The 137,717-nt window shown below is 44.4% G+C and overlaps 5 protein-coding genes and 1 long non-coding RNA gene across 11 annotated transcripts; 5 read left to right on the top strand and 1 right to left on the bottom strand.

Annotated features, from left to right (window-relative positions):
• The first annotated feature begins 18,617 nt into the window (after window positions 1-18,617).
• Window positions 18,618-44,533, top strand: smtnl (smoothelin, like). Of its 3 annotated transcripts, none has more exons than XM_064351475.1 (10): window positions 18,618-18,754; window positions 19,851-20,809; window positions 35,351-35,456; window positions 35,644-35,913; window positions 36,174-36,236; window positions 36,753-36,819; window positions 37,459-37,599; window positions 37,879-37,999; window positions 40,589-40,740; window positions 42,738-44,533. In XM_064351475.1, the coding sequence occupies exons 2-10, from the start codon at window positions 20,243-20,245 to the stop codon at window positions 42,862-42,864; spliced, it is 1,614 nt and encodes a 537-aa protein (XP_064207545.1). In that variant the 5' UTR covers window positions 18,618-18,754; window positions 19,851-20,242; the 3' UTR covers window positions 42,865-44,533. The 3 variants fall into 3 exon arrangements, with proteins under 3 accessions (XP_064207545.1, XP_064207544.1, XP_064207543.1); XM_064351474.1 differs by lacking the exon at window positions 18,618-18,754 and adding an exon at window positions 19,274-19,566; XM_064351473.1 differs by lacking the exon at window positions 18,618-18,754 and adding an exon at window positions 19,274-19,579.
• Window positions 26,452-27,322, bottom strand: LOC135263449 (uncharacterized). Its single transcript, XR_010332464.1, has 2 exons — window positions 27,052-27,322; window positions 26,452-26,924 (listed from the first exon to the last, which is right to left on the bottom strand). It is a non-coding gene; the product is annotated as an uncharacterized LOC135263449 (long non-coding RNA).
• Window positions 44,534-47,786: 3,253 nt separating the features above from the next.
• Window positions 47,787-50,540, top strand: sebox (SEBOX homeobox). Its single transcript, XM_064349436.1, has 3 exons — window positions 47,787-48,052; window positions 48,393-48,595; window positions 49,211-50,540. The coding sequence occupies exons 1-3, from the start codon at window positions 47,953-47,955 to the stop codon at window positions 49,808-49,810; spliced, it is 903 nt and encodes a 300-aa protein (XP_064205506.1). The 5' UTR covers window positions 47,787-47,952; the 3' UTR covers window positions 49,811-50,540.
• A 3,063-nt stretch (window positions 50,541-53,603) lies between these two features.
• Window positions 53,604-73,556, top strand: poldip2 (polymerase (DNA-directed), delta interacting protein 2). Of its 4 annotated transcripts, none has more exons than XM_064351472.1 (11): window positions 53,604-54,405; window positions 56,769-56,850; window positions 57,304-57,401; window positions 58,631-58,730; window positions 59,162-59,237; window positions 59,587-59,694; window positions 60,145-60,281; window positions 61,111-61,137; window positions 61,248-61,373; window positions 62,283-62,362; window positions 68,088-69,696. In XM_064351472.1, exons 1-11 carry the CDS (start codon window positions 54,227-54,229, stop codon window positions 68,197-68,199), a joined length of 1,125 nt encoding a protein of 374 aa, XP_064207542.1. In that variant the 5' UTR covers window positions 53,604-54,226; the 3' UTR covers window positions 68,200-69,696. The 4 variants fall into 4 exon arrangements, with proteins under 4 accessions (XP_064207542.1, XP_064207539.1, XP_064207541.1 ...); XM_064351469.1 differs by lacking the exon at window positions 68,088-69,696 and adding an exon at window positions 65,607-67,084; XM_064351471.1 differs by lacking the exon at window positions 68,088-69,696 and adding an exon at window positions 70,816-73,556 and having other exon boundaries at window positions 53,635-54,405.
• A 6,544-nt stretch (window positions 73,557-80,100) lies between these two features.
• LOC135263445 (leucine-rich repeat-containing protein 75A-like) lies at window positions 80,101-114,566 on the top strand. Its single transcript, XM_064351468.1, has 4 exons — window positions 80,101-81,433; window positions 86,849-86,977; window positions 95,478-95,590; window positions 108,474-114,566. The coding sequence occupies exons 1-4, from the start codon at window positions 81,179-81,181 to the stop codon at window positions 109,324-109,326; spliced, it is 1,350 nt and encodes a 449-aa protein (XP_064207538.1). The 5' UTR covers window positions 80,101-81,178; the 3' UTR covers window positions 109,327-114,566.
• Window positions 113,745-134,639, top strand: crk (v-crk avian sarcoma virus CT10 oncogene homolog). Its single transcript, XM_064349572.1, has 4 exons — window positions 113,745-113,765; window positions 117,584-117,605; window positions 122,001-122,596; window positions 129,348-134,639. The coding sequence occupies exons 1-4, from the start codon at window positions 113,745-113,747 to the stop codon at window positions 129,483-129,485; spliced, it is 777 nt and encodes a 258-aa protein (XP_064205642.1). The 3' UTR covers window positions 129,486-134,639.
• Window positions 134,640-137,717: the final 3,078 nt, after the last annotated feature.

Genomic DNA, 137,717 nt, shown 5'->3' with positions numbered 1-137,717 from the left:
ATTTGAACATCCTGCATGCATCTTACTCAAAGGTACCGACAGTAAATTCTAGTTACTCTTACACCTGACCGCTGCATTATCATTCCCCTTTGGTTTCAGCCTCTTCTGTAGTGTCTATCACAGGGGCCCGACGGGGCTCGCTGGAGTGTGCTCACGCTTCTTAGTGTCCGTGGCTCACAGTTATGACCGGCACTTAACCGTCTCATTCCACAACCCACGTGGGATTTCTTTATTCTGCATGGAGTGAATGATGAAATGGAGGTTAGTGAGAGGTCTGCATATTGTCTGAATAGTTTTTTTCATGTGTTTAATTCACCCAAGCAAACGTTATTGCTGGTTTCCCTCTGCTTTTGTATGGCGTGTGTTTGTGCGCGTGCGTGCGCGTGTGTGTACGTGCGGTGAGCATTAGGCTGCTGTGCTTTGGTGTATGGTTGTTTTATCAGTATGTGTGGATCACCTTTATATGAGAGTTGTATGGCACGGCTGTTCAGCTTTCCCCCCATCTCTGACATGAGACACCCTGCCCCAGACACGCAGAGGCTATTCTGGGGCAATACTGTGCCACCCCCCCACCCCCCACCCAAGGTCCCTGCATGGTTAACCAAACTATAAACACTTCACTCTGGAATGACAGCTGTTCCCAAACAACAACTAATCCTTTCTCCCTTCTGTTCACCGCACACACACCCACACACAATCTCATACACACATAAACGCATTTATACGTATGTACACACATAAACGCACACACACACCCACACACACAATCATACATTCATAAACACATTTATATGTATGTACACACATAAATGTACACACAGACACACACACATATATATAGGCTATACATATGTAGACACACACATAATCATACACTCATAAACTCATTTATACATATGTACACACATAAATGCACACACACACAATTGTACACACACAAACGCATATATTTATGTACACACACAAACACACACACAATCATACATAAACACATGTATACACTTATGTACACACATTAACACATATACACTCACCCACCGAGAAACACAAACACATATATACGCCATCACACATACATGCACTTGGTTTCTCTCACATTCATACATACCTTTTTCTCGCTTTCTGTTGTTTTTACTCCTCTTTCTCAGTAATTCAGAAGATGCCTCTTTCAGATTTTTCAAGTGGGACAGGTGTGAGGCCAATGCAAAGTAGCATGGTGAGAATATGGGTGCTGGGTTAGGTAGGGGCTCTGGTAACCCATAGCCGAACACAGGGGAACAGTTTTCTGCTCTGCCTGCTTCACCACCAACTTTAGTGCCCCCCCCCCCCAAACTCTGCCATCCCCTCCTTGTGCTCACAACTGCTGCTGCGTGCTCCCAGTTTGCTCAAATGTGTGAAATAAGTGTTAAAAAAATACACCAAACCAGATCCTCCTGGCAGTTGGAGAGGGCTCATTGAAGGTGAACTATGACTGAAGAAAAGATGTTTGGTTTCCATGGTGCTAAACATGATGATGTTCCAAGCAGTGCACCTGCAAGTCCGGCACTTCGCGGTTTGTTCTGGGAAAATGAACGACAGTCAGATAAGGACACGTAAACGCCACAGCGCTGTCTCAGGGGAGAGATCGTCTCGGCTCATTCAGATCTGACACCTGGGAGGAGTTTTGAAGTTTGGAAGAATAGATTTATTGATGCATGTATATCAAAATGTAAAGGATATCATTCGTGACATGATTTGGCCGTGTATCAGTAATTTTTTGTTTAATGAACACCATGTGCTGTCTCTGCCCCTCACTCTTGGTCTCTTTCTCTGTACCACTCAGTGGCCAACTTATTCGGTAAACCTGCTTGTTAAAGCAAATAGCCTGCTCCTTCAAACAGTGAATCATGTGGCTGCACCTCAATATTTAAAGCATACAGACATGGTGAGGAGGTTTATTTTTTGTTCAATCAATTTAGAATGGGCAAGACCTGCAATATTATTGACTTTGACCATAGTATAATTAGTGATACCAGACGTGGTGGCTCCAGCATCTCCAGCAAGCCGCTGCCCTCCAGGGATTTACACCCTCTACAGTCTCTAGAGTTTGCAGAGAATGGTGCCATAAACAAAAGACATCCAGTGAGCCGCAGTTCTGTGGAAAACACCTTGTTACTGAGAGAAGTAAGAGGAGAATGGGCAGACTTGTTCAAGCTAACAGAAAGGTCACAAATGCTCAAATAACAGCTGCTTACAAGAGTGGTGTGTGGAAGGGTATCTCTGAATGCAAAACATGTCAAACCTTGAAGTGGATGGGCTACAACAGCAGAAGACCACACCGGGTTTCACTCCTGTCGGCTAAGAACAGGAAGATAAGGCCACAGTGGGCACATGGTCACCAAGACTAGACGATTGAAAGTTGGAAAAACTCCTGGTCTTGATTATTGTCGCGACATGCAGATTTTAGGATCATAATTTTGCCAGAGCAGCATGAATCCATAGATCCATCCTGCCTTGTGTCATTGTAGGCTGGTGGTCATGGTGTAATGGTGTAGTGTTTTCTTGGCATACATTAGGCCCCATAATATGAACTGAGCATTATTTGAATGCCGGAACACACCTAAGCATTGTTGCTGACCGTGTACTTCCATTTATGACCACATTTTTTCAATGGATACTTCCAGCAGGATAATGCACCATGTCACAAAGCACACCTCATATCAAGCTGGTTCCACAAACATGACAGTGACTTCAGTTAACTCCTTTGGCCTGCACAGTCCCCAGATCTCAATCCAACAGAACCTTTGGAATGATGTGGAATGGGAGTTTTGCAGCTCGAATGTGTGGCCAAAAAATCTGCAGTAACTGCGTGATGCTATCAAGTCAAGGAATGTTTCCAGCACCTTGTTAAATCCGTGCTGCAAAGAATTCAGACTGTTCAAGGGGCAAAAGGAGGTCCTACCCAGTACAAGAGAGCTATACCTAATAAAGCAACCACCGAGTTTGTGTGTGTATGTGTATAAACAGAGACAGCGTGTTCTTGCATGAAGTGTATAAATATATCACTTTATTTTCCATTGGTACTAACAGAGGTCATAATGTTCCAGTGTCCATAGATGGTCATTGTGGAATAATCTTTTGTTTAAGTTGTATTTTATTTATTATTATACTGTGCATTGTGACCATCAGCCCTGGACTAGCGTGTGCTGAGTGACGGTACGGGCACGGTAGCGCTGAGGTCAAGTGCAGGGCTCTGAAGGTCACCCTGAAGGTCACTCAAGCCCCTCCCCCAGGCTCTGGCCCCGCGCCCGGGCCCCCTCGCGGTAACCCAATCCGAGCTCACGGGCATTCATCTGGTCTCCCGGAGTCAGCTGGAAAACTCCGCCGGGAATCTCTCTGGACGTTCCATATGACGGTCCGGGAGCTTTAGATCTGTCTCCGTCGGCAGCTGAGCGCTGGACGTAGCTGTGCCAATGTGTCCATGTTTCCATGCTTGTCGACAGAATCTGATCCAGTGGGCTGCTGCTGCTCTCTCTCGCTCTTCGAAGCCTGCACGTCCTCAGTGCAACGCTTCCGCCATTGCAGCAGCCTTCCCTTCTCATCTCTGCAACAGTTTCTCGCTTGTGGGAAAGCCCTCTAGTTAGCTATGCAGTAGACCTCGGAGTATTTTTGCACGAACACAATGAGATCATTCTTCTCCATCAGCGTTGTGGAGCTGCCACTCCAGTTCAGCGCACGGAATAGATCTGATCGGAGAGTGGCCCAGCCTGTCTTGTACTGACAGCCCCGTGGTTTGGTTCCCTGGCTCCCAAACTCTCTGACAAAGGAAGTACCTAATGAGCCGGTACATATTCTGTCATCCTACCCCTTGTGAAAACATATGCTGTTGTATGTTTATATATGGAATGAAAATGTTTTTTAACATAATGTAAAAACACCTGAATGTGTGGTGTAAGCAGCACAGCACATGCTAGAAATGCAATTTTTAAATTGTATTGATGTTAATTTCTTGTGTTTAATATTTAAGCGATTACTCACGACAAGCGGTGTTATATTGTGATTAAATCACAGCTAAGGTTTTGCGTCCTGTTGTGAGTTATTGCTTTAATAAAACCGTTACCAAATATGATAAATCTACATATTATAGACACAATCCAGTGAGAACAGTTTTATTAAAAATTTCATTTCAAGAATAATTTACAAGAAAGTAGTTCCTGGCTACCCTGGCAGTTGCTATGCAACTCTTTTTTTCTGCCAAACTAGCTAGCTAACAAGCTAGCATTAGTGGGCTAACAAGAGTTTATGCCTTATTGATGTTTATTTGTACATTCCCATTATGCAACCAGTGACAAACCGTTGAACATCAGTGGGATCACGTTGCGTAGGTCTACTTATTTTGTTACGTGGAGAAGGTGCATTGCTCCAGTCCAGTTTCAGTTTCGGCCGAGAATAACTGGAGAGAGCTCTCGCACATGTGCGCACTTACGAACATAATATTTCTCATCTCAAGACCCGCATCAGAAAGTGATGATTGTTAGTTTGTTACATGTAGTGGTTTTTATTTTGATTTGACTGACTGCTTAGCTGCAGAGTGATAATTGAAATAGAACTGTAAAGAAGCATTGCTTTTAACCATGGCTTTTAACCAATCAGATAGCGAGATTTGCCCTACCCGTGTTATAAACAGTAATACACTATTATTAACATTACATATAGGTGTCATTTTTAGCCCCACAGCAACCCGTCCCATGGCCAACCAGCATGTCCCAACCCACAGACTGGCTCTTACGGAAATGGAATTCTATAAGAAGGGAAACACTGGTTGTTCCAAGTATAGCAGGCGGGAAAGTATAGCAGACAACACTTGGTAGGCTGTGGTTTACGGTTTGGGGGGTTTTCCAGCTAGACACCTGCTGTCTGTCCACCAACCCCCCCACCACACTTCACTTCACCCCACTTCACCTTCCAAATCCATCGGCACCACCACAAAGCAGGAGATTCATGGGCCTGTCTACATGACAATCAGCGGTAAATATTTACCAGGCATAGGCTGGAGCTCTTAGTTCTGCCCAGAGACACAGAGTACGGCAGTGAACTGAACACATCACTCTTGTGGGGCCCAAAGAAAGATGGGACTAAATATGCTAAAACTGATCCTCTGACAAAATACCCTCCCTGATAAATGTATCTGTAAACTTTAATCAAAATGGGAAAGGGGCAGAGTGCTTTGCAGAGGGCACAGATTTATTAACTGTACAAATAGTGAGGCAGACGAGAAACCCTTGTTTTTGTATGAAATATGAGCAAATATCTATTTGAAATACATGTAGTTTTGTTCAGGCAGATACTGCCCATCCCTGTCCTCTAAGAAGACCGAAGTCTTCACAGGAACAATCCAAAAAACTGCAGTGCAGAAACTGCAAAGCAAATCTATGGGTGATAGCTTCAATGGCTTTCAACAGCATCCTCTATAGCCCTTATCACTCACCATTTTACAGTTTTAAATAACGGGCACGCGCAGACTACCACCAGAGTACCTGAGGTGACAGGGAGGAGCCTTGCACAAGTGTGGAAAGTCCATCTGGAAAACCAACCTTCATAACTCTCCACCAGAGAGCCCAGCTTGCACCACTGTATCACACGGCACTGGCATAGACAAAATGCCATCCAAAATAGATTAGAATTCTGATCGCGGTTTTGGGTCATGGGGGGTGATTTGTGAGGGGGGGGGGGGCAATTGCTGAGGCAGCCTTGTTGTAAGGGTGATACATCCATATGCGCTGGCTGAGGGCCGTGGGGATGCCGCAGCGATAAGTGAGAGGCATTAAGAGATCTCTGGCCAAAGGCGAAAGGATAGTTGATTTTATAAACAGTTTCTTAGCAACCCTCGCCTCTGGAATATAACGCTGAACATTCCGGTTGCTGCGGCGTTAGGAGAATCTTGTCATTGGGTGTGTGTGGGTCACCATGGTAACAATCCATCTCTGAGAGTATGGGTTTCCATGATGGTTTGTGCTGAATCAGTTGAGCTGAGGTGCTGCCTGAAATGTATAATGTTGCGCTTAGGTAGAAGAAAATGTGTGACACTCATAGGAAGATATGTATTTATTTTATTTTATTTTTTTAAATGTGTGTTTGCCTTCTTTGGATAGCACAAAATCTGTGTCAAAACGTAGTCCTTTTTTGATTCCTTCATTAATCTAGCTATCGCTAGACTTTGCTAAAGCTGGAATGTGTTGTAGTGTTTGCAGAAAGTATCAAAGCCAGGTTAAAAGTTGGACAGTCCAGTGGCTGACTGGGGGTCTTCATTTTTTTACAGCATTCCTTCATCCAAACATATTCTGACAAAAGCAGTCTAAAAACAGATCTAATCCAATTTTTAATCTGGTGCAAGGCATCGTATTACCATTACCTTAACACGCATACGTGTTACATATTTACATGATGTTACACTGAATCTTTCTCTATGTCATATTCTCAGGTAATGTAAATAAATATGTTTTGATAGATTTTATGGATTCTATATGTGTCTGTAGAGGGTTTGGAGGTGTAGAGTAGCTCTTCCTCAACCTTCAGTTGGCACAATTATTGCACATTTATTACGAATGCATTTAGTTATGTGTCTTATGTGTCTAAAAAAATGTTTGTGATGTATTTAATTCACATATTTCAATATCAGGTTGTTAATAAGGTTCAGTTAAGTTGATTGAACATGATACATTCATTATTGTGCCCTCTTTCGGTTGTCTATTGTTGGCCTATTACTCACTAGGAGATAACTCACATAGAGGACAGTAAAGGAACAACAAAGCCAGCTCTTGCAGGTGAGAATGGATGAGACTAGCATGTGTCTGCATCTGTAATACCCATAGCTGGCTCAGGAGGGACACATTAACTTTTGCACAATGTATAATATTTATTACGTGGAGAAGGTGAATGGTGAAGGGAAGCAAATGGTGTCCCCTGCAATGTCAAATTCACTCCTACACCCCTGACTGGCACAATGCTCCACATGTGGATCGTTTTAGTGAGAACTGAACCACTCTGAAATCTGGTTGAGTTTGGAATCATTGAAATGCTCATTTTTATGTTTGTGAGCATTGATTGATGTGTATCATTGTCATAATCAGTATGTTTATTAGCACAGTGTACACCCATAACTGTCTACCAAAGGGCGTGCCAAGAAATGAAGTTTTGTTCTCCTCCAGACTGTGCATCGCAGAAAACAGCAATGAACTTTGCTCCCAAATAATAAGCTTCACTGTATTTTCAAAACCACCAGGAGAGGAGAGAAGCTATCGATTGGAGGAGGGAATAAAAACTGTGTGGGAAACAGCAGGATAGTAGGCAAATACTTCTCAAATTTAATACGTTTTCTTGGGAGTGTCAAATCTTACCAAATCTTATGTAGGTGTTTTTTTAAGCCCAGCACTACAAAACCTCATTTGACTAATGAATTCATTATGGTCTTCAGTCAAGACATTGATAATTACAGTCAGGTGTCAATGTGTTTATTTTTACTTTTGAACACTGCTGTTAAATATTTATATCACATTTCACATATCAAAAAGGTCAATTTATTTTTAATGTATAATGATACCTTCCTTTTCCATAAGGTTCTGGTTCTGTTGGACCAGCCTGAGGGTTCGTCCCCCCTGCTCACCTGCACTGTGGAGAAGAGATCTGGCTGCCCCTCTGGAGGACAGCAGAGGTCAGAGGTCAGAGGTAAGGCAGGCACCCTCCCCTCAAGCATCGGAGACGAAAGTTCGAGAGGCCGGATTCCCAGCCACTAAAACATCGCGAATGGAAAGTTTGAGCCGGCTCCCACCGGCACCCCCTCCTCTTCTTGTTCTTATCTCTCCCCCAGGCTGCTACACCTCACCCCCCTGCCCCACACCCCCTCCCCGCCCCACTGCCCCCTGCCCTGCAGGCTGTCTTTTATCAGTCTTGCAGCGGGGGCAAGTGTATCACTTGCATGTGTGTGCGTGTGAGTGTGAGTGGACGGAGCTAACCCCCTAACCCCCACCCCTAGTTCTTTCTGTACCCCCCCACCCCCATCCCCCATAGTATCATTAAGGGGAAATATAAATCAGAGTGGGTTCAGCTGTCAGCCGGCCTCTCCCAGCATTCCACGCTCTCAGAGCTCTGCCCTGACGCTCCCTGGGGCAGAGGAGAGACGATGGACAGAGACAGGGAGCTTTGGGTGGAGGTTGGAGCGGGAGGCGGAGGGGGAGGGCGGTACCTGGAGAGGGTGGGCCTGGATCACCTCAGTCCATTGTTCACTCGTTGCTCATTAGCTCAAATTTAAAAAATGTAATAAAAAAAAGGAACCCCAAAAAATCCCTTTTCTAGAGGGATGCCTTACACTTGGAAACCAGCCAGGGTGTTCCGGTCAAAATGGTTCTCTGTGGTTCCCGTATGTGTTGTACCTTTCAGCTTTAGAGTCAGTCGCTGTTTCTAACTCTCTATTTTAACACCCAGGTGAGACGCATGGGCCTGCTGACATTACACTGCCTCTGACACACTGAGGTGTTACGGGACTGTGAGGGGTGATACCGGGGAGATAAAGGGAGATATGGAACAGCAGGGGCACACTCTGCGCCCCCCCCCATTCCTGCTTTCTCCTTTACAGAAAAGGAAATAATATTATGAATAATATTACTATTATAAACTAATATATGAATTATTATAATATTAATGTATTGAAATAATATACCACCATGGTTGCAGTGCTTTAACAATATGCTGCCATTACAATAAACACTGCTGCCAAATAAATTAATCGTGATATTATAGTCACCCCATTTAAAAAGTTTTGCTGTATATTCCATTTCTGTTGGGGTTGTGCTTCATGTGGAAACACTAAAAACCTTTGAAAATATATAATGTTGAAAGTATTTCACAACTGCGTATTAATATCTTAAAGCGACAGTGATTTATTTGCTTTGATATTGTGAAGTGTTGCGAAGTCCTGGTGACACATTTTGCGTTTATATATTTTCTGTATGTTCCATTTCCATAAGGGTGGTGTACAGTATGTGACTCAGACTAAAGCTGAACAGATGGAGGTGACTCTGCAGATCCCACTTTCCTGTTGAGCTGTTTTCTCAGCGGGCTGTCCTCCCCCAGCCCCCCCTGCCCCCCCCCACCCCACCCCTCTGTGCTTATCAACAACGACTGTGACAGACGCACACCAGGACCCCTGGCATGGTCCTGCTCCCACGGTCCCGTTCCTCTGCTGCCCTCCCCCCACAGTAGCCTGTACTCAACCAGGACAGTCCCGGTGTGCTGCGAGGTCACTCAGTTAGCCACTTTCACCTAGGGGGACTCCTTTTAGGGGTCTGGCACCATCAGCACAGTGTTAATCCAGTACGTGCAGTATGAGTCCAATTGGGACCATATGTACTCTGCAAGGGTTGATTTAACACTGAGCACTGTGAAATGCACAATATATAATACAGTATATTGTACTGGGAAATATTTTGAATAATACATAAAAATAAATTGCTAAATTTACTACTAATTGCTTTGGAATTTTACAGAATTGATTTATCGGAATATGACAAATAGAATGTACTATTAAGCAAAATGTACGAAATACTGGTATTTAAATATATTTCTGACTCTATATGTTCAAATGTATTATTCAATCTATCACAATGTGTTTTTCAATTGATGGTAATATATTTGTATTGCATGAGGGAGGACAGGACTCTGAATAGCACTGTCCCAGGAAACATTTAAGCTTCTCATGTCCACAGTCCATTACTGCCTCAGTCAACAACACTTTCAAATCAAGTTTGCAAAGGCTGCTTTTCAGATGCACGTCCAGTCACACCGTCACCTTTCGCATTGACTCGCGCATGCCCGGGGGCTTTGTGGGAAATGGTTTCATTCGCCGCGCGTTGCGATTCGTCACCTCAGCCTGCTCCCTTCGCCGGCTGCCAGTCCGCAGAGGCGCACATAAGGTGCCATAATCTGGCCACCTGGGGAGTCCTCCCGGCCTTTAATGAGTTTTCAGCCACCGCCGTAAATTCCTCACACAATGGGAGACCTTTTACAAGAGCTGCCTGCCTCGCTTTGAAAAACTTTCACTCTGTCTTTGTCTCCGTCTAGGCAGGGCTGGGGTTTTTTTGCCCGGCTTGTTTGATAACTGCCAGTGATATCAAAATGGTCAGGTTGGTGCATGTGTGTGTGTGCATATCTGTATATGTCTGCGTATCAGTGTATGTGGTGTGTGTGTGTCCATGTTTCATTGTATGCGTGTGTATTTGTGCCCTTAAATGTGACTGTGCACATGTGCCTATTCAGATTACTCAATACTCCACATGTGCTCCTTCATGCTCCTTCAAAGAATGAGTTTTTATGGCCTCACATACATGAATGAGAGAGAGAGAGAGAGGGGGGGGAGAGAGAGAGAGCGACACGACAGTGTGTGCTCTGGTGCTGGGTTGACTGAGTAGCAAAGAGCCCCTTCGTTTTAGTGTGGTTACCTGGGAAACCAAGCAGTTGACAAATGTGTCTTCACAGCCCCCTGCAGAGTGACAGCTCCATTTGGTCTACTATCATTAGATCAGTCACTGTTAATTCCATTACATCACCTTAATTTAACACATCCTCTTCTCCAGAGCCTTACAGCGCAGAAGAACAGCTCCGTGATTTAAACAAGAGTGACAGTGAGGCAAACCAGATACAAGCAAAACCATTAAACTACGAATGCAGCTTAACTATGTCAACCCAGAACTATGAAACAATCACTATAAATAAATACAGCTACGGAAGTGATGTTTCTCATGTCAGAACGATCACTGATTTAATTATATATTGAGTTGTAAGAGGATCAAAGCCAAGATGCTGTCTGTCTGAAGTTCTGCATCAGTTTGATCTGGATTGGATCTACAGTATCACCCCAAGGGTGCCCCAACCAGCATCTTATATGCTTTGTGTGTGTGTGTGTGTGTGTGTGTGTCAATGGTATATCTCTCACTGTCCTTCTCAGGACAAAGTTCTAAGACGTTTCCAAGCCACACATCCATATCTTGTGACTTTTGGACAGTTTTTCTTTGACTGTTATGTCAAGGAGATGTTTTAGTTTAATCTCCTCAGTCTGTGGTTTTCCTTTCCTCGAATTTGTGTGCTTTGGGCCCAGTGCAGGAGTAACTTTGGGGCAAGGGATGGGGGTTGGGTTAACAGAATCTGTTCCCTCACTGCAGTGGGGCTAGATGTGGGCTTTTGAGGTGCGTGGGAGTTGGAGAGGATAGCACAAGAACAATGATGCATATGACAGCGATGGCCTGTTGCCAGAACTGAGAACATGACATCAGCCCTGCTCTCTTTCCTGTGAATCTGTCATCACCAGGGGAGCTGCATTTTCTTGCCTATGAACTGTCAGGTCATACCCAGTCTCTCAGAAAAGGTGTGCGTGTGGTGTGTGTGTGTGTGTGTGCATGTTTGCGTGCATGTGAGTGTGTGTGTTTGTGTCTGTGTCAGTGTCTGAGTGTATGTGTGCATGCATGTACATGTGTGTGAACATACGTATATGCACTTGTGTTTGTGTGCATATGTACGTGCGCGTTTGTGTGTTTGTGTGTCTGTGTTCCAGTGCCTTTTAGTACTTTGAGAGGTTGGAATTATAGGGTTCAGACTGCAGGTCGTATAGTTTTCAGCTGTTGGGCTTTAGAAAATAAATCTATTCTATTGTACAGAAAAAGAACATAACAAAGAACATAACTCCTTTCTGGCAAAACAAAAAAAACGAACTGTTGAACCCTATAATTCGGTGCACTCTTTTTGTGTGAGAATCTGCCTATCAATATGACCAATCAGCAAGGACCAAGGAAGTGGGTGCATGAGCATGTCAAGACCCAGCTCTGATGCATTATGGGATTGCAGCAGATATTGGAAAAAGGACGGTTGGACATGGAAAAACCAAGAGGTTTCAGAAGATTATTCAGCAGATTATTGCGAAAAAATGAGATGAAGAAAAGTTCACCTGACCTGGGTCAAAAATGATTTTTGTAATACTCTCACCCTTTTGCAAAAAGTCCAATTCATTTCAAAACATTTTTTTAAATCAATTTCAATATTCAGAGCAAAATTTTTATTTTGTATGATTGTACATTTTAGTTTAACAATATGTTTCAGTAAATATCTTTGATCTGCAGTAAGAGTGTGTTCACATTTTACCAGCATCTAAAGTACCTCAAATACCAAATTTCCTCCGGTCAGCAGTGAGAGTGTGTATTATTATCATTATTATTATTATTAGTAGTAGTAGTAGTAGTAGTACTAGCACTAGTAGTGTTCTTGTTTGTTTATGATTATTATCATATTATAATGGGTTTTTGTTCAATTTTCTTGTCATTATAGTCCAATTATAGTCCATATAGTAAAATGTGAAAACACTCTTACTGCGGATCAAAGATATTTACTGAAACATATTGTTAAACTAAAATGTACAATCATACAAAATTAAAAATTTGCTCTGAATATTGAAATTGATTTAAAAAAATTTTTTTGAAATGAATTGGACTTCCCGAACACGTCTCCTGTCTGTTCTGGCCCCACGATGGTGGAATGACCTCCCCGTGGAGGTCAGAACAGCTGAGACACTGACCCACTTCAAGCGACGACTGAAGACTCACCTCTTCAGGCTGCACCTCTCCCCATCCCTCCCTACCTCCCTGTAATCTCATAAATGACTGTAAGTTTAGGGTTGTAACTAGGTAGCTGTTTCGTAGGTGACTTAGGTACATTAATGTCTTAACTACTGCTTGTATTTTTGCATAGACTCTGTTGTTGCTGTTCTCGTTCGTGTTAGTGTTAATCAGTTTAACCTTCAGGGTCCAAGTTGAACTAGCGGTTGTTCCTTGCACTTGGACCGGTACTTCTCTCTAGGGTTTTCGACATACTTGTTCCTGGTTATGGTTATACACTTTGTTGTACGTCGCTCTGGATAAGAGTGTCTGCCAAATGCCTGTAATGTAATGTAATGTATAGAATCAATCATTTCAAAGCTTTGGACACAGTACATATTGCAAAATACGCATATAAAGGATTTTAAAATGACGCTGAAAGTGGAGATTGTCCCTTTAGGTTGCAGTCGTCATGACGTTCATGACATGGAGTCTATAGCAGTACTCTGGGTCTGTAGAACCGGGGACAGAAAGTTCTCCCCGTGAAAGAGATTATGGTTTTTCAGACACCAGGGAGGGGGAAGAGATCAGTGTCAGAGCCATGAAAGAAGAACATGAGACGTGGCTTACCAACCCATCTATGTGACCTAACCCTGATATAAATAGTTAACTAGATAACTTTGGCTTCAGACGTGTAATCTATCGCTGTACAGTGTGGTCATTGGGAGTGCGCTAACATGTTCTCCATTACTGTGGTATGGAAAAACGATCTAGTCCCAAAAAGAAAAAAAATAGAGAAAGGGAATAGTAAAAATGGCTGCCAGCTTATCGGCCGTGGGCTTCCGTCTGTCTCTGTTCTGTGTGCCGAGTGTCAGGGCCAAGAAAATCACTGCTGACTGGACCCACCCTGCAAATGGACTCCTTCAGCCTCTTCCCCCATGGCACAAACTTCACTCACGCCATCACATAAGCATCGCCAACGCTGCATCGCATTGACACTTTCTATGAATCATACTTCATAAGCGCCTCAAAAATGCTTCTGTCAATAACTGAAAATATTGTGTGTCACTTGGTATGTAATATTCATGTCACTTACTGCGTTATTAGTGCCATAAGACATCATATGCCTATTTCTGGTTATTGACAAAAGTCATTTTGAATGTTTAAGTACTACTTTTGAAAAGTGCTATACAGCGAGATATATACTGTATATTTTATGAAAGACCATTTTTAAGTTATTTAAATAATTAAATATTCCACAGACAAAAATGTTCAGTGCTATGAGAGCAGTTGTTCCCAGACATCTTTATATATTCTGGTTTCTCAGTGCACTGCATGTTATCTCACAGTCAGGTTAGACACGTTATTAATGTGATTTAAACATGTAGCTTTTGTATGTTGTATCCTGTTAAATATCTTAAGTTTCAGTTTTAATATCTGCTGGGGAATTCTCAGCAAAGATGTCGTAAGTCAGTTTAACTCACAAGTACAAAAGCGTGCAGAGGACCTGTCTGTGAGTCAGCAACCGAGAATCTACGTGGATATGAGCTTGTGTGTGAGAATTTATGAAAATGTGTGAGAGAGAGAGAGCGAAATGTCTGTGTGGGCGTATGTGCCGGCTTATCAGTGTGGCATCATGTTACCGGTGAATTTAACATGTTACTATGACTGTGTGTGGTGTCAGACTGCGTCAGGATGAGTGTGGGCAAGCTACAGTATGTATCTGCCTGTGCGTTCACAGAGTCACAGGATAAATCCCTATCACTGAGGATGAACTGCTTTGCGCTGATGACATCCAAAAAAATAAAAAAATTTGGTCCGCCCATGCAGGCCAGGGCTGTAATTGTGGATAGTCCAACGGATCCCAGACGCCAACTGGGTTCTGAGGAATGTCCTTCCACCCCACTGTCTCGGTGCGTCTTTGCTTCGCCAGCAACTCTTCAGCCTCCAGCCTGTTTCCAGCCATTGAGTGTGTGCAGTACGTCTTAACAGGCATTCACTCCCAACGCCTCTGTTTGTATGGTAAACAAATATATGAAGCAGTATATACACATAGCGGTAGCGGCTTGCCAGTCACCTTGCCTGTGCATGCGACGTGGGTCTTTGGCTGAGCGTCTGGGCAATGGGAACCGAGACGGGCCGCATTGGCTGCGTGCCCTGTCGCTCTGAAACAGCGAATATGAGAGGTCTGCCCGGCCTACTCACCTGCTTCCTGTGAGAGGTCTGCCCGGGCTACTCACCTGCTTCCTGTGAGAGGTCTGCCCAGCCTACTCACCTGCTTCCTGTGAGAGGTCTGCCTGGCCTACTCACCTGCTTCCTGTGAGAGGTCTGCCCGGACTACTCACCTGCTTCCTGTGAGAGGTCTGCTCGGCCTACTCACCTGCTTCCTGTGAGAGGTCTGCCCGGCCTACTCACCTGCTTCCTGTGAGAGGTCTGCCCGGACTACTCACCTGCTTCCTGTCAGAGGTCTGCCCGGCCTACTCACCTGCTTCCTGTCAGAGGTCTGCCCGGCCTACTCACCTGCTTCCTGTGAGAGGTCTGCCCGGCCTACTCACCTGCTTCCTGTGAGAGGTCTGCCTGGCCTACTCACCTGCTTCCTGTCAAGTGTGTCTCTCCTCGTAGCTGACAGTACAAGTACAAGAAGAGAGAAAAAAATGACAGCAATAAATCAATTTTACTGTTGCCTCCATGCACCCCCCCTTCCCCCCTTCCCCCCCTTCCTGCGGGTCGCATGTGCGATTAATTAAGTTTCCTTTGAAAGGATGATGACATCATCATCTGGCCACATCCAAGGTACATGTTTGGGCTGCGCTGTGTTTCCATGGAAATTATGATGTAATGGCCATGCAGGATTTTTTTTTTTGGGGGGGTGGGGGGAGGTGGGGTGGAGTTCAGAAGAACAGACACAGACAGTGCCAAAGTTGCAGTAAAGTAAACAGTGTTTTTTTGTGTTTTGTTTGGATCAGCAGTTTGGCACCGTGGAGGCATCGCGTGCATCCCGCCGAACTGTCTCCACCAGCCGTCAATCACTTCCCATCTCACCTTTCACTCCCCTCCACAGAACGATGGAAAGGGCTGAGGTGGAGGGATGTGTCTTCAGCGTCTGTGCAATGTAGCGGAGTCAGTCTACGTGCGCTTTCAGTGTCCTGATAAGAAAAGGGTCCAAGCTGATCCCATCAGTGAACTTTCATTTTCGTGTTGTTACATGCATGAGCAGCAGGAGATGGAAGACAAAGATAAGGAGAACTGTACAAAGGGAGAGAAGGATGGAGCGCACTGTTAATTCAGCTCTTACGGTTCTTATGTGAGACCAACATTTACTCTGTCAGACTAAAATGTACTTTGTCAGTGTTGATTTAACGCAACATTGCACTATGAGGGAGAAAGGGATACAAGTGTGGCAGGAGAAGGAGGAGGAAAGGGAGCTGGGCCACAGAGCGGGAAGACAAAAAGAAGAAGGGGAAGGAGGGGGTTAAACATCACGCACGTCACGTTTGTTCCAGATTTTCGTAACTCTTGACACAGGGAACGCTCCTACTCATACTAATCTCTCACCTTAAACGGAGCGGATGAGAACCTTCTGGAATAGGTGAGAAGGGGGGCTGCCCCTGCGCCTACTGTTTGAGCACAAGAGGGACAGAGTGTTGTTTAGACGTGCTGGCGGGAGACAGAGCAGGTCAGAGAAGCCCCCTTTGAGGAGATGGTTCGCAGCTGCTGTGGACCCGGCTCTTTCCAGAACCCCTGACTCGCTCAGGCAGCCCTGTGTAAACAGGAGGAACAGGCCCCTACGGCCTCCCACATGACTCACGGTCTGAGTGTGTGACCTCACGCGTGCGTCACAGTCTGTCAATGGCTTTGAGCGTGTGTCACAGTGGCGGCGTGCGCTATCTATCGTCGGCTGTGCAGAGAGGTGGCGACAGCCGGCCGAGCCTATCGTGGGAATCTCAGTTTCGGCTAACGGGTGCCTGCGCCAATCTCCTCGGACGCTGTGGTCGAGCTGAAACATGATTTCTTGCAATTTGGCTTCCTGCAGTACGAGACTAATTGTGATGTCATGTCTTACTTACTCTTAGAACTGGTCACGGTCTGCCCGCAGGTGAGATCCGATAAGCGAGGAATGGAGGATGCAACAGGACATGACAAACCCACGGCGTGCAGTCATCATTTTTCAGAACCACATCTTACCCGAGATCTTGGCTGTTGCCACGGAGGTCCTCCTGGAATGGACCTGCTGGCCCTGTTGAACTCAATGGGCTTACCTGAACCTGGTGGAAATCCTGGACACTTTAAAATATCTTACCCTTTGTGGAATTCCCCCCCCAAAAAAGTCAAATGTAGCAATTTTTCATCATTGAATACTGTATGAAACGAAAAAGCAAAGTTTTCCATCATTGAATACTGTACCAAATGAGCTGCTTCAGCTGGTAGTAGACAGAGATTTCAGCAGTCAAACTGTCATCAGTGAGGACACGTTAATATAATAAATTCCATGATATAAAAAAGCCTGAATTCCCATTCTTAAACATCTATGCGTTTGTACTGTTTTTCAGTGCAGCAGTTATATGATCTTGGAAAGTTTGAAACAGAGTACAGAAGAACAATGTAAGTGATACAGAAAATTTGGAAAGCGAGATCTAACCTGTCTCCCAAGACAAAGTTCGACTGAGAAAGATGATATATAATGGGTAATGTTATTGCATTATGTTTCCGTGCTGGAATTGTAACATTGATGGTGCGTAAGGGAAAAAGATGCTTGGCCACAGTTGGGGGGCTGGGGAGACACTGCTGACCACACAGAATGTGATGGCTTTGCGCCATCTTTCAGTTCTACGGTTTCACATATTTAGGACATAGCCACCCTCATCTAGCCCTCGCTAAGTCCCCAACAGTAGATAAATCTAACCTTATATGACTTGTAACACACAGATTTTGCTTTGTCGTTATTTATTCATCCAAAACTAATCCAACAGGCACATTTTCCACATCACTATAAAACCCACTTCACATTGTTAAATAGTCTTGTGCTCGTGCCATGTGACTTTTTTTGTCTTCTGCGCAACTGTTTGGCTCAATGAAATTTATCACTTGAGGATTTCCACCCCAACAATTTGGAACCCACCCCAAAACCAGTGCACCACTTGTGTGGATACTGTGTGGAAAGAGGAGAGAAGGCAGGGATCGTGGGGTGCGGGAGGCGTGTGTCGCTGCACAGCGCGCTTGTGTAAATGTTGTGACGGTCAGTGACGCATGATGTGTGTCTGTGGCTTACAGTTCTCCTCCAGCTGGTTTTGTTTACAGTAAACAGTCGGGTGGAATGCTATTTAGGTCTGGGGGGGGGGGGGGGGGGGGGGATTGGAGTGGGGATTGGGGGGGCGCTTGGATTGTTCTCCCATTGTGGCTGTGAGACTTCCCCTTCCCCACCCCTACACACACACACACACACACAATACACACGTACACACAACTGCAAGCACACCCACATGCACAAACACGATCGCACACACACACATACACACACACACACACACACACACACACGCATGCACACACACACACACACACACACCCACGCACGCACACCCTCATTCACCCCCACGCACACACACACTCTGCACCCATGAGGAATGTTTGCTCTCGCAGTGTCCTGTTACACATGGGGGGAGAGGAAGGCCACCGGCTCCATTTAATGGTCCCTTGCTCACAGAGCTGCGTATGCAGTCTCACCATTTCACAGAAACTCATAAAGACAAATTTACCGAAGCCATCTCTTATCCTGACAGGCCCATAATATCAAATGCACATGTGCGCAAAGTTAATTCAAATGAATTGATCTGGATAAAAACTGCCCCTGAATAACTTCTGCTCCACCTCTCCTCCTCCATACTTGTCTCTGGGGAAGAGAAGGGGCCAGTGGGTGTGGGGCATTAAAGACCCTCCACTCCACTGTCATGCTGGCACCTTTTCTTCATCTGTCTCTTCTCCCCTCCCCCCCTCCCCCACACCCGTCTTAGCAGAGAGAGAGAGAGAGTGAAGGGGGGAGAGAAAGAAGACAGGCTTTCATCCTGTGATGTATGACAACATGACTGAAGGAGGGCGACAGCCAGTGAGATTGGCAAGATCTTGGAACATTAAGGAATGGGGTAAGGAGACATCTTTCCATCAGAATGTGAGCGTATGCGTGTGTGTGTGTGTGCGTGTGTGTGTCTGTATGTGTGTTTGTGAGTATGGTTGTATGTGTGTGTGTGTTTGTGTCCATGTGTGTGTCTGTGTTTGTGAGTATAGTTGTATGTGCGGGTGTGTCTGTGTTTGTGTGTGTGTTCCTGTGTCTTTGTGTGTGTGTTTGTGCATATGCGTGTCTGTGAGTATGGTTGTATGTGTGTGTGTGTGTGTGTGAGAAAGGGAGAGATATGTATTGTTAATTGCTGTGTGTGTGAGAGAGGTGTAACATTAAAATTTTGTGTGTGTGAGAAAGAGAGAGTGAGAGGGAAAGAGGGAGTGAGACGACAGAGTGGTGTACCATTAAAAGTTGAGCCAGTTGAGTAAGGCCAATACACTAGAAGGAGGAGCAGTGGGAGGAGAGAAAAAAACAACAAAAAAAAGCAGGACTCCTGCCAACTGCTGACAGGGGGCTGGAATGAGGTGAACGCTGGGCCCTCCCCTCTCCCTCCCTCCTCCCTGCTCTGTCCCCCTCGGCTTCTGGAGAACAGAGAGATGAACCTGCCTGCGTGACTCCAGCTTCAGAAGGGCTCGTCGGGGAGAACGGACATACGTGCGCGCAGACACACGTACACACACACACACACACACGCACGCACTGGACCCACTGTCAGCGCTGAAGGGGAAGTGAGCTGGAGGTCACCGCACTTCAGACGCACACGCACGCACACACACACACACACACACACACGCACAGCTCCTTGGACACAGACGGGACTGCTAACCCAGACTGAAGGTGACTGACTGTGGTGAGGCTCAGCATGAATGTTCTTCTTTGCGTATCTTTTCCCCTGAAATACTGTTCTTAAAGAGGAAATCATTGAGACATTTTTATGCAAGATTTTAAGAGATGTCAAGATTTCATTGTTTTTTAAAATAATATCTGTTGAAGTGATTTTACTTTTTCTGTAACTCCATTTTTCAGATCCAGATTGTTTTTTTCTTTTGTTGTACTTTTGACTTTTGGTGTACTTTAAAGCGTTCCCTCACAAGCGTCTTTTTCTTTCTTTCTTTCTGCAGTGGGTGGTTAAAGTTTCGCCACGGTCCCTGACAGAGGAACTCTCCTGTGGGACCTCCTCACAGTTCAATGGGATTTTAAAGGGTTGACTGCTCAGGGATTGCTCTGTTCGCCCCGACAGACTGTGAGTGTGTCCCACGCGCAGCCTTACCCTGAGACCCCCCCTGACAGCCACCCATCCCCCCCACACCCCTCCCCACGCCCCTCTCTCTGATAGAGGCAGGAGCCGCAGAGCCCACCCCCCCCCCCAAAACTACAACCTGCAGGGGAACTGAACACACAGACCCAGAGTGGAGAGGACAGCAGGACAGAGGTGTGGAAGAGGACTGCGGCAGCCAATCGCGAGGAGGCTGAGAAGACTTGCCGTTTGAAGGACACAGGAGACCGAGGGGCTATGGATGTGCTCGGAGAGATGGGGGGGCTTCCCGACGGGCGGGTGGAGGAGCACGCGGGCACGGGCACGCGCCCAGACGCCCCGCCCGAGGAGGAGACGGTGTGTGCGGCCCTGGCCCGCTACGAGGCCACCCTCCGGGACGCCATGAGGGAGATCCGGGCGGACGTGGGCGCCTTCAAGGCGGGCGTGGAGCAGCGGCTGGACGAGGCGGGCCGGGCGAGCGGGCCCCTGGGCCGGGCCGTGTCCCAGCTCCAGCAGGAGAACCGGCAGCTCCGCGGCCAGCTGGAGGCGCTCACGCGCCAGCTGGAGGCCCTGACCGGGACGGTGTGCGACAGGAGCGCTCTGACCAATAACAGCGGCCACCAGGCCAACCGGGCCAACCCGCCCACCGCGCCCCTGCCCCTGACCTCCCGGCCCCCGCCGGACCACCGGGGGACTCACTCGCCTGCATCCCCCACCGGCGGCGGCCCGACGGCGTTCTCCTCCGGGCCCAGCCCGGCACCGGCGCTCTCTCCCACCGCCCGCTTCTCCAGCCGGGCCACCTTCGCCGTGTTCGGCAAAAGCAGCGTGAGTACTGTGTGAGCTCTGCTCTGGGGGCTTTCTGTGTGTGTGTGCGTGTGTGTGTGTGTGTGTGTGTGTGCTCGCGTGTATGCGTGTGTGTGTGTGTGTGTGTGTGTGCGTGTGTGTGCTCGCGTGTATGCGTGTGTGTGTGTGTGTGTGTGTGTGTGTGTGCTCGTGTGCATGCGTGTGTGTCTGTGTGTGTGTGTCTGTGTGAGTGCACATGCATATTGTAGTACAGGGCTTGGTCGAACATGAAGTGGAGAAAGCTTAAGTCTGATAGGCAGTCACTGGTCAGTCAGCAGAGTCCATTTTTTACTTATGGTAAAGAGCACTTGTTTTGTAAAAACCTCATTTGTCTAGAGACGTGAGTGGAAAGTTTTTTTTGTAGGTCCTGACTGTACTGGCTGCAGTTCCTCAAGGCTGCTGTTTAATCTGTGCACTGAGCACAGGGAGTACTGTGCTCTCATTACAGAGAGAGCAGGTTCAGATCCCTCAGCCTGGCCACAGGGTCAACGCTAACTGTCTCACGGGGGCTTCATCCCCTCAAGAGATAGATGGGTGCTTCTGATCATCATTAGCCGGTGCAGTGGTAGATGTGTTTCATTCCCATTGAATTTTGCTAAGAAATGCTAATTGCTTCTTATGAAAATTTCCATGGAAAGTTTTGCTGGACCACTTAACAATGCGCATAAAAATAATATCAAACAGTGGTGTAACTGTAACTGTTCCAACCTCCGATATCTGCTTTAGTTTGTTTTTATTTCCCCTTATCCTTTATCTCTTGAATTCTGAGACGAATTGCATTTCTAATGCTGAATACATCCATTGTTCAAAGGTCAGATTCCATTCTTTCGCTCTTCTTTGATTAGATTTTCCCACTCCCATCTGAAGTCCTTCGCTGTTATTGTGCTGAACAGCCCAGACCTTCTCTGTCAGCCCAGCTGTTTTCTGTCACCTCGATCGGTGCCGTATTCTCAGAAATGAGCACACTCGCGCGCACACACACACCTACTCACACTCACATACACACACACACACACACACTCGCACGCACACACCTACTCACACTCACATACACACACACATCATACACACTTACACACACACACATATACACATACTTATACACATGCACGCACACTCACATACACACACACACACACACGCATTTTGGTCCATTGTCACAAAAAAATTATTAATTAAGAATGCCTATTTTTTGAATGTTCATATATGGAAAAACTTCTTTTTGCTGAGAAATGAAAGCCTTCATCTTTGAGGGCTAAAACTCTGGAGTCTGAGTTAATGTGAAGGCGTTCCAGGCATAGTAAATATGAGTAATGCACTATTTAAACTCAACCAATTGGAAGAACAGACTAGCTGTGTCTGGGCGCCTGTTTCTGGGCGCCTAGTTCTCATGTTGGTGAAAAGGAAAAAGGGAACATGGACAAAAAACGGCGTCAATGACATCATCCCCCTCCTGCCCCGCACCTCCACACCTGTTGACGAAAGTGTGGAATACGTGCGCTTGTAAAGATTTGTGTGACTGTATTGCTGAGTTAAAATGAGTCACTGGAGGGATACGAGGTTGCATTCTCCTGAACTATGTCACCGATTTATTAAAATGTAAGTAAACCATTTGATCTGGGATTCTGCAGACAGGGGAACGTGCACAGACAGATCCTGTTCGAATGCGATACTTAACCCCCGCGCCCCCCCTTCCGTCTGTGGCCCCTCAGGTCTCCTCTCTCTGCTGCCGCTGTGTAGCTGGCCTGGCTCTGTTTCCGGCTCCTTCTCCCAACACTCCAACCCCGGCTCCTGCCGTTTCCGCCGTGGAGAGAGTCAGGGTTCCACTGGCGAACAGCCGGCTGCATCAGCTTCTTCCTTTCTGAACCCTTCTCCTCTGAGGAGCTATTTGAGATGATTGGGCCATGTAGGGGCTTATCAGCGGTTAGAGGAGGACCTCTCTTCTCTCTCTCTCTCCCTCTCTCTCTTCTCTCTCTCTCTCTCTCTCTTTCTCTCTCTCTCTTCCCTCTCACTCCCCTCTCTTTCTCTCTCTCTCTTCCCTCTCACTCCCCTCTCTTTCTCTCTCTCCCTTCCCTCTCACTCCCCTCTCTCTCTCTTTCTCTCACTCTCTTCCCTCTCACTTCCTTCTCTCTCTCTCTTCCCTCATTGTCTTCCCTCTCTCTTCCCTTGCTCTCTTCCCTCTCTCTCTCTCTTCCCTCATTGTCTTCCCTCTCTCTTCCCTTGCTCTCTTCCCTCTCTCTCTCTCTCTCTCTCTCTCTCTTCCCTCATTGTCTTCCCTCTCTCTCTTCCCTTGCTCTCTTCCCTCTCTCTCTCTCTCTGTCTCTCGTTCTCTGCCTCCCCAGTGTGGAACCCCAGTCCCCTCCTCTCCTCTTCTCTCCATCCTCTCCGACACAGGTCGCAGTAGAGTTAAGTTCTCAGGGCGTCTGGTGCCGTGTGCTTCCGCTCGAAGGCTGGCCACACCTGCGCAGCCGAGGTCAGGGCGCATTCCTCCGCCGCGATGCGCATCGCTGTCAGTGCGTACGGATCGCTGCGGGGTCAGCGGGTTATCTGCCGCTTTACTGTACCGCAGCAAAGCGTCCGCGCGCCGTAAATCTGCAGGCCTTCCTCCCTGCGGGCGAATACGTCAGGGGGGAGTCTCCTGCACCTCTGCGCTTTACAGCTGTGCTCTGGAGCTTGCGGAACTGCAGGGGAGGCGGCCGGAGAGATAAGAGCGCCTGTGTGTGTGTGTGCGTGTGTGCGTGCGTGTGTGTGCGTGTGGGTGTGTGTATGTGCGTGCGTGCACGCCTGTGTGTGTGTGCGTGCGTGTGTGCGTGTGTGTGTGTGTGTGTGTGCGCGCGCATACGTGTGTTACGTGCGTGTGTGTGTGTGCGTGTGTGTGTGTGTGCGTGCGTGCACGCCTGTGTGTGTGTGTGCGTGCGTGCGTGCGTGCTTGTGTGTGTGTGCGTGCGTGTGCGTGTGTGTGTGTGCATGTGCGTGTGTGTGATATTTGTAAGCTCCATCAGAGCGGTCATACACAGAGTGAGAAAATGCAGATGGCAGCAGGGGGAGAATTTAAGGAAGAGTGCACACAAACAAGGAAAAATCAATTCAGTCCTCAGGACATGCAAGAATACTCTCACACAAAGCAGCCTCTCTTCCTCTCTCATGCACAACTAGCGACAGAAACGCACATTTTCACACAGTGCAAAGGCACCTTGCGGGAGCCCCAGTCTGGAAGCTACAGTTGGGGTTATGCACCCGCTTTTTTCCATGGAAATATGGAAAACAAGCTGGAATTCTAGGGTTCAGGGCTCGTTGGGGGATGTAACAGGCTTGCCTCCAACCCTCCCTGAGTACATGCACCCACACACACACACACACACACACATAAACACCTCAACATTGCTCACACTCACTCTCATCCTTGTTGGTTCTGGACACTTAGTGTGGTGGAATCTGAGGGTATAGCTGCCCCTGGAAACATTCCTCAAAGTGGATCCTTTTTTTAATTCCATCTGATGTTAGGGATGGAAATGTTTTCTCGTGCACGAGTTATTTGAATCAAAAATGGTTAGCTTTATTGAAACAAAATCAGAAGGAAGCTAGCTAGCGACATCCTGACATTTGTAGCTTTCATTTAGTGATTAAAGGATTAGATACAGTGAATTCCACCATCTGCTCTTTTAAGCCCTATAAGCATAGTTTACAAATGTGTGCAATGAATAAGGAACCTTGCCAGTTTTACAGACAGCTACAGTTCCATGTGTTTAAAATGAAATGAGCAAAGGAGCAGTTATTTTTTAAAAGCTTGTTTAAAAATCCCATGTCGATATAACAACACAGTAGGGTGGTTGCAGGCTTGTGTTTCTGGGATTGCTGGGTTGAAATAGGCTTTCAGCCAGCTGAGCTGACACAATGTTTAACGGTCAGTTTAGTCAATCTAAATTGAAATATCATACCTGGAGGTAGCCAGGCAGAGATAGAGTGGGCTTGGGTTTCATCCTTTTAAGTTTCTACTTACCTGTATTCCTGTGCATATTAATCTGCATTTAGGCTCAGGAAGGAGAGGTTCAGCAATAAAGGCTTTCATCCATAACCACGGCAATCTGTGCCTTCACAAACGCTTATGAAATGCATGCTTTTCGGACGTCACGTGCATGCAAGAATTTACCTTCCAACTAAATCGCTTTAGAATATCAGCCTTCAGTCTGCCCATTGAAGGACCATCTATACCTAATTTAGTGCACCCAATGTTATCATGTAGTAAAAGGAAGCAGGCAGCTGTTTATCCCAAGCTTTTGTGTTCTATGGTGCATGATGGAAAGCCACTTGATTTGATCCACAGATGGAATTTTTCAGATTGTGCCCAGAAGGCTAGTTTTGTTCTATTCTTGGCAGCGACAACCTATTATCGGGGTATCCAAGTATTCATCTTACCAGCTGATCCAAGTATTCGTCTTACCAGCCGATCCAAGTATTCGTCTTACCAGCCGATCCAAGTATTCGTCTTACCAGCCGATCCAAGTATTAGTCTTACCAGCCGATCCAAGTATTAGTCTCACCAGCCGATCCAAGTATTCGTCTTACCAGCCAATCCAAGTATTCGTCTTACCAGCTGTACCCCCTGGCTCCATTCAGCTTTTAAATGCAGCCTGTTTAAAGGGCTTTTAAAATTTAATGGGGGGGGGGGGTGATTTGTGATTTTAGGCACAAACCCCCCTCCCCCACCCCACTGAAAACCAGCCTGATTTTGCCGGCACGTTCTTTCACGGGTACAAGTTTTAACCATTCCAACCCAGTCAATCAGCAATTAGTTGTAACAACAGTCCCATAATAAGCTGGATTTCCCATATTTCAATAATTGTTTGTTGTTCTTTGCCCCACATCTCCAAATATCATTCCCATTGTACCTGCCATTGATGAATGACGCAATGCTTAAAACAAAGCAGCTAGCTGAAAAAGCAAATCATTGTGCATACCCTACCAAATTTGGGTCGCGTTATGGTGCAAGCATGTGCTCAAATTAAATGAATATTATAAATATCCACCACCCGACTCTCACACGTACTTTGTGTTCTGAGAAGAGAATGTTGGCAGCCCAGTCAGTAACTAATTGCTAGTCGTAAGCAGCTGTAGTGCAGGCCTTAGAATGCTGTGAAATTCTTCTCAGAGAAAGTTCATTGGGAACAAAGGGCCACGTCCAAATTTAACCGCCATTTCTGCTGGGTGCACTTGAGCCCACCTCACCTGGTTCTGGCCACCTTTTTGTCCTTGTTAGCTTTGCAGGTCATTTTCCTTCTGGAAACTTAAACTGACCTTTAAAATCCACTCCTCTAATAATAACAGCCTACCTACATATTTCACGGTACAAGTTTCAACAAGATGATGGGTAAAGATTAAGATCTGGAGCATGAAGTGTACATTGTAGAGCTTTTTTGTGGGCATAAAACTGCCAATGGCTAATGATGTTAACAAGCAACCAGACAAAACAGGCAATGTAGTTTGCTAAATGACTCATTTATGACTCAATGACTCATCAAAGTGTCAAGTAGACAGTTGGGGAATTTGCATTGGCATACGTTTTACATTAGCCAGGATGGTTAAAAAAGATTGGTATGGCTTTATAAACGATTCTTTCAGATGAGTAAAGCTATGCACATTTTATTGGTTTGAACAAATAACTTTAAAGACACTTTCCACATTATGAAGCCACCCATTACTAAAGGAAAAGAACACAAATGGACAAATAATTCCTGACACAGTCAAAAAAGGACACTCAAAATTAAAAAGAAAACACAGTGAAAATTTTAATTCAGGTTGATTAAAAATAATGAATCTAAATGTGTTTCAGGAAACAGAAATGTGAACAGAAATACAAGAAATATGTTCACTTTCATCTGACAGCCATGCAGAGCATGTTATTGCACAGGTTAACATGCTTTAGGACTCACAGAGATATCCCCGGAGTACCTGTAACTGGACTCTGGAGGCATCCGAGTGTGGGTGTAGGCTTGGTCCAATGCGAAACGGGTCTTAATAATAAGCCAAGTTTCCATTGCATGTTTATAAGCCATCCGCAGGCCTGATGACATGGTACTGACAGACAGTGACAGGGGTTCTGCAGACAGGGAAAGAATAGTTATTTGTCAAAATCTCTAGAGAGTGTGTGTGTGCATGCATGTCTGTGTGTCTGCGTGTGTGTGTGAACATGATGCTGGTCGTCTATAATGCCCTGGATGTTTTACCTGCTTTGGCGCAGCACTGCTGGTGTGAGCTTTCTCTCAGTGCACTCTGGAGAAAGGATTGATGTTCTGGAGTTTGCACCATGGAGCCCCCTGATGTGCCCATAAGCTGGCCCCTCCTCACTCAGCAGCCGAGCCCAATGCCTAATCTCCCCGCGCTCGGCCGTGAGGATTCCTGGAAGAAGGGGAGGACCAGAGCAAAACCTTTCAGAGTGGCTATTAATACAGTCTGGGGCAGAACTCACTGACAGACAGAGCGAGGGAGGGACGGAGAGAGAAAGTAGAGGAGGGAGTGGAACACACAGACAATCTGATTCTCCAGACAGTCCCACGCTGCCCCGGCTGCCCCCGGCTCTCCTAATAACCAGCAGATAATGTCTGTCAGGAGACAAATGAGTGTTTGCATCTCCCTGGTTACGGGTTAATAATGTTCCGTTTAGATGATGACCTCACCAGCCGCCCCTCCTGACTCGCATTGTTCTCCTTGTTCAGGGGTCACTGAGAGGTCAGCCCGTAAAGTGCAGGAGGGTTTGACAGGGACTGAAAATGAAAGGATGGGAAAACTCTAGGCTCACATTTTTTTTTCCAGTTTCACTGGTCGCTTGTATTAAACCCACAGGGAGCCGCTGGGGTCTCTGCGACTCTCCGTTTTGTTGCGTGTTTTAATTTTGGGACTGTCAGCTCAGGGGTTAGAGGTTGAGGGGTTGGGTGGGGGGAGGGTAAAGAAGGTATAAGTTTCCAGTAAACCCCCCCCCCCCCAGTCAACCCCAACTGAATCCTTTTTATTTTTGGATTTTATTTGCTTGTTTTCGGGAGAAGACGCGGGCAGAGGGACGGGTGATGTCTTCTGCAGCTGGCGTCTCTGAAATGAAAGCCAGGCCGAGCCTGAGGCCTGAGGCCCACGTGTAAAACCGATAGCTTCACTGGAGGCGTGCGTGTGCACTGTGCACTGAGCCACATGCCTGTTTGCGTTTGCAGCTGTAGTAGCCAGTACTCATGTCTTGTGCTGTCTGAGGATCACTGTTCTCCTAGTCTCCGCTGCAGATTTGATTGAAGTGCAGGAGTGGTTACAGTATGTGCGCTAGTTCTCACTTGGCCTTTCTAGGGAGGAGGGTCCTGCTCTGCAGCATCATTGGATAAACTCATAATTCCATGTTTATTGAAATCTCTTTCCTTTTTTTTTTTTTCCTTTTTTTACCTTAGGCTGAATGCTGAATCCTTAGGTGGAGCTATTACTCAGGAGAGAAGGATAGGTAGAGCACAGGAGTGCCTCAGGAGAGAGGAATAGGTAGAGGGGACACTCAGGAGAGGGGCAGATTGAAGAGTGACTCATAGGAGAGGGGCAGATTGAAGAGTGACTCATAGGAGAGGGGCAGATTGAAGAGTGACTCAGAGGAGAGGGGCAGATTGAAGAGTGACTCATAGGAGAGGGGCAGATTGAAGAGTAACTCATAGGAGAGGGGCAGATTGAAGACTGACTCATAGGAGAGGGGTAGATTGAAGAGTGACTCATAGGAGAGGGGTAGATTGAAGAGTGACTCATAGGAGAGGGGTAGATTGAAGAGTGACTCATAGGAGAGGGGCAGATTGAAGAGTGACTCATAGGAGAGGGGCAGATTGAAGACTGACTCATAGGAGAGGAGCAGATTGAAGAGTGACTCAGAGGAGAGAGGCAGATTGAAGACTGACTCAGGAAAGAGAGATAGATTGAAGAGTAACTCATAGGAGAGGGGCAGATTGAAGACTGACTCATAGGAGAGGGGTAGATTGAAGAGTGACTCATAGGAGAGGGGTAGATTGAAGAGTGACTCATAGGAGAGGAGCAGTAGAAGGGGCTAGTCGGTGGGAATATGGTGGATAGAGATCTTGGAATTGTGGAAAGTCAGATGTGGAACTGTGAGGGTGCTTTTGCGCTGCCCAACCACAATCAGGATCGGCTCCTCACAGTCAAACAAATGTGACATCACAGACACCACTTAAGGATCTGGATTTGTCTGTGGCAATTTATTTTGGCAGACTTAGGGACCTGTGCAAACCTTGCACAGGCTTACAGGTTGCATCACATTGTACTCAAACTTTGTGGACATGACATCAATCAATTTGAGTAGGAAAGGTGGCAGTCTTTTGAGTTTCTAGCTTTGAGTCATAACATGAAAGACTTAAAAAAAAAAAAAACCTAGAATTTAAAGGTGTGTGTGTGTGTGTTTTTGCGTGCCTTGGATGTTTTACTTGCTTTGACACAGCACTGCTGGTGTGAGCTTTCTCTCAGTGTGTGTGTGTGTGTGTGTTTGAGAGTGTGTTTGTTTGCGTTTGCTGTGTTGGAGACCCCCAAGCCACAGAGATTAGTGTGCGATACATGGAAAATGTGAATATTCCTTTCAGGCACAAGGTTATTTATGTATTGTGTGTCGTGCATTAGAGCTGGCTGCCAGGACATTCTGTCCCCCCCCCCCAAACCTGACACTGTGACATTACACTTTGGTGAGACGTCAGTGTCTCCTCCAAGTGTGTCCTCTGTCATAACATGTCCCCAACACCTCAGAGTTCTGTTTCACAACCCTCGCACTACTGGAAGAGCCCATCTCAAATGTCATCCAGTGGACAGCAGGCTGTCAGGTGCCTGAGAGCTGTGCAGCAAAATGAAAACTGCCTCTTGCAGCTATATCTAAACCATTTCCCATGTGCCCATGAACTAAAATAAAAAGTTCACCCCACAAGACCCTGGAAAAAACAGAGGGAAGATATAGCTTCTATTCTGTTCTCTGTTTCTCATCTCTCCAAAGGGAAATGAGAGCGTTCCTCTTTGTCGTTTAATAAAGAGAGTGCACTCGTGCTCTTAAAGGTGCATTTTGGTGGGGGGAGAACAATGCTTGCCCTCAGAACTCCATTATCCGATATGCGATGAGAAGTGTGAAGTGAATTTCACATTACACACGCAGGCAACATTTCAAAAGTGCTGAGCAGGTTACTGTATCTGTGTGTCCTCTCTGAGCCACCGTACAGGCCTAGCAGTTTACCCTGTCTGACTTCACCCTTTTCTTAAGCTTCTTTACTCTTCCCAGAAGACGATCAGATGACACATTCTCTAGCGTTTCAGGGAAGGAGAAAAGCTGGGCTTTTATATGCTCCTGAGGGAGTGAGATGAGGGGGGAGTGAAAAATATTTATTATGTTACTATTTCAAGTGGTTTGGCAATGTCTCTAAATGTATTTTCTGACAATAAAGCCACTTGAATTTGAATTTGGATGTGAAATTTAAGACAGAGACAATATGTGCTCTTTTCAATGGGAGCTTAGCCTCCCATCCTGCGGCAGTGCACTTGCAGCTAGAGGTGCTGCAACTGCACTGCCCTTCAGTTCATTTTGTCAGTCTTTTGTATTGGAGGTTTTCAACTTTAACCTTTAAACTTAGTTTAAAGTCCTCAACAAAGAGCCACAGCTTGGTTCCATTTGAGCGAGTTATTTTTTTTAAAACTCGTCATTTGTCAGCATGCATTGCCTGGAGACTTGCAGCCAAGCTTACTGACAGGCACTTTGGGATGACTCTGTGGCTGGAGCAGGGACTTGTGGACTGTGTGACACACAGAGGAGCAAGCAGCTGACTGGCTAGCTAGGCTAGCTAGCCTGCCGTTTCACAGTAGATGAGTGAATTCTGTCTCCCCCGTGCCTCTCTCCCGGCAGGACAGCCAGCTGTTACATCCTCCCATGCTGCCCCCCCTCTCCCGTCACCCCCATCCCCTCCCCACCCGGTCCGATCCCCTTCCTAAACACACATTCTTGAGAGCTGATGCCACCCAGCTGTTCCCCCTGGCAACCGTAAACCTGAGTGCTCTGCTCTGGCAGGAATGTGCTGTCCTTTCACTTGCACATCTGCGCGCGTGTGTGCATCTGTGTGTGCATATGTGTGTGACTGTGTGCGCGTGCGCATGTGTGTGTCTGTGTGTGCACGCGCGTGCGCATGTGTGCTTCTGTGTGTGCGTATGTGTGTGACTGTGTGCGCGTGCGCATGTGTGTGTCTGTGTGTGCGCGTGCGCATGTGTGCTTCTGTGTGTGCGTATGTGTGTGACTGTGTGCGCGTGCGCATGTGTGTGTCTGTGTGTGCGCGTGCGCATGTGTGCGTCTGTGTGTGCGTATGTGTGTGACTGTGTGTGCGCGTGTGTGATGGTATGCCAGGTTACGGGTCTACATGTATTGTTTCATTGTGCTCACTGTCTACCTCGCATGTCCGTGTCCATGTTGAGTGTCTGTGCGCCAAATGTCACCTGTGTGCCTGACTGCAGCATGCATGTGTGTGTCTGTGTGTGCGTATGTGTGTGACTGTGTGTGCGTGTGCACATGTGTGCATCTGTGTGTGCGCATGTGTGTGACTGTGTGTGCGCGTGCGCATGTTTGCGTCTGTGTGTGCGCATGTGTGTGACTGTGTGTGCGCGTGTGTGTGACTGTGTGTGCGCATGTGTGTGACTGTGTGTGCGCGTGCACATGTGTGCATCTGTGTGTGCGCATGTGTGTGACTGTGTGCGCGTGCGCATGTGTGTGTCTGTGTGTGCGCATGTGTGTGACTGTGTGTGCACGTGCGCATGTGTGCATCTGTGTGTGCGCATGTGTGTGACTGTGTGTGCGCGTGCGCATGTGTGTGTCTGTGTGTGCGCATGTGTGTGACTGTGTGTGCGCGTGCACATGTGTGCATCTGTGTGTGCGCATGTGTGTGACTGTGTGTGCGCGTGCGCATGTGTGTGTCTGTGCGTGCGTATGTGTGTGACTGTGTGCGTATGTGTGTGCACGTGCGCATGTGTGTGTCTATGTGTGCGTATATGTGTGACTGTGTGTGCGCATGTGTGTGACTGTGTGTGCACGTGCGCATGTGTGTGTCTGTGCATGTGTATGTGTGTGACTGTGTGTGCGCGTGCGCATGTGTGTGACTGTGTGTGTGTGCGCATGTGTGTGTCTGTGCGTGTGTATGCAGTATCCAGTATACGGAGCTTTACATGCTATTGATTTATTGCATCACCCCAACCCCGACACCCTTCAATTATGAGTGCCTCCTCATGTAAGCCCAAATAATCACCCCTGTGTCCATGACAACCAAGCAACCAAGTAGCATCAGGATCTCCTGCTCTGGAGGGTGTTCTCTTCACATGCTGGGAGAGTGGCAGGAGAGGGGAACTCACTGCATTCCAAGAGTTTGCTCTAACTTTCACCGTGTTGACACTTTCATGGTGTGTGGATCACTGTGTATCTAAAAGTCTATTTTTAAGAGTGTCAATAGTGCACAGTACTCATGTTCAGTATTGTGCTCCCAAAACAAACTATTGCTTTGTGATGTTTCAATCAAAGTGAATCTTCTTACCTGACAAACATTGAACATTAACACAAAATACTAGGTTGTTTTGGGAACATCAATAGTATGTGCTAGTGCCATTCTCAAATGACACTCCTGAACAAGCCTTGGATCCACCTGAATCCACCTTGTCAAAATGATAAAAAGCTGGTTTTGGGGGCATGAACAGTGCAAGTGTGTGCTATACAGTTTTACATGTAACAGTTACATAATGAGCTACACAGACTGAACACATGAGCAAAAAGAATTAGCAGCCACATTCAGGTACATTTTTATTTTATTGTTATTTATTTAATTGTATTTTTAATGTATTTATTTATGTGTTGCAGCATAGTGAGTTTTCCGCTCTGTCACAGTGCAAATGCCCCAGGGTGTGAAAATAAAGAACAGCAGTGAGGTACTACAGAGCAGGAGATTATACACAACAAAACATTCCCTGCATTTTCAACTTGGATAGATTGCTTTTAACTCTGAGAAAGTATATTTGGTCCCCATTGGACTCTCACTTTGTTAGAGTTTGCTGCGTTACACGAGGGGCCTCAGTTGCTTGGTTGTCATGGATGCAGGCGTGATTATTTGGGCCTATATAAGGAAGCACACAAGGCTAGAGGGTTTAAAGCTGAGGAGGTGGGTGTTGACACGAATCAAAAATAGATCTTCAGGGCCCTGGCCTCTTCTGCCTGGAGAGCTGATCTTCAGCTCATTCCTCAAACAAGACAGAACAATAATGGCGAACTAATGAGTGTAATGGCAGAGAACAGATAAAGGCCATGTTCACTAGGGGACGATGTAGTTATCACTGGAAATGTTTTTACATAAATGTTCAATTTCACGGGCCAGGAGTGGAAATCGGAACTTTGCTTCTAATGAAAACGGAGTCCTGCATTTGCGTCAGAGTCACTCGCTTTGCAGTCCCAGTGGTGAGAGCAGTTTGAGGCTCTTAAAACCAAATACCAAATACCAGCCTTTGAATGCGCCCTTTGGAAGATCTGTGACCCCTTTGTGACTCCACCTCTGAGAACTGAAGCCTTTTGTGATGAATTAGCCGCAACATTTTCTGGGTTAAATCAACTCTAACAGTTTATATGAGACTGCATGTACCCTATTAGGGTAAAATGCGCTCTGCCAGAGTGGATTTTATACTTGACATTTTGCTCTGCGTGGTTACGAGGAGGATGACTCATTTACCGTCAGCAGTCCCTCTCTCATTCGGCCTCTCCACAGGAAAGGTCACATGGTCTCACCCCATGATCATTCTTCCCCAGTCCTGGCCTGTCTAGCACCCTCTATGAGGTGTCATTGACAGTGTAGGCTGGAGCAGTGTAGCTGAAGGGCCATTAGAGTCTACTCTGCACAGGTTGGGGGGGGGGGTGACTACACGGACCCCCAAGTCTCACATTTCAAGCATAAGAGTCACTCACTGAGGACCTCATGCTTGTGTACCCATCCCTTTAAAACCACACAGGTTTCAATGGAAGCAGACACACTCATTTTTCAGATGCCAAATTGTTTTTATTTAAATTAAATATGCTGTGAGGCCCCACCCTTCCCCTGCTCAACAGTTTGTAAGTAGCACCTCCCGTAAGGACATACCCCCCTCCTCACGCATTTAGTTTTTGGATCGATGGGGCAGATTTAGTCAGTACACAGCAAAATGTCTATTGTACTATAAATTCTGATCGAGTACATACGGTTCCAGTAGGGCTCGTTTAAGCACTGTCAGAGTTGATTTAATGCTAGGAATTTTGTTGCCCTGTGGGTACTCTGGCCATTCTCGTGGCAGTCCCCGCAGGTCCTCGAATAGGCGCGTGCTGTGTTTCCCCCGCCTGGGGCGCAGACACGCCCTTATATCTCCCCTCCCGGCCTGGAAAAACAAAAACAAATCTATACATTTAGGCCTCCCCCCTGAGCCCCATGAAGGAGATGTTTATCCTTCATAAATAAGGGATGAAGGGATGCCGAGTTTAGCCTAGCACTGGGAGGTCAGCGACTGGAAGCGCCGCTAGTTTCACATGTTTACTGTGCGCGTCCAGGCCCGCGTGGGTTTACAATACCAGCACGATACCCGCTTGTTTTTTGTTTTATTCAATTAAGCTGGTGCTTTGAAAACAATGCTTTCATTTTACGTGTAGGTTTACCTCATTTGTTTCTGGAACGTCCCTGAATTGCCGACCACGAAAGGAAAACAATCCATGCCCGCAGTTACGGTTAGAGATTACACAAGTGGTGAACGCTAGCTCATTACTGTTACTCATTTAATTGTTGAGGTGGCTTTTGTGGGAACTCAGCTGGCTGAATGAGCCATTCTTCTACAAATGAGGCCAGGTGCTATGGCCTGAGGTTAGACAAGTGGTGTGCATCAGTACATGTGGTTAGCAAGCAGCCTTGTACCAGAATGTTTATTTGGTATAATAACCACACAGCCAGCTGTTTACTGAATTCATTCAGAGAGTCTTGCTTTGGGCCAGGGTGACTCACATCATGGATTTAACCCTTCAAGGTCCAGATAAGTAACTACAAAGCCACACGTGATGACCTAGATTCACTTCAGCTGTTTTTTGGCACCCAGATGGAACAGCAGGATGTGCTGCCTTTCAGCAAGGAGCCAATCAGAATCACTCTTCTGTGAAGCACCTGCGATGTCTGCTTACCATGGCTGCAGAGAGCTGAGAGAAGAGGGGTTGTTATTGAGTAAAGTAGTCTGTACTGAAGAGCAGTCAAACATTGTATTTAAAAAACACGCCGTTGTCATCTTGTCTGCTTTTGCGGGTTTTTTGTGAACTGGTTCGTAGAATGTCATAGAAAGTTGTCAATGTTTGCACATGACAGAATGTTGTGTTCCTTTTCACGTCTGTGAAAAAAAAGTGTCGCACTTTCTCACTGCTTGTGCCACATTCCACAGCGTGGTCCCCTGGTGTTCTTTGCTTCAATGTTCTCATCGTTGACGTGCGTCTTTGTGTTTCAGAGCGTGGAGCGGGAGGAGCCCATTGAAGTAGATCCAGCCCCAGCCCCAGCCCCAGCCCCAGCCCCAGCCCCTGTAGTGGTAGAAAATGGACACCAGTCTACATCAGGTATGAGCACAGACTCCCTGCCTCATGACATGCTCACCATGTACACAATTCAAATGTGCTATTTGTGGACGTAGGCCTACATAACTATGCTGCTCAATCATACATCATCTCTCATAACACAGGACTGTAAGGATGTAATGAATCATAATGAATGTTTGACCTTCTATGTCCCTTCTCATCCAATCAGAGACCTCTGCGATGCCAGCTGACGTAAGGTCGCCTCATAGTGATGCTCCACAAGAGCATATAGCCCCCATGTCCATGTTGAGGCCACACCTCCCCATCACTGCTACAACCAAAATGGCTGAATCCTCTGTCACCTCAGTAACTAAAAGCCAACAGTCACCAACCAGTCCTATACAATCAACACCCTCTGCTCTCACCAAGGCACAGCCACCCAGCCAATCAACAAGTGACTCTCCACCCCAAACTGTGTCAGAGTCTCCTGTCATACCAGGTGAGAGAAAGCAACCATTGATTAAACATTACTTTCCCCTCTTGTCTCCTGATATAATTCTCTCTTTACCTCTCTGTCTCTTTCCATCCTAACTGTCTGCAAGGATGGGCAGTATTTAAAATCCATGTTTTTGAAATAAGTATTTGCATGGATATGTTTCATATCTATCTTCATTCTTCTTCTTCTTCTTCTTCTTTTTCTTCTTCTTCTTCTTCTTCTTCTTCTTATTGTTATTACCCATGTCTGATTGTGTGTTTCAGCACCTGCAGTGAAGGCTTGGGCCCCAAGTCCCATCAGAGCCATGGGGTCGCCTCAGATGCCAGGTAAGAACATTGCTGCCCCCTATGGTCAGTCTGTGTCACTCCTTCTCTCTCCCAAATTCCTCCAATCATCTGTAGGTCATCTCAAGGCCTGTCTCATTACTTCAACTCCAATTGTCTATCTATTGCAATGTTCCTCTCATTTTCTCTCTCTCTCTCTTACTGTACTTTCTCTGTTCAATAATGTTTTATTGGCATATTTGGAAAAAAAGAATACAAATATATCCAAATGGAAGGATGATAAGTGATCATATCAAAAAAATATAAAAATATTTTTAAAATATTAATAATAATGGTAATAAGAAGAAGAACAACAAAGATAATATTGGAACATAATGAAACATAACATAATGAAATGTACTGAATCCCTGTTAGCTAGGGCTATACTATCTCTCTCTCTCACTCTCTATCTCTCTCCTTGTTTCTCTTTGTCCTTCTCTCTTTCTGTGTGAGTCCTTCATTGCATGTGTGCCAGCCTATCTCTCCTTTACATTGCATGCTCTGCTTTGTGGTTTGCAGATAAGGCCTCTTCGGCGCCTTCCAAGTCAGTGAGTTACTCAGGCATTGGCACATCCAGTACGGACAGGTGAGTGATTCTGTGGAGATGAAACATAATCAGACAGATCCAAAACAGCTGCTGGAGATTTCCCTAACACTGGTGCTGGGGTGGAGATTTCCCTAACACTAGTCCTGGGGTGGAGATTTCCCTATCAGTGGTGCTGGGGTGGAGATTTCCCTAACACTAGTCCTGGGGTGGAGATTTCCCTATCAGTGGTGCTGGGGTGGAGATTTCCCTAACCCTAGTCCTGGGGTGGAGATTTCCCTATCAGTGGTGGTGGGGTGGAGATTTCTCTAACACTAGTCCTGGGGTGGAGATTTCCCTATCAGCAGTGCTGTGGTAGAAAAATAGCAGCTCCTAAAAAAGTAATTTGTAATCATCTAATTGCAAATGACTAATACTACATGAAGTAGTGAACCAATTCATAAATTAGTTTACTAATTAAATCTAAGTTAAACTATTAAACTAAGTAAATTGTATGTGGAGGGGATGCTCTAGTGTCTGATTCTGGGTAGTGCAAATACTTTATGCCGATTACGGTTCCTGTGTATAAAAAGGTATGTTTTTGTAGGCACATCCTATGGTGTATGAAGTAACTACTGCAAAAACAAAGATTTTGTAATTTTGTTATTTACAATATTTTTTTACCTCATTGCCTCTCTGCAGGGATGGTGATATTGGTGGGCCAGCTTTTGGGAGGGGTGTGGAACGGAGGCGGGAGCTGGTGAGGTCACAGACGCTGCCTCGCTCCATAGGAGCTCAATCTCGGCGCGCCATCTTCGAGAGGCTGGACTCCGACCCCAGCAAGTATGGCTCACCCCACCCCGTTCCACACATTCTGTACCCCAGACCATGCCCCCTTCTACACATTCTCTACCCCAGACCCCGCCCCCTTCTAGATATACTCCACTCAAGACCCCACCCCCTTTCATACACCAACCTGCCTCCTACCCTACACCCCTCCCACTTTTATACACACCCTGGCTCAGACCACACCGGCTCCACACACTGAACAGGTGCTGTTTAGTTTGACCCTTAGTCATTTGATGAGCACAGCATTGACTGTCTCCCTCACCTCCTGTGCAGGCCCAAAGCCATGGACTCCAAGCCCAAGCTGAAACGCTCTCAGAGTTTTGGGGTGTCCAGCGCCAGCAGCATCAAGCAGATCCTGCTAGAGTGGTGCCGGTCTAAAACCATTGGATATCAGGTACTGTACATTACCTGGGCTCGGGTAGTAAGATTTAATATTTGTCTGCACAATGCTTCAAACTGTAGATTATTTGAGACAAGTATTTCTTCCATACAGTCTCCACAGTGCATAAATGCTTTGTTTTGCTTTTAAGTGTTTTGGCATCTAAAGCAGTGGCTTTATTTTTGCTTATTGGCTTCCAGATTATGGTCAGATAAATTGTTTGAAAGACTTTCAGCTTTTAGACAACCGGAAAAAATTATTGCAGATGGCTGAATTTTTTACTTCTATCTTTAAGAAAACCATAAAAGGATGAATAGCGCTTTAGCATTTTCAGACACAAACAGTTATAAAAATATATTTTATATTGGACAAAGACAAAAGGTGGTTATGGCCCAGAACATGGGCAGGTTTATGGCTCTGAAATGCACCAGTTTCATCGGATCTACAGAGGTAAAAAGCCTGGCGAGCGTGGCTGTCCTGCATATGGTGCTGGCAGAGCCATCTTACCTCCTGTGAGATGCCCTGCACCAGCCATTTCACCTGGCTCTTATTAGACATGATCCTGGTTCTCAGCCATGGCTAAGATCTGAATAAACTGCCTCACTGGCATTTAGATCAGAGGAAAGAGCAAACACTTCCAAACTGGTGAAGTGACTGCTAGACCTATATAGGAGAATCTATTCAAAGACAGAGAGAAAGGTATGCCTACAGAAAGGTATTATTATCCTAAGAATATATTGTTATTACATAAGTGATATAATCAGTGACAAGCTATGTGTCATTGGCGTCACAATAAAACCTCCTATCTACTCTTCAGAAATTTATAAAAAATTACATTTTATTATGGCATTAGGCAAGTTTTGTTTACATTGTGTTTGTTGATGTCATACAATTAGTTACAGAGGCATGGAACATTAATACAGCATTAGTTAGGACAGTACACAACTGATGATGAAGTTATATATTTATCTTATTCAAAAATAAATAGCACTTCCAAAAGGTTATTTTTTATAATGGGGCGGTGATAATACAAACAGAGTATAATGTGCGTGTACGTGTACATGAATGCCTGTGTGTGTTTGTTTGCTTGTTTATAGAATGTTTTTCATACCTTTTCAATGCCATCAATTCACTTCCCAGAAGAAAATTTAAACAGGATGCAAAATAAAGTATGCTGAGAAATATTTGTATTCCAATTTAAAAACATAGGTCAAATACAAACCCAATAAAATTAATAAAATAAATACAATAATACAATTAATCAGTTAATTTTGAAAATAAAATAGGTAAAACTACAACAAGTAGCATTAAATAAAAAGCCCATTTTAAAAGAATGTATCTGTAAAAGGCTTTGAAAAGAGGCAATTGTCCATTTAAGAGCCTGGGAGGTCAAACATGTAAAGCACAAGCTTCTTCCTTTTAAGACAGGGGTATAGAGGACAGATGCATAGGAAGATCTTGGACTTTCTGGAATGTAGGGGCTAATAAGTTCAGAAATGTAACTAGGAGCAATGCCAAGCCTTACCTTAAAAATAACCAAGGAAATGAACACACCCAAAATCAGTGTGATATGACTTCTCCTATTTACTCTTGTTAGTTGCCTAGCACCAGCAGGCCAAATGGGGAATAAATAGAATTACTGTAGTCTAGCTGTGAAGAGAGATGAAGGTGGGGGATTACTTTCTCTAAATAAAATTGACCTTATTTTTGTTGTGTCATGTTTATGAGCTGATGGTAGCAAGACTGGGCTAGCTTCTTAGCGTGTAATTCAGAACTCAGTTCTAATCCCAAGGTTTTCTGCAGAGTGCTTTACGTTGGGGTGAAGAGAGGCATGTTTGGATTGAATTAGTTCCACTTCATGCTAGGGGCCAATAATCAAAACTTCTGTCAATTTGAAGTTCCCTCCAAAATAATTCACACCCTCGATAAAGATGAACAAAGAAGGCTGTGGAAAATTAACAATAAAGCTCAATTGTATGCTCAGTTTATTTAACAGTATACGCGTCACAATTCTCTGCGTGAACATGCAATATAACTCATTAGCTGAATTGATTATTTTATATAACCTTCTTCCATCATCTTGATCAAGGGTGTATGTGTGTGTTGTGTGCATGTGTATGTGTGTGTGTGTGTGTGTGTGTGAAGTGATTGTTGTACAAGTGATATACAGAAGAAAAATGTTCAGTGTTAAATCAACAACCAAAATGTACTCCAGTAGAGTCCATTTACTCCCCCTTGGACTCATAAACTCTGTTGGAGATAAATTAGCACCAATCATTTTACCATGTATTGTGATTACGTTCCAAATATTTGTGTGGAGAGAGAAAAGTGGGCTATGTTTCCTTCTCCCCTGTGACTTTGTGCTTCATGGACTGAGGGCCTGTGGGAGCTAGCTCCATGAACTAACAGTCTGCAGCCAATTCATTTTATAGCTCCACTTCCTGTATTTGACTCCAGCTTTTATTTTGTCTCCACTCCAAAGATGATAGAACATAAATCTCTCTCTCTCTCTCTCTCTCTCTCACTCAACTGTTTCTCTCACTTTTTCCATCTTTCTTTCTCTCTCTCTTTCTGTCTGTCCCATTTCACCTGCCCCTTCTGCAGAACATTGACATCCAGAACTTCTCCTCCAGTTGGAGTGATGGCATGGCTTTCTGTGCCCTGGTACACTCCTTCTTCCCCACCGAGTTTGACTACAATGCACTGACGCCCACCAACCCCAAGCACAACTTTGAGGTGGCCTTCGGCACAGCAGAGTAAGTTAGGTGGCGCGGGGCCGGGTGGGGCAGGGCGGGGAGGGGCGGGGACGGGCGGGGTGGGTGGGGTGATTACTGGTGTCCTGTCCTTGTGAGTATGCATTTATTTCATTTATTTGTGAATATATATATATATATATATATAAACCTTCATTTGACTAGGAAGTCACATTGAGATTAAAACCTCTTTTACAAGTGAGACCTAGCCAAGACAGGGCCGAAGCAGTATAAAACAGCATATAAAACAACAACAATGACAACAGTATTACACAGAATAAAACAACCAACATAAAGACATGGATACGTATTGCACAGATGCATTGTGTTGCAGTGATACAGAATTAGAGCCCGTGTAATCCCATGAACATCAGCACCACCGGGGGATGTTGTTATGCCATGTAACTATACAACATTGCAGTTCATTGTACCACAACACTTTTAGCTTTCTCTCCAATGTTTGTCCCAAGAAGGCATTTCAAAACAGATTTCTTGTGCTAGTTTGATGCTGGCATTACTCACCCACATAGTCAGTTCTCAGTTTTCCTTTTTTCATACCTCAACAACAGCAGCCACAGTGGTTACATATTGCATCACTCCCACTTCTCCATCTCGTGCCAGTTCTTACATCACTGTAACCCTACTGGTCCAATATAAACATATTGCTAGTATCCATGTTTTTTGTGTCCTTGGACACACTTGAGCTGCGTTCCTTCACAGCATTGTAAGTGTCATACCAGCGTGTTGATAATGAAATCTGAAAACCTGTAACTGTGAGCTCACAGTCAGACTTGCATTAACCGAAGCTCACACAGAGTTCCAGCACGGGGAGGGTGTGTGTGTGTGTGTGTGTGTGTGTGTTAGTGAGTGTGTGAGTGTCTCAGTGTCAGTGACAGTGTCTGCATGTAAATTTCTTCACTCAACATATTAATATGAGCAAAAGAGACAAAGGAGATTCTGTCATACAATTCTAGCTCTTTTTCAGCGATTCTGTGTCCCTAGTCTACCCGAGAACCTTAACCACCAACACCCACACCCCCCATTACCCCCTCTCCTTCCCTCTCACTAATCGGACTCCGCCCCCCTCATCTATGTCTGACATTCCAACACTCTGACATCATACCACTCAGAAAAACTGCTGAAACTCCACCAGTTCACATTCACTTGGCAGATTTATACATCTCAAAACGTTTCTCCTTCTCTGTCTTTCTATTTCTCTGTGACTCACGCAAATTCATATGCATGCCACCTTATACCAACGCAGACGCACTCACACACGTACATATTGAGTACATGCTTTCATAGACACGCATAAACAACTGTACATTTGCCAACCACCTATGCATATATATATATATATATATATATATATGCTGTGACTCACATATACATGGACATACATAGCCTCTCTCCTTTCATATGAACATTTGTTCTTTTTTCAAGAAAACAAAAACATGAATTATGTATTTTCCCTTTTCTCCCATCTTGGAATTCCAGTCCATATTCAAAACAGTCATGCTCATTGCCAACTGGGCCATACTGGGGGGTTGTTAGGATGATTGCAAGGGCCCTGACTAACAGAGGTCCTCAAAACAAATTACAGCCTAGGATTAATAACTTTTTATTCATCAGTTATTGACAGTACATTCATATTTTACAAGGTACTAATAAAGCTAATGGTTGTGGTTACAGTAATTGTGCAGGGATAGGGCAGCCTGAGGTGGTTGGGTCCAATGTGAGATCTTTTCATGGGCTCAGCTCATAGACCACGGTGACACAGGAAGCTGCAATGACATCGTGCTTAAGAGGACAGCAGGTGTTTACCTGTGCTCTCCTGAACTCACTGAGGAGCTTCCCTGCTATGAGCACGGCTGGTGAATGGCAGTGGACATATGGGGAGAAGACATATGCTCACAGTCCAGCACACTGGTTCAGAAATGAAGCGCACACCTCGCCCTCCCTCCCTCACTCTCTCTCTCTCTTTCCTCCCTGCACCCCAGGGACAAGGCGGGCTGTGACCGGCTCATCGAGGTGGAGGACATGATGGTCATGGGCCGCAAACCGGACCCCATGTGCGTCTTCACCTACGTCCAGTCCCTCTACAACCACCTACGCCGGTTCGAGTGACGCGCCAAGACACGTCAGCTCCTGGCCCCGCCCCCTGTGTGCTCAGGGACAGAAACACCAGTGTAAAGACCACCATTACGCCTTCAGTTTGGAATTCGATCTGGACATTATCATACACTCAGAGACAACCCAAAGTTTACAAGTGCCTAGAGGGTGGGAGTAATGTGTGTGCCTGTAGCCTTGAGTTAGTATTCACTGTACTTTCCCCCAATGTAAGGGGAAGATTGCTGACTAAACCACTGATCATCCTCCTCAGTTTTGTACACTAGAACTGCCTATTACAGCAAGCAATCACCTATCTTACAGCAATAACTGTGGGTGCGCTAGCTCTTTGTAAATGGGCACCTCAGCTGTCCTCTAGTAGTCCGCAGTAGAGCTGATTTGCAAACACTGGGGATTAACAGCTGTGCCTATGTTTGGCCACTAGTGGGCCTCTGTGTGCTATGTGCTTGCTAGCTGGGGTTGCAAAAATGGAAAACCCAGCTCACCCTGAACAGGGACGCCATCCCGTGGAGCCAAATTCACCGACTGCTCTGCCACAAAGGCCCTGTACTGACTTGCAAGGAACATTTTTACAGTCAATTTAAAAACTACTTCAGAGGACTTGAGACTGTAATTCAACACAGTGTTTTTTTTTTTGTTTGTTTGTTTGTTTTTTTGAAGGAGAGCTTGTGGGTTGTGGTAAACTGTTAATCTTGTTTTGTTTTGTTTTTTTCAAATGTTTGAATGTTTTGTGTTTCGATTCTATTTCTGTTAGTGGGTGCTTCGGTTTTATACAGCACCTGTGTTTTTTTTAAGTGTTCCCCCATGTATCCTCACCTTACTTCACCAAAGTGCCTGTGTTCTGTGAGAACTGTATCTGCTCTCAGACCGCATATTCGCTAGTGTGATTCATGGTTCCAAACTTCAGTTTGAAAGTTGCGTCACTGAAGCTGAAACTGAAACTGAAGCATTCGAGAGAAGGCAGTTAAGTGGACATGTTCTTCTGTGATAAGACTGTGACCTGCTAATCACTGCCAATGTGTGTAAAACTGTAGTAGCTGGAAAACATTTGGGTAAGAAAAGGTCAATTCTAGCCTGCTCGTTAATAATTATTAGGACAGAAAAGGAGAACAGTTTCTGCTGTATCTCTTTAGCGGGGATTGGCTAAGCCTATAAAATTATAAAATTATCAGTATTTTTCTTATGATCTGTGGCATACCAAAGCGTTACACATCACAGACAGGTACATTAGATGTGTACAAAGAATGAGTTTTGTGAATAATAACGTGCGACTGCTGACAGTGTTTGCTATACTAGGTGTGCATGTGTGATTCATGTTAATGCAATGAGGGGCATTCACTGTGCTGGCTGAAGCTGGGATCCACAAGACCCATGTGACTGTGACTGTTTCCAGGGCACCTGAAAAATATAAAACCAAAATACAGTAATCATTACCCATCCCATCACCTTTGTCACCCATTCATTATTAGTGCAGAAGCCACCAAATGGTGCCTTAATTAGCTGGAAATATAATATATACAATATTAGTGCAGGGTCTATGTTAATCGCCCCGTTTGCCGCACACATCAAGAACGTTGGAGTGTGAGGAGCGTGTTAATATCTGGCTTGTTGTTGCCCACTGCTGGCCATTTAGAGTTACAACGTGTAATAAAAATGTTGCTCTGTGTTCTTGGTGGTTGAATCATTCTCTATTATTTTTTGTCTGTTAGTGGCAGTTGTTCTGTCGTCCACTTTAAAGTTCTTTTGCATATGGGGAATCTCCTTATTAAAGTTAATCTACAGGCGGTGACGTGGACTGGTGAGCTGATCACAATGTTGAAGTGAACATGGCATTGGCAGATATTTCGGCTATGAACGGAAAAGTGTGTGTTTGTGACTTCACGTACAGAATATTTGCAGATTATCTAAATATTATTCAAATATTATGCTGTTCTTGAAGGATCTGGTCCACACTCGGTCCTGGAGCCCCCCGTGTATGCTGGTTTTAGTTCTAACCATAATGGCAATCCCAGAATTGTAATCTTAATTAGGTGTTTTTCATGTTTAGAGGGATTATTTACCCTGTATATGAAGAGCACATAAATTAAAAAAATTTAACAGCTTGTTAAAAAATCTGATATTACAATTGTGGTTTGAAATCAAAACCGGCATCCATAGGGGGACCACAGGACTGTGTTCGGGACCTACTGACCGAGATAAAGTTCAAGTTTCAAATCGAATTATTAAAATCTAATTTATAAGGAAAACCAACTTTAAAAACTGGGGTGGTTCAATGCTTGATCATAATTGCGTTCCCTTTATTAAGAACTACAGTTTGGTTTTGTATTTAAATATAAAAAGATACTATATGACAACCAGGTGAAAACATTATATTGCTCAATTGTTCTCAAAGGATAGTTTTCTGTTTTACTTTGCCTTATTTGAAAATAGTTTTTACAGTCACTTACAGGGTCCTTATGTAGAACAATACACCTCGTGGTTGGCAGTCAATGAAGGGGTTACACACACGTAACGCGCATAAATGGTTCTACTGTATTTCTATACGGTTGAGGCAGGGTGCTGGGAGGGGTCACCGTGAGGTAAATGTTCACTAGTAGAAAGGGTGCCGGTGATTCAACAAGAAAATACACCGGCACTAAAGGCAAACAATAGTCGAAAACAAACAACAACAAAAAAAGCGATAAAATATGTATATGCGCAATCGGAGACGCCAGAACTTAGGAATCCAGAGGGTTGAAGCCGGCGCACAAGCATGCAACGACTACACTCCAAAAATGTCTCTTTTTTGGATACTGTGCCACTATCACTAGCCTGACGGAAGGAACACCGGAGTTAATTGCTGATCAGCCGGAGATTAGCATGCCTGAGCAAGAGGCCGCTGCTGTCCAAGGTCCTGTAGACCTCCCTGGCTGTGGGAGGGAACAGGTACAGTTTACAGCAGCCAAAGCGGAGGAGCCGCCCTCTCTGCTCGTCCTTTCCACATCTCTCGGCGTCACTAGAGTAGGCCTATACTTCCAGAGCCTGTTTTTACTACTGCACATTTAACGCTGGTAATTTAACTAACCAACTGGTAACGCATTCAACACCTGATATTATATCACTGCATCAATAGCATTCAATCTGGGAAACCTGTAATTATTTAAGGAACAGACATGTAGGCAATCATTTGTTCACGTTCTAAAGAATTTTACCTAATTTTAGAGAACAGTGCAACAGAATCACCAATTTGTTATACAATTCTCAATTGTATTTTTATAGGACTGTGTAGCCTACGTCAACTTCGACGTTTGACCCCGTACGTGTATGTCGGTGAGACAGTGTGTAAACTATTCAAACATAACGATTGTATTTTATAGTTTAGATTCGAGGCATGTTTTCGTTTCTAAACTACAGACATATTCAGTACTGAAGAAAAATATTAATTGAAACCTATTCGTGTGATTGATTGTGCAACGTACACAGCAAAATTTTCATTTTTATAATACGCTCTAGTAGAGTATTCTGGATATAAATCTATAAGAGCTGATTTAAAAGAGAGAGTACTATTTTCAGGGAAATGTTTTAACCTTTTCAACTTCGGTTCATTTCACTGGGAAAAGATTATTCCTAACTGCTACTAATTACACATGTAATGGGCAATCAGTATTAAAGACGCCGGAATCCGCGTCCCTGTGTGTATTCCAAAGCTTCACAGCGGGGTTAGTAATGCAAATGAACTGGTGAAAGCCCGTGCCTTTGTATTCAAAGACTTTCGTGAATAAAGGAAAAGGAAAAGAAAAGGTTAATAGTGGAATTTTTAAGGAGTCGCTTGTTGACTAAAATACACATGTATCTTCACAGGGAACATTCTCACATTACCTTTGAAGCTAAGAAACGGGCCCGGCTACTTATCTAAAAGTAGCCTGCAGCAATGTCAGTATTTTGTATCCAATAATAATAATAATAATAATAACAATAATAATAGTGCTAGTGCACTGAACAATGTCCAGTGTTAATTGAACTCTACCAGATCACATAGAGTACGAGTCCAATGGGGACCATATGCACTCTTTATGAGCTGATTTAACAATGATTATTATTGTACTTTCTTGACTACTGCTTAAATTGTTATTACCGGTTCTCATTTGACTATCTCACTCTGCAGGAAAGGGTTCGTAACAATAAAGTTCACAAAAGCACAGATTACCAAACTAATCTTAGCTCAGATTACCTTTGACTCGAATGCACTGTTGTTCATCGGACTAAATCCCTGCAATACCTCCCCCGCGCTCTGGATATAATTTGCTCGTGGATAATATTAAATATTAAAATCCAGAGATATGGGAGATTTATCACGATATAGATTGTTATTCGTTCCATGTATATGCTGTACTTCTAAATGATGTCATTATTGTTAATTACGACAAGTCTCTAAGATTAGACATAGCTTTTAAAAGCTAAGCTAAAATTCCCCAATGTATTTTAAAGAATGCATTGCAGCTCTTCAGAAAAATGTAAATATTAATTCAAAGAACCTTATAGTATACTATTAACTGATGTTTTAAAGGTGTCACAGTTTATGAAAGCAGTGAAATAATAAAATAAATAAAATAATTAATTCGTGGATAAAAATGGACAGGTGAAATTAAAGATTTCTGGTTCATTCAGTGACTTTCTGCTAACAACAATTAGGATGTGGAAGCAACAACATCTTTGTAGTCACGTCTTGTCTAAAGATATAGAAGCACACGCGCAACTCGGAAAGAGGCTCGAATCTGTCAGACTGGCGCGTGTAGTGTCAGACTTGGGGGCGGCTGGATCAAAGGGCCACCATTTTTTCCATCAACTGTAGGGTCAGTCACAACGTCGCACTTACGTTGGGTGGGAAGAGAAAGGTTGGCTGTCTTGTCGACACCTGAATGTTGGGGGCGGGGGAGAGGTTGGGTGTGATAGAAAAGGGCGCATAAAAGACCAGAGCTTTGCCAACCCTTGTCACAATTTAACCCTGGATTTAGATGGTGCAAATACTTCCTTAAAGAACAAACTGTAATTTGGCTTTCTCGTCAACATTATTATATAGTTAATTAACAGAGCCGCGTGGACCTTATGGCGCTTTTCATGGAACCTGAATTCTTCTGCGTCCAAAAACTGACAGACCACCGGGAGATAGATTTTGTACTATCCAAAAGCAAGGACCAATTTAACGGTGAGCTGTGGCAAATTCTAATAAAACTATATTATTACGGAATTATAAATATTATGTTGTCAATTTTAATATATATTGTTTGCGCTCAAGGCGTTGAATTTTCGCCACACACACGACTATGTAGTCAGCGTGTTTTTTGAAAGAAAACTTTGGTCAGTTACACTGTCGTTATACGTGAAATATAGTATTGTCTAATGTAATAATTTAAGTGATTAAATACAACAAAAACAACAAAAATTGTACAAAAATACAAACAAATACTATTGTTTTTTGTGTAACAAATGTATCCATAGATCTAATTAATTATAATAATCTTTTGGATGTGTTTGTGTGTTATCAGACTTGATGAGTGAGTCGGCGACGTCGTCTCGAGAGCCAGACAAAGCAGGGCTGGTGGAAGGTCAAAGGAAAAGAAAGAGGACCATATTCAGTCGCGCGCAATTGTCAGAATTGGAGAGAGCCTTTGTAGTGACACCATACCCCGACATTACACTACGGGAGAGGCTAGCTGCCCTCACACATTTACCTGAGAGCAAGATACAGGTGAGTGCTCCATCTGGGACCTAGTGTTAAGACTTGAGATAAAGTATTTAAAAAGGCAGAACTGACTTATTGTGATCTCCTACATCAAGCTCGTTTCCAATAACACAATTTACATTTACATGCAGACATTTAGCTGATACAAGTGAACAAGACCACATACAGTTCATCAGTTTATAAAGTTGTCAATACATTTTCAGAGGATTCAACATAACCAACCACCCTTGGGAATCAAATGTGCAACATTCTGGTTAGGAGCAGATCAGCTTCATTGTGAAAGTATTGTAAACTATTGTAAAAGTACTCTATCAGGGTTGGTTTTTTTCAATCTAACTTCTTTGTTGCCCTTCACACACAAACACATAGTTTCACTTTCTCTGCCACTCTCTCTCTCTCTCTCTCTCTCTGTCTCTCTCTCTCACACACACACACACATACACACGTGAACACACTTTCTCACTCACACACATGCCCACACACATGCATACACACACACACATACTTTCTCTGCACACTTTCTCTCTCTCCCTCTCTCACACACACACCCACAGCTTCCCTGCTGTCAGGCCCTCAGTATCATATCATGCTACATCAGCACATGTTCTTCCTGTGGGATAGGTGTGGTTCCAGAACAGACGGGCTAGAAGCATAAAGAGCGGGAGACTGAGCAGGCCAGGGAAAAGGAGCCCGGGAAGAGAGGAGCCCACCAGCCCCTCCTCCCTCTGCCCCGCGTTCACCCCCGCCAAACTGGGGGGCCTGGGTGGCCCGGAGCAGTACCAGGGCGACGGCAGGCGGCAGACCTACTCGGATTGGGTCAGGCACTACAGCAGGACAGCTTCCCATCTCGCCCAGCCCTCCACACCAGCCTCTCCCGACCTTCCCGAGGCTGTGCTCTGGGAGGACGGCCATCGCCCCCACGCACCCCTATCGGCCAGTGCCAGACATGTCTGGCCCACCCCGCAGAGGTGGGAGGAGTTTAGCCAGCTGTGTGCAGCCAGCCCAGGGTACAGGCAGCCCAGGCCCCAGCCTCACTCAGCCACTCAGGGCAAGTACAGCTGTGCCTCCGTAGACCAGGTGGTTCCCACCCACCCACAGCAGATGTACTGGGACATCCCCCATGGGCAGGACCATGCCATGGCCGGACCCCAGACTTCACTTGGCTATATCTCTGACCTGATCTACAATGCTGCCGTTGTCACTAATCTGCTTGAGTTCTGATTGACCAACATGTACACACATGTAAACGCACAGTCTCACTCACATAGAAACACACACACACATAGGAACAGGCATAATTACACAAAGGCATATACACAGAAATAAACTGTCTCTTCTCTCTCTCTCTCTCTCTCTCTCTCTCTCACACACACACACACACACGCACACACACACACACACATACACATCCACAGATATACCAATGGACATGAACACAAAGCTTCTCCTCAAGCATACTACCCCTGCTCAGCCATGCCACTAATGCTTCCTTTCTGTCACCTCTATGTACAGGGGTTTGCTCTACTACCTGTGTTCTCAACTGTGCTCCAGTCTATTGGAAATCTCGCATTGGCTGATAGCATAACAGCCAGCATCAGATTACAGCACATGCATGCTTGAAACAGAAGGATAACAAGAATAGATTCTAAAGCTGCATGTTGTAAATCCATCGGTGGGCCTGTTGAGCACAATGCAAGTCCAGAAGGGGTTTGGCTGGTTGCATATTGTGCAGTTTTGTTGAATGCACACTTTAAGAGGGATTGTCTAAGCTATGAAAGATAAAGAAAACATACTTATTCTCTTTCTGTATTTTGATTTCTTTCTTGCATAATTTAAACTGGTTCTTTTAAAATTACTTTTCAATCTGTAATAGATATTTATTTGTAGAGATTGTGATGTACCGTGTTAGATAATGTGATTGTTTTAATTTATCACAGCTGGCAGGAATTCTCTTTTTTGTGCAATTCCTGAAAGAAAAAATAACAATAAAGGAAGAAATAGTAAACAAACCATTCTTGATTCACTTTATTTACATTGTGGTATATCTCCCTTTGAAAACCTGCTTTTGGTTTAGGAAAGAAATTCTGTGCCAGGCTGGAATTTCAACAATAGCAGTTGAACTCTTGGTTCTGCTGGAACTGTTTGTAGCCGACCCTTTGGTACAAAGAATTGAAGAGAACAGCCTCAGTGTTACAAGGCAACAAAATACTTAGGCAATCTCATTCTCAAATAAGATTTACCAACATATATGTATCAATTAACTTTACTGTTTAGGGATCTTTCTCACATTCCAATATAGTGGATTTATAGCCACACTGGCCAATACAGCCATGGGCATCAGTTTGTCTTGAAAGACAAAGAGGACAGGGAATGTATTATACTATTTATCTATTCTGGGGGGATCCGTTTCATATTTGAAAAACAGAAACACCACTGCTCCAATGTTCTGGTTGGATTTTACTTATTTTCCATTTAATGTTACATGAAGTATTATCTACGAAAATATCACCCTGATTAAATGTCTTCCACCAGAGACTGCCACAAGTAATTATTTTTCCTGACAACAAATGGTTTTGTCCACAACTACAGATAGATAGAAGGCAAATAAATAATAAGAAAAAAATAAATTGAAAAAACAAAGCTCAAGTTCTATCAGCTTATCAGCACTTTAATTCTGGCGGGATTTAAGGTTCTCAGTGCTGTATTACAAATGAGTTATTACTGTGAAGATATGACTGGAGCCTTAACAGTTTGCCTGACCTGCTGGACAGTGATCTCTGCATATCATAATCATCTCTAATACCAAATAATCTTTCAAAAAACCTTAATCCGAGTGTCAAATCTCAATTCTTTGAGAGATACTTTTTTTGTATTCCAGATGCAGATGCATCCTTTAATCTTGAACTGATATGAAATGATATGCTGCAACTGCGTGCTTATTCAGTAATAAACACTTGCATACTGTGTATATATACATATATATATTCATATATATATATATATATATATATTCATATATATATATATATATATATATATATATATACACACACACACCGATCAGCCACAACATAATATTTTTCTGATTTAATATTTTATTTTTGTTTGTAATCAAACAATTCACACGTGGTCAAAGTGCAAACTCAGAGCTTTTATTAAAGGGTATTCTTATACATTTTGGTTTCGCCATGTAGTAATTACAGCACTTTTTATACATAGTCCCCCATTTCAGTGTTTTAGACAAATTAACATAATGTAAAATAAAAGAGTCATGTTTTGTATTTGGTTGCATATCCTTTGCATGCCATATCTGTGACCTATTAACATCATCAGAGTCTGGATATCTTATTGTCAGGTTGTGGCCAATTGGTGTATATATATATATATATATATATACATATATATATATATATATATATATACACTTGTTTTTTTTTTGGCTCAGTACTCCGCAATTTTACATTTGTAATCAACAATTTACATTTGGCTAAAGTGCACATTCTTGGTATGCACATTCATGCTATTTTATATTTTTTGGTTTCACCATGAAGAATCATTACATCATTTTAGTCCCCTGATTTCAGGGTACCATAATGTTTGGGACAAATGGCTTCACGGGTGTCTCTGATTAGCCAGGTGTGTCACTTTGATTCCTTAGAGCAGGCACAAGAGATCTTTCAGTATTTAGTATTGATTCTGGGCTTTTCATTTACTTTGAAATCTGTCATGGGCGTTTGTCAACATGAGGACCAATGAAAGTCAAGGAAGCCATTAACAGACTGGGAAATAAGAAAAAAACAGTCAGAGACATGGACTAGACCTCAGTTTCTGGCTTACCTAAATCAACTGTTTGGAACATCATTAAGAAAAATTGCAAAGAGCCTGGTAGGCCAAGGAAAATTTCTAGTTAACGACCAATGAATTCTGACTATAATAAATTTTTAAAAACCCAAACGTCTGTCCAACAAATCAGAAACACTCTTTAGGAGGCAGGCATGGATGTGCCAGTGACTACTGTCCATAGAAAACCTCATGAACAGAACTACATAGGCTAAATTGTGAGTTCTGAAAAAAAAGTCCAAGAACAAGATTCCAAGATATCAGAGTGATGGCAAGAGTTTAAAAAAAAGTGTGTAATTTGGGCATGTATGACTGCCACAGGTGCTGGCTCACTTGTTTTCATCGATGATATAACTGTTGATAGCAGCAGCAGAATGAATTGTTAAGTGCACAGAAGCATCTTATCTGCTCAAGTTCAACCAAATGCCACCAAACTCATTGGACAGAGCTTCATCATACAGCAAGACACTGATCCCAAACATGCTGCTAAAGCAACAAAGGAGTTTTTCAAATCCAAAAACTTGAAGATCCTTGACTGGCCAAGTCAGTCACCCAATCTGAATCCAATTAAAAATGTGTTTCATATGCTGAAGAGAAAACTTAAGACAACTAGTCCGCAAAACAAGCAGGAGCTGAAGATGGCTTCAGACTAGTACAGGCCTGGTCAGACTTCTAGTACACCATTTAAAATTTCTTCAATTTATTGACCTAATTAGTAATATTAGACGCCATTGTCCAAGTAGCCTACTTACGGGCTGCACGGTAGATATAGACAATGGCAACGCATTGTGAAAAGAGCGTTATGGAGTTTCTGTTATGAAACTATAATAAAGTTAGCATTTCCCAAAACTTCTGGACCAAAAAATGTTTTATAAACTGCAATACATATTAAAATGTATGACTGATAAAATATGACTTTTTCGGTTGACAAAGTGGTGTGGTTTCGACATTGGGTTTGCCCGGCTGCATGCGCAGTAGAGGTTGAACTCAACTTCCCAGCATTCATTTGGAAGGATAGGAAGCAATTTCCATCGCATGCTTTACTTTATTCAGTTTGATTTTAAGTTAATAAGTCGTATAAGGATTCGTATTCTGGAAAACTGAGGCTGAACCCAGTATTCACAACATAAATATAAAACTTGGGTATTATAATGTTGATTGATAGTGGGATTTTCAAGGCAGTTAGTTGATCGAATGCACAATGTGTTGCTCGCTAGCAAACCAAACCAACCTCTACTGAGTATCGTAGCTGGCAAACTATTTAGTCGTTTGTTGCTTTACTAGCTACTTCATTAGTTTAGTTAATCCAACGAGTCGGCAACATGCTTAGCTTTCTAACAACCTGTATTATTTAGTTATGTGATCTCAGCTCACGGGTTGTAAAATTTGAACATATATGTAGACCCCCACCGAACTGAAAATCGTCGTAGCTTCAAATTCGCATAATTTTGACACACTCAATTGAAATGAATGCCTTCCCGTTAAAATGTTCTCAGTGCACACTCAGCACTCAGTGAACAGGCGACTGAACAATGGTGCAAAGTATTACACATCTATAGAGTCTAGGTTACTGTAAATTACGCTGTAATTATTATTTGAGAAGCAATACGTTCTGAGTAGAAAATAGTATATTAATAGCTTATTATTATCGCGCATATAATTAATAGGCAAATTGCAGACGTGTTTTTACGGTTATGCAATCTGGTACAAAAATTTCCCAAGCTGCCCTGGGACGAGACTGCGTAGTCGTCTGAGAGGGTGCACTGCACGCTGCTAGCAGCCTCAAGCAAAATAAAAATGGCTGCGTGTGCATTACGACGCGGTTTACTTTCTACAGTTAGCAAATACAATAAAAAACACACACTTCGGGTATTGAATGTTGAATACAGCAGCAGACGTGAACTGAACAGGCTTCGTTTACCCTGTTCTGCATGCAACCTTTTCAACGTCCAGCAGGCCCGGTATCTGTCGTCACGGTAAGTACTGTTTTTCATTTCAGCTAGCGAGCTAACGTTACATTCACAGACTGTGCGTGTGTGTTATTTTAAACAACACCACCCTTTATATAACCTACTCGTTGATCACATAACTAACCACAGTTAGAGAAGAAAATGTTCGGTCTTTACATATGCAGCTGAAATTAGAAGTACTGAGCTAATGTGTTTTCCTAATGTAAACATCATACTAGCCAGTCAGTTTAACGCAATTGTGAAATTGGTGAGCCGATTTTTGCCAAGGTCAGGTTGTCTTAGTTAGGTAGCACTGTCCGTTTTTGTGTTCATGATCGTTGTTACTGTTAGTTTGATCTAGCTAGCGGATTGCCTTGCGTAAGGACTGTAATCCCACCTCAAAGTACACGCTAACCGTTGTCTAGTTAAATAGCGAGCTCTATACAGGACAGCTTGTACCCAGCTACTTTGCCGACGAAGTTGGTATCCTTGTAGCTAGGTAGCAAGCATCATCTCGATTTATGTGAGTGGGAATTGGCTGTAAAATGGGTAACAGAGAATGGCTTCCCATGCTTTCACTTTAAGCTGCCAAGCGTCCGTTTTTCAAAGCTAAGAGTTGGCCATGTCCCCCTAACGTTTGTTACTAGTTGCCAAAGGCGAACTGGACAGCTGAATTTCTAAAACGTTATTTTACTAGATGCTCTATAACTCTTTGTGAGTTGTTAAAGTGCTATATCACATGCATATGGCACATAATGAACAGTCCGATTATTTCAAAAAGTGTAACTTTAATGGAAGTTAAGAATGTGCAATCTTGCGTTAGTACGTAGTAGAATCGATCACAACCGTTGCACTTTACCAAATCATAAATCAGGCATAAATAACTGTTACAATCTGTGTAACATTCCTGTTTGTTAAAGCCACATTAAATAAATAAACAAATGTTCTGTTACTAGTTAATAAATAAAAAAAACCCGGGTGATGCAGATTACTAACTACTATCCATTTCCCTTCCTGAAATCTGCCTATTCTAAGGCCTCAATCTGGTGTCGTACAAGAGACGTGTGCAGGGAATAGAATGGTCCGCAGCCAGAAAAGCCCGTAAACAGCTTGTGTGTTTCTGCAGCCCACCATGGCAGCTGAGATCTTACTGGGGCTGCGGGACTGCGCAGGTCCAGCCCCAGCCCCGACTAGCAAACTTCCGTTTATGTAACCGGTTCTTTGTGCCTTTAAATTTAAGTATTTCAGTGGAGTCATTATGAACCCAGGACGTTTTGTAATTGCGATTAATATGCAAGTACTGTTTGTTGGAATGTTTGTTTGCATGACAGAGCAGCTTCAGGTCTGTGAATATAGTAGACTGGCTGGTGTTGAAAAGGCCTTTATCACAGCAGCAGCAATCACTAACAGTTGTCTTGTAGCTGACTCACACAAGATTTAGTAGTCGAATATTGTTATTGAGTGGCTGCGAAACATGTGGCCTTTCAACTGCCAATAAACAGGGCATTTACTTGGAGGCACAGGAAGGTCCACACACAGGCATACACCCCCAGAATCTGTCCGCAGTTTTATGAAAAAGCAGTAATCCAGAATTAGCAGGATTAGAATATGTGACCTGCTGTTGACTAAGGACTCGTCATAAACAATATTCTAAGGCTGGGCTAGAAGGTAAACACACACGTATCCTGTGCAGAGATTATCATCATTTTGATCCTGGCAAGTTTTGTTGAGCTTTTAATCTTAAGTATCTATTTTCCTCCTGTATTAGCAGCAGTGTGACCTTATAACCTCGCTGTTATTCAAAAGCCTGAAGTTGTCTTCACCTCTGCCTTGGCTTGTATCATAAGCGGTTCAGTTTCTAGCATGGTTAGCTTTTATTCAGACGCCTTTGTGCTTTGAGACAACGAGAGCCCTTTGTCACTCAGAGTTGGGCACGCCAGCCAGCCTGCATTGATGTGATTTCATCCCCCCACATAGTTTGCTCTGACAATTGGGTACAGCCAGCAATGGTTTTGTGGCACCGATATTGCTTCTGTTTTTTATGAGAGAATGTGCGCATCCGATTTTCACAGTTAGTTCAGTCTGCCCTAATGTAGTTCTCAATGAGTTGACACGTACAGCTCAATAAAACCATTCCAGCTGAAATAATAAATGAAGGACAGGCTGGTAAGGACTTGCTCTCAGAGAATTTCAAATAAGGCCTGGGATAGGCTACAGCTCACAAACAATAACTCATCACAGGTAAGAGAGATCAAACAGGTGAACGACATCAGCTTCCCCTGTCAATCACAGAACAGTGTTAATTTGATATTTCTGTGTCATTGATGTCATTGTTGGTCTCTGTGTTCTGTCTGTGCGTTCTGTCTCTGCTGTTTTACCGTGTTGGGTAGAAACAGGCCCGAGGGTAAGGTGTTGGAGACAGTGGGAGTGTTTGAGGCACCAAAACAGCACGGAAAATATGAAACAGGACAGGTGAGAGGATTTCTTTCATACCGGTATTGTTTCGCTGTGTCTTGTTTTCATGTGTCACATTTTATATAATCTACTCTACTATGAAATCTCATTTGGGGCTGTCAATGTGAAGTAGCCTTTTGGCTATTATGGGAAGTGGGCATTGCATAATTGTCACGAATGGTATTGTAGATTAATAATTGTAAGGCTGTCTACATTAAATGTATAACTCTAGCATTTGCCTGCAGCTGCCCCCCCCCACACGCAAATTTTTACCTTGTTTACATACCCATGCACAGTACATATTTGAACTAGCTTGAAGGACTAAAGAGTTATCCGCCCTTTTCAGGAACATTCTTGCACCTTGTCAATGCCAGTATTGGTAATGTAAAGCAATATCGTATGAACCACCTTTGTGGTTGTAGTTGTCCTTGTTGTGTATTAATTATGACACACTTTCTTATGTCCTTGTAGCTCTTCCTGCACAGTGTTTTTGGGTACAGGGGGATAGTGCTGTTCCCCTGGCACGCTCGGCTCTATGACCGCGATGTCACGCCCCCGACGGGTGAAAGGTACCACACCGCTCGCTGGCCAGCGTGCTTCTGTCTGCCTGTTGATATGTCATTTATAGTGCCTTGGTACAAGGCAAAATAGCATATAGAGTTTCGCAATGAAAAATGGCCAGAGTACAACACATGCCAGTGTATTGCCAAATTATAATGTCAATTGCTAACAGAGATTGACAGCCTGGCAAAGTGCCAGTTCTAATCCATGCGCAGTATGCTTATGGCATGTCTATTCTTGTGCTCTTGGTGCAAGATGGGTCCACTGGACCTCCCTGCAATTGTCTGTGTTCACCATGCTATGAAAACAAACCCCTCTAGGGTTTCCAACACACTTGTTCCTGGTTATGGTTATACACTTTGTTGTACGTCGCTCTGGATAAGAGCGTCTACCAAATGCGTGTAATGTAATGTAATGGAACAAAATGCATAAAAAAATATTCACATTCAGTCACATTCAAGGACGATTAGTATTTTCATAATATGATGGAACAAGGAGCATGGTCCAACGACTCGCTGTATAGCTCGCAAATCGTACAGAAAATGCTATAAAAACCACTGTTAAGTCGTTTTTCTACCGCGTGGTACCGGCTCAGCTCAACTCGACTCTACTCAACCTTTTTGGTTTTCCATTGGGCAAAAGTTGTGGATAGTACCTGGTACCTGGTACTTTTTTTGGTATCACCTCCGTCGAGGTTCCAAGCGAGCTGAGGCGATACCAAAAGGTGACGTGGAAACACTGCGGACCACTGATGGGTCAGAGAGAATCGTCACTAGAATCGTCGCCTTTGAGCAACCAGAGTCATCTCGTCGTCTGAGCTCTGATGTAGGATTTCCCAAACTCTCCTGTTTTTGTCAGCAGTCTTTTGTCTTGCTGCCTTCAGCCTCTTCTGAAACAAAATTTGTCTCCTTGCTGTGACAAACAGCCACATACTGAGAATCAAGACCCCATCCCTTCGATATCCTCCATTGTTCCTGTGTGTCACGTTGAAGATGACGTCACGGCAGTTTCATGCGGTGTCGCTATGACGACCACCTACATTGACGGGGGTACTATCTGCAGTGGAAAACGAAGTACCTGGTACCAAAAGCGAGTGGAGTGGAGTAGTGTCGAGTTGAGCTGGTACCTTGCAGTGGAAAAGCGGCTTTAGTACCTGGGTGACTTTTGAAAGGGTACCAAATCTTATTTTCCTGTGTGTCACTGATTTACAGCCCCCCCTTGTTGTTTTCTTTTCCAGTAAGCCAGAGCCTCCAGGGGCCCATGGGTCGAAGGAAGTTAAGGGCAAAACGCACACATACTACCAGGTCCTGATAGACACAAGGGACTGTCCACACATAGTGAGTGATCTCCTCAAACCCCTGTCTCCAAAACCCCAGTGACACCCTTTGGTTTGTGCTGGTGTTTCCATGGCTGGAGGTATATTTAGCTAAAAATGTGCTTCGTAACAGTTTTGCTTCATAGCAGTGGCATTTAATTGTCATGTTATATACTGATAGCGATCTCATGTGACAGTAACTTTGCATTCATTTCTGCTCAAATGTCTATATATATATATATATATATATATATATATATGCGTTCTGTCACTGGATAAGAGTGTCTGCTAAATGCAAACATAATTCATTCTGCTCCAATTCATCTTCTGTTTTTTCAAGCTGGCTCTCAAAAGCGCTGTCTAAAGCACTTGGAGTTTCGCAGTTTTTAAGCCTGGTGCAGTGTGAAGCATGTTCCAAATGTGTGTTTGACGGGTCTTCTGCTTTGCCGTCAGTCTCAGAGATCCCAGACAGAGGCAGTGACGTTCCTGGCCAATCACGATGACAGCAGGGCCCTGTATGCTATTCCAGGTATGTTTAGTGCAGTGGACTAGCCAAGCTTCCTCGGCTGTTTTGGGTTAGCAAGGTTTGCTAACCATGTGTCTGCCACCAAATGCATTTGTCTTTATGGGCCTTGAATGTTGTACACTGTTTAAGACACACCAGTGGAGCGTGGTGGTGTGGACCATGACCTGGATTTAAGTCACACTGAGTTTCACAACTGGCATTTCCTTCCCCCTTCTTTCCTGTTACTGTTTTTCTCACGTTCTTCATACCGACCCCTTTCTGCTCTAATCCTCTTCCTCCTTCCCTCCCTCTTTCACTCTCCTTCCCTCCATCCCGCCATCCCTTCCTCTTTTTCTCTTCCTCCCTCTTTCAGGTTTGGACTATGTGAGCCACGAGGACATCCTGCCCTATAACTCTACTGACCAGATTCCCATTCAGCATGAACTGTTTGAGCGCTTCCTCATGTTCAACCCCTCTAAAGGTACACTGTGCTCTACGCTGTCTACCTCTTTTAATTAAAATCTCATTTGCTTGGATAAACTGACTGCAGAAATGCGACACTGAGAAATTTCCTGGTGCACCAATAGTTTTGGTAGATAAAATATCATGGTAAATCTTCAGTAGTTTTAAAATATACTGTCACTGTAACAGAAATAAGCGAAAGTGTCCTTGTTTTCTTTCCATAGCAGTTATTGGGTACTCACATTTTTCTTTGGTCTAAATAGATTGCTAAAATCTATCTGAATCTATTTGGTTGGTGTCCCCTGTATTAGGAGTATGACTACTTAGTACTAAATGAGTAATATGATCCAGGACCAGGGTAAGGGGGCCTTTGAATACACAAGCTGACAGGGGTAATGTGTTCCATAATGAGTGTTGCTTGTATTTCTGCACCCTTCCTCTCCCGGAACCCCCCCCCCCCCCCCCGCAGTTCCCCCCTTCATCCCTAGGGACACGCTGCGGGCGTGGCAGGAGAAGAACCACCCCTGGCTGGAGCTGTCGGACGTGCACCGGGAGACCACCGAGAGCATCCGCGTCACCGTCATCCCCTTCTACATGGGCATGAGGGTGAATGCAGCCCCCTCGCTGGAAACCTCTGGAAGGAGCGCTCATTGGAGCAGTGCCTGGCCATGCTGGGGATGTGCCAGAGTAGACATCATCCTCCTTCAGTCAGACCAGTCTTGCCTTACATGGACAGCAGTGTAGTTCAATAGATTTGGGTCTTGTCATTTAGAGGTTGCTGGTTCAATTCCGAGGTGGGGCATTGCAGGTGTGAGAATAGGTGCATAACCTGAAAATGCAGCTGTACAGATGCATTGCGGGGGTGGGGGGGGCTCTAAAAAGGACAAGCTATCTGGACGGTCTCATCCTTGCCTTCTGGGAACAGCACGTCCCGTAGCAGCAGTAGGTCTCCGTAGCTGACAGCTGAGACGTTGGTGCGGTTAACAGACGGGCGGTTTGTGGAAATGTGACGTGCTTCACTGCATCTCATAGACTCATTGGAATCACCTTTGACCCACCTTCCCTGAGTTGTGATTGGGTGTCTTCCAAGAAGAGGTCATAAAAAATAACAATTAACCAGACACTGCAACTCATTTCTGAGAAGAAATCGATGAGCGTGCAGCAAACCTGCAAACTAAATTGTCTTCATATGACCGAGAAGCGTCCAAGAAAAAATAAAAACTTTTTTTTTTCTGTAAAAATTTCTATTTACAATTTTAAATCTTAATAAAGTTTCCTTCACAAATGGCATTAACTGGCACTTAGGCAATACCTAATACTCAACATACCCTGCCACCAGCAATCTTCAGTGTGTGGTGAAAAAAACAGTGGCTTTTGTACGTGCTGCCTGTTTCTGTTTGGCTAACGTTTTGATCTCTTCTCTCTTTGTTGGCAGGAAGCTCAGAATTCGCACGTCTACTGGGTGAGTAGCACGTCGTTCGGACCGGCCGCGGCGTAGCCCCGGCCGCGCGTTTCCCGCCCGTAGCGGGCGTTGGCGTTGGCATCTGACGGCTTGCGTGTCTGTCTCCGCAGTGGCGCTACTGCATCCGGCTGGAGAACATGGGCGCTGAGGTGGTGCAGCTGAGGGAGCGCCACTGGAGGATCTTCAGCCTGTCGGGGACCCTGGAGACGGTCCGGGGCCGAGGGGTCGTGGGCCGGGTGAGTCAGCCCACTCGCTGCGTTTCGGCCTCGTGTTTAATCCCCACCCTCGTCATTTTGATTTCTGGAACTGTGCATACATTTGCGTACTCTTCTTAAGGGAGGCGTACATTTTAAAAGTCTGTTAAGTAGATGTATACATTTTCTGAAGAGATCTTCTTAAAGGGGGCGTACATTTTAAAAGTCTGTTAAATTTAAATGGGTAGACTCATGTTAGGAAAGCTTGAATGTTTAGAACATGGGGCCCTTGTGCTTGGTGGAGACTGTAAATCAGGCTACTTACAGGGGCTGCTGGGTGGTTCACTATGTGAAGGGGCACAGTGGTCACATACTAGCGGCATCATCCGGGGAGGAAGGGATTTATTCACCCGGGGTGACCAGGTCTCACCACTCACCAGCATCCCCTGCTGGTCATCCTGAGCCTGGTTGCTCAAAGCTGCACATGAATTGTCCTCCTCCAGCTTGTGCAAGCTAAGTTTGTGGACTGCAGTCTGATAAGAACCAGCAACATGGTAACCGTTTCGTCAGAGAACACACAGGTGTCTTTGCTCTCTGGATTTAATAGTGGTGGTTGCATAAATTGGCACCTCAGGTGACTGATGCGTGTTCAGTGTCTACTTTAACGTTAATTTTGTTTAGCCAAGTAGGCTACTAATGATTATAACGTTGGCTAATGGAGCTTGCCAATAAAGTGACGAATATTAACTCAATTGCGTGGAGAAGAAATTAGTTGTTGTTGTTAACCATTAGTTTAGGCTTATCCTTAAAAAAGTATGAGACACTATGTGAACTAACAGGGGGCACCATTATGTCTGAACTGTGCTGCTCCAGCCAGTTGGGTGCTATGGGCGTTACTGTGTTGTTGACACTTTGGCGGTGTCTAATGGGTTTGTGTGTTTGTAACTGCAGGAGCCAGTATTGTCCAAAGAGCAGCCAGCCTTTCAGTACAGCAGCCACGTCTCCCTGCAGGCGCCCAGCGGACACATGTGGTGAGTCTCACCGAGCAACCGCAACCGCATGACCGCACAGCGACCAAACTTAATCACATCCCTCGCACCGCCTCACTGAAAGGCCGCTAACTGAACCGCACACTACCAAACGGTCGCTAACTGAACCGCACACTACCACACGGCCGCTCACTGAACCGCACACTACCACACAGCCGCTAACTGAACCGCACGCTACCACACAGCCGCTAACTGAAGAGCCGCTAATAGAGCGTATGATTACTCCAGCTTTCACGCAGAGTTCATTATCTCTCATGCAAAAATACGTGTGCACCCTTATATTTACCCTGCTCTGGCACAAAACTGTATGCGCACTCCCAAATATACTCTGCTCTTGCACCAATTTTCTGTTCAAATTCATCCTCCGCTCTCGCACATGTGTGTGTTCATGTTCAAACTGCCCTGTCCTTGCTCTCGGATTTTCAGTGCAAAAACACTGCCTAAACCAATGAGAGTAGGTTGTGGGTTTGACCAGTGAAATTTAGGCCTACTGCTCCCCTACATTCTCATTTGTTGAAGAAGGATGGAGCCGCTGGTTCGGGAAGTATTTTTTCTCATTTGACATTTGTATTGGAAAATTTAAATTTTAGGACTCAGAATCACAGGCAACCACAAAGCCACACATCAGCAAGCCCAACAGCAACCTCCTGAGCATTTCTAAAAAATGAAAGGGAGTTTGTTGCTTTGTTCCAGTTCTTAAATATGATTTCTTTAAGCTGCTTTGAACCATTGTTTCCAGAGAATGTTCTCACACTTTGGCATTCTACAATACAAGCTTTGCCTTTTTGGTTTTTAAACGCGCACACACACACACACACACGCACACACACGCACACACAAGGACATGTGTGCTTGGTGATATGCTTCTGGATTTTGAAACGAGGGAAAGAAGTATGTGTAAATAACAGCACCGTTGTGTTCAAACAAACATTGGCTCATGGGTTCCAGCGTCTGAGGCCATCCGCTGGCTCGGTGTGACTGGGCCGTTCCCTGGTGCACAAACAGGGCAGAGAGCAGGAACAGAGTGTTACTTCACGTTTCTCTCAGCGAGGGAAGCTCAAATTGGCACGCCGCACACTCAGACCTCACACACCGCGCGGTCCGCCGGTCCCGGTCCCGCTCGCGCGCGCGCTAGGTTTAAACGCAGTGTCGAAGGGACATCGTGTTCCTGTTCGTCAGCGGCAAAGCCTGGCTCCTGTTAGCCGAGCAGACTGAGCGCAGAAACGGGCTGGCTCATACGTTTGCAGCGATCGCTTCGGCCTCAGGCCTTTTTTAATTGGCCTTCGGGTCGGCCGTCGGAGTTCACGTCTCTGTCGCTTCATTGGCTTTGTGCGTGCGAGGTGACAAAATCATTCAGCAGGACGAACGTTCAGCGTTCCCAGCCAGCGCTGTCAATCAAGTGAAGCGCAGGTTAATGTAAGGTCGGGGTGGGGAGGGGCACTGTAAGACACAGCCGTCGAGTATTTTACGAGCATTAGGACTCATGTACAGCTGAGCAGCTTTACATGCAAGCGAATGCCTGAATGGAAAGAGAATGTGTTTGGAGGATTTTGCTTGCAGCAATTACCCTGGCTCATTTAACGGAATTATCTGTGCACTGTTGCTGGTTCGTGTTAAGCGTTTCATATAAGGACACGGGAACAATCTGCAGCTGTTATTCATGAGTCGGCGTGAGCCTGCATGGATAGATGTTGCAAAAGTGCCAGTTTGTCTGGCCTCAGTCGGGACCGGGTCACTGTCAGAATGGGAGCACAGCAGGGTAGGGGGCTGCAGTTCTGTACCCCTACGGGAGGTGCTTTGCTTCAGTCGGCTCCTGTGAAAAGCCAGCTTTATAAATGAGTCACAGGATGTGCCAGAAATAAGCTGGCCCCTTTGCCCCGGTTGGCCAGTCGCTCGGGATAAGTGCGCTGTTCAGAAACGATGACCGACGGGCTTCTTGTTGACATGGCCCGCCGGCGGTTCTAAAGATGAAGCAGTGTTTTGTCGTCCCCATGTTGGATGGAGAGCGGGCACCTGGACCGGCTTGCCTGTTCGTTTAGTGGCTGACTCACCCTTGTGAAGGAGAGCCCTCTGAGCCAATACAAAGGTAGGATACGTAGAGTTATTCTCTTTTTCTGAATGTTTTATTCGTTCTGATGGTTTTAAGTGGCTGTAGCGCTTCCTCTTGTGGATGACTGATCTGTTGGGATGCTAGCCAGGGCTGGCTGTGTGTGAGGCCATTTTGTTGCACCTGCATCTGCAGGATGAACAGATGGCTCTGCCTCAGGAGCCCACACTGCTGAAGCATAACCTCTGCAGCGTCTTTGAAGTGCACGAGCACACAAACGCATGCGCACACACGCACGCATACACACACTCAGTCTGAGGAACACACACACACGTCCTCACACACTCTCAGGTCCGCTGTGGCTCTTGGCGGTGGATGAGCGCGGTGAGCGTGGCGCTCCTGCTGAGGAGCCGGATGCCGTTTCTCCCTCCAGAGTTGTAGCGCTGGCGGCGGTTCAGCCGTGGACTTGCGTCCGCGGAAGGCGTGGTGTTGGGCTGTGTCAGCCGACCTGATGAGCAGGGTTCGGCATGCGAGCTCTGGCCTCGATCGCCGCGTGCGGCTGCGGCTGAAGGGCGGGGTGCGGCTGCGTTGGGCGGGGTGCGGCTGCGTTGAGTGCCGTGTCCGCGCGGATGCGCTTGGCCTGGTTTCCGCTCGGCACAGGTCCCGTCTAAAGACACGCGTGTGGGGGGAACGGGCAGCTTCCCCTGAGCCTTCCTTACGGGGGCCATGGAGCGGCTGGGGTGTGGACATGTGGCTTCCTGCTTTCTGCACCTTTGTGCAGGTCATTACACTCCAAAACAACAGGAGCTAGTGTGCACCTGTTATCCGCTTTCTTGGTGTGTAGTTGAGAACCATAGATTCTTGGTAGTAGTTGTTGGTAGTAGTTGTTGGTGCTGGAAGTGAGGTTGCTGGCAGAAAACTCCCCCACCCCTTTCCATATTTTCATTCAGCCTATCATGATCGCGCAACTCCTGCAGTGTTGAAATCCAGGAGGCGCATAAGGAGTCCAGCTAGCCTGGAGCTGGACCGGCGAGCAGGCCCATGTTGGCCGCGTCGGCGTCCGTCTCGTCGCGCAGTAGACCCTAGCCAGAGCGCTGGAGGCGGGGCGGGGCGGGGCAGCACAGCTGGGGCCGGCGTTCGGGCTCTGACGCTGCCTGTTGTTGTGTTTCGCTCCCACAGGGGTTCGTACCGCCTTGAGAGGCCCAACGGCACCTTCTTCGACGTCCGCATCCCGCCCTTCTCGCTCGAAAGCAAGAAAGACGATACTCCTAACGGCTTCCTGCCGGGCCCTTTCAGCTCCTTAGCCTGAGAACCCGAAACCGGGCCCCGTAGGCCCTCTGGCCCCGCCCCCTCACTCTCCCGCCAGGCCCCGCCCATTTGCCCCCCTGCACCGGATAGCACTTCTCTGCCACCAGCTGCAAGCCAATGATGCGCCTGCATTTGTAATGTGACCCCTGACCTCAGGGAATTTCTGAGCCTTGGCTTTGGTCAGAGCTGCTGTGGAACAGCAGGTCTCAGGCAGGCCGTAGCGACTGTCGCCATGGTGTTTAAATGTTGCCTGACTCACAAAACGTTTTATTGGTGTTTTATTGGGAACCACAAAGTGGTCTACTCCTCCGCATCCTCACCAGTTGCATTAGTTTTGTTATTCTGTTTAAGCTTCACACAACACAATTCCCCAATGTCTAATTTAGCAGCTTTTGGTTGAAATTTTAATGGGCTTTTAAAGGGCAAAAGAACTAGGTGTAAAATTCAAGGCAGTGTTTCATTTGTTTCTAAATGCATGCAGTGATCCACGGCTTTAACAAAACACCATATCCAATGGCAATCTTGCTCCAAAATGTTTTGTTCTTTTTGAGGGGGGGAGATATATTTCACTGTTGACTAAAATGCTTAAAGTTTAAAATTTGCGTGGGTGTTAAACCTGATGAGCTTAGAAATGTTAAATTATCACATTCAAATTCTAATCCACGACTGAGCTGTTATGTTGAATGTGCTCAGTTTTAATTTTCAAGTTTCTGTTGAAACACAGCACTTACTTTCACATGCCAGGTTTTTTTCTTTCCAAAAAAGTCTGTTAACCCAGGTGGTAAGCGTACTTTGCCAGAACTAATGCTGACTTTCTATTTTAAATGGGAGTCCTTCAGTTTTGATTTCCGTTGGAAACAGCTAGTCCCCCCAACATAGATGTTGACTGGCCAAAGTAATGGTTAAATGCAAACAAGTACTATTCCAAGGTCATAGTTCATAGGTCTGCTTTGACTTAATTTTGGGTATGAGAATATTTAGCCTACATCCACCCACCCCGCCCCTCATTTCCCATCTGTTTGTACAGACTGCTGGCTCCTGTTGGGTCAGATGTGTACATTTGTAATTTATATCTGCTATTTGTACTTTATAATATATGATGGATGGCTAAGATTTCTGGTATTGTGTAATGTGTATGACATGACAGAAATGGATGTTTATTCCTCTCCCTTTCTGGGAGCCTCTTATGTTTGATGCTGCAATAGTTGCACAGTGTTGTCATTTTTAGGGACTCAAAATCAAAAAAAATTTGGACTAATGTTAACGGTGAAAGGGAGGAGGTCAAAATGTAACTGAGCCTAAATGACAAAATAAAGATGTATGAATAAATAAATGATAGAAAGAGTAAACATTTTTTTTGGCACATTAACGAATAGCCAGTATTGCGCGTGAGTTTTTGTTTAAAGGGGAAGTTTGTGTTGCGCCTCACCATACTGAGCACTGTCATCACTTCAGAAAGGCAGGGGGACTCCTGTTCATTAGTGGCTGCTGAAGGGAGCTTATGACGCGGAAGTAAACTTATATTCCCACCTCGTTATAAACAACAGGAATGAAATGGTTGCTCTGCTAGGACGGTTCATACCATGTGAGCCCCAGCCCCCCGCCCCCCCACCCATTTCTACATGCCGCCATTTTAATAGCTTTGTCTCCAACCTGACATCATAGGCTCTTCGCCTCAAGGGGCCTGCCCCTTCATTGTGTACTCTAAAGCATATCAATGCTCGGTAATGCTCTGCACTACTGACGCTGTTGTGTGTCCTTTCCCTTTCTGGGTTTGTACACAGTAGCCTTCTGCGTCACAACTCGGTCCCAAAAGCGTGCCTGTAGTCTTTGCCTGCCAATCAGTCGGCGTCAGAATAATTGCCCCGCCTTCTCACAAATGTTCTTGAGTGCAGCTGTAGTGTAGCCCCCAGCCATTCAGGTTCTGAAAGTCAGCTTTTCCTGTTAAGCCAGGAAAGAAGACATTCCCCGCTGTTGATTTCTTTTGCCGTGTGAATTCTGCAGTTATATTTTGGGCTGAATGAGAGACGATCTCGTAGATGAGGTCATGGAATGTTCCAGCGCCTCAGATGTGTCCTGGAGCTTCTGATAGGGCGGCTGGGTGTCTGGCAGACGGCTGTGAGCTGTGGTGATAGATGAGAAGCAGGTTCAGAGAAGGTGGGGAGCGCGGTAGGGGGGTCTGTATTGGAGCGAAACGGAGAGAGGAATCTGTGCTAAAGGGCGAGACCCAGGTCCTGTGCAGAGACTTCAGTCACCAAATGCCCCCCTGGCCCCACACAGGGGTAAGGAACGAAGGGAGTGTTCGGACTGCCGAGTGTGCGGCTGCTGATTGGTTGTTTCCGCCTTCCGCAGGGGGACGTTCTCCTGCCAGCGGGCCAATGGCGGCATGTTGGACGTTGCCATCCCGTCCTTCTCTCTGGACAGCCACGGGCACTCTGACGGACCCTACTCGTTCCTCTTCTGAGTCGCGCCATAGTGTTCTCAATGCTTTTTGTTCTGTGCCAGCCACCGAATCTTACGATGTACAGTGGGCTTTCTGCTGGAGATTCAGTTTTTGCATCCAAGGCGAGAGTGGTCCACTCAATAGATTCGATCGTTTTGATGTTGAGTCTTTTCTCTGTGACATTTTAAGTTTAAAAAAAAAAACATTTTTTCCCCTTTTTTGTGAGAATTTGATATTCTCAGCTCATATGTAGTTGCAGTTTTGATGTGAACTTAGCTTTACAGAATATGTTAACATAAGGGGGACAGTACACTTAGCTGCATTTATTCTGCGGTTGGAGCTTTTATGGATGGGGAAGCGTTTACTTTCTTAACCGCTGTCTGCAGACCACATAAAACCTAATTTCTCTGTTATACATTCACAACAGTACTTCAGTTTTACCTCAGCCAGACAGACCTCTCAGTAATCACACAAAACTACCTCATACAAAACTGCCATACCAGGTGGTACAAAGCACGTCAAATTACCTTTCAAAACTCATTTTAGTTACGTCTGTGTGGTTTTTTTGTGTCAGCATGTAAGATTGAAGTAAAAGGAGGCTAAAAAAAAAAAAGTAAAAAATCTCCATTTTTAGACGGACCTGTACGTGTGCCAGCAAAAGCCTGCTGGGCGACCTGAGTGCCAGAGCTTCTCATGATTTTGAGCGATCAGCATAACTTATTTTTAAAAAATGGAATGTGGGTCTTGTCGTTTCATTTCCTGCACTGCATTTGACCTTGACGTATTTCAGTACATTACGTTCACTTGGATGCTCTTATCCAGAAAAGAACTTTCATTAGCTGTTTTTATGTTGTGAGGCTGGAGTTTGCAAGGCAAATTCTTGGTTTCATTGCTTGGCTACAGAGCTTACTATTGATATTAATCCTTCTGTACAGTATAGTTCTAGTTAGTTGGAGTGGAGCAGTGATGTGAAGACCCAATGACACCATCGCTGTGCCCCACCCACTAGGGTCGGAGAGGGTGGGGTCAGTGCAGACCAGTCAGGTGGGGCTTTATTTCAGTATTTCTCTAACCCAGGCCCCACTGTGCATATAGGCCATTTGAGAAGTCCAGTGTACTCAGTCAGACCAAGTTAACCTGGCTAGTTCTTTTCCTCTTGGAGCTGTTTGACTGCCCTCAAACTTTAATTGTCTTTTTAGTCGGGGCTTTGTTTCATGAGAGGTTCAAAGTCAGTTCCCTGGCTTCTTCCTGAGTAATGTGCCTGCCTTCAATCTGAGACATTTTGTAATTGTAGCTGTTATGAACCGTTGAGAATAATACATTCGAAATGGTTATGGACAGTCCTATAACTGTTGCCCAAGCTTGTCATGTGTAGTTGTGTATATGAACAAGTTTGCCATGAGCTGTTGACTTCCCCTGTTGTAGCTTTTGACAATCTGGACCTCGCCACCCAAACACTGAAAGGGGCCAAGTCTGGACTGGAACACAAACAATAAACTAACTAAAAAAAATTGTTTACACAGCCTCCTTTTCTTTTTGTTTGCTCCTTATGGTTTCGGTCGGAAGGTGGGTGTTGAATCCACTCCTTTTCTGTCTCCTTATTCAAGTTTTTACAGTTTTATTAGAATGGTGGCTGATTCATTTATGATGTAGGGATTTATAGAATAAAAGTAGTTTTGCATATTCAACTGAATTAAAAATGATTTGGTGCACTTCCAAGGAGGCTTGGAAAATAAAGACGGCCATCTAATGATGGTCTTCTAAAAAAAAATAAAAAATAAAAAAAGGAAGAGGAAAAAACTCGACTGCAATTGTTCAGATAATTAATGCAATCTTTTAACAATCTCACCCAAAAAAAGAAAAATAATGTGTAACACATCCAATACATGTGTAACACATTATTTTTCTTTTTTGGGTTAGCTGGATAACTGCGGAGTAAAACCTTGAACAGCTCTTTTTACTTCAGTACATGTTCCAGATTTAGGAGGGTTTCTGGTTTTACTCTGAGCATTTCTACAGCTAACTCACTAATCCTGCTTTGTGAAATAGGGCCCTGATGTGTCTCCAAAATTGTTTGAGGACAAGTCGGTGCATGTTGAAATTAAACAATGGACATTTAGCCCTTTGGCCAGTGGGTGGCGCCTGTGCATCACCATATACTCTCAGTCCATCCCTATGGACCTCATCCTTGTTGAAGCCTTGGTAACCTTTTCAGTGTTGTACCACACCTCTTAAGATTCATTCAATGCTGAGGCTTTTGTTTTTTATTACGGTGGCTTATGACAGTGAGGAACCTGTTGCTTCTTTGTCTGGGCGGATAAATCATAACCGCATGAGTCCGTGTTTTCAACAAATGCATTCAAAAATTTTGAAATGGAACATTTTAACATAACCAATTCATTGTATGTATGCTTGCATGCGTCAGCGTATACCCCATTACTTCTACATCTACCCACCCCTTATATTGTTGCTTTTTACTGCGTCAATACAAGATAACACACGCCCAGTTTATCAAAGTCTGTCAGATGAAACTCAACTGGAAATTTTGCGCGGTTTTGGCCTGGTGAATATGCGGCAGCGCTGAGCGCAACCCAGCTCTGTTACTCAGTCCCTTCAGTAACCCGCGTCTTTGTGCAGGGGGACGTTCCGCATCGAGAGGACAGACGGCTCCCATTTTGACGTGCGCATCCCGCCCTTCTCCCTGGAGAGCAACAAGGACGACAAGGCGCCCCCCGCTGGCTACAGCTGGTAGAGCAGCGTTGACCTCTGTCTGCGATGCAACGAGAGACCCCGTATCTTGTTCACGCCAAATTTATTTTCCTTAGACTTTTTTTTTTCCATCCCTGAGATATTTACACTCGCTGTATTTATTTTTCCCTCAAGGTTTCATTTCTTGAGTTTGTTCATATAAAACAAAATAATAAAAAGCAATGAAGGGATTTCAAAAGTGAATTAATAATTGAGGTGGTTGAGGGGAATTTTTCCCCGAAACCGTAGCAATAGCGAACCTGTGAGCTTCCGAAGTCGTTGAGTGCTATCCTGAATGGTTATGCCACATGTGGGGTTTGCGGAACAAATTCTTCCAGCTGTTCTAAGGGGTGCAAGTGGCCAGACAGGGAGTTTGGAATTCCAGTCCTGCTGGGCTTTAAAAAAAAAAAATAATAATTTTTTTTATTGTTTTTATTTTTTAATACATGCAGTGGAATCCAAATGTACGATGTGTGGCTATTAAATAATGAGACTAATGCTGTAATTCATTTTTAATGAAGAAAACTTACATTTCAATTCCTTTCCCTTTCTGCAACTACACACCGCTGCATTCTGGTCTTCCACTGATCAAAGCAGTGCAGTAGGTCTTCTTCCGTCGTTTTCTTCTTCACTTCTGGAACAGACTCGAAACGGGTTCCCTTGAGTGCAGACTTGATTTTAGGGAAAAGTACCTGACCATCCTCCCTATTCACCCGATCTAGCACCATGCAACATTTTTGTTTTCCCTAAAATCAAGTCTGCACTCAAGGGAACCCGTTTCGAGTCTATTCCAGAAGTGAAGAAGAAAACAACGGTGTGTAGTTGCGGAAAGGGAAAGGAATTGAAATGTAAGTTTTCTTCATTAAAATTGAATTACAGCATTAGTCTCATTATTTAATAGCCACATCTCGTATGCACACTATATATATATATATATATATATATATATATATATATATATATATATACACAAACAATGAATATTCCCATAACAATTTCCCAGTTTCCTTGCAAAAGTGTCCCGTACTCTTAATTGTCATGGATTATTTCCTCCCGCTAAGTACATTTTTGTACATGTTTGCGTGTTCCCATCAATACGGACGAGGGCAGCGGGCCTGGAAGATGAAACTAAGGAAAAAAACAGCGGGCCCCCATGTTTCACTCAAGAGGTGACATTCCTCACAGCTGGGCTCTCATCTCTCCTGACAGTCATGCGCCAGAGTTGATAACGTCCAGAAATCAGACCCCCCCCCCCCCCCCTTTTTTTTTCATCAGACGTTGGACTCAAATGTCAATACGGTGCATTTTGACAAATGTCAGCAGCTTTTTCTTTTTTGGATGATACACCCCAGTGCATTCTGGGTGTTTCTAAAAACTTTGTTTTGACATTATTTTTGATGCCATAACTTGTGAATACATTTGGAGGCCAAACCAGTACATATCGGGGGGCATTTATTTTTTAACACCCAACCGATCACTACTTGAATTGACCTAGGGCTAATACGGGGGGGGCGGGCTAAGGCCTTATTATATATGAAAGCCTAAAGCCTCCATTCTTTTTGTTCAGACATTTGCCTGTGTGACACGAGTTCTACATGAGGAAAAAGGAGTACAGTTTTCAAGGGTTTTGGGGGGTGGGGTCGGGACATAAAGAGAAAAGCATGCCAGGAATGTAGCTCGAGCTCTGAAGTCTGTCAGTCTGAAACGGATTGCCTCGGGCTAAGAACTGTATCAAACCTGGAATCAGGGATAACCACTGTAAATTCTCAGAATGACACAGGAACGTTTCTCACATACAGATGAAAACGCTGCCCCCAATTATAAAGGGATGGGGGGGTGGGGGGGTGTGTCCTGCAAGAGACATTGTAATCGTAGGAGAGGAAGGTTATCGTCTTTTGACATTTGCAGACGGAAAAATGGGCTGGGATTTTCCTCTGACGCTTTGCTCTTACCCAGGGTGGGAGGGAGGGAGGGATCAGCCAGTTGATTGATATGCGCATGACAATGCCATGGTCTCCAGCCATGAAGTGAATGGTCTCCAGTGAATGAAGATGGTCTGTACCGTGATAATAAAAAAGTGAACGGGCTGATGGCACTGTGTAAAGTGAGAGTAAACCGGTGTGCAGGATGGAACCGATTGCCCCCGCTCAACACGGCAGCATGCCTCCAAACGTGCCAGCAACAGGCTTACCTATCCCTATGTCCTATTTCAGCAAAAGAAGCCTGTCTGATATTAGCCTCACTGTCGCTGGAAAGGGTTGTGTCCAGTAGCACGGAGACTGATACAGGATCTGCTGCTGTAAATTCCTGGTGTGACTCAGACAGCTGTGGTCCTTTAAATGGGGGGCGGTAATGGTGAGACTGGGGGGGAATGTTCTGGCTTGACTGAGGGCAGTGGCAGTGGGGAGGGGGATCGATGTGCGTTGGGTTGACGCTCTGCTGATAATGTTGTGGAGAGGAAAACTGTCCTGAACGCTCCTGTTTATTTATTTTATTTTTTTTCCCCGACTAATGAGATGACTTTTGATGGAGGACTGAAATGTACATGTGTGAAACTGTTCTTGCCATAGCGTACGTTTCTGTAAATATGGTTCCTAAGGACAAAAATAAACATTTTTGGGGGAAAAAAATGTTCTTCTTTTTGTTCCTTTTATGTGCAGTTCCCTGTGACACAGATGTGAACTTATGTGACTTTTGTTTCCCCAAGCCACATTGACCATGTTCTCAGGAGGAAATGGCTCTGAACCGTAGCTTCCTATTCCACGATGACACAGAGCCCAGACGGGCCTTAATGTCCTCGTATGGCCCTGAGAGCAAAGGTCAGGGCACCATGAGCAGGTTCTCCTTTGTCCCTGTTTTTAAAGTGGGGTTGCCCTGCACTGCTTGGCCGAATCCAGTATGAACAGGATTTCTACAGTAGTGTGAAGGAGATGAGTGAATTGCATCCACAGGTACACATTTTAAAAGTGTTTTTGTGTTGTCAACGCTGGTATGAAGGCACTGAGAGGGCAAAAGATGGGGGAACGTGGAGAATCCCGTTCCTCTTTATCTGATTGGATGTTACTGTCTGAATGATGATGGGTGTATAACGTGAATGGGAGTGAGCGAGAGCACACACAGAGCATAGCTGTGTGTTCCCAGCGGGGTCCAGCATTACCCTGTCGGGTCACGGTGACTGGAACCAAGTCTGAATAACCCAGCCAGGGGCTTCGCTGGGTTGTGGGGCAAACTGAGTGATTATCTGCTGAGAAAAAACAGACTGCCAGGTAGCGGGGTGTGGTGTTGTGAGGTCACTGTTGGAGCTAATGTTGGGATTTTAGTAGTGCTGTGCTCTTAAATTGTCATCCAGGATGTTTCACTGGGGTATAAATATGAGGTGACACATGCCAAAATCCTTTAGTCATCCTTCAACATGAGGAAAGTAAGAGAACACAAATGAAATGAGACAACAGTTTGTTGTATGCTAGATGGCTACAACAGGAAATAGGTAAACACCTGGAAATCTCCATCTATATTTGGGCAATAACAACAAAACAACTGGAACATGGCATGCAGAGGATGTATATTTCGCCGCCATGCACAGTAAGGAGGATGGATTGAGAGCCAAAAAATTTAAAGTTGTCACAGTTGAAGAATTTCTGGTGATTGTTGTGTCTTGGGGTCACCAAGTCCCCAAAAGTACAGTTGGATGCTACCTCCATGCCATCAAGCTATTGGGAAGGTTTGCCAGAAGAAAGCATCTTGTGTCATCAAACCGCAAACATAAGTGCCAGAAGTTTACTAAACATCATTGGAACTTGGTTTTGTGGTCAGAAAAATTGAGCTTTTTGACCACAAACACCATAAAATGGGGATGGTCATGTTGAAAAGAACCTTATCCCCCTCTGGAGTATGGTGGTAGATATGTGATGTGGTGCTGTTTGCCCTGAGAACCTTATTAGGATAAATGGCATCATGGACTTCAAGTACCAGAAGATTTTACACCAAAATCTGGCTGCTGCTGCATGGTAGCTAAAATTGGGCCGTGGCTGGATCCTCCCGCAGGACAGTGATTCGAAACATTCCACCAAATCCACAAAAAATGGCAAACTGACCAGAGGATCAAGTTTTTGCAAAGGCCAACCCAGTTCCACTGAATACTTGCAGGGTAAGATGAAGAGGACAGTCTACCAGCGTAGACTGGGGACTCTGGATCTGGAGAGATACTGCATGGAGGACCCATTGCACCTCATCAAACATTATAGGGGACTGTGATGCTGTTATCTTGTCAAAGGGAGCGGTGCACAAAGTACTAAATGCCGGGTTTCCAGTAATTGTCTAATTATATATAATTTGTGTTAAATCATTTTTTTCTCTGAGCAATGGTATCACAACAAGATTATGTAAATTTTGCTGATCATAGAAATCATTTGATTACAAAATTAAGTTAATTTTTATCCAGCCTTCTTTGTTCATATTAATGAAAGGTGCCAGTAATCCTGAAGGGCAGTTTTATACTTAAAACACAAAATAATTTACTGGTGAAAGTGTCCATTTGTCTATATGTACAGGTACATCCATGTTTCTCTTGGTTAGCAGTGGTTTCTGCCATGAATCCCATTTTTGCCAGGTCTATTTCTTATTGCGGTGTCATGACCACTGACTTTAGCTGAGGCTAGAGAGGCCTGCAATTCTTTGGATCTTTTGTGACTTCCTTGATGAGTCGCCGCTGCGCCCTTGGAGAAATTTTGGCAGGCTGGCCACTCCTGGGAAGATTCATCCTCTGTTCCAAGTGTTCCCCATTAGGAGATAATGATTTAGTGGAGTCCCAGAGCATTAGAAATGGCTCTGCAACCCTTTCCAGACTGATGTATTTCAACAACTTTTTTTCTCATGTCTTCTGGAATTTCCTTTGATCGTGGCATAGTGTGTTTGTAGAAACTTGGTGACTACTTCACTCTGATGGTAAGGTTCAATATGGGTGAGGTTTCTGTAAAATCTCTGTTTGGAGCACGAATCCTGAAATGTAACTTGGGTCAGCAGACCTAAGCATGTAAGTTAGAGCTTTTATATGAGAAGCTTCTGTACTTAATTCAGATTGGAATGTTTTTCACAAGTATCCTGAGAATTAAAAAATGTGTGTAATAGGAATTGTTGCTCCACCCATTTCTCATGGATTTTTTCATGAAAGGACAGATTAGGACCAGGTCTATAATACTTTCTGACCACGTTTGATTGTTTTAGAAGAAGAAAAGGCTTTGTCAATTTCACTGAGGTCAGAAGAATAAAGTGACCTCAATGAAAACTGCTTTTTGAAATTTAATCAGTCTATCACAGTTCCCTTATAAGCCACACACTCTTTCAGCTAACATGTTTTCTCATTGCTAGTATTTTATAACTTAGTATTTTATACTTTTTTTTCAGTGAGGCAACCATGTCAGCAGTGCTTTGAAGAGCTTTATTATACCGTTTAAGGTTAATATTTTCTCTTATTAACCCTTTTCCTCTTTATCCTCCTTGTGTCTAAACTCACATTTTCTCCTTTCCTCACTCTGTAGACAGGACCCACTAAAAATCATATTGTCTGACTTGGGCCTGAGACTATGTTTGTCCTTTAAAACACTGAGCCTCATTCACAAAACTTTTCTTAAATTATTCTTACATTTGTTCTAAAAAATGTTCCTATGAAAAACCAAAATGGGATTCATGACATACATGCAAACCTTTGTTCTTGTGCATATCCCAGGTGCATGAGATGATGAATGCTGGCTGTTTGTAAATTTTATGCACAATCCTGTTCATGTGATTTGCATAAGGAAACAGCCATGAACAAATACAGATAAGAAAAAAAACAATGCATGCCGAAATGTTCTTGAAAACATTCTTACACACAGTTTATGATCAAATGTGATTGTACACGTTTTGTTAAATATTATTTTATTTAAAAATTAAAATATTTGTAGAGCCGTGGATTGTTATGAACCCAGGAATTGATATTCTTCTCTATAATACCAGTAATTTCTGGAGTGCCACAGACTGCTATTCAATCAAGAGTGGATACACTTCTGCTTATTGTCCCATGACCTGGCGGTTCAATGTAGTCCTCTGTAGGGTCTTAATTTGAAGATCCATATTCCCTACTGCATTACATTACATTACAGGCATTTGCTGAAACCTACACTACAAGGGACATTCAATTCAAATCAAATAAATATTTTACATGTTTTTGTCATCCAAAACGTGTGTATTATGTAAAAAAAAAAAAAATTTTTAAAAAGAGGAAAAAAATTCAATGCTTTTCCTGGTGGGTCACAGGAAGACAGTATTCGTTATTTCTGTACTGCGAGGATGGCTATGCATCCAGGAGTGGCTACATTTCTTCATAATTCAAACCATCTCTACTCACTGGTGAGGAAGGCAGGGATTTGAGAACATTTGACACATTTTAAGAGTTAACTGAACAGGGAAGGAAGCAGACTCGGTAAGACATTACTATATTTGGTGCTGGAATTTGTAATGTAATCCAGAAGTGATCAGATTTAGCTGGGTTTTTGAGGGGAAAGCAGCTAGGCAGTGGATATCAAGACCATGTGAAAAAAAGTAGGTCATGGATATGGCTTCATATGTGAAGCTTCACTTGAATTACAATCAAAGCCTAAAGTGTTGACTGGAAACTCAAAAAAGGTTTAATGAGCATAATTTTTTTCTTGAAATTACTTTCTAATCCTTTTGGCCATAGTACTCATGTCATGCTTATCCCGCATAACTCCGGAGTTCTAGCTGACATTGGTACATTAAGCTTCTTTAAGCAGTTCCCTTAATAGTATATAAAAGTTTTTTTTATATAGATGCTTAAAGTCCGCGGCATTCCGCCACCTACTGGACTGCAGTGTCGTAGCCACGCATGCGCGTTTTTTTTTTTTTTTTTTTTTTTTTTTTAAATGCGGGTGAGTCAGTCAGTTCTAGGCCGGCCCATATTGTCCGGCAAAAATTAATCAGATTTCCATTGTGTCCGTACTTAATACTTTGAAAAATGTACTGGGTATAGCATACTTTCAGTTCTTTGATTATGTGTAATTCATATACTGAACTCGAAGGTTAGGTAAAATAAAATAAAAGTCAATTGTTTGGGATTCCGTTATTTTTTTAAAGTATATCTCCTACTACTTTAAGTAGCTAATGTATTTTAGACATAGCTACTTAAAGTGATCTGTTAACTTCTGGAAAGAAGCCTGAAGTGAAAGTGGACTTCAAGCACACGACCTGGGATTTAGTTCAGACATAGTGCACTTAAGGCATAGCCTACTTTTATAGACTTTCTTGTAAGGGATATTAATTGCGCAGAAATACTTAACAATAGGCCTAATAATAATAAATAAATATTTGTACATTATATCCTCAGCTCGTGTCCCATAGTTACCACTCAAGGAAAAGTATGCACGCACAAGCTTGGGTTCTCCTTGGTACATTTAAGACGTAGTACTCTAGGTATTAATCATTCTTACCGGACATAGTAAAGTTAACGCGAAGAAAGTCTAACTCTTAGCTAGCCGTTATCGAAAAGCAAATACGCAACAAACAAAAATGGAAACCAAGAGCCCAAGAGAACAAGTGGCCAAAATCGAAACTTAATTCGTTATACAAATAATTTTCAACTTTTAATAAATGTTATATTTGTTCCTAATTTAAATAGCCTATCCAAGGTTAAAAATCCTCATTTTCATTGGAGGGTCCATTTTCAACTCGAGGGAAGCCTTGGATAAAGACTCAGGCCTATCTGCATGAATGCGTAACTCAGTTCACCAATTGCTGACTTTATGTCAGATTTAAGTTGATTGTCCGAATAGGCCAGGCTCCGATACGAAAAGCCGGTAAGGTTGTCGGCTTGTGAGTGTCAGTGTGACAGTTGTTATGGATGTGTGCTTGTCATACGGTTTTGCATTCCGTATCCGGTTGGAGCATTTTAAGCATAGCCAACTTTGAACCTTTCTCAGTAGATATTCAGTATTAAAATTGCAAATGTCAGTTTCCCAGGCATCAGTTCAAAATATGGAGTAATATATGCTGATATCTGAAAAAAGATGTCCGCGTGTAAAGCACGTGGTCTGTCTTATAGGCAAATACAAATGGCACACGTGTAATTATTTTGTATTTATAGTAAGCGTGACTTCTCTTGTACTAATGATAGGAGTTTAAACATACTCAACCTTTATGTTGCAATAAAAGTGCGGTGGAGCAGCATTTTCTTTGTGCAAACGCAACCAACAGGGGGCGACCGGAACAGGACCAATTAATCTATAAAGCGCCCCATCCGTATAAACGAAAGCATAATAATCGCCATCTGCATGACAACTATCCATTCGAGAATACCGTAGGGGAAATGTAGGTCAAAGTTCAGGCCGTGTTCGTGAGAATTATCGAATCACTAAAATATGCGGATCCTTACAAGCTCTCTGTTATTTAGTGTTGTAATATCACAGAGAACCATACGTGCCAATCGGCAAATTCAATGCGCCCTCGTATACTTGAAATAAAATGAGATGTGCTTTCTTCTCTGGTGTCAACAAATGTTTCATAAAGCCAAGCTTCTCTGTGTCATTGAAGTATTTTTTAACATTCAAACCACCCACTTGTAGCTTACTCATTTTATACTGTCAATCAGAGACATGTAAATTATGAGAGACGTTTCTATTGTTGATACATGTAGGCAGCATTTCACTGACAGAGCTCAACTGGATGAAGTCAATCTGTTCTGAGTCGCATATAATTAAGTCGGTTACCAACCTGATCCAACTATTCTGTTGAATTCTATCCAGATTAAATTCTCGATCGACCTTGTATCCGATTTTTCGGTAAAATGCAGTTTTTGGCGCGTTTAGAAAAATCGGACCTTGGGCGCATGGCCATCCTGAGGGAATTCAAAATGGGAGTGGTAGCAAATAAATTGAGGGAGAAGAGTTCATATATAATCTCGCCTATTGTGATCACCAGTTTATTTTAGAAAGTAGCCTATAGGTTTTTATGTGTTTCGAAATATATCCTGATCCAATTAAGTTCCCAAAGCAACGAAATCATGTAAATAAGATTTTAAAATTGATTTTACAGTGAACATGCAGAACGCACACGTTATCAGACAAGAAAGCATTGGGAACCTATTGTTGAGTTATGACTGACAACAAAAACACAAACTGATGGGCGAAGTTATCAAGTACACTCCCTCTTTCCCCGTCACCTCGCTCCATTCTCTAGCTTCTATTTCTCTCTCACTCTCCCCCTTTCTCACTCTGTTTTTCTCAGTCTCTCTGGGTTTTATTTGCTGCGGATCTACTGAAAACGCTATACAGAATAAATCGAATTCAAGCGAATAAATAAAAGGATATGACAAGGATGAAGGACAGTTTTGCTTCATAAAGCGAGACGCTTTCTGAGTATGAGAAAAGCAGGCGTCGTCCCCTCGAAGATGTTCCAGACCTGGGGAGGTCTGGAGGGATGTACATTGAAGCGACAGTGAAAACAAACCGTCACACTTAAGGACGCCAGCTCTCTCTCTCTCTCTCTCTCTCTCTCTCTCTCTCTCTCTCTCTCTCTCTCTCTCTGTTAATGCCTCACTGGTCTTATTGTCTATATTTCTGTTCTAACTGAACGCCTGTGTGCAGACTCATCGGGCATTCGATGGATTTACAGTGGATTTTATAGACTAGTTCTGTAATCCTTTTGTTTGGTTATGTCGGTCCACTCCCATCAGATGTATTAGCCTACTTGTAGCAATCCAGGAAAATAGCTTGAAACTTTTGTGGCGTCCGTGGTGACACCCGTGGTCTTGCGCGCGGATTGCTCTTCATCGCTGGAGGGAAGAAATCTTTTTTCTTGCACACGGGTCAAGTAGCTACAGTACTCTGCGTGTGCTCTTCACGACCAGCTGGAATAATATGTCCTTTTCACTTGCGAGAGCATTTCTGAAATTATATAGAAATTATTTGTAACCACGGGCCATAATTTCGAGATATCGTTGTTCACTGTTACGTCTTAATGGGATCCTGAGTTTTTTTATATCCCGCTGCTTTATTATTATTTTTTTTTATTATTATTTATTATTATTTGTTATTAGAGTAGCTACATCTTTATCATTAGATCGTGATTATTTTATGGATTCTTAAAAGCTCTAACAGAAGCGATGTTACTTGTTAGAATATGTTATAACGAGACGGTAAAGTTTGCATGAGTAGGTGACAGGTGTACTTTTTTGCTTGTACACCTTGCTCACGACACCCTCATGGGCACTAAACAGACTAAGGGAGCCGGGCCGGACCCCGGGTCCAGCCCACAGCAGAGCGGATGGAAACGGACGCCGACCAAACAACGGGGCGATATCTTCGCCTCTTTCATGCTGAGGTCAGGGGACAGGTTCGGTCGCGGCGGACCGCCACCTCCATACCAGCGACGTATCGGAATGATCCAAGAGATGATGGTGATGGCTAAAGAGGGAAAGCAGAACGAGGTGACGGAGCTGCTTAAGACACTCCGACAGGTGAGTGAGTCCCCCAGAACGCCGGCCTATAAACGCCCGTCAAAAGATAGATGAGTAGCAGACACTTTGCTTGATTTTGTGATATGGGAAACAGCAACATAGGGAACTAGTCTCCTAACTCAAAGGTTGTGGATTCAGTTCCCAGCTGGGGTGGTACGGTTGTACCCTTAATCAAGCTGCTTGATAATAATTACTTCAGAAAAATATCCAGCTGTGGAAATGGATTGTATGTTTAAAAAATGTGATCTATATGTTGCTGTGGGTATAGAGCATCTTCTAGACGACACAATGTTAAAATTCTATGAATAATTTGCATGATTACATGCACAGTGTTACGTTGGAATACTAACAGTCCACAGTGTCATGTTGTTTTTCTGTATTACTTATGATATTCAAAATATAGGCCTATACATAAAATAAATTAATTCATGCATGTGTATTATATTGGTGGTTTTCAGTGAAAATTTTCCTAGGAACCAGGTCAGACATTTTCAGTAGATTCACCGTACATCGTACATAGATATCTTTTTCATTCATTTTAGGATATGGTGTAAGTGGAAAGTAATTAATTAGGTAACTCTGCAATGGTGCCTCAGGGAGTATTGATGTGCGTGTGTGTGCGTGTATGTCTGTGTGTGTGTGTGTGTGTCTGTGTGTGCGTGTATGTCTGTGTGTGTGTGTGTGTGTGTGTGTGTGCGTGCGTGCGCGTATGTCTGTGTGTGTGTGTGTGTGTGGTTAAGGATGGGGGGAGGGGGTTAGGTGCTCTGTCTGCAGCCAGTGAGGAAGAACAGACAGTGACTGTACCCTGAAGGTGGGCTCTGTGATGCTCCCCAGCCCAACAGGTGTGGGTGAGGGGGATGCTGATGTTGAGGGATGAGAAATCCGGTTAGGTTTGGGTACACATTCCCAGTGCACATTTCCTGCGCGTCCTTTGAACATTACCTTAAGGTTCCATTAAGTGCAGTGTGGTGTGGGTCGCTGGGAGAAAGCCTGGCAAGTTAACCCAGACCAAAGCTGCGCCCCTCCCACACACTCATAATCTACTGCACAGGATGTCCCTATGTGACAGGATGGGTTGAACGCTGGCCACGTGGGTAGCTGTGCCCTGCGTACACCTGTGTTCAGGACCTGGCGTTTGAATAGCGCAGTGATATGCAAATCATCCCCTCTCCTTCCAACCATCCACTCTGTTTCCCTGCTTTCGGTTGCATCGACTGTGAGCGTAGCCTTCCGTCCAACGGGAGCAGGCCGATTTACCTCAGAGTGAAGCCACAAGGGATGCTGTGGCCTAGGCAAGCTGAGAGAGAGAGAGAGAGAGAGAGAGAAAGAGAGAGAGAGAGAGAGAGAGAGAGAGAGAGAGAGTCTTAAAAGACTTTAAGTCTTCTTTGCACAGTTCGCCAAAACAAGACCTAAATGTCCACACCATCCAGCCAAGCATAAAGATGCAAGTGCAATGGAAAGTACAAAGGAAAGGAATTCATGAAAAAATAAGTAACAAGTGAGAAAGCAAGAGAAGGAAAGATGTAGACAGTGCATGAGATCAAGGGTAAAGCTGAGGGAGAGGTAGAAAGAGAAAGAGGGATTAAAATAGGCTGTAAGTGGATATTTCGCTCACCAGAATGTGGGTTTTTTCTGTGAGGAGTTCTCACTGCTGTTAGACCTCCGGTCTTCACTGTGCTTTTACCCAGCATCTGTCACTATGTGTGTGTGAGAGAGAGAAGTGATGTCACACACACAGTGACACAGTCTACCATAGTCCATTTCCATTTTGGGTGATTATGCATGTATAATATGTATTTCTAAAATGAGATTACTTTTCGGTCTCTCTACTGCCTCCCTGCTATTGAACGTCCCGTTTCCTTTGATCAGACACACTTTCCCTTGTCGCTCTGTGACCCTGCATCCCCCCCCCCCCATGCCCCATAGATTTGGCAATTTGGTAAGGATTTGATGTCTTTGTACTCTGATCTTTTGTAGATCAAGATGTCCGTTTTAATGGGGTGTGGGTCTGTCTGCTCCGCCTCCTGTGAGCTGGACCGGGTGCTTTATGAGGGATGAAACTGTAGTGGGAGTGGGCGGAGCTTGGAGATAAATCCTGTGGTCTTCACTCTGCTTAATGGAAGATTTAATGGTCATTTTCTGAGTTTAGCAGACCCTGCCCTGCCCAGAGCAGGATTTCTGCCAGCACGCCGAGCTTTGGCCAGGGGAGTAAGTGCATAAGAGCGTCACAGCGTTACAGCGTTACTGCCACAAACTGGCCATTCCTCTGATTGTGGCCGGCTATTTGCACGTGTCTGTTATAATAACAGTGCATGTTTATTTACGGAGCTTTCCACGTGTACACAGCAAAATGTCCCGTGTTAATTCAACTCTAACAGAGTGCATGTGAGTCCAATAGGGACTATATGTACTGTGTAAGAGTTGATTTAACATTGATTGTTTTACAATGTCAAATAAACATTTTACTGTGTAAGATCAATAACAATGGTAATATACCAATAAAAGCAGTAAATAGATTAGTGGAAAATAAAACATTAAAAACATATTTGAGTTCTTTAAAAACTAACAACAACAACATTCATAATAAATTCATAAAAGGATAATATGAAAAAAATATTTTATATAAATAAAACAACTTAGATAAATCAAGAATTAAATCATCATGTGATCACTAAACTATTACATGCTTAAAATACAATAACTATTTAGTAAGTAATAAATAATTGTAATGTCTTAAGGCTGTAGGTAAACTGTAGGGAAGTGATTAAAGAGAGGTAATAATGAGCTCTCCAACATCGCCAGCTTCACATGCAGCATGCTACCAGTGTGGAGGGGTCGCAGCTGACCCCACCTTAAAGCTGAACTCCTGGCCTCCTCTACCATGCCTGTGTGTAGTATAGTCATTGTCAATGCCATTTTTATAAAAGAGGTCCCAAGTCAACACTGATTCTTGGGTGGCTTCCTGCAACAGCCTGATCTTTCTTATTGTTACTTTTTGTTCTCTATCCTGAAGCCAATTTTGAATCCACCCAGGGAAAGCACTTTCATTCAGATTTTAGCTTCATAATGAGTTGCTTATGTGGTACTGTGTCAAAGGCTTTTCAAAGTCCTAATATATGATGTCATATGCTTGGAGTCAAGAGGTTTTTATTTTATGTTAGCGGCTTGTAGATGACCTCACCGAGTGTTTATAGAACCATCATCAACAATCCAGAGGGCCTGCCAACATACTTAAGTTTTGTTGTTCTCCCCAGTACTTCAGAGTCCCTTGTTTCAATGTTATCTAATACTTTCTGAGAATCTTTTTTTAGCACTCCGAATGCTACTAGATGTAAGTAGACTTTCGCTGGGGCAGCTTTCAACAAAGTAGTGCTTGAGTGTATCAGCTATGCCTTGGATGGTTGCAAAACTCCATTTCCTATTTTTAATACTTCTGACCTCATTTTTGGCATTACTTTTTCTACAGCATTTCTGGGGAAAAATGTGTAGGATCCTTCTTAGGCCCTGTGCAAATTGCTTTTTGAAAATAGTTTTGGCAACCCCTATTTATTTTTTAACCCCGGAGTTCATTTCACGAAGGGCTAGCATATTGCCGTGAGCTATCTTGCTTGTAAAGTGTAATTCTTTCTGCTTAAACATAGAGATATGGAGGCCACCCTTTTTCTTAGTTTGGTGAAGGGGCTATGCTGTATGTTGAGAAAAATTACTATAAGCTTACACCATTCCTCATTTACAGTTCACTTGGGCTTCACTAGGACAACAGTGGCCCTGCAATTTACTAGTTCAGGATTAGCACTAAAAACAAAAATCTTCCTTATTAGGGAATGCTAACAGATTGCATTAACATATCCTTCTAAGTATGAAACAACCTAGTGTGTATCCAGTATGTATGTGGTATACTGACTACCAGAGGAAACAAAGTTATCTATAATGGCTGAACAGCAGCTGGATCCCAGTGCATTCTGGGATAGAACACAGTGACTCAGACAGTCCCATCTCTCCGTTGCCTGATGCTCAGTAACCATGGTGCTGGAAGGATGCCTGATTAAATGGGAATTAATGAGGGCTTTTCTGCTAAGCTTTTTCATTTCTTTGCCGTGGACAGCAATTCTGATCTCATCTCTCGGTGTGTAAGGTGGGGAAAGCGTTCTTGAGTTAGAAAAACCTCTCTGAATCATGTACATGCGATGCCTGACTCAGAAACCTTGCTCTCACCCTCATTTAGGGTTCAAATGATTCATTGGAATTGTTTGTCCATTCATTCATATTTCATATCCCCCACCATGAAATATTTACTTCATACTAGGAAATGCCAAACTGCCGTTTTTCTATCTCTCTGCTCTGTCCTGCAGTTGGTCACCATATTTTTAGCCCGCGGACAGATTGAAGAGGCAGGTTTGATTGTCTGGGATGCTCCATTGTAGATAACAGACATCAGATGAGAAATATTTGGGGTTATGTGTTTGGATTGTTGGAGGTCAACTTTTCACCAAGCTGAGGCACACATACAATCACACACTTTCCCACTCACACACATACACACGCACACACCGTGGTTGTGAGAGGAAGGAGTTCAGTGGTCCTTCGTTGCTTTAATGTTCCTGGAGAAGCTTTGATTTCCAGTCTGTTTTCATGTTCCCTTTACCTCCTCCGTCTCCTCTTTCCCATGAATGGGATCTTAATGATAATGTCATGGGGGGAAGCTGTATCACAGAAACACCCTTTACTTCAAAAAAAAATACATTACAATACGAGTTCTTAATGCCCTGGCCAGGCATTAATGCACCGGTGCAACTGGTCAAGCCCGCGTCGCAATGCTCAAATGGAAATGAGGTCTGCACTCAGATTTGCCTGAGTTAAAAGAACAACTGTAATAGCTTACCCAGATAATTCTCTGCCTAATTTATGTGTGTTCAAGATCCCTCACCATTCACTCTGTGGAGGTTTATTATGAAGTATTTTGTTATGTTGTAGACCACCTAGCATTGAGAAGCCCAGCTTACTCAAGGCTCCCTGTCTGGAACATTGCTGTGTATTTGTTTGGTATTGCTTGAAGGGAAATGCTTGTGACCATGGGCTGATATTCACAATGTTTGCTGATGCTGATGTTCTTTGAAGTGTACCCTATGTAAATGTATAAATAGAGAGAATGCAAACAGACTAATAGACTGGAAATTTAGCGCCTTCTTTAGCACCATTGAAAGAAACTTTCTTTGCTTGTTCAAGTATCTCAATGAGACAATCACATAACCCACGTAATGTACGTCGTACAGCATCAATACTATTCCAAATATTGATGTTAAATGCGCATAAGAAGTTGAATCCTTTAAAAGAGAAAGTTATGGGTCACTCTGGCAGTTAAGGAGCTGAAGGCTTTTGGGGAGATGTGATGGGCAGTGCCTTATGTCTGTACAGGATCTGGGGATGGAGTCGACCTCCCTGGATGACGTTCTGTACCGCTACGCTAGCTTCCGCAGCCTGGTGGACCCCATCACCCACGACCTCATCATCAGCCTGGCCCGATACGTCCACTGCCCCAAAACGGTAGGGCTTTGCGCCACAAACCTGCAGTAAGCACATGCGTAACTGCAGGCACAAACCACATGGGTACGGTACACACATGCATAACTGCACATACACACTTCCTGGACTTAAACACACACGTACACGCACGCACGCGCACACACACACGCATCTACTTGTATTGGTGTTGTGATTTTTCTTTCACTTCATAGTACAATGCAATAATGTATTGACAATGTGTTTCAAAATTGCAAACAGAAAACAGAATAAAGAATGTGTGTGCGTGTGTTTGTGTATGTGTGTGTGTGTGTGTGTGTGTGTGCGTGTGTTTGTGTATGTATGTGTGTGTGTGTGTGTGTGTGTGTGTGTGAGTTTGTGTGTGTGTATGAGTTTGTGTGTGTGTGTGTGTATGAGTTTGTGTGTGTTTGTGTTAGGCTCATCTTCTATTTATTAATTTGCTGGGAGTAAAGCTAGAGAGGCTGCCACTTAACATGGAGCTCTCTGCAGTCCCTCCAGGGCTGTCACCTAAGCATTTTCTTCTGTCTCACTCTCTCACTTTCACTCACTCACTCACCCACTCACTGCCTTACTCCCTATCTACCCTCTGTCTCTCTGTATCTCTCACACACAACTTCACTCACTCGCTCACACTCAACTTCATTCACTCACACACTCACCATCTACCCTCTGTCACTCTGTCTCACACTCACTTTTTCTCACTCACTTTTTCACTGCACATATATGACACTCAAACAAATTCTGCAAGCAGGATTTATATTGTGTATTTGCTCCCGGAAAGCAAAATCTTGTTTGGGAAGCAGACATCACACCTCACTGCCATAGAGTGCAACTGGTTTAAGAATATATACAGTACAATTACTTTTAACCAACTGAATGGTATTTCAATTGTAATTTGTGTCTTTATGGCATAGAATGCCCTGCATGTTTTCTCAGTTCTTTCATTGTAAAGTTGACATATCCAGAGGACTTTTATTATTTTTCAACAAGAGGACAGGTCCATCCTCTACAGCCATGTAGGGATTACAGCTGAGGAGCCATGGCAGAGATCAACCCCGCCCACATGGGGGGGACTCACATATGGCTCAACAGTCAGTGGCCCTACAGACTGCACCACAAGTCTTGCCCCAGAGGGGTTTATTTTTAAACCCAAATAGCTGTAGGGTGTGCAGTTGTCCATACATATTGTGCAAAACTTTGGCTTAATTCCCTGAGGTCTGGATCTCTTCATAAAAATCATGATTTTTATCTTTGTAGTGTGTACTGTCAGGGCCCTGATTTGACAGTACTGCTCCAGCAGATCCAAGCTATCTTGTAACTAATTTGCTTCTGGGTACATTGTGTTTTTATGTTCTGAGTGAAAATTTGAGTTTAAAGTGTTTCACAGTAATGAGGCTTAAATATGCACCAGATGAATCCCTCTGCATTTGGTTTGATGGTTTTATTTCCTTCAGACAATCTGTGTCAAACCAGTTGTTTTCTTTTGGATTTGTTGATTTTTTCTGTGCCAATTTCAGATTGGATAATTTTCCTATTGTGCTATTATTTATGGTTCTTGCTGCCAGATTGGCTCTTTCACTGTGATTGTCGATGGCTTCCAGAAAGGTGTCAAATGCCTTTTGGCTGCTGATTGCTTTCAGTTATTCCTTTATGCTGTTTTGGGCCCGTCTGTATGTTTTGGTATGTTGCACAGCTTACTAGGTTGAGTGTGGTGGTGTTTTTGTCTTTTTGAGTACAGTAATTTCACTTTGATCTGCCAGTACCATTCAATGGTAGGCTACAGTGGCTTGGCAAGGAATGCTCTGAGGGAGGAACTATCTGCATCTGTGATCATGCACTGCTTAAAAAAGGGTGGGCAACAGGTATATCTACCCATAGAGTCCGCCCGTACCCTACCATTGACAACGTACAGACCCAGGCTTTGACAGAGCTGCGGGAGGTCTTTTCCGTTTTTGCTTATCTTTATGCCATAGTATTTCCTGTGGGAAATTGTTAAATGGTCTTTGGCCAGGCTTTGTACTTGCCTCCCCATATGGTGGTGAAATCTGGAAAGTTCTGGTGCTGAAATCCCCAGATGAATTAATTTCCATGGCCCTGGAAATGGCACGTCTCTTTCCCTAACACGGGCAACATACCCTCTGAGAAGTAAGGGGATTCTGAAGGAAGGATATAAATAGTAGTAATAATGATTTTCAAGTTGCAAGTATTTATTTTTCATTATTAATCATTTATGGTATTTACGGATTTTGAGGGGTTCTATTAGATGTTGTTTGGCTTTATGCCAACTGATTCATCCTCCTGAAACTCTACTTTGAGTGATGGAGGTGAGTGTTTGAGAGGGCACTATTGTCTCTCGATTTTCCTTTCCTTTCTCTCTCACTCACTTTCATTCGCACTGTCTTATGTCACTTTCTCTCTGTTCTCTTTGCTCAAAGACTTCATTCTTTCATTCTCTTATTTTTTTCTCTTATTTTTTTCTCTCATTTTGTAGAACAGAAGTTAAAATATCCTAAGCAGCGTTTTAGTTATAAAAATGAAGGTTGCAAACTTTCAATATGTGGTTTCTTCTCATTATTTCCCTTTGAAGTGCTAGCACACTTTTAGTAAGCTTGAAACAACATGAACGCATTTTCTTTTCCCAAAATCTTTTGTTTTGTTGGACCATGTTTCTGTTTGAGACAGTGGGCTGCAGCTACCGGGTAAAACTGAGCTGCTTTTGTGGTGAATTTGTTGGCTTATCCATCAGCGCTGAATAGATTCATTTTTGTTTTATTTATTTTACCTCTCTTTAAAACAAGGTAGGTCAACTGAGAACGGAATTCTCTTTTTCAGTAATGACCCAGGGAGTCAATCTCTTTAGGGAATGCAATGGATTGTGTAGCCAGTCAGATGTAGGAGAGGACCTGGTAGCCAGATGTTGAGAGCCAGTTTGTGTGATTTTGACCAGGACACCCTAATCTTTTTTAAAGTGTATTTGGATCTTTAATAACCACGGCAAGGCACAACCCCAGTTTAATGTCTCATTATGAGTACAGCATGTTCTACAACACAGTACCCCATCGCTGAGCAGGGGTGTTGGATTTCTGGTCGGTCCAGAGGGAAGAGTGCCCCCTACTGGCTCCCCAGCAACATCTCCTTTCCCAGTTCCAACCGAGCTCAGCACTGTTTAGCTTTAGCACTTTGACGAGAGAAGGGTCCAGGGTGGTATGGGTACTGGCCTAGAACGGTAAATGGAAGAGGTGGGAGTGTTTAACACACACACTGTAAAAGTATCTCAGTTTTCACCATGAACAAATTTTAACCTGGAAGAATGAAAATCAGCAAGTGATGCAGTGGAAAACAAACAGCCGGGTGAGCGCCAACAGTAAATGTCAAACCTAGATGAGCTGAATAAGCATGCATAAGAATGCATGTTCTCTCTTTTATGTATTCTTATGCTCTTAGGAATGTGTCACAGGAACAATGTCATGCAGAGACGTCAGGTGGTGTACAAGACTGTCTTTGACTGCAGTGGAGGGCAGCTTCTGTTTTGGTGAAAAAGTCATGCAGCTTTTCATCAGAAAGACCAGAAAGAGAAACACTTTCTGTACAGCATGTGGAGCCTGCCATTGCCTGAGGGGCAGTGAGCTGGCAGCTACGACATCATGTCGTTCCTGAAATAAATTCATTTAGGTTGTTATTGTAATGGCTATTGTGATTATTATGATTGCAGTCTTATGTAACATCCATTATTATTATTATTATTGTGTTGTTATTTTTATGTACTTTTATGCACAACTGAATTGCGAGGGAGAGAAACAGAGAGATCAAGAGAGAAAGGGATGATGCCGAATGTCTGAGCTGCGCAGCTTCTCTGGAAAATGTTTTTACATAAATGCAGTAGGAATCAGGTGTACTTTATCAGAGTAAAATGTACTCTAGCAAGTGTTGAAGTAACACTGAACTTTGTATTACCCCTAAAAATAGGGGTAAAAAATTGGTAGCTAGAATAATTTTACAGTATGTCCAGTACTGAGCATGTTGCAGCCGCTTGGTGCCTGGGGTACAGTGACATTTTGTCCTTGCAATAGGCGAGAGTAATGCAGACGAGCAGAGTGTCTAGAGCTGGGAAGAGTGCTTCCTTAATCGTGTCGACATTTAAATAAGTGCCTTTTGAGCATTAACATTGTTTATCGTAACTGTCATGGCCGTCACGGCCGTCGTAGGCATGCCTCGCGCTGAACCTAACGGCCGATGTCAGTTTTATTTGCGGCGCTTTTGTTTTCCTGCGGCTGAAGCGCGGCCGGGACGGAGCCGAGGGGCTGGGGCCCCGGGGCTGGACCTGCTGACGCGTGAGACAGAGACAGAACCTGATTGCGCGGCCCCTCTTGTCGCGACTCCTGGATGAGTCACACTGCACAGCATAACACCACCGCCGGCAGCCCCGCGAGGCGCTGGCCTCCTTCGCTTTCCGGGAGACGGAGAGAAAAAAAGCCACTGCGCAACCATGCGCCACGCACACTCGAGCCGCTCGCTGCTCCAGCACCTTCCCCTGGCCAAAGAATCTTCTGAAAAAAAAAACTTTTAATGGTATGAGAAGCTAACGGCTCCAATGGTGCGTCACAATTATGTGTGGTCACACGCCATTTGCGACATTTAGCCAAACGAATGAAATCCGGAGAAGGTTTTATGGCATCAGTGCAGTCTGTGCAGTTGTACACATCCAGCTGTTTTAAAGGACATTGTGCATAATGTGACATATTCAGGTTCCAATTAAATGATTTTGCTTAGCAAATCGGAAAGCTTGCGTGATGGATGTGAGTGTGGTATTTTGGAATGGTCTGGACATAAATCATAGACCTCACATTATCTTCAATGGCATCATGACTAAGTGGCTGCTCAGTAGGACTGCAACAGGTTATTGCATTTAGATGTAGAATAGAAGAACAGAGGGTGTTTTTGGTGTAGAATAGAAGAACAGGTCGGTGTGTTTAGGTTTATAAGAACAGAGGGGTGTGTTCAGGTGTAGAACAGAGGGTGTGTTTCATTGTAGAATAGAAGAACAGGTTGGGGTGTTTAGGTGTAGAACAGAGAAACAGGGATGAGTTTGGGTATAGAATAGAGGAACAGGGGTGTGAGTTTAGGTATAGAGTAGAGAAACAGGGATGGGTTTGGGTATAGAGTAGAGGAAAGGGTGTGTTTAGGTGTAGAATAGAAACACAGATGGTTGTTTGGGTGTTGAAGAGAAAAACAGGGAGGACTTGCCGTGTCTGGAAGCTGGTGCCCTGAAGCGTGTTACACAGCTGGGATTCAGTGATTGCATTGCCAGGAGGGATGAGTGTCTATCTGCCAGGAAGCATGACCACTGATTCCCTCTCCTGCACAGTGCTCACACACTCTCACCTACATAATGGACAACCGCAGAGCAGATTGACAGGGCACTCCTCTGGAGACCTGCAGCTCTGGGGCCTGTGCAGTGTGTGTGTGTGTGTGTGTGTGTGTGTGCGCGTGTGTGCGTGTGCGTGTGTGTGTGTGTGTGTGCATATGTGTCTGTATGTGTGTGTGCGTGTGCACGCCCATGTACGTACATATGCGCACTCCTTGCATCCTTTCAATAGAAATGTCTTTTCTGTTTGAAGATGGGGGTATACTGGGAGGAGGATGTGTGGAATGGAGATATCAACTAATCAATTTCCTTCACATTTTCTTGCTGTAAAGGTCAGATCTGGGAATAGCACACAGAGAGAGGCGGGGAAAAGAGAAAATAGAGGGAAAACCTAGTTCCCCAGTCCAAGACCTCATGCCTCACTGAACGCACACAGGCACACACGCTCCCACGCCCGCATGCGCGCAGCTTACACATGCCTGAAATGCACGGGAAACCCGCAGCACACTATGTACCTCCCTAAGAACACATTGCTAACATGTCCTTTCCTGTTAAAGTTTGCTACACGGTAAAATGTTTGAAGCTGATTCAGCTGAGAGTTGATGGGTTCAGTAGGGATCAATTGCACACTATCGGAGTAAAATGCATGCTATCAAAGCTGATTTAACTGGGTGTGCTCAAGGATTTCCGCTTTCATGTGAATTTATGTACAAGTTTAAATATTGAGATTATGACTAAACTTTTGACTGTGAATCTGTGAAATATATCCAAGTGCAAAGAAGCAAAATCACTTTTCAAAGCTGTTTATTTTGCCTAGACCTGTGGTAGAGCTGAACAGAGTATGAGCTGCCAAAGATTTATGAATCGGCCATCTTAGGAACAGACTGCTGTCATATTGAACATATTGGGCTGTTAACAGGAGATGCTAAGCAGTGGCTGGAAGAGATGGAAGCAGCCAGGGAGTTAGCCATAACAATACCCTGAACCCAAACCCTAACCTTGATCCTAGCCCTACCTTAACCCTGACCAAGCTCTTTAAATTCTATGCATTTTTTAAAAATAAAAACTTATCCCTAATCTAAACATTATGATGATATACTCAAATCTGACCCTTAAGGCTGATAGTACATCTAGCTTTCTTTTCTACTTGGTAGCTAATTGATTGAGTAATGTTACTGGTTTGCCTGAGATTCCACACACCAGATATCCCAGGTCTATTTCAGTCCTTGATTAGACGGAAAAGATGAAAACCAGCAGTACTGCTGGCCTCAAGGGTCACATTTAAGTATCTCTGTCTGAGCATAAGCCAAATGTAACCCTGGCCTAGCCTGTGCAGGTGTGTCCTAGGACCCCTTAGCTCAGTGACCTCAGGGCCTTGTAAAGTTTACTCTCAAACAGTGCATCCCAGAGCACATCATGTTATCATCGCTTTAAATGAGGTTCCTCATTACGTGACCGCTTAAGTGCTGCACCCGGTGTATCGCTTTGAGTTAACAGAACAAGCCTGAGGTTAAAATGGCCTTGCCTCCTTCCAGCTGACAAGAGTTTCTGCTCATTACATTACATTTACTTTCTACTCAGTTCAGAAGAAATGAATGAAAAAAACGGGAGATGTGCTCTGCAGTCTGCCGAGAGTGACCGAGAGAGGAGGCAAACCAGGGGAGATACACTGCGAATCAATGCGGCCTGATCAATGCCCGGTCCTCCCAGTCTTCCCTGCAGTGACCTCAACAGCTTCCGACTGCAACAGAGACAGACTTTCTGCTTCATTAGTCTGGAGCCAGGGGCGTGTGCTGAGCAGTGTTAGCCGGCCGCGAGACTCTTAATTGGACTTGCCTTCTGAGTTGTTGCCTGCGTTGCACTACGAGACAATGGGAGTTAGCGCTAATAACTTCATTTTCTCAATGCTGTGTTGAGCTTGTTCGCTGTAGCCGGGGCTGGAGATCAGCATGGAATGATTAACAAGAGCTGCACCATTGGGTGCCCTCTCAGGGGGGTGGGATCACAATGTGAGGGTTGCTGTGGACCTCTGCACTGGGTGAAAGCACAAGGTACTGGCAAAACTACCAGATTTTAGTTTCTGTCAAATTCACATTCAGGTTATGTGATATTGACTGGAACCGCAATTGCATGTGTCATCTTTGTGTCTGTGACTGCACGCGTCTTCTCTCCATCACCTGGTACTGGCTCCTGATAGGTGTTTGTGTTTGCGTCTTTGTGTATGTGTGTGTGAAGGTGTGTGAGAGAGAGAGAGACTGAAAATGGACCTGAGATAAAAGAAAACAAAACCCAAGTGGAAGGTGAAATGTGAAAGTGACAGGCCTCTCCTCTGGAGATCTGTCGCTCTTGGGCCTGTGCAGGGTGTATGTGTGTGTGTAAGCGGATGTGCGTGTGTGAGCATGTGCGTGTGTGTGTGTGTGCAGATGTGTGTGTGTGTGTGTGTATTTTGTAGCCTTTCTTCTGATAGGGATTCCTGCCTCCAGTTTCCACTGCCAATGAGGTCATTGGAAGTAAATTAGATCAGAAATGACTCTCAGCAGATTTTCCTGCATGTTGGCCTCAGTTCAATGATGCATTAAAAATGCAGGGTTTGTGTGCTCGCAGGGTGTTCCCTGGTCCTGTTCACCTTTGTGCTCGTGTGTGACAGACAGGCACTGCCCTGGTACCGCCCTGGTTCACCCTGGTTACCACCCTGATACTGCCCTTGTTCACCCCAGTTTGCAGGCACACACTGGCCCACTGCTGACCTGTCATCAGCACAGCTGTCAACCTGCCTGTGCTCTGCAAATGGCCGCTTCAGCTGTTTCCATGGACGGTCCAATGGGTGGCTGCTTGTTTGGACCTGTTTGTGCTTCAGTTTGAGAAATGCACAGGGAGTGCTCTCTCTCTCTCTCTCTCTCTCTCTCACTCTCTCTCTCAATCTCTCTGGGGACGTTGATTTTGTAGAATTTTCTCTTGATTGCATAGATTACTCTAAGAGCTTTGTCTTTTAATGCATTCACTGCCAGAAGAGAGTTCCCTGAGGCACTGATTTTCAATCCACGGTAGTCATAATTTAATGTGTGTTCTAGGATGGTGTTACCTAGAGAGAAGAGGTGTCTGATTCTCTCTATCTCTCTCTCTGTATCTCTCTCTAAGGAAGGGGATGCTCTGTGCGCCATGGAGAAGGTGTGCCGGCAGTTGACGTATCACCTGAGCCCCCACTCACGGTGGAGAAGACAGGGCCTGCTGAAGAGGAAGCCCCAGGCGTGGTGAGTCGGGGGCGGGGGCGGGGGCAGGGGGCAGAGATGGCTCTGTGGATTCCAGAGGGAGAGGAGCACTTACTGCGTGCGGGCCCCCGGGGCCCCAGGGCCATGCCAGCTAAGACACTGGTCGCATCCTGAGAGGGCGGTTTGTGGAAGGGTGGTGTGTTTCACACACACACCTCCTCTCACTATTGAACCACCTCCCCGTGTCTCATAGTTCATATTTGAGTTGCTGTGCACCCATGTCAGGTCAGCCATTTTGAAACCCTCCTGCAGATGGCCGAGAATTTTCAACAACTAACGGAAAACATGAAAGAATGATTTTGTATTGTTATATTACTGAAAATAGACATTTCTTTTTAAAATTGCGAGAGATCAAATTAATGCCATTTCCTGGTTTTTACTGGCAAAGCAATTCAAATAATTATTTCACCTTAGCCTGCTTTGGGAAAGGGGTGTGGACATTGCACCCCACAGGCAGTCTTGCAGCATTTTACCGCAAGGGATGAGACCTTGATACGGGCTGCCAGCTTGACAATATGCCATCTCCATACAGTTGAACAACTAAGAGGAAACATGGATGCACTCTTCTATTTGTCTTTAAATCATATCCTAGAGACCAACCCCAGGATTGAGCTTTTTCAAGAGCTGCTTTGTGGATGAGCAGACAGGGAAGAATATATACACAGATATTTTCTATTGATTTTGCGTAAACAGCTTTGATTTTTCTTTGCTTTGCTTTCCTTTAATGACTTTTTTGTCTTGAAGTAGTTACCCGTTCCTTATTCCCCCGTCTTCCTGGGTGGTCTCCCGGGTGCATCCCTCTGTGTTTATCCCATAAGCTCGTCCCAGAGGAGAGGAAACGGTGACGCAGTCCTGCACAGTGGCTCCTTCTCCACCAGTGATATTTCACTAATGAAAATGCGTTAGATGAGAGTGGATTAGCAGGCCGCCCACACACATCCGAGGGGGGGGGGGGGCTGGGCGATGTTGGGGGGAGGGGGGAGTGGGGAGGGGGGCGTGTGGGGCCCGGCGCAGCTGAGCCTTCTCTTTTCGTTTAAGTGATTAGTTATCAGCTTCCGAGACCGCCAGCCTCATCCAGTGCAGCGATATGGCTAAAGATCTGCTTCCCCTTCACCACTCAGGCCAAGTTATGATCTCTCTCTCTCTCTCTCTCTCTCTCTCTCTCTCTCAAATTCAATTTGCATGAAATACATTAGTAAATGTTGCCAAAGCGTACATATAGAATACTCTCTATCACACTCTCATTCTCCCTTTCCCCCTCTCTCTTTCTCTGTATTTTTCTTGCTCTCTCTTCTTTCCCCCGCTTGGTCTCTTTTTTCTGTGTCCCTGTCTCTCTCTCTCTCTCTCTCTCTCTCTTTCCCCCCCAGCCCACCGGCAGAGTTAAGAAAACACTCTGAGCTGATGTTTGTAAATTATTCAGCTCAGAAACGGAAATGGAAAAAAAGCTGACCCGCGGAGCATGGTTCTCCCATACGTATTTAAAGATGGCATGTGGTCGCATCTGCACATGCGTCCCACCCCACCCCGCCCCGATCCGCCCTGTGCGGGCCCCTGACCCAGTCCTGCCTTGGCCCTGACTGAGGACACATCGAAAATGAGGGCTACTTCACTTGGCTAAATGAATCAGCTCATGAATGACATCATTCTGCCAGGGGGGGCATGAGCACCCTTCCCTGCAGCTGCACATGCCGAACGTATGGGGTTACCGTGGAGAGCGTTGCCGTGTTTACCGCCGAGTGTGGCGCCTCCGTCACGTTGCTGTGCAGATGACCACTTGTCTGTGTTTGTGGGTGTGCGTGTTTATGTGTGCATGCACATATGTATGAATGTGTATATTTGTCTGTGTGAGGAAGTGCTTTTGTGTATGTGTATTTGCGTGCATGTGTGTGTACTTGAGAATGTGTTTGCTTGTGTGTGTGCATGTGTGTACATGTATGTGGCTCCAGTACATGTTTGTATATGTGTGTATGTGTGTGTTTGTATGATATGTGTGTGAGTGTGTGTGCTTGTGTATATGCCATGTGTGTGACTACGTGTTTGTGTGTGTGCATGTGTTTGTATGGCATGTGAGTGAGTCTGTGTATGCGTGTGCTTATATGCCATGTGTGTGAGTGTGCACTTGTTTGTGTGTGTGCATGTGTTTGTATGGCATGTGAGTGAGTATGTGTATGCGTGTGCTTATATGCCGTGTGTGACTGTGTGCTTGTTTGTGTGTGTGCATGTGTTTGTATGGCATGTGAGTGAGTATGTGTATGCGTGTGCTTATATGCCATGTGTGTGACTGTGTGCTTGTTTGTGTGTGTGCATGTGTTTGTATGGCATGTGAGTGAGTATGTGTATGCATGTGCTTATATGCCGTGTGTGACTGTGTGCTTGTTTGTGTGTGTGCATGTGTTTGTATGGCATGTGAGTATGTGTATGCGTGTGCTTATATGCCATGTGTGTGAGTGTGCGCTTGTTTGTGTGTGTGTATGCATGCCTGTGAGTGTGAGTGCAACGGGCAATCTTTTAATAAACTCAACAAGGGGCAGACGCTGGGGAGTCAGTGAGCACCAGTTGGAGCCTGCCCTCTCAAATGCTTTCATCTGCCACTGCATGTGGAGATCGGAACTGTACATGTTCCACTTCAAGTCCCTCTCCCCCCCCCCTCTCTCTCTCTCCCTCCATCCCTCTCTGCATTCCACCCATTCCCTGCTATTGTTACCAGTGTATAATCATGATGGAATGCCAGGCTGTTGTACTGTGCTAATGCGATTAGCATTCTGTTCCTTATCATGCTCTGTTGTTTTCCATCAGTAGTCCTGTCTGTCTCACCCATCATAGCATGTGATGCTTCATGTGAGAAGTCCTCAACCTGTCTTCATATTACATCAGGAAGTTCTTGTGCTTTTTGCGCCTTGCCGCGCCTCATCAACGATCTTCTTTTTTGAAAAGATGAATGGCGTCATTTATTTGGCTTACTGGGAGGAACGCCAGCAATTCGATTTGACTCAGTCCTCTCCCTTGTCTTTTTAATGGGAAGTATCAGACATTACAGACACAGGATTATCTCAGCGTTTCATTTCCCCAACACAGGGCAATTACTGAGCAAGGACAGCAGATCAATCTCAGCACCAAAAACAGATTACCCGGTGCTGGAAATGACCAGGGTGAGGAAAGCTAATCAAACTCAGAACTTAAAGAGCCTGCCTCTATAAACTACAGTACTGCTCATAAAAGAAGGAAAATTCAAGAAAAATAATTGTTCTGGAAGGATCTGATTCCCGAAGAACCAGCACAGGAAATTACATATACGATCACTTATGCATAATATCACGCACAAGGATCACGTTTCTTTTTAGTTCTATCTTCTGTCTGTGGCTGATTACTTTTTTACTAGAGGTCTGTCATTAAGAAGCACTCTGCCCCTTATCTCATCTTCAGTTTAGTCAGATCTCAACCTCTGTGAAGATTATGTCCAGCGCCGCCAGCATGTGTGATGTTTCCTCTGGAGAAAAAGGGGGGAGGTTTTGTGTGAAAACTGAGCTGCAGCTAGCGGGAATTAGCATTCCTCCTCTTGTGTAAATTATCATCCATTGGAGTTCCAGCATGTTGGATTTAGCAGAGCTGAGCTTTGTGGGCACCAGTGGGCTTACTTAAAAATACGCTCTTTTCTGCTGAAACTGGGAGCAGGGTCCCACAGTCCCTTCACTGAGAACAATTATTTTCCACTTGCAAATGTGTGACTGCGCACTATTTTAAGGACCAAAGCTTGCCAACTGAAGGATTGATTACCATATGGGATTCTCCTTCTACAGTTTGATGCCCCTGTAGAATGTCCTGCTGTTTGAATGTTAAAACATTTTCTCTGCATGAGCTCTTCAGGTGCATGGAAGTGAATAACACAATGAACCCTAAAGCAGTTCCAGCAAACGCCACAAAGCTAACGAGTTCTAACATCCACGGAGTGGCTTTTTTAGAGTGTAGGCCCACTGAGCGTGACAAAGGCCAAACATTACCTACAATTAGCTGACTCTTTTATCCAGCATACAATCCAAGAGAACATGTGCATACACCTGAGCAGCATGAGTAACAGTGCCAGACCTGGCTTTCAACATTCCTAGGCCGGCTGGTTTATGTGCACCATTACTACAGCGTTAAATGTAGGTTAAGTTTTAATTAAGTCAACAGTATTGCCCACAGGGCTCTTGAAATGGCAGAAGCTCCTGAGCCAGAAGACATTACCGTTCAGGAACTGCCCCACCACTGAAGCACTAACAGAGGGAATGTAAAGCGATGGCTTGGGATAATGGAAAAAAAACTGGCACAGTGCTGAATGTTTGGCATTCTGCCATAGAGCATGTCTGGGCGTAAAGACATTCCAATAGGAAGTTTGGGAACCACGATTGGGCGAAGTGCTGCGTTCAGTGATTCAACATTGCTCCATCATGACAGGAGTTTTCGACTGTGCGCCACAAAACACTGTGTATGTGTACGCCTTCTCAAAGAATTGGCACCCTTGGTAAAGATAAGCAAAAAAGGTTGTGTAAAAAATTATATTTACAGGAATTTATAGAATAAATGCTGTTTATAAGCTATATTGAATGCTCCAAAAAAAAGTGGGGAAATTGTATTTGTTCACACTGAAACAATGGCTCAGAGAAAAAGTTTTTGTAATTTTATTTAACAAAGATCTAGGTGTCGCCCCTGTTTTCAATACATTATGCAGCCTTCATTTGCAAGAATGGCATTACTGAATTGTGTTCAATCGTGCTTCATGAGATTGGGGAACCTAGGGGGATTTTTGACCATTCAAGAGTGCAGGCCTGTATGTGTGACACACACACACATATGCACACACACACATGCTTACATATACAGTATTCTGTGTCAGGATTGAGGTCAGTTCCATTTCAATTCAGCCAGTTCAGGAAATCAAATTTAATTCATGGAACAAAAATTCCCATAAAGTTCTACTGGGTTTTTCACTGAATGAATTTCCTGAACTGAATTTGGATTGCCCAAGCTCTGTATTGTAAATATTTGGACACAAAAATATATGTACAACATCTGATGCATTAAACATAGATATATTAACATACATTGCTGCTGCTGTAAGGTGGAGGGAGGGAGAGTCAGGCAGAAGGAAGAGGTAAGAGAGGGAGAGAAACAGCTTGGATGGGAGGAGCACGTGGTGGCAGGACACTCAGCTCATATAGTTCAAGGTTACAGATATGCCGGCCTCAGTCACATGTGAGCCTGACACTGCTGGCCCTCTCCTGTGGTTGAAGTTGACAGATTGTAATGTAGGGTACGTCATCTCATTCGACCTGGCCTCTAAAAGCCAGCCTTCTAAAAGGGAAGCTGTGTAGAAGGAGAGGGAGAGAAAGATTAGTTGAAGATGATAGTTTTGAATAATTTGAACAAGGGCGTTGTTGGTGGCATTGGGTGGGTACTCAAAACTCTTATTAGACCAAGTCACAGCCTCGTTTCCCTCGAATGCCTCCAAAAATGCCTGCGCCGGACTTGCTCCGGTCATTCCACTGTCACTCATAAATTGTAGGCGGAGCTACCTGTGGGTGGAGCAGTGGTGGAGGAAGGGCTTGTGCTTAGCTCTGTGTCTGTATGTGTAAAAAAGATGTTTTACATTCAACAAGGCTATCAAGCCATTAGCCTATCCATTGTAAATGTGCTTAGATGTACTTGCCTGTTTGTCTGTGCGTATGTGCATGTGCATGGGAACTAGCACATATGTGTGATATGTGTATGAATTTATGCATGTATGTGTGCTTGCGTTGTGTGTGTGTTTGTGCAGTAGTGTTTGTATGTGTATTCATGTGTGTTGTCCTCCCCTTCACTGCCTAGTTTGTCCAGTGTGTGTAGTTGCGGTCTCAGGCAGTGAGTTCTGCATGCAGAAGGTCATCAGTAACAGGCTGGGCAGCGTTGACAGGAGGAAAATAAAGCGTTTCTCCTGACTGGGAGTCTGTGAGGTGTGAGAGTCCGCGGAGATGAGGAGACTAACTTCAGCATGCAGCTCTCCACTGGATCAGCAGCCCCCTCGTCCACTTTCACCCTGTTTCCGGAAAAATCCTCCCTTTCACCCAATATGCCTTTTCCCAAACCGACGGAAAGCAGGAGAATGGGCCCTGGTTGAGTGGTGTGCCTGGGTGCATGCCTCTGCATTTGTGGAGAAGTAGGAAAGGAGCCCGTGTGTGAATGTGTAGCCGATAAACGCTTTATCAGCACGCTGGTCTTATTTGTTTAACTATAAGATGTAAAAGTGTAACTTCAGATTGGCAGGCAGCAGAAAGGCAGACATTTATAAGGTGTGGGCGTGTGTGTGTGTGTGTGCTTGTTGCTGCATGTGTGCATGTGTGCATGTGTGTGTGTGTGTGTGTGTGTGATAAAAGGAGAAAGGAATAGCAATGGAGACACATCGGCCAGGCTGGTGTATTAAAATGCTTTCAGCAGCTGACAGGCATTTCTCACTCAGCTCTTTCTATCTATCTCTCTTTCTGTTTCTCTCTCCCTCTCTCTGTCTCTCTCTCTTCCTCCTTCTCTTCTCTCTCTCTCTCTCTCTCTCTCTCCCTCCCTTTCTCTGCCTCCTTTATCTTTTGGCTTTTTTGTCTCTAATCTGTTCTTCTTACCCTCCATTCTACTGTGTTTCATCAACTCTTCCATCTTCCCTTCCATTCCCTTTTCTTTTTTGTTTTTCCCATTCTTTTTGTTCTTCTTTCCTCTCCATTTATACATCCACCTCTTCTCTCATACAATTGTTTCTGCCTGTAAAAAAAAACAGACAATTTCTTCACAGGCAGAAGCAATCGTGTGAGCAAGAGAGAAGAGGTGGATTCATAAATGGGGAGGAAAGGAGAACAAAACGAATGAGATTTAGTGAGATTCCACAGGTTCCAGAGAGAGCACTTTAGCCGAGCACACGCGGTGAGCTGCACGAGCACGTGAAACCCCTCTCTGGTATTCTCAGTGTAATTCTACGAGGAGAAAGAAGCAGTCAAGAGTGTTGGTACACAGCAGACTGCCAGTCTTACCATACCTCCATTCCTCCTCTGTCCAGATGTTAACTCATCAGTATTTGTAATTAAAAGACCACCCTATTCGCCTCAGACTAATCCTTGTGTGTGCAGTGGCAAATCGGGACGGGCTGTATGAATATCAGTAGATGCAAACACGCAAGACAATGACAGGCAGGGACTCTGGAGGAGGTACTGCTAACAGCTGGAGACGGCTAAGATTATACGCACCACAAATAGCATTACACATGTCATAGTTAGTCAATGAATGCACAGGGACAATATATATAGCATTACTAAACTAAACATACTAAACAAATGTTTTTTAAAACATTTTTTGGTAGTAGTAGTTGTATAATTAGCAGTTCATGACCTACAGTGTTCATGTTAATAATATTGATTTATTTTGATGGACACGCTTATCCAAAATGCAAAGACTGTTAAATTCAGAATATCTCATTTGAGTCTCAGTTCAAAATTGATTACTGTTTTTAACAAGCCAAGGCCTTTATTCACATATCTCCATATCTAAGGCTGCGATGGAAAGAGGCACTAATTTGCATTAATGTGTTCACATCAGACTTTACATAGATTAAGGTAGGGGTCTGTCCAGGTAGTCTGCTGCACTGCTAATTAAATATGACTGAAGAGAGTTATGACTCTTGCATACTTGGGACAGAATTTAATGTTCGGTTCAGCAGTTGAAACACCTTCTTCCCCGTAGCTGCCTCTTTTAAATTGGGGAGAAGTTGTGGCAGTAAATGTTGTTGAGCTGATTTGATCGTTGGCTGGTCCGTTGTCCATTTGGTATAGTGATGGACTCAGGTTTGGCCGGGGCTGCACCTTTGGGGGGCCCGCTGGCAGGGGCCAGTGTCCCAGATATGATGCCTGCTGCTGGTGGAAACTAGTGAGGGGGGATGAGGAGGGCAGGGGCACCGGGGTCAGAGCTGGAATGCTGGACGAACAGCTGTGTTCTGAATGCGCTGGAGAGGCCTGGCAGTTTTGGCAGGGATGACCGTCAGCAGGGACTCGCAGTAGCCCGAGGGTGTGGGCCGGCACTTGGGGCTAAGCGGGAGGTAAATTCTGTAGTCGTCAGATTGTACTTACGCCGTCGAGAAAGAATCTGGAGGACTGGGTCACTGATGTGTCATTGTTGGCAGAGGGGGAAGGGGTCAGTGTGGACTCATCTGGGGTTACAGAAAGAATGTTTGTGTTTAGCCAGCAAGAAAAATGGCTCTGTCTCAGGTTGAGCTTCAGGTGATGAGCTGTAATCAGAGAGGAAGCCTCTGCAAAGCGTGCAGTAATACAGCAAGTACTATATAGTCATTGAGAGAACAGAATGGAGCCTAGAACTGAGCCATGGGGGACTCCCTAAACTGTAGCTGAATTATGAGCATAGGTGGACAAAATAACCTGCTCTTTTAATTATGTGTTGTGTTCTTGTGTTCCGATAGAGTCTAATGAAATTTAAAAAGTTGTAGAGTGGAAGACTGAACAGAAGAACTCTGGAGCTGTCAGATTCAATTACTCTGATGTGGGTACTTATTGGAGCCAGTGAAGCCTATCCTGGTTCAAGGGGGCACTTATGAAATGAAGTTTCTGCGCAAAGTTTTTGTGGTAAAATATCACTTCAAGCAATAGCCTTTAAGCTGGAAACTGCTTGGAAAGAATGAAAGCCTTTGCAATAAAACAACAGAAAATACAACTTCCTGTGCAGAAGTGAGTCCATTTTCTGATTGTTTTCAATCGGCCCCTTTGAAACAATAGCCTATGAAATGAGAAGTGGCTCCTCACTGATTTTAAACTGCTCAGTTTATGTACTGAATTACAGCCCATATTTGACCAATTTGATTATAGTGCATTCTCCCCAAGGGAGAAAAAAGGCATTGAAAAGTGGAAAACTGATCATTTAAATAAGCAGTTTTCAGGATCCTCAGAAAAGGTGTTTCTCTCCCTCCTCCAATCTACGTTTTAAGAGCTTAAATGGTGAAATTGGCAACAAATTATTGTCAATGAGACGCACCCACAAACTCTGTCCCATGAGCGTATCTCACTCCCCTTCACTTCTGGACCCTTTAAGCACCCAACACTGAGTTTGCTTAAAATTGCAGAGGTGTGCAATTTTGGAATTGTGTACACATATCTCAAGTATGAGGAGAGAGGGCAGCTCTTTCAAAGGGAACAATCTCAGTGGCCAAGGAGAACACTGCATGCAGAAGCAGACTTGTGGCCAGGTTACCAACTAATTTTATCCCTTTTCAGTTTATTGGAAAGCTCTTCACATTACCTGGATTATTTTGTTGTTTCAGCTTTATTATCCAGCCGAGTAAATATCTATCTTTTCAATTGCACCAAATGTCAGATTTCATTTGCAGTAAGTGAGAGGCTGAACTGGCTTGTCAGCGGGAAAGTGTTCGGCTCCTCTGCAGAGTTTATGTAGATTTTTCTCATTTTTTTCTTTCATTGAATTTATTACCCAGTACCTCAGTGCCTCGCTAAATCATCCACTCGCTGTAAATTTGCAGCAGTGCTGATGTTTCTCTTTGAATAGCCCACGATATGGCGCCTCGGTACTGCTGTACCCAGCACCCTGCGGGGACCTTTCCACACATCCTCCCCAAATGTGCCAGAGCTGATCTCCATGCTTACAATTTGGATTTCCAGCTGTAATGTATTGATAATTATTACAAGAATTTTCATTTATAAAGGTTCTTTAAAAGCACTTACTTCGTTAAAGAACAAAGCCTCAAAAAGAACAAAGTAACGATAGACAAAGGGGAAGATTAATAATAAAAGAATCAAGTAGACATGCATCGATATGACTACGCAGTTCAATTAATATCTTAAACTATAGTACAAGTATGGAATACCAATACAGGACAACAGCAAACACAGGACTATTTACATTTCTATTTTTCTATCTTTGTCCTTTGTCGCAATTCATTGTGTATATCTTTTGTGTGTTATCAAGGAATTGCCACACTTCACAATATATGGACAAATATATAAATTATTACCGCTTTCAGATATTCCAATATATATAAACTATGCTGCTGTGAAATTAATTATTTCTTTTCAGAGGCCCACTTATTTGAAATTTATTGCAGTGTACTCTATTTCCATAAGGCTGTGCATGTTTATGGCCTGTATGTGCTGCAGTACCTAAACCGCGCATTATTTGTGTGTTCTTCATTAGCAAATGCAGGAGGCTGCTTGTGAATAAATTGGCTGAATTACAGCACAACATGAGGGAGTTGGCCTGAAAACTGCAGCAATCAGTACAGCATTGTATGAAAGGGAGAGAGAGAATGATGGAGTGGACTTGCCTTCAACGTGAATTGTGGATTGTATTCTGTATTCTGTGTCAATATATTACTGTACAGTACAGTGCCTTCAAAAGTAATTTCAATAGCATTGAATAGGATTCCCACGTCTGCACCTTCTGTCACACTTCTCTCTCTGTCTCTCTCTTTCTCTCTCCCTTTCTCTCTATCTTTCTCACACACACGCACACACAAACACACACACACACACACACACACACACTGGAAAGAATGTCCGTAATTTCACCCTGTTTTATGATACTCTACATTATCGGGTGTGGTAATGACACTGACAATTAAATCAAACAAGATACTCTGTCACTCATTTACTCGCTCTGTCTTTGCTCCCCCTGCATTCTTCCCATGCTGCATTGCCAGCCGTCTGTCACCCCCCCCCCCCCCCAAAAAAAGGGTAGGGAAGCAGACAAGCGCCTGTCATTTGCAGGGCACACCTGCTGTCTGTGTGATAACTGGCCTTGTAAAATGTACATGGAAAGGGGTGACAGCTAAACAGAAAATAGCAAAGGAGGCGGGAAGAAAAAAAAATGAAAAATTGAGAAAGGAGGGAGAGGACAGTTCTGTGCTTTACACGGACAAAATGGATAACCGGCCTTTGGCTGAATGCCTGGCCTTCGGCCAAATGAGAAAAGCAGAAATCCCAGCAAAGTGATTTGGGGTGGCGGAGCGGAGAATCAGAGGGGAGGGGCTCACTCACTGCCCCCAGATACCGAGCGTGGCGTGGGATTTTGAGCTGGAGCCAAGGGGGGTCTGTGTGAGATCCCCGCCTCGCCTTTTATTTTATCTGTTTTTGTTTACACGCTATGCTAGCCTCTCATTAGCTGGTTTCACAGCAGGGGTAAGGAGTCTCTGGGCTGCGGCACCAGAGGGAGAGATTGCTAACATGGAGAGAGAAATAATGCTCTGAAAACTCACTTGACTGTTCCCACACACACAAACACTCACACACACAAACCATACACAAACACACACACACACAGCCAATGAAGCGCATGAGGTCTGGTTGGTATGGAGAAAGTTACATCACACCTTAATTTGATGTTATTGTATTTTATTGATCATATTTTTCATTGTCTAGTATATTTAAGTAGTGCAAGTACATTTCTGGCTGTCTAGATATCATGCTTCCTGCATCCTACATAGCACAACAGCTACTGTATAACTGTATGTCACCAGTACAGGTTGCCAGGTTGGGGCTGCCTTGAAACTAAACTAAACTAATTTGGGTGGATTTCTGCAGGATGGGAGATTTGTAGAAGCTCTGTGTGTTGTAATTTTAGTTGTTATTTCCAATATATTTGCTCTGCATAATTCAATTTGCTGTCAAAAAAAAGTATTGTATGATGTATTTCTCCTTTAAAAGTAAAATAGCACACGGGTACCAGGAAGGATTTCCTAAAAGAGATTCATCAATGTATGGAACAGCTTGCCAGGTCTTGTAGTAATAGTTGTGTTCACATCCAGTTTTGACTCAGGACTGCATACGCCTTACAGTACTCTTAGTGTTGCTTTACCTTGCTTTCTTGGTCTGCTTTTCTTGATTATTATTATTATTATTATTTTAAAGCAAAAACAAGCAGTTGCAGATCCTGCAGTTCTCCAGTACCAGGTTTAACCCCCACTCTCGGTTGTGGGTAAATGAGGAGCCTTGGTGGACTTAACGGTCCATTCTTGTCCTTATGTGTTCTCATGTTGTAATAATCTCATTGGAGTGAGAAAGGAGTGGAGTGCGCACTCTCTCAGGGTGCCACTGACAGGTTCAGTAAGTCAGCGTCGGAGCCAGTGGACTGTGCCACCGTGTGATAGGCAGGCCACCTCCAGTGCACAATCTGTCCTCTTTCTTCCCAGCAGCCCCTGGGTGGAGCTGCAATCTGCTGCCGCTGACTTTCACCAGCTCTGCTTCAGCGTTTACATGAGGCCTGTCACTCAAGGTCTCATGGGATCAAAACATCGAGTCGTGATGGTTCTTTGCTTTCTCTCTATTTCTCTCACACATGCAAATACACACCAAGCACTTCTGTGAGGCACCGCTGACAGCGCAAATAGACCAATTTGAATTTGACCAATTTTTAGACCGGAGAGCTGTAAGCCACCCACAGCAAACAGACCCGGCCAGTCTACAAAAAACCCTGAGTGAGAGTGCACTCCACACCTGGAAAAGCTGGCATTGTGCTCTAACCTCATTCACACCTGCAACCAGTGAATCCTTTGACTCCTTTGTGTGAGTGAGCCTGACTGTCAAACTGTGGTGTGATGAGAAGTGTGGCTCTCCTAAACTAAGAGAAGAGGTTTCAGCAGTGAGCACTGGCTTATGATTGGGCATTCAAACCTGTGGAGACAAAAGGAGGAGACTGATTTTACAGTACAGTACTACATGTAATATATTAATATAATATAATTATGTAGGGGTATTCAACCCAAAAATAGATGCTCAGATTTAATAAATGCTCTGTTTGTTTAACCAGTCAGGATGAGTCTTGCTAAATTTCTCTCCCTTTTGTCTCTCGTCCTCAGCCTAAAAGTCTTGCTGTCCGGCCCTCCCACGGGCGGGACGGTGGACCTGTCGGGGATCCCGCTGGGGGTGCGGGATGTGGAGCGTCTGAGCGCCCACCTCCAGCGCCACGCGGCCCGCGTGTGCAGCCTGGAGCTGGGCTTCACCGAGCTGACGGACGAGGCCTTCCTGCTGCTGCTGCCCACGCTGGGCGCCCTGCCGCGCCTGGAGACCCTGGCGCTCAACGGCAACCGGCTGACCCGCGCGGTGCTCCGTGACCTCACCGACGTGCTCAAGGACCCCGCCAGCTTCCCCGCCGTCACCTGGATCGACCTGGGCAACAACGTGGACATCTTCTCCCTGCCCCAGCCTTTCCTGGTCAGCCTGCGCAAGCGCTGCCCCAAGCAGGGCAACCTGCCCACCATCCTGGAGTTCGGGGAGAGCCAGGCCAGTGAGCCCGAGGGCAGGGCCGGCGCGGGGGTCGCCGGGGACGACGGGACCTGCACGGAGAGCACCGGGGAGCTCGGGTCCGACACCGAGGGAGAGTCGGACGCAGGGTCAGAGGGGCACGGGATCGTGGAGATGATCGACCAAGATAATGAGACTTTAGGAAGGGGGGAGGAAGTGATGGGGGAAGACGGGGCATGGGGAGAGAGGGAGCGATGGAGGGCGGAGGAAAAAGAAAGTGGGGGTGGTGGCGATGATGCGCGAGGAGAGAGAAATGGAGAGAGGAAGGAAGAAGCTGAGGGAAAGGAGGAAATTCCAACATGCTCATTTCAACACCCCTGTGCTGTCCAATCACAGGAGACCCCTGGGCACATTCAGCCAATAGGAGGACAGGAGGGGGAGGGTTGGGCAACAAGCGATCAGACCTGAAACAGCTTTTTTTTGAAGCTATCTGCGTTTGGTGAGATTTTTGAACTGAAAAAAGGTAAAGGAAGAGGAAGAAGAGGTATGGTAAGAAGACCCTGTCCCTTCCTAACCTGCCCAAGCCCGGAGTTCACCAATGGAATGGTAGATTATGATAAATATAATCCCTCCCAGTCTATATTAAATACACAAAGTGGACATTTGAAGAGAAGATAGTGGAGTCAGGAGGAGGATCGGGCAAATCATTATTATTATTACTACCATATTAGTACACCAGGATTGTAAACTGTATTCTTAAAAATAAGTATATTATAAATATAGTTTGAGATTCTATGAAATATGTATTTTTAGATATGATTATATATATCCACTATTGCATCAAGGATGTGGAACTTTCTGGAAGGTGTTTAACCCCGTGCTAATTCACCTGTGCTAGGAAAAGCATATGTGCCTGCTGTTCTGACAACCTGCATGCATGGAGACACAGATAGTCAGTCTGTGGTACTGGGGCCCTGTGTTCCTGATGGGTTACCCAACAGCCCCAAGTGTTTGGTAACTGATCCCTCCCCATTTCCTAGTGGGGGGAAGCTGTCTGATTGTGTGGTGGAGGCATCCAGAGGGACGCTTTCTTAGCTCTTGGAGGTGGGGAAAAAATCAGATGAGTTGGGGAAAGCTGAGGCTTCAGCCTAGGGTGGTGCGCTGTGTTCTGTGGGGGGGCCTGCTCATCCTGACCTTCAGAGTTTGGCTCCACCCCCATGCAGCAAGGAGGGGAGGGGAAGAGTCTGGAGGAGGCCATGCCACAGTCTAACAAAGAACAGGGGTAAGAACCGGATCTGCCCCCCACCCCTTTGGGGTAAGAATGTGCATTGGGCATGAGGCCAGGGGGAAGGGGAGGGAAGGAGGGGGCTGCTGTGTCCAGATGTGTCCGAGACACCGTACTGTGCCCACAGACCACGCAGACGTGGTTACAGTGCACTAGATTTCGTTTGAGATGTTTACCCTACGTCATCTTATTACTGCATGAATCATGTCCTTTCCTCGTGTTCCCTGTTTCCACTTAATTTAAGGCTGGTTCCTGCAGCTTGTTTGCTTCTATTTTTCATTTAGGTCCATTGTGACATTCGAATTCAGGAGAGGCACACTTTAACCTTCTGTTATCAATGGCCTGCCACAGGAACTGCACTGTGTGATGGGATTGTTTGTTCATGTGCAGTAAAAAGATTGAAAATGATTTTTTTTCCCAATTTCTACTTACAGTAACACAAAAAGATGTGTTTCACTTAAAAATAATCTTAGACATGACTGTCCTCAAAATAGCCTGCTTTGGCTTTAATTACAATTAAACAAATTATTGGAATATCTATCTATCCAATATCTATCCAATTATTTTGCAGAGTGGGAAGTGGAGGGGTAGTTACACTGACTGAAATCTGATCTACCTTAAGTTTTTTTAACCACAGGTAGCTGAATATCATTGGCTTGTAGTGTAAGTAAAACAGGCACTAAAGTTGCGATAAAAAGAAGTTAGGTTAGGCTTAGATGTGCAGAACCAAGTAATCACATTGTGCCAAAGTTATTCCCAGCCAGAAATTGCAAAGAAGCTTAAGATTTCCGGATGCATTGTTCCGTACACACTCAGAATGGTCCAGCTGATTGGGCAGTAATGTTAACAGGAGAAGATCTGAAAGAATAAGAATAACATCGGAGGCAAAAGACAAATGTCTTGTGGTGTCTAGCAAACTGCACCACAACTACAGGAAGAACTCAATGCAACAAGAGAGAAACCAGTTTCACTGAAAACAGGGAAATGGCAACTACGATCTGCTGATCTAAGGATATGTATCTGCCGTTTCCCAATCTTTATTCGTCCAGTGTTGAAGCTACTTGGTCCTCTGGAGTCTTTTCTTCTTGTTAATAGCACGTAGCAAGGGCTTTCTCACAGATACACATCCATTTAGACCTAGAGATCGTAGCCGCCATTTCATTGCAGTCAGGGGAAATGGTTTCTCTCTTGTCGCATTAAGTTCTTCTTGAAGTTGTGGTGCAGTTTTACGATAGTTTATTTTGCTTGACAACACAAGATATTTGTCTACTGCCCCTTAATCTTCCTGGTCTTCTCCTAACATAGACCCTTCTGAGTGTGTATGGAACAAATTAAACAAAATGGAAAAATTGATTAGGGAAGGACATGTAGATACGTGGGTAAGTGAAATAATTGTTTAAAACCCCAAAGAAATCACATACAGTACAGTGCAGTATAGTACGTGCTGATATATTGTATTTAGCTTGTTGCCCAGGAAGCATTGGTGTCCAGAAAGCTGTCATGCTTTGTCAGCTGGACAGGTCTGCTGTTTCCCCCCCCCCCCCCCCAAATATAAGAGTCTGAATAGTGATGGAGTGATGACAGAGCGCTGCCAGGAGAGAGGAGTCATGTGTGCTTAGTTTTTGTGTAGAGAAAATAGCCTGAAGTAGCTGAGTGAGCTGGGACTGCCTGAAAGACCCTCTGAAAAATCTTTCTTCAAAACACCATATAAACATACAGTATATTCCACTGAGCCCTTTCAACAAATCTGAAAACTACAGCAATTTATTGCCTGTTGGCTGTTACAATACTGTTTTAAAGTATTTAAGTCTAACCTTTTCCAATTTATTGCTGGCGGTGAATCATATGAAACAATAAGTTTACAAATAGTACAGAACTACCTTCAGTATGGACATAATATTTACCCTGTTTATTTAGCAGTGACGGCACCTAGAGGTCTCTGTGGAGATGTTGGTAGCTGGAGATTACAGGAAGCAGAAACTGCCTGAACAACAAATGACCCATATATCTCCATCATTTTGAAAACTGGCCAAAGAAATTATTACTTACAATGTGCAAAATGAGCTTTTGGTGGGACAATTCTTCAACGGTGTGTGTGTGTGTGTTTGTTTCTGGTGTCTGTGTGTGTGTGTCTGTGTGTGTCTGTGTGTGGTGTCTTTGTGTCTGGTTTGTGTGTGTGTGTGTGTGTGTGTGTTTGTTTCTGGTGTGTGTGTGTGTGTCTGTGTGTGTGTTTGTGTGCGTGTGTTTGTTTCTGGTGTGTGTGTGTGTCTGTGTGTGTTGGCGTAGTTGTTGAAGGAAGGGGAATTTGTGCCTCCCTCAGTAGCAGCAGAGCTACACCACAAGGAAATGTGTCTTAGAAATTAATTAAGCAGGAATGGAAAATAGATGCTATCAGTATATCAGTAAATGTAAAAATGGAATGTCCTGACTTGCTGTCGCGTGGTAAATGAGAAGGAAGCCTGACTGTGTGTCTTAGTTATCCTGTCCTTCGCTGTTGACATCATCATTTTCTTTGTTTACTGTCACATTCTAGATGGGGCTTGGGGGTGGGTGGCTGGGGGAGTGCTGGGAATAAAATACCAGTTTTGTTTTGGAGTGTGTCTGCAAATTTCCCCAGTAACAATAAAGGGCACCCCTGTAGCTGGGTTATGAAGTTAATGATGCACCGACTCCATTCTATTAGAGCCTGTCACCTGACAGACAGGCAGGCACAGCTACATGGTGGCATTATTAAACAACTTGTACAGTACATTACTGTAATTAACCCTTACTCCAATTGAAAAAGTAGAGGAAGACTGAGAAGCATGACTGGCGTAAGCCAAGGCACTAGGGAGCGTGTGTGTACGTGTGTGCGTGCGTGTGTGCGTGTGTGTGTGCGTGTGTGTCTGTGCATGTGGATGGGTTTGGGGGGGGGCACTGAATTACAGACAAGGACAGCCACCCCCCAGATAATATAATAATAGGAACGGTGGAGGAGGGGTAAGCCAAAAAATTCAGAAATGGGAAAGACAGACCATGTCACTGACATGTGAAACACCAAAGGAGAAGCTGAACAAATGAATTTATATTATCCCTGTCTGCTTCAGGGATTATATTACTCTCCCCATCATTTGTTTACTTGCCACAAACTGTGCGTGTTCGATATTTTATGTAATTTATGTTCTGTAGCTCACCCTTGGCAAGACTGTCGGAAAAATACAGTCACGATAAAACTAATCTGGGGAGCGTGGTAGACACCGTAAATAATCCCTCTTATACGTCTTTTGCAAAGCAGAGCAGTTGGCTTGGCCTAAAAAAAAAAATCTTCAGACTCATGATTCGGGATTTCACTAATCCATTTCCTCTGCAAATACGTATTCAGATACAGAGCGCTTCTGTGCTCAGACACTGAGCCTGTGCCGTCGGATAATGTTTCCCTCTCGCAGAACATCCTGCCCGCCACATGCATTGATAACACATAATCAGTGCAGAAAACAGCAATCATACCCACAATGGCATTCACAAGAGCAGAACATACCCCTTAGTCAACCCAAACACAAACAGTACGCCTGTGTGCCTATACGCAAATAAGCTACTGAAAGCACACAGGATCAAGAACGTCATGGCGATGAAAGAGGTTCAGGTGTGGAGTGGGCGGAGGGGAGGGGGATGTCATTTTGAATATTGAAATGTAGAGCAAGATAATGTTCGTTTATGCTCCTGTAAAGACTTCCGGTTCATTATGAAAATCAGTGGTAAAGAAATGTGCTGTTTTCTGTTAACCGTAGGACCACATGTTGTAGCCATTGATGTATTGTTTTAATGCTTCTGAGTCAATTTTGAGTAATAAAATAACTCAATAATGTAGACTGTTCTGAAACTGTTTCATGATTCAGGGTCAATGAATCCTCAGGCTCTCCTCTGTCTTTTGCCTTTGTAAAAACCAGTAGGCGATGTCAATCTGTGTCATAAAATTAAATCAGGGAAAGTGTTTAGGGGGACATATTAACAATCATAATAGCAAATATATCAGTTCTTGCCAACACACCTGCAAATATATACATGTATAGCAAGGCATGCTTAAAAAAGAACATCTTAGATCTCCAGGTCATCTTTGCTGACTGAGAGAGATCCTGGTTGTCAAGGCCACGGGGGAGAGGGAGGTTACCAAGCGAGACAGTTGCTGTGGAAACAAAAAGGACTTGCTTTACTCCCATTCTGAATGAGCTGAAGTTTTCATGAGACTGGGCAATGCCAGTATGCCTCAGTGGAAGGGGGATTGGAAAAGGAAATCAAAGCTCTGTAATGTGCACAGTGTAGGCCACAAATGTGATTCAGAGAAGAGCCAAAAGACAAGCCATTTATTTGTGCACCCCATATCCAGCAACTCAGATATTGTGTGAACATTATAATTCATCCCCAAATAAATGTTCATCACATGCAATGCTTCAAATTTTCTGTTATCTTTTTCATAAATTTGCCAATCAAAATGTGTACTGGTAAGTGCGGGGGTGGGGGGGGGGGGGACTAGCAAAGTTGAGTTTATACAAAAGCATCATTTGACAAATATTTGCTTTAAAAAGATAAATTATATGCTAATGACGTAAGAAAAATGCTTGATAGGATGTCTCAATATAAGGAATATAAAATTTAAAAAAACAATGTGGTAAAATCTTTGAAGGAAAGGAAAATTTATCTTAAACTGTAAAACTAAAAACGAGCTATTATCTGAATTAAATCTTTTAACAGCCATTAAGATCTCATGGGTATTGTAAAATGACTGTGTAATAGCAAACATAGTCTTCCTTAACACTCTGTCCTGAACAATTATGGAAAGCATTGTAACAACTTTTCCAAAAACCACAGTAAGGCTGGGCATTTAATGACTGCTTTGGGATTACACTGATTCTGATCATTCTTTCCTTATCTGACCCTCCAGTAGCTTCCGCCCCACTTCTCTCCTGTCTCTCAGAGAGTGTGTGGGTGGGGACTGCAGGCACATCTGAGTGCTCAGGTGTCTTTACACAACTCTCAGACTCTATCTTGTCACACAAAATGTCAGATAAAACTAATTTACCATGTAGCTTAATGAGAATTTTAACTATTAAAGAAAGACTACTACTACTTGAAAACTTACTTTCTGGAAATAGTTTTTAACGTTTACAAGACGTGTCCACGGAGACTTGCACAGCTTACACTCTTCACATACAGTCAATCAATTTATATTGCTGGATATTTACTGAAGCAATTCAGGTTAAGTACCTTTCTCAAGGGTTTAACAGCAATCCACATAACAGCCCTCTTTTGTTGTAAAAGGGCATTTTAATTTCAGGGCGACTCGATTGCATAACAATTCAATAACATTCGGATAGCATTCACGTAACACAGAACACTTCCTCCTTAAATAGCATTTTGGGGGGGAAATCTCAATCCTACCGCATGACCAGTTGTATATCTTGGACAATGGCAAGAATGCAACCATATTTCACAGTTAAGTTTTTCCCATTAAGTGTTGGACAGTGATTATGATTTTTCCACAGTGAGTTCGAACGGGTAAGGAGAAATGACCAGCAGTTTTGTGTGGTAATGAGTTTGCACATGAATGGACTGTTGTTAAGAACAGGCGCTGCACAGATCCTCTTTATTATAAACATATATTTTATTGATTTTAATACTAACAACTATTTAGCATACAAACATATGAAAGGTAGATGATACTATATCTTTCCAAGACCCAAATAAACAACAAAAACAGAAAAATGTGGCAAAGGCGGATTGAAGGTCTGTATACAGAAAGAAAACAACGAAAAAGACATCGACTAATTAAAGCAGGGATTATCAGACGTGACATTACGCTGCTTGCTTAGCACTAAACATTTCGAGAGATCTCTGTTCATGCAAGACCGCTCCGTAGAGCCTGGGTCTCCCTGTCTCCAACATGGCTACGTATATGCTGTCATCCACACACCATGGGCCGATTGTGGACATGACAGAATGAAAAATAAGTTTTAACATTACCTGCACTAGTTCTGATCCCCAAGCCTTCTGTTTGCAGTTTATTACTGTATGGGATAGCAACCAAGGAAGTTTGCTTCAGTCAACAGGCTGCCCTGCCCCTATATATATATATATATATATATATATATATATATATATATATATATATATATATATATATATATATACTATATATATATATATATATATATATATATTTTTTTTTTTTTTTTTTATTAATAAATCCTGAATTCCAGGCTTCCTGGAATTAACTATACAAAACGAATGCATTTATTTTAATCCAAAAATGAGCACCAGAAGGCCCTTTATTGTGATTCACGTGATTTTTCTGAGCTCGGCTCAGAATGTCCGGGTTGCGAGGGAGTAAGGTACTTGTGCTAAATTAGTAGGCTAAGATTCTTCACGGTGGTGATGCAGTCAAACTATACCATTATGTCCCATTATTTTACAAAAGCTAATGAAGCACAAATCATGACGTTTTGGGGAGAAAATTGTTTGTGCACTGTATTTATTCATAGTAAATTAATTTTTCATATAATATATATTTTTAACATATTTTTTTTCAGTTTATCGAAACATACTTATCTAAAATATATTTTATTGATTTTCTTAATTCGTAATCACCTAATTATTTGATAGTTGTTTATACTCGGTACGAGAAGAACAGACATCACTAACACGAATTGGTGACTGCCCGGTGAATTACGTTTGACTGACATCTGGCGATAAATTAATGTAACTACGCTTCTGTTCAAAAGGTGTGATGCCATTGGTTGCGCAAAAAAATCACAGTTCTTAACCGGTTATTGTGTGTATGAGAGGGTGTGTGCGTGTGTAGGTGCGAGTAGGCGTGTAGTCAGAAAAACAACTGGGGAGTACATTATAGCATTTTTCTGAAACTTTGGAGAGTAACGTAATATGTTAGTTATATGCTCAGTGCATTTGGTACATCCACAATACTGATTTATATTTCAGAAACATATTTCATTTCACTGGGTGGCCCATAGCCTCCTCCACATTCATTTTGATAACCTAGCATAACCGGTGGATAGGTCATTTTCCACTCGCCATTTTTTTAAGTTTTGTAAACTCAGAGATGATTAATACGAGATATATACTTAGTCTTGTTGTATTTCCTCTGTGTAAGGGTCAAAATTTTATTTGACGGGAGATCCTGCGAATTATTTTAGAACGGGGTGGGATGTCGTATTTTGAAGCGTGTTCCACAGGACAAGTTGTAGAGCTAAATCCTGGTTGCGATAGGGCAGAAGCTTGAGCCTTGGTGTTGATGCACTGGCGAATTTGACGCGAGGACGCGGTTGGTTGGGCAGATACCAGGAACGTCCCTTCTCAGGATAGAACGGGCGTATTTTGTCAGACTCGATCACTGCCTGCAATGTATTGTCCTTCAAATTCTAAAGTCTCATTAATATTCACAATCAGCAACACCGGCAATCCGGATCAGGTAAGGAGGAGGTGCGGGCTGTGGGAAAGTTAGTTGGTAATTGGGTTTTTAGTATAAATGGCAAAACTGAAGATGAATGAACGACATTGGCACAGACTGTGGTTTAACTTAGCCAAACGTTATTCGGCTTATCTAACGAATGTTGTAGCTAATAACGTTACTGCCTAGCGACCGCTTACAATCAGCTAGTGATTAATGGTTTCTTGAAATATTGCATTTTCTTTTCCTCCCAATCGTACGTGAGTAACGTAAGACTTGTCACCAAATCATAGCCGATTTTGAAACTTATTACTCTAACAAGATCAGCCTTAACTGCGTTCCATAAGTCTGAACTAGACGGGTTTGAATTAGACATCAGCAAGTTGTCTTGATGAAAATAGCGTGAATCAGATAGATCGAATAATTAGTTGTCCCTCGTTTTCAGTACCGGAGGCGCAGGCCAGAAATGTGTGCCTACGTACAATCCATGGTTTGCTATCGAGTTGGCTTCCTGTGTGAATAAGATAATGTTTGCCAAGTTAGATAAAATTATTGGTTCTAGCACAGATGCACTGAACCACAGCTAAGGGGAGGGCAAGCAGCGCGACTTGTTGTTGGCTAAGGGGCCAGACGCTAAATTAGCATGGGCGCTACCCAAATGGCCCAGCACGTTAGCAAGGTGACCAGAGTAATTTTGGAACCTCCGGCTAGTAATTTAGCCGGCTAACATGAACTGATTTTCAGGTTGAGTCTGAATATTGTGACATCTTTGGAAAAGAACGCGGCATTGATTGGTGGTGTCTTAGGCTAAGACTACCTTACTTCCGATGCCAGTAATGAATGGGTGCACTCCCTTTTGTGTGCCCTAAGGCAGTTAGTGCTATGCTAGATAAACTGCCGAAGCCCTTCCTTTTGACTCCTGCTAGATTCTTGGCTATTTTTATTTTGGCGTGGTATTTGTATAGATAATTAATAGTTTCAGTTGTCTCATATAAACTGTTATAAAACCACACTTTTTCCTCTATAATTTCACATACTAAAATTCAACACGTTTAGCTATCCTATTATCCAATCGCGCAATCTGACAGGAATATGTCTCTTATTCTACCATCGAAATGCATTTTCTTGAATTCAGTATCGAGTGGAACCGCGACATGAGCAAAACAATTAAACCAAATTGAACACGTGTGGGTGTGTGCAACAGGTTGGGTGCACCATGAAATATGGCTGATCAGATAATGGGGTTCACGGTAAACCATGACGAAGTCATCCTGTGTGTGTTGCGATTTTTTAAGACTAAGACTGGTTGGTAAGAACAGTATGTTGCCGCTTTATTTGCAACTTATTTCACTTTTGTTCTTTGTGGCCCCTTTGCAGTCATAGCTAGCACAAAAACACGTAACAAGTCCTTCAGTCATTGATCTTGAGCTGGCGTTTGTTGACTAAGATTCAAGGTGTGGTGGTGTACCCTTCCACAAATAGCTTGTCTTTCCCAAGATTCACACTTGATAAGGCTGCCTCCAGGTGAGTAATTCACACACCCAACGACTACTTAAACCGATCGGTGCTGAGTGCACAAGCGGTCGTGTCTGTCACTGTTTTTATCGTCCTTTTATATAACTGCCATTGTTAAAATAGGAAACTCAGATGAAAGTCGTACAACTCTCGGAATGTCTGCAAATCGCCGTGTGGGGCCACGGCACTGATTTCCGCCTTCAGGTAAATCCTTAGATAAACAGAGAGAGGAGAGGGTGTGGACAGTCTACAGACTTCATGAATGGGCTGGTTGGCACTATAGAAGGGTGACTGCTCACAATGGTGTGTGTGGAATGCGTGTCATCCGTGCTCGTTTCCCCCCTCACCGCTAGCCCCTGAGTCACTGCTGTGTCCGTGCTTCGGAAAATAGACGCCTTTGTACAGAGCAAACCCGAGGTCTCTCCTCCATCGCTAGTAATAATAGCTCCCTCCTGATTTGGCTGCATTGCATCCTGAACCTCCTATGTGAATGGAGACCCCTTGACTGCTTTCTATAGTGGCTGCAGGGGTGCATTTCGTTTTGGTGTTGCTGAGGGAGTAGGTCCGTCCCCTGAAAGTCAAGCTGGTGAAATGAAAAGACAGGCACGCTGTATGGGTTGTGTAGTTATACCCTTTCAGGGTTAATGTCTGGCAAGAATTTGGCTCACCTTTCAGTTGGCAACAGAACCTGAAATAAGGTAGATATCCAGTTCAAATAGCAGCATACAGGTTTTTAATTTTTATTCATTAACACAAAATTAACAGGCTGAACAGGCATTTCAGCAATAGTCAGCAAGGTTCTAAAAAGGAACAGGCAGATTCCTTTTCATAACCCAGCAGTGGCTATCTAGAAAACCTTCATAACTGTCTTCTGTTAACATAAACGGTACACAATCTCACCAAAATGAATAACCCATTGAAAGCAAATAAAGGTTATTCAACAATTATAATGTATCATTTCAAGCTGCAGTAGTTGGCCCAAATACTTTCGAAGTTCATCAGGTACAGCAGCGGCGTTGAGTCTTATCCGAGATGTGGTGCAGTCTGTAGGACGGCCAACCCACAAGCCGTGTACAAATCCCCTGTTTGGCTGGGCATTCGCCCGCCATGGCGTGGCCTGCACCGCGGTCCCTTCTCTATCGGTCATCCCCTTTGCTTTCCTCGTCTGAATGAAGCAAAAAATATGAAAGGTCGACAGACTGTCTGCTGTGCTTAATAGAATCTTAATAGAATTTAAACTGAATTCGGTGTTTTGGTGCTAGGAGGGAAAAGCTTGCATCCGCACTGGTCGTTCTCAGATTAGCTTAGAGACCCATGAGTTAACAAAGCTCAGGCTGTGTTGATTTTGCTCCTCAGAGTTCTTGTTTTTTTTGTTTTTTTTCCTGACAAGCACTGACTCACCGGAGGTTTCCTGGATAGACGCTTAACTTTTGTCAAATACCTCCTCTGCTGATTGGCAGGGTAGAGGCCATGTATTCACCGCTATGTGTTTTTCCTTCTCTCAACAAAATCACAGATATATTTGAAATAACTTTTGTAGAATGATTGGTTGTGGAAAAAAGACTGTATTCTTTGATCTTTGGGCCAGTGATGAACACCTGTAGGTTTGGTTCACTTCTTATATCGGCCCAAAGTCACTTTTTAAAATGAAACGCTGGCTGAAATGTGAGGGCATGTTATGTAATTGCTGAAATGGATTGTTCATTGACCAAGGCCAGAGAAGACTTTGAGACAGAGAAGGGCCCTCATTGATGTACTGGCAGACTGCTGGATGGAGGGTGGTGGAATGGTTAGGACTTAAATCGAACAAATTGAAATGCTGCAAGTCGGCTCTTCCTCTTCTTATTCCATGGTGAAAGAGATAGTCGGGCCCGAATGAGTTGCGGAACGTTCTGAGTTCGGTAAGAGTCTGCGCTCGTGTACAAGGATAGATACGAAAGTCCCATTGTTGACTGAGAACTGAAGCTTTTTCCTACACAAATGAGTTTTTAAATTGTTCTTATGCTCCATTGTAGCAGTTGCCCTTATCCAGGGGCCTCTTGCATAACACACATTGTCCATTGGCACAGGTGTATTTCTACTGAAGTAACCTTGGTCAAGTGCTTTGTTCAGGGGTATTGTGAGCTGGAGTACCCAAGCTTGGAGGCAAGTTACCTGCAGTAATTGGTTTGCAAATCATGCTCCTTAACTACTCCACACTACCTCCTCCACCACCTCTTGCCTCACTGTGTTTGAAGTAAATGGAGATCGGACACAGAATTGAGTCTGGTAAAACATGTAGCCTAAATATGTCTAGGGTCAAAGTGACGTGTGCTTTAACTAAAAGTGTGTTTTGCAGTTGAAATTGCAGTTCCGGTCCAGAGCAGTTTGAGCCGTTGCAAGTTTTGTAAGAATCAGGTCATTGTGCTCAGTTGAGAAGAAAAACAATCGACTTGCTGAAATGGGCAAGCTGAAGGGACTCCCACATGCTGTGTAATACAAGCAAAAATGTATTCTGCTACTATTCGTTCAGGTAGACTGTTTCTTCCACGAAGGAAATCTCCTTTGTGTCTATTTGTATCAAGACTAGGCCTGATACTGTGTTAGATAATATCTAGTCTGTAGGTGATCAGAGCAGTAATTTAGTAAGGAAAAGGGTTATTGTCGGGCTGAATGGCCTGTTCTCGTCATTATATGCTATGTTATGTCATGTCATTTAGCATAGTGATTGTTCTCAGTTCTCAGTTCTCAGGCCTGTTGTAAGGTGTGGATTTGTTCTATGCTTTTTCAGAGTGATGTTACCATCTCTGCTCATCCTCATGGCAATCTCCTGATTCTATAAAAATGTATTGAGCGCTAATGGTGTCTAGATGTTCCAGCGCTGAATATCCTCCTGCTCTCCGTCCTCCCTTTCCCTCCCAGGTCTGGCCCCTCCGCGTTTCCGCATTGGGGACCAGGAGTTCGACGCCCTTCCTGCCCTCCTGGAGTTCTACAAGATCCACTACCTGGACACCACTACCCTGATCGAGCCCATCAGCAAGGCCAAGAACTCGGGCTTCGTCAGCGCGTCCGCCGGCGCCCCCCAGAGGCTGGAGGAGGCCGAGTACGTGCGCGCCCTCTTCGACTTCCCGGGCAACGATGACGAGGACCTGCCCTTCCGGAAGGGGGACGTCCTGCGGGTGCTGGAGAAGCCGGAGGAGCAGTGGTGGAACGCGCAGAACTCGGAGGGGCGCGCCGGAATGATCCCCGTGCCCTACGTGGAGAAGTACCGGCCCGCCTCCCCCACCTCGGCCGGCGGGGGCTCCTCCGGGGCGGCAGGCGGGCCGGGGGCCGCGGGGGCGGGCGGGAGCGCCGACGGACCCGGGGGTCAGCCGCCGTCGCTGGTGGGAGAGCCGGGCCAGTACGCCCAGCCCAGCGTCAACACGCCCCTGCCCAACCTGCAGAACGGACCCGTCTACGCCCGGGCCATCCAGAAGAGGGTCCCCAACGCCTACGACAAGACCGCCCTCGCTCTGGAGGTACCACTTTCCTCTCTGCTTTTTGTCCATTTTATCTCAAACACTTATCTTCCTAGGCTTGTATACATCATCCTCATCTTAGAAAGGGAGAATCCTCTATTTTATGACACATACAACGTCCAGGTCAGAATTGACAACAATTTATTTTATTAACTTCCAGTTTCTTAATTTCCAGTGTTCTTCCAAAGGGTAAAAGCCACAGGCAACTGAATGTGAAGTTTTGTGTGCTGGTTGCTGGTCAGTTAAAAGGTACATTGGGCTGACTGGTGCTGTCAGTTTCTGGAGAGCTGCAGCAGTTTGGTCTGTGCCAGGGAACGGTCTGTGCCAGGGGAACACAGGGGAGCACTATCGATTTAAACCGCCTCATCCGTGCGAAACTGCTGCATAGGTGCAAGAGGAGGCAGGGCAGTTTGATATTAACGGCCGCATGAGTAGCACATTAGGACCCAGCGGCCACCTCTGAGCACAAGTCACCGGTCGCAGCTGACTGACTGGCCTTCACCATTCCAGTGTGCCCTTCATTCCCAATGGAAAATCTTTCACTTTGTCGGCAGTGTGTACGCAACTGTGAATTGTTCATGAGCGAACACAGAAGTTGTAGAGCAAACCTCAGGAAAAAACCAGTAACGGGGCTTAACATTTTTATCGCAGTTTTACCCAATCAGTGAGCTGCTTTTTAAGGAATGAAATCTAAAGAGGTGCTAAGTTGAGGCATTATAAATCGGCTCCACGCTGGTGTGTTAGGAGCTAGCGAAGCTTCAGCGGGCGACCCCACCTGATTGGGCCTGGGCCAGGCTGTAGCCCCCCCTCTCTGACCTCGGGCCGGCAGCAGGATGCACATTCCAGTAACAAACAGCTTGGGGAAGCCTGCGAGAAGCAGCCCTGTCTGCGCTTTCTCAGGCCTGTGTCCCACGCACGTTCTCCCTGGCAGAGAGCCCTCAGGCTCTGTCTCGCGCACACACACACACACACACCCATGCAGACATGCAGACACGCAGACACAAACGCGCACACATACACGCTAGCGGCGTTTCCGTCTGTTCAACACGCGTGACACTTGCCGCTTGGAATGCAGGACAAAATGAGAGCATTTTTTTCCACTCTAGATTCGGAACGATGTTTTTTTTTTTGCCCACCGATCAGTCGGAGCAGCGATTTCAGACCAGGCCGGAAGCTCAGATGGACGGTGCATGTATAGAGAAATAGAGAAGGCACTCTTGCTCTTTGCTGGGTGAGCTGTGTCCATGTATGTTCCAGGTTCTCCCATGACTCACAGGAGAATGCTGCTGCTGGTTTCAGACTTTCCCGTGTGAAGTGGAAAGGGGGGGGGGGCTCCGGGGGAGGAGGCGGCTGTGGAGAGGAAATGCTTTGTGTGGCAGTAAGTTTCCTAGCAGAGAGTGCTACACCCAGCCTGAAGTGCTACTGTTCACCCAGGAGTCACTTTCTGTATACTGCTGCTCACCCAGGAGTTACTGCTGCTCACCCAGGAGTTACTGCTGCTCACCCAGGAGTTACTGCTGCTCAACCAGGAGTTACTGTTTCTGAGCTAAAACTGCTCCTCACCCAGGAGTTACTGTTCCTCAGCTAAACCTGCTGCTCACCCAGAAGTTACTGTTTCTGAGCTAAAACTACTCCTCACCCAGGAGTTACTGTTTCTGAGCTAAAACTGCTCCTCACCCAGGAGTTACTGCTCCTCACCCAGGAGTTACTGTTTCTGAGCTAAAACTACTCCTCACCCAGGAGTTACTGCTCCTCACCCAGGAGTTACTGTTTCTGAGCTAAAACTACTCCTCACCCAGGAGTTACTGTTTCTGAGCTAAAACTGCTCTTCACCCAGGAGGTACTGCTCCTCACCCAGGAGTTACTGTTTCTGAGCTAAAACTGCTCCTCACCCAGGAGTTACTGTGACTGAGCTAAACCTGCTCCTCACCCAGGAGTTACTGTTCCTCAGCTAAACCTGCTGCTCACCCAGAAGTTACTGTTTCGGAGCTAAAACTGCTCCTCACCCAAGAGTTACTGTTCCTGAGCTAAACCTGCTCCTCACCCAGCAGTACTGTTTATGAGCTACACCTGCTCCTCACCCAGGAGTTACTGTTCCTCAGCTAAACCTGCTGCTCACCCAGAAGTTACTGTTTCTGAGCTAAAACTACTCCTCACCCAGGAGTTACTGTTTCTGAGCTAAAACTGCTCCTTACCCAGGAGTTACTGCTCCCCACCCAGAAGTTACTGTTTCTGAGCTAAAACGACTCCTTACCCAGGAGTTACTGTTTCTGAGCTAAAACTGCTCCTTACCCAGGAGTTACTGTTCCTGAGCTAAATGCTCCTCACCTCAGGATCTTTCGTGTGGAGCTGTTTCTACAGCATAGCTAAAAGCTGCTCCTACCCAGGAGTTACTGTTTCTGGCTAAACTGCCTACCAGGAGTTACTGTTCTACAAAACTGCTCCTACCAGGAGTTACTGCTGCTAAAACTGCTCTACCAGGAGTTACTGTTTCTGAGCTAAAACTGCTCCTACCCGGAGTTACTGTTTCTGAGCTAAAACTGCTCCTCACCCGGGAGTTACTGTTTCTGAGCTAAAACTGCTCCTCACCCAGGAGTTACTGCTCCTCACCCAGGAGTTACTGTTCCTGAGCTAAAACTACTCCTCACCCAGGAGTTACTGCTCCTCACCCAGGAGTTACTGTTTCTGAGCTAAAACTGCTCCTCACCCAGAAGTTACTGTTTCTGAGCTAAAACGACTCCTCACCCAGGAGTTACTGTTTCTGAGCTAAAACTGCTCCTCACCCAGGAGTTACTGTTTCTGAGCTAAATCTGCTCCTTACACAGGAGTTACTGTTCCTGAGCTAAAACTGCTCCTTACCCAGGAGTTACTGTGTCTGAGCTACACCTGCTCCTCACCCAGGAGTTACTGTTTCTGAGCTCAAACTGCTAGATTTCATATCCTCAGGACATGTCTGAAATGGCCCTTCCTGGTCCGTCAGGCGCATGTATTCGGTAAGGCGGCACCGTGCAGATCTGTTGAAGTGTTTCGCAATGTACAGTGCAGAGGTGATGGGAAGACGTTAAATAATCATAGCCCATGCAGGATTGAACAGTAATGTTGGCCCAGGGGCAGAAAAACTAGTTGTCTGGTAGGTAAAACTGGGCCGCATGCCCAATAAGGCAAGTGACAACTCTGGGATAAACTCTGTTTATTGCTCCTAAGCCATTACAGTTGTGTGTGAGAACAAAAAAAGCTTTCCATTTAAAAAAACACAAAAAAAACCCCCAAAAAACTGGAGATTCATAATGAAACCAAAACTATGTTCCCTTCTCAGGTACAGGATAAGATGCATCCTAGTGTTTTTAGACTCATTGACAGGCTCATTTATTCGTTGTTCATTATTAACTATAAGCAGCTTAAGTTTAACTGGGTTTCCGGAAGCTTCCGGCACATCTGCATTCTGCTGCTTCCTTTCAGTGTTCCTTTTAATAAGCACCTTTACGTCTTACCAATAACGATCGTCATTCTGGATGTGCCATGAAGGGGATAACGTATATACAGACTTATTCCTGTATATACGCTTAGCTGAATATTCTGTTTACTTCCTTCTGTCAGTGCTAAAGGATGGCGTCTTTGCAATTCTCCCATGTGCAGGAAGTGTTTCAAATTTTCTGGGTGTAAATTACTGGTATTTCTTTTCTTTAAAATTGGTGTCATCAAAGTTAACACGTCAAATCGCTTTCAGTTTGATTCTTTATAACCATTTGCAACAAGAAAATTAGAGCCTTATAAAAATCAGGCTATGTTAAAATGAGTAACTGTTCCAATAAATGGTTCAAATTAAAATTGATGGACTTTGACTCAAGCACATATCCTCCTCTTTCAATTCATATCTCTTGAGGTTCTGCCGTTTTTTATGACAATGTTCTTTGTAATGGATTCAATTCTAGCATCTGATTTTTTTTATTCTTAATTTCATGTTGTCTTGCTTATCTGTACAAGATAAGTAAGACAGTAAATATAGAGTACATGTAGTTTGGGCTGCTAGATTTTTGCCAATCTTCCCAACTGGGAAGGTATGAAAAACTTTAAAGTTGAACCCTACTATAAAATCAGAATTTTTTAAAAGTTAAGATTGCTGTTATGAGTCGGCCGATTTTTTCCACAGATGAAATGTAGTCATGCAGAGCAGACAGACAGAGGCCGTAAAGGCGGGCGAGCTGCAGTTAAAATGCAGTGGCATTTAGCGCTAATAACGCCGCGGTCAGAGCGCACAGTCTCAGGAGGAGAGTTACAGCCGCGCGCGAGGCCGCTAAGTAGGCACAGCGAGAAATCCACCCGGGCCCAGTAGTTCACCTGAGGAGCGTGGGGTTGTGACCCCATCGAAAGAAGCACGGACGCCAGAGCGGCCAACGGAGCGTCCAGACCCGCCCCGCGCCCAAGGGATCCCTTTCCCCTCGCCGCTCCGCCTCGGGCTGCGTTCTGCGCTTCCAGAATTGAATGAATGAGCCCTTTGCACTCACGGCTACTGTAAGATACACTGCGGAGCTCCCCGTATGTGGCAGAGGCATATGAAGAAATCCAAGAGCAGGTTCTTCGACGTTGTAGTAGCCTTCTAAATAAAAGCCAGGTTGTAAGCTACAAATGGGTTGGCAATTTTCGACGCATACTTCAGTCAGCTGATTCCACAGGAGTTCGAAAATGTTGAGTTTTGTGAATTTATTAATTATTTGTGAATTTATTAAGATCCAAAGCAGATAACAAAAATATTCAAGCCCTAAACCTTTTGTGTGAAACAAAGAACATCCCAATATGGTCGAAAAAACATGTGCTCACCAATCCTCTCCACCTCTTCCCTAAGCACTTCCTATATGCTACCTGGCTAAAGGTGGTCATTTCAAAATAAAAGTCCCCACAAAACAAGCATTTCAAAATAAAAGTACATACAAGAATAATGGCTCCAACAGTGGCATTAGTGAGGGCTTCCCTTGTCAGAATAGCGAACGGCGTGTTTTTTAGCGGCCTGTCTGCGCATGCTCCCCGTCCGTCGGTGCGAGCGAGCCCCATGTTTAGGAGTGCGCCGAGCTTCACCCCGGATATCGTTTCCGCTCGCCGTCCCTCACGCTTGGGCGACGGCACGTTCCGGATTACAGCCCTTCTTACAGCCAGGCCCCAGATCTGGTCATGTGACTGTGTTTATAAAACTGAAGGCCCTGGATTGATTTCCTTTGTGTTTGAGCCGGCACTGCAGGATTGAGTGAAGAATTAGTTTTAATGTGCTGAGACTGGCTGGATGTGCTGGAATATATGCAGATTATATATTATCATACTGATAATATTTAATCAGCTTAACAGTCTCGTTTTTGGGTCAGTGTGTTTAATTGCATTAATTCAAATTTCAAAGTTTTTTTTTTTTTTTTTCGTTTTTACAGTGAAATTTAAAAATGATGTGTAGTTCAAATGCCGTTCGTGCGCAGCTGGGTCCACACCGGCTGCAGGCCCTTAGCCTAGTCCCCTTGCCGGACTCCCAGCCAATGTGGCCACTGAGCTGGTCAGGATTTTTGATTTTGGGTAATGGGGGAGCATCCTTTGCACTAAAGAATAAAAGAATAGAGCTTTAGCTGAACTTGCCCCATGGCACTCATGCCTCCATTCCATTTAAGACAAAGCGAAGCAGGATTCATCTTTAAATGGATTTAAGATCAATTTGAAGAACCTTTTTTTTTGGCATCAGGTGGTTGCACATTGGTTGTTTGCACATGTATGTGCCAATTCTAAAGAAAATCTGGGTTATGCAGCTCCTCCCTGACTGAAGAGTTGAGATTGGTTTTGTTGCATCAAGAGTTGAGTAAGACGGATTGGCAATTTCTGCATTGCAGCACATTGAGACAGGTCCAGATATGACTGGCTTTAATGGCCCAGTGAATCACTTCACCTCATTTCAGAGCTGGAGAATGAGGGCAGTGACATGTAGCCGAGCACTTGTGGTTGAATCCTTGATGGCTTCGTTGGGCATTGGCGCCCTCTTGTGGATCAGGTGGCGACGTGCAGCCGGAATTTGTGTGTGGAAAGCAGGGTAATGTCTTAACCAGACAACTTTCATTTGGAATGTTGGGGTAAAGCCCACCCACCCGACTCACTTAGGGCCTCTAGCGTGTTATTTATGCTGCCACCCCCACCCACCCAAAAAGGGGGAACAGAAATGTTAACTCCAGATGTTTCTTAGGGAATTCTCTCACTTTGGCGGGAACATGAGGGGAAATTTGTTACATTCTTCAGAAGAACCTGGACAGACGTTGGCTTGCATGCTAGTCGTGAATGATGATTTCTTTCCAGAGGAGGCACTCTGAAGATAACTGATCTTGTGAATAGCATTATTAAATCACACACACAACAGTGGTTCATGTAGACAGGCAGCTGGTAGCAACAATGTTAAATAACCAAGTACACAACGGGCAGCTGTGGCCAGGCAGCCCCCTGATTCATCCAGTGTTTCACATGACTTTAACCTGTCAGAGAATAGTAATGCACTCTCTTGACACGTATGCATGCATCTGTGTTGTACATGTATGCATTTGTGAATGTGTGTTTGTGTTTGAGACTGAATCGTATGCTACCTGTGTGTGTGAGTGAGTGAGTGTGCATGCTTGTGTGTGTGTGAGAGAGAGAGAGAGAATACAGTACAGGGCACTGAAGGCAGACTACTGTGGGGGAATTTGAGTGGGCTGCATTAGAGTCTTCAAGCCCTGGTGTGGTGCTGTCTCCGCAGGTGGGCGACATGGTGAAGGTGACCAAGATCAACGTGAACGGGCAGTGGGAGGGCGAGTGCAAGGGCAAGCGCGGCCATTTCCCCTTCACACACGTACGGCTACTGGACCAGCACAGTCCTGAGGACGAGCTGAGCTGAGATAGGCCTGCCTGGACTCCCCCTCCCCCCCCCGCTGCACACACACTCACTCTCACATGCACAGACACACACGCACATGTACACCCTCTACGGCACCAGGTTCCAGTACTTAAGCGTTAGCCGTTAGCGTCTTCTCTATGCGTCTTCGTCCTGGTCATGCCCCGCTGTTCTCTCTCCCTCCAGTCAATGCTGTCGGTCTGACTGCTGAACAGCACCCTCTATTAAAACATGCCATTCCAGTATTCAGTCCCTGTATCCACCAGGTGTTTAACACCACAACGGACTGTTCCCTGAACAAAGAAGTGTCCATACTCGCCCCCTCATGCATATATGCATTCTCTCTTGCTCTCTCTATCTGTCGTACTCTAACACACTGTCACAGGCACACACACACACACACACACACACCAATATGCTGCTTCATCTGTAAACTGCATATATGCCCAATGCCTCGTGCATATATACATTCTCCTATCTTTCTATTTCTCACTCGCACGCACACACGCATCCACCCCCATGTTAACCTCCTGCTTCATCTGTGGACAGGTTGTCCATTCCCCAAAAGTCACGTGTACAAACACTATTATTCCCAGACGTGCACACAAACACCAATCTGCTGCTTCCTTGGCATTGTGTCTATTGCCTACCAATCATGCATATGTACTGTTTCACACACACACCCTATAAAGAGGATGACAGTAGTGTATATTTACCCTCTAGCCCTTTCCTCTCACACGCCTCAGTTTACCCCCCCCCCCCCCGCCCTCCGCCAAACACAGTTAACCTGTTTAGAGGACTTTTAGCGAGGACGTTTAGCGCGCACAGCCACAGAGCCCGTGGAGCACAGTCTGACGGACAAACCTTCCGCAGCCCTCCTCACTGCCTCTGCAAAGGGACAGGGGGAGAGGCCCTGCTGGGGACACAAACACAGCCTCTACAGCGGCCCGAGCAAGGCCACCTCCTCATCCACACCCCAGCATCCACCACGACCACTGGGGGGCGCCACTCGGAGCTACAATCAACACTACAATCTGCACCACGAGTTTTACAAACCAAGTTGAATCAAGCCAAGTTCTCTTTTTTTTTTTGTAATTAAGTGGATTAGAAAATACTATGATAGAAATATGATATAAATATATATTTACCATTACATGCTAAAAAAAAAAATTACATTTTCACCCTGTCCTTTGTTTTTGTTTTTTTTTTTGTGTGTGCACACGTGCACTTGTGCTTTTTAACCCGTCGTTTTACGCGCGTTCTCCGGGACGCTGGGGACAGGCCTTGTGACCCCGGTAACGTCCCGCGGGGGGAGATTACGAGCGGGCGGGCGCGCCGCCACGTTGGAGCTCCTCGGGGCGCAGGGTGGAATTGGGAGCAGTGGAGTCGGGAGCGGACCGCTTCCTGGACATTCACGGACGGGGAGACGCCAAGGAAAGGATGGGAGAGCCGGGGCCAGAGGCTAAAGGACGTCCCACAGGCCCCCCCCCTCCTTCCACCAGCACCAGGGTAAAATCCCCCACCTCCCCCCTTCCCCGGGCGGAGGAGGCGCGGGCGGTGTGCGGCGTGACGCCCTCGGAGCCCACAGCACAGCGGGTGATGCCATGGCGGCTGCCCAGGCAGACCGCCTGACTGTGTTAGGAGCTTAAGTTTTGGATCACTGTCCACTATCCAACCAGCCCATATTAGCTTTGTATTTTAAATGTAGCTTTATATATATATATATATATATGTATATATATATATATAATTTGTGTGTATCAAAATGAGAAACGTCGCCAGCCTTCGACAGACAGTCCTGTTTTTCAGTTATTGGGCTAGTAGTTGTATTTTGCCATCACGTCTGTGTTGCAGTCAGTCCCTCTGTGTATATTGTTTATTTTTATGCATCTCTCTCTCCGTCTCCCTCCCTCTCCCTCTGTCTCTCTCGCTAATTTTCTCTCTCCCTCGTTGTTTCTGTCTCCCTCCCTCCCTCCTCTCTCTCTGTCTCCCACCCTCTCACTCTCTGTCTCCCTCCCTCCCTCTCTCTCTGTGTCTCACTCCCTCTCTCTCTCCTCCCTCCCTCTCTCTCTCTCGCGCTCTCCCCTCTCTCTCTCTCTCTCCCCCCCCCTCTGACTAATCAGGCCAGTTGCATGGCACGCCCTGGCTCGCTCGTTTATCACAGTCTTTTCTCTACAGCTCTGACGCACAGGGGAATTCTGTTTCTGCTTCCTCCTCATCCTCCCCACCTGCTCCCCTTTGTTCTGCCCTCCCCCCCCCTTCCAGAGGAAGCACGCTGGCCTTGATGATGTCACAGGGGAGGTGGGCGTTCCTGCGCCCGTTTGCCCCTTACCCCCCCTCCCCCCCAGCGTAGGATAGTGCAGTGCAGTATGTCCCACTCTCTCTCCCCCCTGCCTTTGCAGCGACTCAACCTCCATTTGCACTAAAACGTGTTCACGTTAAATCCTGGCGGCCTGAACACTCTACAGACACGCGATGGCGCAGTGTCCGCCGGGGCGATGCGGTTACCTAACACCTGTCAAATGAGCGCAGACAGCGATCTCAGACCTCCAGATGTTGCTCTTTGTAGACCGAATTCACTAACGGCGGAGCGAGGTCATCCACAGAAACGACTGCTTCATTGCTGCATGTGCCGCCTGTCTTTGATCGGGAATTACATTTTTATTGCTTGCTAAACTTTTTTTTATTTTTTTTAAATAGATCTAGCAGTTGATGCCAAATGTTGTGACAGCTGTTAAAGGCTGAAAATCTAGCAACAGAATTGCAAATTTGGCCAGAATGGCTAAGTTTCCCATCGACAGTGAGCAGGCAAGCGTTGATGAAAGGAAGCACGACACTACCTTCATACCCCCTGTTTCTCTCCCCGCTCTGTTCCAGTCCCCCATCCCACCTCCACAGCCTCCATGCCCATGCAGTCTTCATGCTTTGTGCATGTAGCTGTGAGACAGAACATTTACCAATCAGCTTTCAGTCAAGAGACTTTTATCTTTGTGGGCGATTCCAGTTCACGAAAGGTGCAGGGTCTGGAGTTGCCCATTCCCCCATTTTCCCCAGTTGTTTATTTGAATTATTTAAAAGAGAAGCCAAGGCACCTGATGTTCCAGGTGTAAATCGGATGCTGGTTCAGTTTTAATGTTAGTATCTTGTCGGGCCCAGTTTTCTACATGGAGTATATATGAGTATATACACCAGTATGTAAGATGTATGGACACACGTAATTACAGAATGTGCATTGTTTATAATGTAATTCACATGTGACTAACCAGGGATGAGCTTCGGGGGGGGGGTGTTTTTTTTGTTTTTACCCCCACTATTACTACTACATTTGTGTATTTCTTTTACAAGGCATAGTGAAATAAACCAAGTTACACAATTACACGTTCAAGCATTTATTGGGAATATCACTGAGAACAAGCTAAGATTTAAAGTTTTTTATTTTTTTTTAATTTCGAAAAACTGTGGTTCTGGCCTTTGATGACTGGAGTTGCCCAACAATCCTCCTCCCTTCTCAAACTGAATTTTATAACGCTCTGTAAATACATTTGTAAATGAGTCAACACTGACTGAGACTAATCATTGGCTGCAGTATGAAGATGTTGGTATCAACCATTTCCGTGGCTGGATTTTCATTTTTAGTTTTTCCCCATTTTTCTGGGTGGGTGTGGGGGGCGTTAAATCATTTGCCCAGAGGAGCTGGACAGAACCATTCAGCTGGTATGAGAAACACGTCTCCTGTGCACAAACCTGCATACACCGTGCGTGTAGTCGCACACTGAGTTTAGATGTAGAACTTGATCATCATTTCTAATCATGTTGTAATATTGCTTGTTGTGTTGTGTATGTGTTGTCCTGTGTTAATGAGGAAAGGAAAAAAAAACATAACATTTTGCCATCTGGCTCAGTATGATTAGACCTGAGAACAGAACAGTACCTTGGTCCAATAGAATCTCTTTGTAGACACGATGTGGTTAAAAATCAGTGGTCTAATTGCTTATTGCACATCAACCTTTTTGACCTTCCATTTTCTTTGTCTTTGTGATCCAGCCAATTACCCATGGGATAGACGATTGAGTAACAGTGGTCTCTTCTGAGTGTTTCAAATGGTTTTTTTTTTTTTGTTGTTTTAAAAAAAATATGAAATATTGAATTATGCAAATTGATGTACATTTCCCTGAATAATGCAGTCTTACACAATCATGTGCTTAAATGGTGATTCAATCGTTTCATCATTGGTTACAATGACTTGGTTCTGAGGTTTCCTCTGATTTCTGCCCCTGTATCCACTAGTGCTTTGTAAGCTTGGAATGGGTCATGGTCAAATCTTTACTGGCAAAAAAGATCAAAGAACATCTCCTGTCACATCTTTAGAGACTGCAACCCTCTTTTTGCATTGACACTTTTATTAGGTTGTTTTAAAATGTTGCTGCTGCACGTCCTGTTTGAGTTTTCGGCGTATATCGTGCTTGGGCGCTACCACCATGTTGCGTTTCATGACGGCGCAACAAAGCCACTGGATTTTTGCCACGGCAATGGAGAAATGCCTCTCTCTGGGCCTCCATTTGCTATTTTGGTTTTCATAGAAGTGACACATTTCATTTGACTTTGCACTTGAACAACAATATGAGTTGTTATACAGTCTCATTAATTTTTAATTATTCTAATGAATATATATATTCCTTGACGCTTCAACTTCCAGTGACTGCTGTGGTCAAAAGTAAATGATGTAAAGGAGAATTGGTGTGTGCCTGCTATACTTTGCCATGCTGATAGACACCCCTCCAGGCAGCACATAAGGAAATGGGTGCTAAACTGAGATGGAGTTTGGTAGAGGTTAGCATAGTGGCCCCATGTATTCACTTCCGGTTAAGTCCAGCATGGAAATTTTATTGAACCGCATCCCAGATTGCCTACGTTGTGTAGTATAAATATTGGTGTGTTCAGGTGGTGTGACCCATTCAGTGCTGAACGCAATCTTGCACACTGGGTCTACAGTCAGAAGTGCTACATTGCAGATTAGATGCCGGTGTGTCGTAGGTAATACACCAGGTGTGTTTCTTATTTGAAGCGCTACACACATTCAGAGTTATACTGCTAATCAAATGAAATGTGTAATAGGCCAAAGTTGGCCAAAATCCAGAACCCACCCACCCCAGCCCCAACATTTTGATTCCAGTTCCTCCTCGATTTCATCCAGTCTGTTTCCCGGCATGTTTATTGCTCTGTAATCCATGGTTAATTTTTTTTTCTTCTTGTCATTGATGCCTAAATATTATTAAAGTATATTATTTTTGTAATACCCAATACCCTTGGTAATTTGTAAGCATCATTTTATTTCTTTTTTGAGGGGGGTGGGGGGGAAGGGGTGGGGTGCAAAAAGATATTGTGATTAAACTGATATCGAGATGTGCCATTGTACTATAACACTATATTCTTTCAAGACAATTGAAATTTTACCTTTTATTTTCTGTAGCATGTAATGTGTTTATAATATACTTAGAAAAATAAAAGCCTGATTGCAGATAAACAAATCTTTTTTTCCCCTGGCCTCTATTTCTTATTTTTATTGGAATGCAGGTAGTCATTTGGTTATGTTCAAACTTCCAATGCCATGATATGGATGCTGTGAAAAAAAAACCCCTCTTTCAGATGTAAGATTAATCCCTCTTATTCAAATGATCTCTACTTTTGTTGGTTCCACATTCTATTTGGTAGCGAGGAGCACAGTGAGATTTCCTGGCGTAAATAGGCAGGGCATCTGCATGCTTATCATTTGACACACTAGTTTGAACCAATCGTTGCGTATTGTTGTATTCTATGGAAAACCAAGACTTTTGATTTGTTCAGAAAGTTCTGATTGACAGCTCATTGAAACAGCACCGATTATGGTGTTCATGAAACCTCACTCTTCCATCACTGTTGAGTTGAATGTTCCACAAAAAGGCTTACATTTATCCTATAGATGGATAATCTACATTGATAGCACTTAAAGTATTAAGACCTTTACCCTATTAAATGCTTCAGAAGAGAAAACCCTTTTATGATCTGAGAAGCATTAAAATGCAACCAATAATTCTGGTGCAAATGCTGATATTTCTTTTTAGGAAAAAAAAAAAAATATTCAAATCGAAGAAAGTGAAATGCCAAAAGGATGCACTTTTTAATGGGCAAGCCCGATATCTGATTCTTCCTCCATTTGCTGCTAAAAGTGACTGCAGTCAGCTTGGCATCGACGTTAGGAGAGCTTTTACTTCTCTCTGGGAAATCATTATCCCCTTGGCAGGAAGTGCTTCACGCAGCTCGGCGAGCGCATGCGGTCGTGGTCAGGACAGGAAGCATGCTGCCCGGGAGTATCTCAGAGATGCTCTTTAAGAGGAAGCGTTTTTGGCGAATTGGGCTGCTGACTTGCCGCACACACTGTTCTTTGCTATGAAAGTGTGATGGATGCTGGCCGTGTGTAGTTGATCTGCCTTGCTGTGCCTAAAAGTGAGGGAGTTATTTTGTGCATGGTAAGGTTTTAAAGGGGGGAGGGTGGGTTAGGGGCGGTACATGACTTCAATGTCTTTAGTTTTATTGTTGTATCTGAAACTGTACTGCTGCCCTTCTTGGCCTGGTCTCACTTGGAAAAGAGATTTTAATAATAGCGTGGTTAAATAAAGTTTAATCATAATTCTGATGGCCTTGCGTCTTTGAAACGCCCTCCCTCTGCCTTCATGCTGACTGAGCTATGATTGAATGAAATGCTGAGCTCTGACTGAATGCCCCAGTCCCATAGTTAACAGTTAGACCATTTCTTTCTGGACGTCTCTGTACACAAAGGCACAATGTAAACCTAAGCTGGACATCCGCGCCAGACCACTGAGGCATATATGCTTCGGTTGGCTCTGACTCAGTCTTTCTCGAAGCATCGCCTTAATGTACAGTAGCTGGGAGTATAGGCAAAGCCTAGTTGTCTGTGCTGCAGTTTGGTGGGCAGGAACACCCAGACCCTGGAGACTCCTTGCCTGAATATACGATTTTGGTCTTGCAAAAGGAGGGTAGTGAGGAACTGCCCTGGCTGTTTTCAGTTTCATTTATTGTGACATCATGACTGCAGATATATTATTTACCAGTTTACGCTATAGTTTCACATTGGCATCTGTGTGTTCGGGACAAAGACATAAAACTATCAAACAATTCACATGTGGTTGAAATGCAGCTTTTATTAAATGGTGTTTTTATGCATCTTGGTTTCACCATGCAGAAATTCCTTTTTTACTAGCCCCCCATTTCAGGGAACCATAATGTTTGGGACAAATGGCTTCACAGGTGTTTCTGATTTGTCAGGAGTGTTCAGGCCTCTATAATTGATGACTGAAGAATTCTTTAATCAAGAAAAACTCCCCAAACACCTGTCTGACAGATCAGAAACACTCTTTGAGAGGCAGGCATGGATGTGCCAGTGACAGCAGTCCGCAGAACACATCATGAACAGAACTACAGAGGCTAAACTGCAAGACACAAACCACTAGTTAGCCAGAAAAATAAGACGGCCAGATTATTGTTTGCTAGAAAGTACATAAAAGAGCCTGTACAGTTCTTGAAAAGGTCTTGTGAACAGATGAGTCCAAGATTCACTTGTATCAGAATGATGGGAAGAGCAAAGTGTGGAGGCCGAAAGGAACTGCCCAAGATCCAAAGTACCCTCCCTCATTTGTAAAACATGGTAGTGGTGGTGTTATGGTTTTGGCATGTATGGCTGCAACAGGTACTGACTCACTAGTCTTCATTGCTGATGTAACTACTGACAACAGCAGCAGAATAAATTCTGAAGTATACAGAAGCATCTTATCTACTCAAGTTCAAGCAAATGCCTCCAAACTCTTTGGATAGCGCTTTCTTCGACAGCAAGACAATGATCCTAAACATACTGCCAAAGCAACAAAGGAGTTTTTCAAAGCCAAAAACTGGAAGATTCTTGACTGGCCAAGTCATTCAGTCAATCTGAATCCAATTGAAAATGCATTTCATATGCTGAGGAAAAATGTTCAGGCAACAAGCCCCCAAAACAAGCAGGAGCTGAAAATGGCTGCAGCATAGGCCTGGCAGACATTACCACAGAAGATACTCAGCAGGAAGTCATTGCATGCAAAGGATATGTGACAAAGCACTAAACATGACTACTTTCATGACATAGCATTAGTGTGTCCCAAACATTATGGTGCCCTGAAATTGGGGGCTATGTATAAAAGGTGCTGT

The sequence above is a fragment of the Anguilla rostrata genome, chromosome 9 (genome assembly GCF_018555375.3).
Source record: "Anguilla rostrata isolate EN2019 chromosome 9, ASM1855537v3, whole genome shotgun sequence".
Taxonomy (NCBI): Eukaryota; Metazoa; Chordata; class Actinopteri; order Anguilliformes; family Anguillidae; genus Anguilla; species Anguilla rostrata.
The sequence above is the reverse complement of the archived record's forward strand: the minus strand, read 5'-3'. Positions and strand labels throughout refer to the sequence as shown.

Coding starts and splice junctions, on each gene's coding strand:
- smtnl (XM_064351475.1), top strand. CDS start 20,243: ATGGATGTGCTCGGAGAGATGGGGGGGCTTCCCGACGGGCGGGTGGAG. Junction 35,457..35,643: donor TGGACACCAGTCTACATCAG/GTATGAGCACAG, acceptor TCATCCAATCAG/AGACCTCTGCGATGCCAGCT. Junction 40,741..42,737: donor GTGGCCTTCGGCACAGCAGA/GTAAGTTAGGTG, acceptor CCTGCACCCCAG/GGACAAGGCGGGCTGTGACC.
- sebox (XM_064349436.1), top strand. CDS start 47,953: ATGGCGCTTTTCATGGAACCTGAATTCTTCTGCGTCCAAAAACTGACA. Junction 48,053..48,392: donor AAGCAAGGACCAATTTAACG/GTGAGCTGTGGC, acceptor GTGTGTTATCAG/ACTTGATGAGTGAGTCGGCG. Junction 48,596..49,210: donor TACCTGAGAGCAAGATACAG/GTGAGTGCTCCA, acceptor CCTGTGGGATAG/GTGTGGTTCCAGAACAGACG.
- poldip2 (XM_064351469.1), top strand. CDS start 54,227: ATGGCTGCGTGTGCATTACGACGCGGTTTACTTTCTACAGTTAGCAAA. Junction 54,406..56,768: donor GCCCGGTATCTGTCGTCACG/GTAAGTACTGTT, acceptor CGTGTTGGGTAG/AAACAGGCCCGAGGGTAAGG. Junction 59,238..59,586: donor GGCCCTGTATGCTATTCCAG/GTATGTTTAGTG, acceptor TCCCTCTTTCAG/GTTTGGACTATGTGAGCCAC.
- LOC135263445 (XM_064351468.1), top strand. CDS start 81,179: ATGGGCACTAAACAGACTAAGGGAGCCGGGCCGGACCCCGGGTCCAGC. Junction 81,434..86,848: donor TGCTTAAGACACTCCGACAG/GTGAGTGAGTCC, acceptor ATGTCTGTACAG/GATCTGGGGATGGAGTCGAC. Junction 95,591..108,473: donor AAGAGGAAGCCCCAGGCGTG/GTGAGTCGGGGG, acceptor TCTCGTCCTCAG/CCTAAAAGTCTTGCTGTCCG.
- crk (XM_064349572.1), top strand. CDS start 113,745: ATGGCGATGAAAGAGGTTCAG. Junction 113,766..117,583: donor TGGCGATGAAAGAGGTTCAG/GTGTGGAGTGGG, acceptor ATTCACAATCAG/CAACACCGGCAATCCGGATC. Junction 122,597..129,347: donor AGACCGCCCTCGCTCTGGAG/GTACCACTTTCC, acceptor CTGTCTCCGCAG/GTGGGCGACATGGTGAAGGT.